The 116,591-nt window shown below is 40.6% G+C and overlaps 3 protein-coding genes across 6 annotated transcripts; 1 reads left to right on the forward strand and 2 right to left on the reverse strand.

Moving 5' to 3' along the window:
- Positions 1–1,321: 1,321 nt before the first annotated feature.
- Positions 1,322–55,502, reverse strand: tmem117 (transmembrane protein 117). 4 transcript variants are annotated; one of them, XM_028585149.1, is made up of 9 exons: positions 55,129–55,502; positions 53,930–54,017; positions 53,099–53,403; positions 25,196–25,328; positions 14,449–14,548; positions 11,282–11,379; positions 9,134–9,293; positions 6,017–6,146; positions 1,322–4,766 (listed from the first exon to the last, which is right to left on the reverse strand). In XM_028585149.1, exons 3-9 carry the CDS (start codon positions 53,376–53,378, stop codon positions 4,111–4,113), a joined length of 1,557 nt encoding a protein of 518 aa, XP_028440950.1. In that variant the 5' UTR covers positions 53,379–53,403; positions 53,930–54,017; positions 55,129–55,502; the 3' UTR covers positions 1,322–4,110. The 4 variants fall into 4 exon arrangements, with proteins under 4 accessions (XP_028440950.1, XP_028440949.1, XP_028440952.1 ...); XM_028585148.1 differs by lacking the exon at positions 53,930–54,017; XM_028585151.1 differs by lacking the exons at positions 53,099–53,403; positions 53,930–54,017; positions 55,129–55,502 and adding an exon at positions 34,694–34,766.
- A 1,614-nt stretch (positions 55,503–57,116) lies between these two features.
- Positions 57,117–66,601, forward strand: twf1a (twinfilin actin-binding protein 1a). The gene is made up of 9 exons (XM_028584759.1): positions 57,117–57,252; positions 58,626–58,706; positions 58,891–59,069; positions 60,832–60,927; positions 62,136–62,240; positions 64,384–64,509; positions 65,036–65,186; positions 65,329–65,450; positions 66,345–66,601. Exons 1-9 carry the CDS (start codon positions 57,228–57,230, stop codon positions 66,510–66,512), a joined length of 1,053 nt encoding a protein of 350 aa, XP_028440560.1. The 5' UTR covers positions 57,117–57,227; the 3' UTR covers positions 66,513–66,601.
- A 1,144-nt stretch (positions 66,602–67,745) lies between these two features.
- irak4 (interleukin-1 receptor-associated kinase 4) lies at positions 67,746–75,150 on the reverse strand. Its single transcript, XM_028584757.1, has 11 exons — positions 74,622–75,150; positions 74,324–74,469; positions 73,162–73,329; positions 72,388–72,548; positions 72,243–72,307; positions 71,631–71,745; positions 71,438–71,547; positions 70,121–70,307; positions 69,497–69,559; positions 68,984–69,148; positions 67,746–67,978 (listed from the first exon to the last, which is right to left on the reverse strand). Exons 1-11 carry the CDS (start codon positions 74,780–74,782, stop codon positions 67,922–67,924), a joined length of 1,398 nt encoding a protein of 465 aa, XP_028440558.1. The 5' UTR covers positions 74,783–75,150; the 3' UTR covers positions 67,746–67,921.
- Between the last annotated feature and the right edge of the window lie 41,441 nt (positions 75,151–116,591).

Consider the following 116,591-nt stretch of genomic DNA (forward strand, 5'->3'; position numbering starts at 1 on the left):
CTCACTCCCTCTAACCACTGGTCAACCCTTAAAAAAGAAAGTAATATCTACTCCTAGCCCATTGTCATGTACAAACATGTCTTACATACAGTAGCTACAGTATAAAGTCTGAGAATTTTTACCAAAAAGTAATTTTCTCTTCTAATGTCAGCTTGTTTTATTTGACTAATTGTTAGAGGCCTACAATGGTAAATCTGTCCATTTTTTCACAAGAAGCAAAACTCTACAGCCATGCATAGCGACACTATGAGGCTAGGCACACCTGTGCTTTGAGTTAAATGCTAACTACAGCATGTTAATGTTCTCACAATGACAGTGCTAACATGCTTAGCAAGCATAGCAGCTATAATGTTTTCCATGTATTCCATGTATACATTTAGGTTTAGAACTTTAGCAAGCTAACCCTTGCTAATTAGCACTCAATATAATGTACAACTGAGGCTCGCTAGCGTAGGGATGGGTGGGCCTGGGTCACCCAAGCATGGGAATGCACTACTGTTTTTGGTTTAGCTGTAGTAGTTTGTTTTTAGTGTAGCATAAAGGGACTACAGCTGCATTGTATGACCCTGTATTGTACAATGACAATACATCAACCTTGAAATTAGCAAGAAAAGCTAATTTATAAAAAAAAATTAAAGAGCTCAGTTTTGCCACGTAAAAGTTTGTGGACTGCTGCAACTCTTTCATTTTTTTCCTCAGACAAAAAAGTCAGGGGATCAACAACACTTTGAGTCATCCTTTAGGGAATGTGAATATCTACAAAGTTTCATGGCAATCTATTTAATAGACTTCTCTATCCCAAGAGCCACACCTTTTCCTTATTTTATATTAATCATCCCAGGACTCCTCAGATATTACAAGCACTTGAAGAGGTATGATAACTACTGCCTCCAATTCTGTTCACTTTTCCTCCCTCAGATATTTTCAACCCAATCTATAACTCATTTACACGTATACATGTGTTGTAAGTAAATCCTGCTGTGGAACAAAACACATAACAAATTCATATTGTTTCTCACTGGCATAAATCAAACCGAGGACAGGTCCAGAGCAGGGCTCGTACTAATCTGAGCCCATTGTCATGTGTACGCAGGCTACATATTCAAGTGTCCTTGTGAAGATAGTATCATTATTTCTCATATCGCCCATATTAATTGGGTCAGCAGCTGCAAGAAGCTTGAACTGTGCTGTTGCTTGGCAACAAATTCCCAAGCATATAGAAACATGTAACATTTGTAAATCTTGTTAAAAAAATAAGGTTTACAAGTGTTACGTTTCAATAATTCAATAATGAATCTCACAAATTGGTCAAGAGAAATTGGAGTAGATAACAAAGGTATTAATTTATTGGTAACACAAGGTTCAACAGACGTACAGTACACTGAGCAAACACCGAAAGGAGATTTCCTCTGCATTAAGAAAAAAAGCACAAACACACAGGAACTGAAGGAAGTGTCAGTTTTGCAACACAATACAATGAAAAAATGTAATAACAAAGAGGAAACCTTCACTTTCACTCCACATTAAACACAATACAGATTAGACCCCTTCAAGTCCAGAGAGGTTCTGCCCTTTGGTGAGACACTAACATCTACTGTCCTTATAGAGCTGTAATGTAGAAAAGGATCATTACAAAACCAAGAGCTGCAAACCAATTATGCAAAATTAATTGACCTCTTCACAGAATGGCCTTTGTCAAAAACAAGTGTAGCAAACACTTACGCACTTCACAAGCCTCCAGAGCACACAAGCACATAAACACACATTCACACACAACATGCACTATTAAGTATAAAACTGACACAATTTATTGACACAAATAGACACCTCTGACTCCACAATGTACTGTACACAAACATGCGCGCGCACGCACGCACACACACACGTGCGCACACACACACACACACACACACACACACACACACACACACACACACACACACACACACACACACACACACACAAACACGGCATTCCTTTAAGGAGCCTGGAGTGCGCCACTGGAATAATTATTAAGTTTAACAGTGTTATATATAATCAATTAATACATAAAAACCATTATGAATTGATTATTAAATCAATTAATTAGAGGTTAATTGAAATGGTGTATGAATAAACTATTTGACTAAGACATATAAGAATGAAACCCAACCCCTCAGAGCAGCAGCAGAAGCTCTGATTGGCCAATACGTACTGTAGCAGCTGGCCAATCAGATCTCTGTCTGGATTAGATTCCACTTTAAGATGCGTTTACACATCCTAAAGATATAGAGAGATGTCTTTAAATTCAAGCAATTCTGAAATGAAAACTGTAAATGTTAAAGCAGCAGACACATGAATTGTGAGATGCACAATGATAGGCAGACACACAAGTAAATGGAATACAATTTCATTTTTTGACAAATTAATAAATACATTTTGTGACTACATATTTTAATTTATCATTTAAAGACTGGAATCAATAATTGGCAAATTTTATGATATTTTAATCATTTTTGTACTTTACTATATAAATATATAAATGCTTGCAATTTATTAATTGATTATAATTTAATACTGCAAAACCCTGGGCTACATTACTTATAATAATGTTGAACAAAACTCACGATCACGATTGGGTTATTAGGGAGCAAAGGATCTGGATTTGATAGTTCCCTCTTTTTGGAAAATAATTTTTCCAGGACAGTATAGCACATTACAGTGCATTATAATGCAGAGTGATGCAAGAACACATACTATCATTCCACTCTGTCTATCATGAATAGATCTTTTGAATTAGCATATCATCTTATGCAGCACTATTTGTTCAATACTGATTATTTGGTATCTTTGGTCACATTTAGATGCAAAGTACTTACTGAAATGTGCCTTAGTAATGTTGTAATAATTGAGTTAGTATTTGTACTTTACAGAAAACAACTGAAGGGCATACTGTTTTGGACCACAAACACCAAATATATACAGTATGTATTTTAAAGAGACTTCGTAGCAAAGGAACATATTTAAAAAGGCAGTGGACACTTTCAAAGCCAGTGTAAAGATACTTACTGGAGGTTTCAATTGCAGTTAAATGTCAGGGATTCGTTTGTTTTTTACACTTGGATAATGTGTTAAATAAATAAATAAATCAATAAATACATTTCCATGTATTTACCAGGCTGCTCCTAAAACTTTGAAGGTTTATCTAGACATAAAGAAGCCCTGAGCTTTGGAGCAGAAGCCTCCCCTGCACTTCAATGACATGTTTATGCCAAGGGCAAAACCACCTTTCGGACTCTTTTGGTATTCAGTCCAGCTGCAGCAGCAACATAAGCAATCATGAGGTGGCTAGTTGGTTGGATATTTGAATTTGACTTAGCTGATTGCATTTATTATCTCTGCAACTAATATCAAGTGAAGGGTATGAATAGGTCTTCAAAGTACATTGATGTTCATAATTATGTAATTTCAACAAGAAGTGAGAGTAAGAGTGACCTCACATGAAAAAAAAAAAAAAAAAAGATAAAGTCTTAGGATCTAATGAGGTAACAAGTGTCTGTATATGAAAGCATATATAAGACATTAATAAAGCAGACCGTAACTAGGACATCTTACGTTTTGTTGCCTGTATGGACTGAATATGTTTGTTGTCTGTATCTGAAGATATGAAATATAAAGGCACTAGTGTAGCTGCAACACTGGTGTGATACAATAAAATCCACCTGACTGCAGTTTCACGACTGTAGAAATACTCCTCTGATATAGGCACCAAAATAGTTTCCCGTGACAAAATTGAATTATGAAAATGCAAAATCCGAGCGAGCACCAAGTGAATTAAAAGTTTGCATTCTGTTCTAAAAGATGGGTTTGTTATCAGAATTGGTGCCGTTTTAGAGGCTTTTAAAAAGATAGTTTTACAAAAATATATTCAAACAAATGCAACTGCAACAGCCATCAGGACTGGCTTTGGTGATTATGTAGCATAGCTTTGTCCTTCTCCTGAGTCTCATGTATGGGTCAACTTCTGTTGCAGCTTGGCGTTATCCGACGAAAAACGTTGATTGAATTTTGGAGCGCTCATTTTTAACCAGTCCGCAGTTATATAGTTCAATGTTTCATGAGTTCATACCGTTATGGAGAGAGCTTGTGGACATCAAAAGAGACTGCTGGTTCCTCAGCGCTGTCAATCACAATGCTCGGATGGGTCTCTTGGGTTTCCATAGAAATCGTCGAGTTCGTAGAGGACGTTGCTCCAAAGTGTGGCCCGTCCACCGAGAGAAGCATGGGCATTCCCGTTCGTTTCAGACCGTCACTCATGGTCATGTGCACCTCCTCTGGCGTCACTCCCATCTCCTTGCTGTACTCCGACGGCGACTTTCTCTTTATCCTCTCATACGTCTTGTCCTGGTTTTCCGTGAAGGTCTCGCTCTCCTGAAATCGCCCAAAAAACCAAATGAAGAATCCGAAGAGGACGAATGCCGCCAGGCTTGGGATGAAGGCCAGGCACTTGATGTCCAGGCTGGCTCCGGTGTAGCGGCTGTGGAGGAACATGTCCCGCTCCACGTAGGTTAAGTTGCTGTCGGGATTGATGTTGGTGGAGCGCCACTTGTAGGTGAGTGTGCTGTGGTTGAAGAAGCTGAGTGTTTCTGGCTCCTCCACTGTGAAGATCTTCTCACCAGGCCCAACATACTGACCGTACTCGTAGGGCTTGTAGAAGATCTGGTTCTTCCACATGTTCAGGTCCAATATCAGCACGAGGAAGATGATACCGTAGTTGAACCACTTACCTGTAACAAGACACGGGACTTCGGTTAGATTACAAACTATCTTTTGCCAGATAAGCAAGGAATGGTAACACTTTACTTGAAGGTAACTACATAAGAGTGACGTGACACTGTCATGACACATGAACCCTGACCCTGACCCTAACCCTAACTTGTCATGACAAAAACCGAATGACACTAAAATAAGCGTTATGTCATAAACGTTTAAGACTTGTTTATAATGTTTATTACACGTTAATGATAGTGTCATGTCACTCTTATGTAGATACCTTTAAGTAAAGTGTAACTCAAGGAATAAACATGCAAACTCTGTACAGATAATTTAACAGATTGATGTACAGTGTCCTACTCCAAACAAGATTTAAAGGGCAGAGTCAGACAGATAGATACGCTGTCACCTTCATTTATCAGGAATCCCACTCCTTTTGCATATCTCTCATGCATTGAGACAGATCCATTTGTAGGTGCTACTTCCTCAACAGTATCTTCTAACGAGATCACTACATTACCACGAGACAGCCATCTCCCCCAGGTTGACTGATAGCAGGCAGATGTCTCCCCGGGTATACGGGACACCTCTCCCTTTCTCTCCCCGTGATATGCTGTTAATAAGCTTTTAGTTAAACCAATCACGTTGAGCCGGAGCCATTTCCATAATGCTTAATGGATATGCAACGCATTAGGGTTAACAACCTTTCGCGAATCACTGAGCGTTTGAACAGCTTAACATTTAGCACAGGAACATTGGTTTTGCCTTCTCTTTATGGTTGTGAGTCAGCGTGTGCACTCAACGGAACAAAACGGAGAAACCGGGAGGACGGTTTCAAATGGGAAATACACACGCTTGCCGAGAACATTAAGACAGAGACGTGAAAGATGAGGAGAGATGCGTCTCGGCACACGGCAGGGAGGAACACGAGAAACACAGTTGCAGCGGTGGAGCCACCTGTGTGCCACATCAGCTACACATGTATTATAAATTGTTGCTGTGGTTTAGCCATCAAACTGTTTTCCTACATGCAGGAAAATGCAAAACTAGAGCAGGGAAATCATGTTTGGTATGCATAACACAATGCAGAAGTAGGCCAAACTATAAACTATAAGTATGTCTCCCTTGTGGACATTTTTGCTTTATTTTTTGCTATTTAATCAGTTAATGAATATGGGCTTTAATTTGAATCTGTAAAGAACTATTTAGTAAAGGTAGAGGTACTGTTCTTTGTATGCAGCACCGTGCATGTGTCTGCTTGTACCTGTGATATGAATGTGGTACTCCTCTTTAAAGATACTCTTGCAGACAGGAAGCTTGACCTTCACATGCGTTGTTGACATTCCTGGTAGATTCATATCCAGGTCACCCATGAATTGAGGGAACTCCCAGTCCTGAAACAAACACACACACGTACATGTATCTTGCCACTGTGATAATGTTGGCAAGATAATAATGCCTCAGCTGCCAAAACACATTTAACTAACCACATTGACATGACAAATGTCAGCCATGTATCATGCTTTATTGGGTGAGGAACACTGAACTTTCTCATATTAGCTGATATTAAGTCTCTGTGGAGTCTCTTCATGCACTAACTGGAGGTCAAACATGGTGCCAGCTGCTGTAGACTGAAGACTACACTATGTGTTTACAGGCGTGTGGAGTGTACTAATGTGCACTGGGCTTTCAACATGTCAAAACACATCAACAGGCACCCCAAACTGACATTTAGAAGCAGCCCATGCCCTGTGGTGTCACTTAGCTCTTTTTGCTAGTATGTGGTTATATTTGGTGACCAGAAGCAGTCGCTACTCTTGATGGGATGCAAAATAAATTAATCAATCCAATAAAAGAAATATATTTTTATGGGTGGCAAAAAATTTAGAGCGGATCTTTCCAAAACCATGAATCTCCAAAATGCCAACTTTAAATGGGCTAAGAAAACACAACTGTCATCACCTTTGTGACTTGTCAGTGAATCCAATAACATTTTAAATGGTTTACTTAGCTTATAAGGTAGAATCATTTTATCAACTCATAAAGGAACAGTAAACCCCTTCAGTTTATCTGAAAAATCAAAAAAATTGTACTTTACAGTATTTGGCCTGTATTTGACTTTATAACATCAGATGTCTTTTATTATTGTACATTAATACCATAATTGCTTTATTTTATAGTGAATACATTGTTACCGTTAGAAGTGCAATACAAATATATTTGTATGTAGTCAAAAAGAATCCCTACTGTAACTGTATTTTGTTACTAGCTACTTATGCGTTATGAAAGTGTGTATTTAAAATGGCAAACACAGATGAAACTAATGAAAGTCACACAGAGGCTGAACATTTAAATGTTCTTTCTAATGAGCTGACTTAATCATCTCACAAATTACCTTTTAAAGAAACAAAAACAAAGCACAAGTCATTTTTTCATTTTTATATTAGCTACATTTTCCATTTTTTCCAGTTATTTGCACAGAGCGTCTTGCTGTATTATATTACCACAAGTCTACATTTCCTGTATCCTCATGTGATCCAGAGTCTCCCATGCCAATATCTAAGAACAGCATAACAGCTTGGTGATGGCCCCCTGGATATTAATTAAGTCCTCCACTCCTCTTCCATATCTGCAGTATCTGTTGCTATAGCACTAACAGGCATGGCATTTAAGCCATGTACCTCCCCTCCCACAAAATAATGAGTCTCAAAGACATATAGAGGAAGAGTAAACTGGTAGTGTGTATCGGCATATCATCAGCATATGTAAATGTGTGTATGCATATACACAAAGGACATAGAAATCTGAAAACTATGAAAAAAACCCAGCTTGGAGGCAAATCCGGGTCATTAATTGGGGTATTAATTAGTTTGAGAACACCACCACCCATCTTTTCTCATGGAGGTGAAGGATTAACTATGGCACCTTGTGCTCCAGGATGGAGGCGAAAGAAGCTGTAGGGAGGGCTGTGGCGGATGAATTTGTATTGACTGGTGGAACGTAGCGACGACCGCCAGTGCTTTGGCCGTGTAACAGCGCAGGCTAGCTCAACTCATAAATAACTGTAATAAATGTGCTTGCTGTACACTGTGCAGAAGATGAGAAGGGCCTGTCGTAAACAAATCCATGCGAGTAGCGAGTGATATACCTCCTCCAAGTAAGGCGGAGAGGGAGTCACAGGGAGGAGAGAGTCGCAGGGACCAGACCCTCCCTGTGGGTCAAACCGAGATGTCAAAATAGGAAGTGTGCCCTTCATGTCAAATCAGAGCTGTGTTTTGTTTTTAGAAAGCTGAGAAAGCTGGCCTCAGCAAGACGCCAACATCTTTGTGAGAACATGCTTGCATACCACTGTGGGCTGAGCTGTTTCTATATATCTGCATAATCACAATAATAGGCTAAATAAATGAGAAAAACACCACAGTGTGAAGTAATTACTGGCCAGAGCAGCCAGAAGCCCTCCTTAAATGAATGAATTGTTTCAATAAATAAGTCGAGAAATCACTTTTAGTGGTGCAGTTGTTCTAATACATATTACCATGGGAATTATAGTGGTGTCCTTGCCAGGTTTCTGCAGAGTGGTGTATTTGTTACACTAGAAGATGTTCTCCCATGCAATTGCAGGCTCTTAGTAATTAGCATAATCAACAGAATGGAATCATATATTACGGACGATTCCAAATATTAGTCTTGTGTCCTCAAATACCCACCAATAAGGACTTGTGAAATATGTTCATTAAGCATTTGGAAGAGCCGTGTTGAATTAGGCCCGTAGTCAAACCCCATAGATGACTGGCCTGTGGTTCTGGCTCCTGGCTAGCGGTGTAAAGAAAAACAAAGAAAACGTCTTCTCCCACTCTCTTTCTCCTCAATACACAGTTATGCCCAGACAAACACATTTGCATATTTATGAGTCACTGACACAGGCTTTATTGATGTACACTCTCCTGTGGGAGGGAGGACATCGGGTGGGAAAAAAAGAGGGGGGAAAGAGAAAGTGAGAAATACTCCAATCTTCTGAGTCATCATTAAAGAAAATAAACTTGGCTCACGGGGGAGTAGGGGGGGAAAGGGTGAGTTCATGGCTGAGGTCTGGGAAAGAGGGATAGAGGAGATGTAAAGGAGTAAACAGTTTGTATATCTAAATATTTGTTGGTGTATATGTGTGTGTGTGTGTGTTTGTGCATGCGTTTGTGTCCATGCCAACTGAGAGTGATCAAACACCCCTGTCGCTGCTCTGTGCCACAGTGCCCCATTGATGAATAGGAGTGGAGGGAGGGAGGGAGGGAGGGAGGGGGGCGGGGGACTGGCATGATGGGTAGCGGAGTAAGCCAAGATACGTCCCAGCTCCCTTTTTTTAATTGGCCACAGGGGAGCGGCCTACCTGCATGACAATGAGAAGGTCGAAGACCAAGATGAAGGAGGCCAGGAAGGCTCTGGAGACCTCGTCGCTGGGCAGGAAGCCTCGGTTCAGGTTGTCCCAGCTGATCCAATCGGTACTGATGATCAGAACGACCACCGACGTCAGAGAGATGAGCACTGTCCTGCAGAGAGAAGAGAGGAGAGGAGATGAGAGGAGAGGAATTAGGAAGGAGGGGAGAGGGAAAAGTAAGGAGGTAATAAATGAGAGGAGAGTAGAGGAAGGAAAAGAAGGAAAAGGAAGGAGAAAAAAGGAAAAGGAAAGGAAAGAAGGAAAAGAAAGGAGAGTTGAATAAAGGAAGAATAGGAGAGGAGAAAAGAGAAGAGGGTAAGGAGAGGAGGAAAAGGAAGAAATAAGAGGAAGTAGGGAACAAAAAAGAAGGAAAGAAGGAAGAGGAAGGAGAGGCTCTGAGATGAGAGGAAAGGAGAGTGGAGGAAGGAAGGAAGAAAGGAAAGGAAAAAGAAAGAGAAGAGAGAAAGAGAAGAGAGGCAAGTGAAGGAGACAAGAGCAAGGGAGAGGAAGGGAATAAATGAATGACGCACATGAAAAAGTACAATTTTTAAATTTCAAACTAGATGAGAGTTTATAGTGTATATCTTGGAAAACAAACAGCTCCACTTCCTCACCTGCAAGAAAAGATAAATCAGATAAATTCAGTTTCTCTTTTCATGGACTAAATAATGTATTGAACAACAATTTTACCTGGATTTGAAAAATGGCAGCAGATAAAGCTTCCAGGAAGATGAATGTGCAGAGAGGAAAACTGTGTCTGTTTGTCTGTTTGTGGATGCAGAGACAATGCAATTCGAAACCCTGCTGCATACATATTTCCATGTATTTCCATATTTAACATAAGCCAAAACATTTAATTTACTTTCATACAGTGATTTCTGTGTTTTCTTCTGTGATCTTTTACACACTCTAAATGTCACATTGCTATAATTCTGCATTCGAAGTTTACTGGAAAATGTCTCAGCCATGTGAAAGAGGCAAAATGAGAAAGGCTAGTACTATTCTCCACTATGCATTGTGTCTCAACGTCACCCAGTGATTGCTGTGCTGTTGTGTGCATTCTCCCACAACACATCGGCTGGCTGCATTGCAGATAGTGAATGCCAGCTCATATCCCATTTCAACTGTTAGGGAGTTGCATTTTTAGGGGTTTTATTATTGCACAGAGGAAGTCTTTTTACTCAGCATGCCTGATTTTTGGTACTGTCCTTTACAATTTGCCACAGCCCTTCAGCGCATATTGACAATATATCTCCAGCAACGCATTTATCAATCATATTTTAAGCTATGAATTTCAAACGAAAGCTCGTCAAATCCGGCATTGATTGTAACAGTGCGAGTCGGGGCATCTGCCAATAAAATGAAGGGCCACAGAAAAAGTCAGAGAACAATTTGTCTGCTTGCATTCTAATCGCAGGTGAATCAATTCTGCAAAAGGAAATGTTAAAGCCAACCTCAGCCAAACTGTGTTTAAAGTGGGAGATGTCTATATCCTGACCTCTCTGTGTACATATCAAACAGATGTCAAACTGTTTCAACCGTATCGTCTTCTTAACGTCCTTCACTTCTCCCTCTGACCCTAAAATGAACCACTGGAGAGGCGCTCGCATGTCGTATTTGACTGACAGCACTGAGCCACTTTGGTGAATGAACACCGCTGGGACCGTGCAGTGGTGTAATACATCTAAACAGGGAACGCTTCTACTTGGCTGTCTAGTAATGGACATATCAGACATGGTTTGCACTGCAGCATTTGTTTAGCAGTTATTTAAGGGTCACAGCTTGCGGTACAAGAAGTAGAAGGCAGGGCTATGGTTTGCTGTGTCCATTGATTTTCACCCTGTTCTTCTAATTAAAGGTGCTGACACTGAGTGAGGTAAGATTAACACGGCTATTGACTGTGTGTAACCCTGCAACGTGCTATGGAGACCACAAAACACACACATATGCATCCACACACACATCTACAGAGACTTGTAGGAATATATAATGCATTTTAGTAAGCCAGTAGGTTGAGAAATTGTTATGAGCATGTGCATGCAGACCGAGATACACACAGCCTAACAGACAGTTTATCTCAAACGTAAGAAGACAATATACCAGAAGAGAACAATCCTGTTGTTGCCCTGTTTCCAGAACCTTCTGGCTGTTTTGCCCCAGTCTGGGTAGTGCTGATCCTGGAGCATCATATCAGTCACCTGCAGAAAGGATATATACAATTACTTATGAAGATTGGATGTTGAGGAGGTTAAGACAGTTTAGTTTAGTATACCATAAAGACTGAAAACAGGGAAAACAGATAACCTGGCTGGATGGCTGGGCGTTAATATACAAGACTTTCAGAGAGTGAGTTCACAAGTCTTTCACCCAGGAAATGGGTGTTCCTTAGGAGTGTTTTAATTCAAACCAAGATCTTTTTCCTAATCCTAACTGGTCGTTTTGGTGCCTTAACTTAACTTTAGTTGCGGCAAAACGGTCATACTTTGTGGACTAAATTTAACCGAAACAACGCTTTTTACCCGGCTCAAAGTCACCTATTTTCCCGCCTGCGTCACGTGACCAGCCTGAGGTCTCCTAATTTCGTAGGATATCATATGTTTTAGTGTGCATAGACTTTCGTACATATACAAAAAACAATTCTAGATGAGACATGTTATAAACAAACAAAAATGTGACAATATGGCTGTTTATAGTCAAATATTGAATAATTGATATTAATCTGTGATTAAGCGCTAATGAGTCTGTGATTACATTCAATAAATATGGACTTGTTTAATTATTAATGTTGTGGTTATGTCTGTCTTTCCACTGCCTATATCAGTTGGTGATAATGTTGTTGTCAATCTCAAAGTCTAAATAAATAGTAGATTTTCTTACAAGAATACAGAGTTGTATCAGAGAGCATTTTACACACAAGTATGAACATTGCCACTATATTCTTTGTGTGTAGCCACTGCAGGGGCAAGGTCAGTACGTCAATAAAGCCCCTCACTGCAGATACTGTAGATCTTGTTGAAAAAAAGCATTTGAATCAGGCAACGTATGAGATGTTTCAAACAGCATTGCGAACACAGACACTTCCTGTTCGCTCTTCTAGTGAAGACAAACTGTAAATATGCAAGGAGGAGGAGACACAGAGGTCATCTTGTCTTGTTGAATTAATTGAATGTAAAAAACCTTGTGAGTAATTTCTGGAATCAGCACATTGCCTTGGCACAACTTTGTCTTTATCTCTCTCACACACACACACACACAAACACACACACATGTGCACGCGCACGCACGCGCGCACACACACGCACACACACACACACACACACACACACACGCACACACACACACACACACACACACACACAAACACACACCTCCCTCTTCCTGATTCACCTTCTCACTCGCTGCTTCCCCCGTCTCCCTTCTGACCAGACTCTACATTTCCCTTTCCCCTTCACCTCTGTTTCTTAATCCTTACCTTCCTCCTCCTCCACCGACTCTCCTGTCTCTCCTTCCACCCGCTCTCTTTCTCTGCAGTATGTACTGTAGAATACTAATGTGACCGGTGAGGGAGCTTGTCAACTTGTCTCAGCTGTGTGCATGCCGGTGCCAGAGCCCCACTCCTCCCACCACAGGTAGTCAACTCCCGGTGGAGCTCTCCTCCTCTCTTTATGTTGACAAATGAACAGAGGTAGCTTTCTCCTCCAACATACTCCGTCCCTCCCTGTGGATTCATTGTTTCCTTTGACCCTTCTTAGATCACACTACGTGTGACTCTCAGGATTTGGGAGCAGATTAAACTAGATCGGCAGAGAGGGCTTTAAGTGTGTACCTTTTGAGAGGATACACCTGACCTACAAATTAGAGGATTGTGTGAAGAATGGTTACACCGTGTATCTTCTATATGATTCTAATATACTCATTATATTAATTTTGATCTGAAAACATAGCTAAACGTAGCTCCATTTGCTGCTCTGCAAGTCTGTAATGCTTAATACACACAACAATAGAAAACTTAAATAAATGCTATTCTTGTATGCCACCAATCTGTTTGACCTGAGCTGACGATGCCAAAGGACTGCCATTGTTGCAAATTAGCCAATTCAAAAGTGTGTGTCCATTATATGTTGGCCCTAATAGTGTATCTTCAATTTATCCTCTCAGACTTGGTTCGGCATCGTCAGATGTCAGCATGATGCCACAATCTTGCTTTTGAGGGTTAAATTCTGTGCGTGGACAATACAACATCATATCCATTTAATTTGGGTTTCATTACCTTAAAAAACAGGCTTTCGCTGATGTGAGGCATCCATGATGGTTTGCTTTTTCAGGCACTTCGACATTTTAATGCAGCAAATCAGATATATTGGAGCTTTTAAAACTTTTTAATTATCATGAATATGATTTAAATGTTTACTTTAACACTTTTTACAATTCAGAAACTGGTAATTATGGTAAATCCAATATTACACGTAAACGGCACAAGCAGTACTTCATCAGCCACCGCTGTGCTTTGAGCTGAATGTTAAAACCAATTGTGAACATAAAATTAGCATGCTTAAGTGCTAACATTGGCATTTTAACATGCCTACAGCTAGCTGGTAGCTACTGTGACTACAAATGTTACTGGATGTTAACACGCTGACATAACACTTACTTGCATAACACTTTTAGAATGTTAGCATGCAAGTATTTGGCAAGTTAGCATGCTAACATTTAGCTAGGGGTGAGTATCAAACCACTTTATTGTACAGAAAGAAATTTGTCAGGACAAACACTGTCAACTACTGAAAACAACATTTAACATTTAGAACTTGGCCTTTCTATTAAATAAAACACATGGTTATATTTCTCATAGTAAGGTATGGAAAGAATTGTCGTTTTCATATCAGTACCAAAAATTGTTTAGCATGTTGGTATAGCGTACTAATGTTTAGCAATTTAGCAGGAATTTGCTGGAATTTGGTTATTGACCATGGTTATTAAATTAAGAATTATCTTGTAATGAAATTAAGTGTTGAACCAGTGTAAATTCTGACCTGTTGGAACAGGATGATAATCTAGGGGATCACCAAAATAGTTTGGATTCATCATCTGGGGACCATGAACATCTACTAAGTCAACAAACCATGCTGCTAGCATGGCTAAAAAAATAATTTTATGTAAATGTGTTTTTAATAATGTAGAATTATAATCTAAAATTCTAAATTAAATCGTTCCTTTCATAAATGCAAACTTATTTAATGTTTAGGACATAAGAGTTGGAATCTCACCATCCACGCAGTGACAAAGTCTCCCATCCACGTCCCCACTGCAGCAATCTTCATAAAGCTCTCATTCCTGATGCCCATGTACTCCGTCACCATGTGAGGCCTGCGAGGAAAGAAGGCCAAGAGTGAAAAGGACATAAAAAATAGTATATGTTATGAGGGTAGTAAAAGGAGGCAAAAATGGAAGGCAGCAACAAGACTGACAAAAAGACCCAAAAGAGGGAGAGTCAGTGAAGGGGCAAAAAGAAAATGCTCACTGCCGCTAAGTATCATGATGCTAGCTGTCAGAATCAATCAATATCAATCTGATCCTGGGAAAACAATGAGCGATGGCTCTACCTTCCATAAAGCCCTGAGGATTGTAAACTATTTACACCAGCGCAATGGAATTTATGCACTATCACCGCTTACATTTGGTCCTGTAGTGTCTGGCAAATTATCCATTTGTTTGGCAAATTTGTCCCATGTCTAGTTGATTTCAAATCAACACTGTCATCCCAAAGAGACCCCCCCTATTAATGCACTAGATATGAGAGAGCTCAGTTAACATCAACTGCAGCAGCACAGATCCAAAACATAGACTAGGTTAAGACACACCATTAGAGAAACAATCTCACATGCAATAGTATCTGATCAGAAATGACATGCTTTCTTTGGAGTCCTTGTTATGCCTTCATCTCTGTACAGTAAGTGAAGATGAGAAGCTTTTGTTCAGCCCCACAAACCCACCCACCCAACACACTCACACACACCACATCACTCTATTTTCTCTAGGTAATAGCACAGGGGAGGGAGGAAAAGTGGGTCAGTCACCTCCTATATGGAACCTGTGCCGGGGAGAGAGGAGGAGAACAGAGGGGAGCAAGGAGGCCTGTTTGATCTCCTGGCAGCAAGTGTCTTAGAGGCTGAGTGGAGCAGGTGGGCACCCATCACCTCCCCCTCAAGCCCCATCTCAACCCCCTCCACAGGTCACACTCATGAATATAATAGACGGCGATGGATAGGGCTCTGGCTGTGCTTTCAAGGGGTCGTATTTGAAGACAATGGCTCCATTCGTCTTTGTTTTCCCCCGGTCATTTTCTGGACGCCTGCAAACACCAATACAAATGTTTTCTATTGGGCAGAGGGCTCTGGAAAAACCTGCCTACAAGCTTGTTGGTGTACAGTTCATTTCCTCTCTTTCCCCTTGATGGTTTATTTTCATTTACTCAATTAGCTGATAGCATTAAGAGTTCTATTTGCAGTGCTGTTCACTTTGTAAATGAGTCCTTGTCAGAGAAGTCTAACAAGCATTTGAAAAGCAATGGAGGGTTAATCCTTTTGAGCTATTAGCTAATGAGCAGCTTTAATAGGTGTTCATTTTTAATTAATGTTAACTGCTCCTGCCTTTTCATATTATGTGTTAGTCCAGATCTGAAAAGCATAACAAGTGCTCATAGGCAATACAGAAGAATTATGAATTGTGACCCAAAATGCCAACTACCTGTTTACTGCAATTGTGCGAGTAATACTCTTCCCTGGAAGAAAAGCTTTTAAAAATCGTATGTCGTCAATGCAGCATGCATTTAACAGATTTGACAGGATTTTATTGACAAAAACATGCAGTACCGCAGGTGACGCATTGCCTTGCTCAAGCCTGCAAATAAAATGGCCTTGATTGGAAATGGCGATTTATCTGCATTAAGTCAGTTAGACATTCAGTGGCTTGGCACTGCTCCAGTTACCAAAGAGATCCCATTGGGAGTCATTTACCCGCAGCGAAATTCTGATCAATACTTCTGGAAATGCTGTCTGGCACCACATGCTAGGCTGTAAATCTAAAAAAAACTAACCTGCCACCAACCCTTGCCCTTCTCACATATTTAATTGAGCAAATGTTACCCCTGTGCGAAAAGAGAGGGTTTTATTTTATTTTTTTTTGCAGAGCACCTATGATGAGTTTGGGGACTCTTCGCACTGCATGATCAGAGGCAGAACTCTCTGACTTATTCATGCTGACTGAAAATTTAATGGCCTTTAGAGCCGGATGACCTAATGAGAGAATTCGGTGTAGTGGAACATCAGTAGAGTAGCACCATGAATAATCAGCCCTAAAATGGCTCCCATGGTTTAATCACAGAGCCAGTGGCAGTGCCAGCACGGCCAGCTCAGCCAGCTTTGACCCTCTGTGGAATGTTATCAGGTTCCCCACACTTGTTCAGACAAAATATTCAAGGACATGTCAATGCCTTTCAAAGTCTTGTTCCATCACATGCAATAAATTACAATGTTGTGATACAGAGGGTACAGGGAGTTATGGAGTTATAGAGTTATGAGTTTAGATGTTACCCTTGTGTGACATTAACCAGTGAAAAGGGCCATTTTAGCTGTTGTTAATAAATAAAAAAATCTATAAGTAAAAATCTTTTTTATCCTGCTTTAATGATCTTTAGTGCTAACAAGTCATTGTGATGTTTTTGAGATTGCTTGGTTAAAAATGGTGGCTCATTGTATTTTAATTGATAAAGCTAGAGTATTATCATGATACTCCTCTTTTGTTTGTCTGATTAGCTAACACTGCACATGCTCATTATAATTCAGCCTTGGTGCAGAATTATAGCCACTAGAGCCAGTCCCACAATGAACTTTCCTTAGTATGTGCCATTTCTGTGTGTGTAGCTATTGAGGAGAGAGGGGGGGGGGCTTTTCATTTTCTCAAAGGCAGAGCAGGATACCCAGGGCTCGATTTACACCTATCGCCATTTCAAGCCACTGGGGGACCATAGGCAGGCTGGGGCATATTAATGTTCAAAAACCTCATAAAGTGAAATTTTCATGCCACGGGACCTTTAATTATGCTGTTATAGTTTTAGACTGCCGGGGGACTTCCTTTGACACACTGAGCTCCTCCTCTCTCTTTCCATCTGTGCATCCATGTCTCAGAAATACTTGTAACTAACTTAGCTCTGGGGAGCTTATTCCCCGGAGTCCTTATGTTTTTTTGCCCGGCAGTTTTCCTTGGATTAGGGTGGCACCTAAATCATGGTTGCAGCTGTCACCGTGGTCCTGCTCCGTGCCCTGCTATGCCCTGTTACACCCTGCTATGCCCTGCTACACCCTGCTATGCCCTGTTACACCCTGCTATGCCCTGCTACACCCGGCTACACCCTGTAACGCCCTGCTGTACCCTGCTACGCCATGAACTACTACAACTACTCTTTGTAAATTGTGAGTGTGGTCTAGACCTACTCTATCTGAAAAGTGTCTTGAGATAACTCTTATAATTTGATACCATAAATAAAATTGAATTGAATTGACTCATTCAGAACATTAAATTGCGACCTTGGCTGGCTCCACATCGAAATGCACTGCCTGTCCCCTCCCTGTGCACAACAGTACCTATGATCGTATTTACAGTATACAATGCTGAGATTTAGTAATTACCAGGGAGCATAAAGCTGTCAATACTCTTTTTACTATCACTATAGCATCTCTCAATGCAACTTAAAATTTCAATCTCAATTAATCTCTCAGCACAGAATCAGCCCACGTATTGTATTAAACTGGCTGGAGATTAAGTTCTTTAGTCCTTATCATACCCCTGGCTCAGGAGCGGAAGTGAATACCATCAGGCAATATCCTGGACAGTCTTGTATCAGGCCCTCCAGTCCCCTTAATCTGGATTAGGACAGTAAGGTCCAAAACATATACTGTACATTTACATGTACCTTTACATTGATTTACATGCACACTAGTATTACCAACAAGCCCTTCAAATTAAACGACAAAATATGACAATTTAGAACGATACATAATGGCGTTTTCCGATCTGACAACCCCATCAGGACAACATTATTTGTCTGTGCCTTTCAAATCAATGTCAAAATATAAATCTGTTTTATGATGTGACAATGGCAATGGTTAAGGTTTGGTTTAAAAACAAGAATGACTTGGTTGTGTTTATGGAAACATAGTTAAGGTTAGGGGACCTTCATCGTCATGGTTACAATAATAATCACTTGGTTGATGTTGATGTTAATGATGGCTGATGGTAGGTAACTGGTTAGGATTAGGGTTTGTCGACACATCCATTGACCTCGACCTCCTTCCTCTGTGGAATATGACGCTCTAAGATAACAGCACCTGACTTCCTTTTGTGTTACCAATGGACAAGAGTCATAAATTACTTTTACTTCAGGTTTAATTTAAATAGCCTGATTAGGGTTTGCACCATATTGTGGTTTGGCCTATAGTCTGCCATGTGAGCAGGTGCTCTCTTAATCTAAGGTATGTAGCAGTTAAAAAAGAAAGAATAAGATGATTACCAACGTATTGATGGTTTTAAATTGCGTTTTATATGGTATTTTTAGTTTGACAAGTAGAAAGTTTTTATTTTTTTTCCTAAAATTTATTTTATAAAAGAACACCTAAATCCAACCATAATCAACAAATTTACGCGCACACACGCACGCACGCACGCACGCACGCGCGCATTTTAGACAACAACAAAAATTATTGCTCCTACAACATTACTTATTTGTGGTTGTACTGTATGCTTAAAAATAACTTCTGCACTGTGTGGTATTTAGAAATGTCAGGACATGCTTTATGATTTGGCCTTTATTGAAAAATTGGCCCCAGAATATCAACCAGTTAGTGCAACAAGGCAACACAACATGCAAAATGGTGATCTTTAAATAAAACGGAACTGAGAAATTATTATGGTTATGGTGAAACATAAGGAAGAGATGACAAGACTGACTGTGGCTGTGTGGTATTACACACAAACATTCACACATGCATGCAACAACACCCCTCCCCACCTTCCATCTATACAAATGCCAACACATTCATCTATAATACAATACAGTACATGTATCGCATATTCCCAGTGGACGCACACCGCTGTCAAGGTTATGATGTTTATTGTTTAATATGTGGCAGTGGCTCAGTGGTAGAGCGGTCGCCTGCCAGTCGGAAGGTTGGTGGTTCGATCCCTGGCCCTGCAGTCCCATGTCGAAGTGTCCTTGCAAGACACTGAACCCCGAGTTGCTGATGATAAATGGCAGCCTCGGCCGCAGTGTGTGAACGTAAAAGCCTTTTGAGTAGTCGTCGTTAAGACTAGAAAAGCACTATATAAATACTTTACATTTCTCTTTATGTCACAGTGAGGTAAAGTATATGGAGGACCTGGGCTGCAGCCGCCACTGACACTCCTCCCCTCTGTCCCAGAAAACAGCAGGATAATATAATCAGAGAGGAAATGACCAACTTCACTGCTTCATATAGCACACAGTCTGTTTCAGAGGTATTCTGGGGAAAGAGAAAATGACTTTAAAGAGAAAGCTCTACACTAAACACTCATTAAATACATAATGAGTCATTTTGAGATACCAACGTAATGTGCATGTGTAGGAGTGTGAAAGACAGCAGCAGATATGCTTAGAAAGTAGGTGTGGGTGTGTGAAAGTATGAGAGGCAGTGTGGAGTGTGGAAGGCAAAGAAAGATCAATGAATCTTAAATGCGAGACATTTACTGTGATTTACAAACAGCAACAGATTTCTATATCATGTCTTAATAGTAAAGCTTTTTCCGTCAATGTCTAGCATGGTTTTGGTGTTGTCCCAACTATTACGACAAGCAAATCAGTTCATTTAAACAAAACAAAAAAAATCCTTTTACGGCTGCAACAAATAATTGTTTTTTATTATAGATTAATCTCGATTCAAAAGCGCTTTTGCACACCTCTTTTCTAGGGCAGGGCGTATCAGCAACACTAGTTGAAGTCCCGTACACTGTCCATTACGCATGCAAATACTTTATTTCACAACGCATGCGTAATGGACAGTGTGCGGGAATTCTTCAACAAATTATAGATTAATCTAAGTTATATTCTTGATTAATTGATTACACTTTTGGTATGTTGTAGACCGAACTAACTATTTGTTGTTTTATATGACCGTCCAAAGGTCAAAGATCTTCAATTTTCTATCACATAACAGAAAAGGGACAAATGTCACAATTAAGTAGCATGAACCAGAAAATTAGGGTCATTTTGCTTGAAAAATGATTGCAGATCTAATATGTCATTCAACAAATCTTTCAGGTCCAAACTCATCAGCCTACATGCCCCAAAATCACATAAAGAAGAAACATATGTTGAATAATCCATGTCTTTTTACTTTAATAATCAAAATAATAGTATATAAAAAAAAACAGTAATAATAAATCTGGTATTGTCTTTTCTTTTTTTTATAAACTGTTAATACAACAATAACCTATTTGTGTGGGAGAGTATTGTAAAATATATAAACCAGCAGTTGAACTGTGTTTGGAGAAGCTTTCCAAATGCTGATTTGTCTGGTCACACCTCAAACTCCTGACATCCTAACTTTGAGTAACTTTGAGCATTATTGGGATTAGTAACTGTAATGTGATTGCTGAATTTCAAATTGTAATCCCAAACACTTACACTACTAATAGTAATCACATTTCTGCCCAACACTGTCTATGACTATCTCTATGTCAATCTATATCTAAAACTAACAGAGACAGCTTATTATACATTTCAGCTTTAAGAAACAGCCAGATAATAGAATTAGAGAACCCATTGTTGGAAATACTATATGCTGCTGTACTGTAGGCAGCAGCAAGTCCCATCTGTGAGTGCATGCAACAGGAGGCATCTGCATACCACAACATGCTATTTATTCAGCCTTTTAAATCCACTTGTCCATGGTATTACCCCAGCTTAGTGCCAGACAAGCAAACAGACAGACGAGGGGGACTAGCATGCACACAGCACAAAGGATCATGGTAAACAAAAGACAAATACCCTCATACGATGGGGTGTAATCCCGCTCAGGGTATCACTGTAGTCAAATGCCACATCCATCCATCCCTGCTCCTCATCAAAGATATCCACCAGCTGCAACCCGTGCTCCACTCTTCCATTACTCAGTTCACTTCCCCCCCCTATTCTGACATCCATTCGTCTATCCTTTACTGGGTAACAAAAACAATAAGTATAATAGTCATTTTACAGCTTTACTGTCCCACTCTAGCTTCCTATTAGATCCCCACACGCTCCCTCCTTCCCTCCACCTTCACATACTTTACCACCCCCTTTCTCTAAATTAGTCGTGATTAATGTGTACGCCGCGCATTGGGCCGTCTTAATTAAATAACACCATCTCATTAGGGGCTGATTTCGGCTGGTGATGGCGCCATAAGATGGTGGAATGGGATTGTGCGGCGTGAAAAAACAAGTCCGTCAAACTCCATGGGCGGTCACGCTCCCCTGGTTTCACACAAACAGCCCCCTCCTAATCTGACAGTTACATTAAAATGCAAATAGCCCAGATGTGAGGGTTTGGTATCAAGTGTGGTTTACAGCTCCCAGGGTGCCACAATGGATGGGATTCCCCCCCCTGATATGATATAAGCCAGGTAACAGGTTGATAGCTGTTGACCTAGAAGTGGCTGTTTAAATATTGGCACTGTTGGACATGTTTAAGATTACAAAAAATATATCTCTTTGAGCTGAGGGATAATGGCTTTGATGTCATTTTACATGACTAAACATGAATAAATCCTTGTTATCCAAAAAGATATACAATCTCTTATCAGTGATTGTTTACAGTCTTGATGGCGCAGTTTATCTTCTTTCCTTGTGGATGTATCGCTAGTTTTAATTAAATCAAGCTCAAGACCGACTGAAAGGTCAAAGAAAATTAAAGCATATTAATGAGCAAAGGGCATGGGCAGCATACAGCATCAGGTCAGCGAGACAGCAGGGAGACAGACCCACCCACCCACCCCCCCTCCTACCCGCCCCTCCTACCTCGCCACACACAAACTCATACACACACTCTCTCCCACATACACATACGTGTACCAGCTAACTTGAGCAAGGTGCGAGACGTGAACAATATGTGGTTGGTGTGTGTGTGTGTGTGTGTGTGTGTGTGTGTGTGTGTGTGTGTGTGTGTGTGTGTGTGAGACGCCCTGTCTAGCCACCACAAGAGAATCCCCTGCAGTGCACCATCATGGCTAGATGTCAAGGCCAGCTAACCCATGCCAAAATACCTACCCTTTAAAAACCCTTGGCAGTTATAATACCTCACAGCGGCTTGTTCTTTTAGTACAAATGAAAAAGGAAAAACACCATTCACTCCCACAGAGGGGCAGCTGCAGTCACAAAGGGATATTGTACTTTTCCTTTGTGCTGAGGCAAAAGAGAAAACTACAACAGCCTCGCTGCGGGGTGAGGGACTGGTGGAGTAGTGAAGGGGGCGATGCAAATAGGGTTTGGACATAGATCAAAAGACTTAAGTTTCACTGCATCATCAGGGCTGGAACAGTTCTCACTCCCCCCCAGACTCCGATCCTCTCAGCCCCCTCTTTGCTCACTCTGCTGCATTCATGCTATCACAGAGAGAGCGGAGACCGTCTTCCGAGGGGCATCCTGGCAGAGTGTGAACATTGCTCTTACATGTCGGCCTTGAACAGAGATGTGAACACTAATGGTTTTTGGCAGGACCCGGGTCCTCAGTGGACACACTGCTGGAGCAGAAAGAAAACAAGCGGGAAAGAGGGACAGGATGGGAGGGGTTTGGGACAAGTACAGAAAACGACCAGGTGTCTTGGCAGCGGCGGGTTCACTTGCTTTACAACAGCACCATCTGTCTTTGTGAGGAGAGCCTTACAACACTGAATAAATGATGTCGCTGCTCAACACACATACAACGGAAATAGTAATGGATGAGTTGTGAGTGTTGTCAGCCAGTTTAATAGACTTTTATGGTTTTTATGGTTGCTACTTTTTATATCTGTATCATTAGTGATGCTGCTAATATGAGCAAGTGACATGCACATGTTAGATGTATATAAATGATATATCATATTATAAATTATATATTAGTCTCTAAGAAAAATGTCTGAGTAACTCATTATTACCTTAAAGGAAGACGCCGACTTATTGGGACTTTAGCTTATTCACCGTAACCCCCAGAGTAAGACAAGTCGATACATACCCTTCTCATCTCCGTGCGTGCTGTAACGCTGTCTGACGGCTCCAGCATTAGCTTAGCCTAGCACAGATCCTGCAGGTGAATGGTTCCAGTAATCCTACTGCTCCAAATTGTGACAAAAGTGACAAAATAACACCAACATGTTCCTATTTACATGTTGTGATTTGTATAGTCACAGCGTGTACACAAAACAACCTAACATGAGACACAGCCGTCTTCTAACCGTAAACAAGCCGGGAACTATATTCTCAGACAGGCTTGCTGCGAGCATATCACTCCGCCAAAGTACTATATTCTTCCGCCTAAGAATATAGTTCCTGGTTTGTTTAGGGATAGAAGGTGGCTGTGTCTCATGTTACATTGTTTTTTGTACACGTTATGACTCTACAAATCACAACATGTAAATAGGAACATGTTGGCGTCATTTTGTCACTTATTCAGAGCAGTAGGATTGCTGGAACCATTCACCTGCAGGTTCTGTGCTGGCCTGATGCCGCTGGAGCCGTCAGACAGCCTTACAGCACGCACGGAGATGAGAAGGGTATGTATGGACTTGTCTAACTCTGGGGGTTACGGTGAATAAGCTAAATTCCCAATAAGTCGGCGTGTTCCTTTAAATATTATCCAAATGTCATCTAGTGAAACATTCCTGACAGCAAAGAAATGCACTGACAGTGCTCTCAAACAATCCCCTTTCCTCAACATTCTCAGAGGCAGTAAAAAAAAAAAAAAAAAAAAAAAAAAGAGTCCTCTTTGTGACAGATGCACTCAGTGCGACTGCAAATGTAACTTTTTCCTGAGCAAGCAACATTCGTCGTCTCAGCGGACCTGTCCCCCTCTCTGCTCAGCCGCTCGCTTCCTTTTTCTCGGCCAACCAGAGAGAACGGACAAGATGGATGCCGGTGTCTCGGCGCTGGCCAGAGTGACAGATGGGCTGATTATACAAACTCATCCCTCTGGCCATAGAAAAACACAACACCTTGCCTGCAAGCTAATAGCTTTCATCTGCCTGCACCTTATGGATAGTTGATGCTTGTTGTTTATATGGAAAAGCAGCACTGTATGGACAGATCCCATTATAGCCCTGGCCTCCCTCTTGACAGCTTGTACCGGAATAGACACTTGCCTGCCACACAGTTTTTTATAGCCCAAACACACAACCTGGTAAATCACCCCGCCGCGACCTTGTGTCTGGCTGGCTGGCTTCAAGGGCATGTTTTCCTTCCTCTAGACGGACACATTGCAAATGCATAAACGGATTCCTGTCACTAGGCTTGATGCATGGGTGTCAAGCTCTGCAGTGCGCAGTGGTTTCTCAGCAGGTAAGCCGGGGCAACCGGAGCGAAAAACCAAGGCATTAAATGAGAGAGACATGGCAAAAACATCTTGGTATTTGGCCAGAGATGTGTCAAAAAACTAGTCAAGACCATGGGAGAATAAGTGTGAGTGCTGAAGGTGATCTTTAGGATTAACCACTGTCCCCTTGCCTGCTCCTATACATGTGATTTAAAGTCTGGGCTGATTAATTAGACTGCTATTGAGTCTCTGTTCAGGCAAAACGTTAAGATCAATCACGCCAGTCAAAGGTACAGTGGCTCTTACAAATGGGAAGCAGAGAATGGGGGAAACGGGCCATAGAAAGATAGAGAGAGAGAGAGAGAGATAGATATAGAGAGAGAGAGAGAGAGAGAGAGAGAGAGAGAGAGAGAGAGAGAGAGAGAGAGATTGAATGGCTTACTCCATGCTCCCAGCCATCAGCAGGAAAAGGTTGTAGATGTGTGAGAAGATGAAGAGGAAGAGGATGGCGCTGAAGAACATGGTCATCCAGGAGCCATGATCCTCGCGGAACATTTTCAGCCGCAGGTATCGACCTAAAGGGAGCATGACAAGGACACCGCTGTCAGTGGAGGTTCAAACAGCATGTCAACCTGCTAACATGTATGGCCACGAAAATGGATGAAAGTAAATAAATTAGTCACATAGATCAATAATGTCCTACTCTATCAGACATGTGCCCTTTAGGCATCGGAATGAAGATTAAAGACCACTTTGAGGTGTCACTTCCACTGCCTTGAAGTAATTGTCTTATCCCCCGGACCAATTTCAGCTGTCACCGTTTCATCATCAACCCAAACAGAAAATATTCCACATACACATCATTTCATCTGTTGGACACGCTGTCAGTGGATTGATGCTCGCTTTTGTTTCATGATTTGAGTTCTGCATGATTAGAGAAATTATTCAAACATTTGTGAGGTGTGGTGTTTTTTTTTTTTTTATATATATACAATCCAGGCTTGGAATCAAATTATGGAGAAATATCTCTCTGGCAGAGCATGAGATTGATTCGGATACGCAGCCCTCTGCACAGAACACATAATCACACGAGCTTGTCCTCTGGTGGTGGTGGCGCTCAGCAAATTTCATGAAGACAACAAGGTTTATTATGTGACTTTTAGCGTGTTGTTGTACCTTGAAAGTGCGTTTAGCTCCTCTGTGGCTAGCTATAAATATAATGACAGACTTATTATTTTTTTTATTTTGGCCGCTCCGAATGACAAATAAAAAAAATATTTGTACCTTTAATTCAAGGGCTCACTTTTTTTTGTGGTGAGAGTGGCATTATGAAAAAGCATTGCGTAAGTGCAGTATAAATTACTGAGAGATCAAAAAAATAACATGTGTGATGCATAATGTAATAGTCCTTGATGTACCTCCCACACTGCTCATGTAACAGAAGCAATCTACTTTGTACATTTTGGGTGTCTGTTTACCACCATTCAGACCTGGGTCAAAATTAGATTTGCAAATAAAATAGATAAAATCAAACAGATTTTTTTAATTTTTTTTTTAAAAAAGGTTAGAATTTAAGCTGCAGAGGCAGATATATGTTTAACCCTGTGTGTGGGTCAAGCTTCAAAACCACTGTATCCAAAATGTACCATAATGCAACCAATAGCATCTTTTTAACTGTCATCGACAGCAAAAACACATTAACAACAAAACACACTAAAGCTTAATTTAATCAACTTGTTACATTGCTTTATTCTTCAACTGATATTACATTTGTGTTTTGAACAATGCAGAAATGGAAAAAAACTATGTTCATGAAAGAAGAAGCATAATTAGCTAACCTTTTTCCAAAATATGACATTGTATTTATTATGTACATTATGAATTATCATGCAAACAAAACTTAATCCAATTTTTAAAACCACATTGAAGGATCCCTTCAAATTGTTTCCATGTCTTACAGAAATACCATTACAGCATTTTCCACAAATTCTTTGGTACGTCGCCCAACTAAAGACTTACTGCTCTATGGCTCTATTCAGACAGTCAGGGAAATATTAGACAATAAACAGGACACATCGTAATGCCACTGTAATTAGTAAACAAACGTCATTTTCAAAAATCAATCATGTCTACTGTACCCTTTTTTTCAAATACAAAATTATAAAACAACATTGTCAAATCAACACCACAGCCCATAGTGGTCAGCCGACAGCATACACGTTAGCAGATGAGTGTGCTAGCGGTAGCACTACCTCCGCTATCCCAGTCAGCTGCCTTGCGGGCAGTCTGTCGAGAGTCTCCTGTTTGACTCTCCCTGCCTAAATGCTCATGTCTTTCAAACTCCCTGCTCCAGTTTGTTTCGTTGGAACATTTTTCTATTCAAAGTTTTTAGTCTCCACACATTGTGACATAATCTGGGTTATTTTCTCAGACTTGACAAAGCTCCCTCCAGAGGCACAGAAGACATTATACAACACTTTTAACACACGTAGAACTCCCCATGATGAAGAAATTGATCATGATGTGTAAGTGCCCCTTTAAATTAATGCCTGTGCTAGTTTTTCCCTCGCCAAAATTCAGCCTAACTTTGGAGCATTATTTTGCCCCCTTCCCTTCTAGTTTCATGGGATACAAATATCTCCACCCTAGCTTAAAACGGAGTATCTTAAAGACAGTAATGTCGACCGAGATTGCCAGGGCTCCAGCGGGTCTCTTAGGGTTAAAAGATCGATTTTGAGATTTTATGAATCGATATCAGATCATTTAAATGAAGATTGTTTCAAATCGGAAAAATTATTTTTTAACCCAGCCCTACTGCTCTCTACAAGTCGGTGTCTGTACTCTGCCAAAGATTGTTTCTGAGGGAAAAAACAACCTTTTTGTAGTTTTAGCAACTCCACCAGAGCAAAACATCTCCTCTGTCCTCTGTCATCTGTCCTCTGACTTGAAAGGCATTCAAGTCACATTCATTTCAGGATTCAGTAGTATTTAGAAGGCTACCACTGCTAATTCAATGTGCCAGATACATATTTAATCAACGTTTAGGTAAATATAAGTATCAGCTCAGTATCGGCAGATACCCCCAATATTTAAGTCCTCTTGCAGTGAACCTCCAACCATCAACTGCTTCAAGGTTAGTCAAATGACTGTTAAAAAAGAAATCCTCTATAAGCTTAGCAATGAACCACTATTTCCACTACAACACACACACACACGTGCACGCACGCACGCACACAGAAGCGGCCATCTTCCCAGGAACAACTCCTTGTTTTTCTCTTCTCCAGCTTCCCTCTGAGTTACAGCTCCTCTGAGAACTCATCGTGTTTGTGTCCATACACACTGCCAGAAAGACAGCAAAGCAGAATGCTCCATTTATTTTCCCCATTACAGCCTGGCTGCTTCACTCTCCTATAGTTTTACATGCTGTTCAATCTCAGCTTGTTCACTTATTTTTTTACAGCAGCGCACATAAAAACAAAGATGTTGAGATTCCGATGGAGATGAGGGTCTTTGAGTTAAAGTGCAGTTATAATAAATGAACCTCCTGTTGTATGTCCAAATATATTACGAAGAAACTACTTTCTTAGTAAATAACACATTTGCAATGTTTGTTTAATCTTCAGTTGTTTATTTATGAGCTTTACAGAAGAGAATTTAAACGTTAATATACCCTTAATAACAAGAGTCAACCTTATTTCTTTTTCTTTCTTTTTTTTGTTGAAGCAAAAGCAAAGTGGCCTAGTGTGAGGCTACACCATACGTCTTGCTCTGTGGTATTTCAGGGCTCATCACAGATGCATAATTGAATTGACTTGCATGGGTGAACTTAATTGCCTCCAGTACCAATGAGCCCTGGCTTAGATGTAGAAGCGCAGTGTGTATCGGCAGATCTGACTTTTAAAGTAGCACGCCACGTCAGCGAGCACGGCCGCCTCCTATATGGGCAGGATGTAACTAGGGGAGATTCAAGACTATTCAGCCAAGTCGTTTGAGTCACTGCAGTTCCCGACAGAGGACCCCGATAAGGTGTGATTCATGAGCACTGCCTTCTGCGAGGCTCAGCCTGGACAACAACAACACCACCACACATGGACAAGGCAGCCACACCAACACAGGCACACAAAAAACTAAAACAGAGGGACACACTTTTTGATCTTTCCTACTTTCACTCACCCACACTGCAAACACACCCACTCACCAAGCTGCTGTATCAATCAAAAGAATGCAATTACAGTTTAAATGCTAATTTACAGTATTCAAAGTATTATTCCTCAAATGCTATTTATAGTGCTGTCTTAAGGATGAGATCATATCCACCTCTAAGTTGTTTCCAAATTAAAATCATGTAGCTGTGTCCCCATCTAGTGGTGATAAACGGAGACACACACCAGAGCTGACTGGTAGGTATACAGATGTGCAACATACAGATGAGTACCAGTGTCTTTACGGTCAACAAACTGTGTCCTAGTTTTGCTGGGTGGTGTCCAACACAACCCTAGTCTTTGGAAATAAAGCATTACACCATTTAAAAGGACCTCTAACTGTGTCCTCTTGTGTCATGTAAATGACACATCTGTATCTGAATTTAGTGTAGGGCTGCAAACAAAGGATTATTTTCATAGTTGATTAATCTGTTGATTATTTTCTCGATTATTTGATTAGTTGTTTGGTCTATAAAATGTCAGAAAATGCTGAAAAATGTGGATCAGTGTTTCCCAAAAGCCCAAGGTGACGTCCATGCGCGGAGTTTGCGGGGGTTTCCGTTTCAGCTACCAGGGGGTAATTGTTTCAAAAATGAGTGGAATAATTACTTCTGACATAACCAGATATTTTATAAATACTTTAAAAACACAAAACAACTAAATGGGGATAGGTAATACATCTGATTTCATATACTGCTTTAGTAAAAATAATATTTTTTCAGGGCTCTGCCTCTCACCTGAGACCATTGTCGACGCATATGCAGGACGCAAAAAACAATAATTTGTTGCAATAGTCGGGACATCTTACCGTGCCAACGTTACAATAAAGGTTGCCTAAATGCCATGTATATAAATTTGCTGTCAGCTTACTAATTGAGTGCGCGTTTTGTGTAGATTTGGACTTTGATACGTTTTATTCCACTTTGTTTAAACGGCGAAGTTCACCTCGTTCACCTGTTTGGAGCTGACTGGTGAATGTGACGCGTATAGGGCCTTGCTGGATACACCGTGACTCTGTTTGTGAATCTACTGATCGCTGTGGATGACTTGTTTTCATGTCATTGGATTACGGCAAAATACTGATCTTTTTTCTTAACATGTCTTAACGTTTTATGGTGCGATTGCGCTTGGTTTCTGCGTTTGGAGAGGCATCTCAACAGACTGGAGGTCCAACACTGATTGTTCACTGTTAACCTACGTGTTAGTTGAATTTAAGTGTCGGGGCATTCTGCCACCGTCTGTCTATTGTGCTCCAACACAGCCGTGCCCACGGGCGTCAGTTTGGTTTGAAATGTGCTGGGGACAGAGACGCATTCGGAGGTACATTTCCAGAAGTGCTGGGTACAATGACGCATACGTTTTTTTCTCTTTCGCGCAGGTCAGGTTTAACCCCTTAACGCTGACTGTCGCTAATTTGCATCAAACCCCTTCCATTCCGACAGCAGGCGAGATAGCGTGTATATTCCCCGCAATGCCGGTTTGTTTACATGCGATACATACCTCGGAACCTTTTGCGTGCACTGGTTTCTCGTAGGACCGGTCGGAGTGGGAGATACATCCGTTTCACGTAAGCAAAATTAACCCTAACCCTACGCCTAACCCTACCCCTAAACCTAATCCTACCCCTAAACCTAACCCTACCCCTAAACCTAAAGAAACTACTGTCAATGTTAGGGAGTAGGAGAGTGTTTTCTTTCTTGCCGTTGTCAAGATCCATGTATTTGTCATTTACAGTTTAGAAGTTCTAACAACTTTGTGACATGAATGAAATCTACTATGTGTTTTATTAATTTTACCATTTTGTAAAGAATTTTACCATAATGCCTGTTGTCGCTAATTTGCATCATACCTAAATTTATATCTATTCCATATGCTAGACAAATTAACAATCTCAACTTAATTTAGCATCAGCTTGGAGCCAGAAACACACATAATATTTTGTTTATATAATTGTGAATAAATTCAGGCGTCAAGGGGTTAATGTACGTAAACAATGACCAATGATTACCAAATTTCTCTCTAATATTGCTCCTCATAACCACAGAAAACTGTCAAAAAATATAACCCAAAGTCCAATTATTATGGACGTTATCTGACATTTAGCGTTTCTGCTTCACATTTTCAGCAGGGCAGCGGAGCAGCTGTTGGTTGACTCCCAACGGTTCTCATGGGCTTTGTAAGTCCTAACATGAAAAAGCTTAACGTGGTTTAATATACCTAAACAACGATCAATCATCACCACATTTCTGGTTAGATATTTTGACAGTTTTCAGTGGTTATGAGGAGCAATATGAGAGAAATTTGGTAATCATTGTTTAGGTACAAGCTTTTTCCTCGCTTTTTCTTCGCCATAGCCTGTCAAGTTCTTTTGACAGGCATAAGTGTTCATTTCAAGATATGGCCATGATAAATTTGGTGAAAGTTGTTGAGGTACATTAAACCACGTTAAGCTTTTTCACGTTAAGCAGAACAGGCAGCGTTGTGAACAGAGAAGCGTGCAGCCTGCGCAGCAGCAGAGCGGCTGTGTCTGTGCCTGCCCTGTGGGGACAGAGATTGTTGTAGATTTTTTGCATCTGTCGCTCAAGAATTATATGCGTTACGGACTTCTTTTTTTAACTAAATTGAGCTCGAGGTTTTAAATTGTTACAATGTAAATTCAAATCTGCTTAAAAAAATAAACCTATGTTTATTTAGCATGTTTGTTTGTCCATATGTGATCGTGCTGTGTTCCCCAGGTCTCAGTTGCTACAATGAGTTTGTTTGGTTTTTTTGCCCCCCCTTGCTCGAATGTCAAACTCCGCCTATGGTGACGTCTTCAAATGTCTTCTTTTGTCCACAACTATAAGATATTCCGTTTACTGTCACAGAAGAGAGAAGAAACTGGAATCAAAGAATTTTTACTTTTTTCTTTAAAAAAAATACTCAAACCGACTATCAAAATAGTTAGCCGATTAATTTAAGAGTTGATTAATCGATTAATCTTTGCAGCTCTAATTTAGTGCAAGTTGTTCCCGATTATTAGCATTTGTAGCCTACTATTTATCCTCAACAGCCCATTTCTAGTAAAACTAATGGCCGCACTGAGCGGAACAGAAACAACTAACCGTTTGGTGAGGATACATTGCAGCGGCAGCCTTGAGCATTAGGCTCAATCGTTTAGGCTAAGCAGCCTACCAAGATACCTGCTTTGTTACATATCCTGTGATACACGCTTTTCAATCGAAGAAACTGGGGCTTCAGTGCCTTTTATACGCTCAGTTCCAAGGTAGGTACACCTAAAAATAATGTAGTCTAATACAACAGTTCTGCAATAAATCCTTCATGAAGGTGATAATGTTTTAGTGTTTGTGGTAACTGTTTTAGAAAGGTGTTGATTCAACTGTATGAATATTTTGGAGAATGCCGGTTGTAGTGCTGTTGAACTGTATTGCATCATACTGACAGAACATTATAAACTTCATGAAGGGAAGATTTATTCAGACCTTTTATGTCATTTAGGTATGAGGACATGCTGGATTTATTGCAGGACTGTTGTATTAGTCTACATTAGTTTTAGCTAGGTGTACCTAATAAACTGGCAACTGAGACTGTGTTTTAATTTACAGTAATTTCTTTCCCACTCAGTCCAGATTAAATCCCTTGATTGTCTGAGACACACTGCAGACACTTTGTTTTCTGTATCTCACACACACACACACACACACACACACACACACACACACACACACACACACACACACACACACACACACACACACACACACACACACACACACACACACACACACACACACACACACACACACACACACACACACACACACACACACACAGTCTCAGGGGTAAGGAAGGCAGTGCACCAACTGCTCCTGACAGATGAGAAGCACACAGCAGGAGGAGTGAAGGCAACTGAGATGTGATCAACGTCTCCATTCATCATGATACCGCTCTTCAACAGCAACAAGTCTGACACGGCTAAAGGAGGTAAGTACCATCTGAACACTTTTAATATTCTAGATAAAATGTATTAAACTTTTAAATAATTTATGATACGATAAACTAATAAACTTGTCACAGGACTGTATATCCATACTGTCTACATTACATAGCATCCTTATACTTTCTAAAATTATCATTGCAGTGAAGCTGTATGATAAAAAATGAATACTTAAATAACACATATTAAACTAAATAATCACAAAATAGGATATAAAAACTTTGCCTTTTCTGTCTGTCAGTGGGTACTGACAGGGAGACATGATCTAGGTTGAACTGTACTAAAAGTTATTTGTTAAGATCTGCTCACCTGAACAAAATGAATGTATTATCTGTGATCAAGTACAAACATAGGCTGACATATTGAAGGCAATAGATCAACAGTCCCCAGTTTGCATTGTTCGCAGCAGACAGTCAAGCATTCGCTTCCTGGACACATGCTGGTGACGCTCAGAGACTATGGTGACAGCTACTGTAAATATAAAAAGGGCCCTGGGAGAGAGTGGGTGAACACATCTTACTTAAAGTACTCTCTAAGAACAGGGCTTACTGTCAGAGTCAATAAAACAGACTATGGCCTACATTATTCTGGAAGGGGCTTATCCTTCTAATAAATACTCCGAAGTTATTAAAATCCTGAAAAATAAAACCGGTGTTTTGTAGATTTTAAATACCAGAAAGTAGATGATAATGAGTCAGTTTAGCATAAATCTTGGACACTAATCCTCTCACAGGAAAATCAACAAACCATTTAATGACTGGTCGTGCCTCAAGACTGTTTTGTTGTATGCTTTACACTATCCCTATTGGACAGTTCAAGCCAACTAAAATAAATAATATCAACACTTTGTCAGTGTTGTTTGACTGGATTTATGATGTGTTAAATGGGCACTCCCACCTATTTTTACATGTCAAAGTCAATGTACCAGTCACAGCGCGTACTACGCAGTCTAAAAAAACAGAAAATGTCTTCTGTGGCTCTGTAGTAGCTTTGACAAAAGAATTATTTAAAGCGACATTTACCGGAAAGCTTGTGTCTGAAAGACATGGGAGTTAACTTGTCATTGAGTGTGTAACAAAAGATACAATCAAGCTGCATTATGGGAAGTGTAGGAATCAGTGTTCCTATACTACAAACTGAAAAGCAATATAACTCTTGATTTTGACTATTCTTTTTCAAAGACATCGCCAAATAAGAACTTCTGATTATGTTTAATCAATGTTGTTGTTTTTTTATTAAGTCCAATGCCAGTGTTATTGAAATCCTCACCTTCTGCAATATCTGCACATTGGAACTATGGTGGTTAAGGTTACTAAAAGATTGATATGAGAAATAAACTACAGTTAATGTATGGTTAAAGTTAGACAACTAGGAACACTTGCTTTGAGTCAGGCAATCTTGTGGTTATGGTTTAATAACAAACAAAAAACATTAATTGCAGGTCTATGACCGAATGCAAACTCCAGTCTCCTGCACAAAGGTCAAAAGTACTGCTCATCCACCACCCCAACCTTTACACTCTTACCTTCCACCTCGCTACATACAGGGCACATTGCTTTGTGTATTAGTATGGAAGATTGGCACTGGAGGTGCAGAAATAAATATGGAAGTACTTCTTACAATCAGTTTCTCGCAAACCCTCCAACTTTATGGGAGTGCAATACTAAAATGCTGGACTACTCTTTTACTAGTCAAAACATATTAAATTATTAAAAATAATGAAGTTGCAAAATGACTCTACCTCCTCTCCTTAAATCCCAGAGATGCTTTTGGAGTTCCTCAACCAATCAAGAGTATTCTGCAGCCAGTTTGAGAACGGCCAGTGGTTCTGCTACGTCCTGCTGGTTCTCTACTCTTTTGCCCTTCCTGTGGGGATCCTGGGAAACATAGCAGCTCTAATCAACTACTCCTGCTTCAGGAAAATCTCAAGCACCAGCAATCATTTCTTGTTTAACCTGGCCTTGTGTGACTCAGCCTGGATCCTCACCCTCCCCTTCTCCCTCTACTTTACCTTGCAGAGGCCGCACCTCAAAGACATACAGATCTTCTGCCAGTTCAAGAAGATCTCCTTCAACATCAACATTTATGGCAGCATCGTCTTCCTCACTCTTATCAGTTTCAATCGCTACGTTGGGACGGTGCACCCAATCAGCTCTCTCCGCTGGTGGGATATGGGTAAAGCCAAACTGTGCTCAGTCTGCACATGGGTCGTGTTGGTCCTGACTTCCATTCCTGACTTGTTTGTAACTTTTGCTATTAAGCGACCAGAAAACGTCACTGTGTGCATGGACCACATCCAGGGCCCTTTTATCTATGTCAAGACAATCACCATTATCAGAACAATAATATGCTTCATGCTACCATTCAGCGTGATGCTGGGTTTTTACATAAAGACAGTTCGTGTTTTGAGGCGTCTCCCGAGGGGTGGAAGGCACAGAGGAGCCCAGCGGGCAGGAGGGAAGCCCCTGCGGCTAATCACTGCTGCCATACTCGTTTTTGCGGTTGCCTTTGTGCCGTACCACGTCATGATCATCACCCTGGTGTTCATGAGGATCAATAACCAGGTCACACCATCTAACACCAACGTCCTCTATGCCTCCTATGAGTTATTTGAGGCCATGTGCAGTTTAAGCAGCTGCCTGGACCCAGTGCTGTATATTGTGGCTAGTGAGCAATTCCAGAGGAAGCTGCTGGCCTTGAAAAGAGACCAATACAGGAGGCTGTGCTGCAGAGCCAACAGGAGGGTTGGGGTAATTGGGTGACTGAGTGGATCCAATGCATGACTGTTTGGGCTAGTTACCTTGGCTGTATCACTGTTACACATGCACCAGTGGCTAATGTTAATGGTACACCTACCTATATGGCCTAAAGTATGCTGGTAAATTGCACTATTTTGGAAATGGAATTAAAAAAGAAACTACTGCGGCTGATACATTGCTATCAGTGTAAAGGCATCATAGCATGTTTTGCACTACAAAAACATGTTATTTATTTTTAAATTTATTGGACTTTATTGACTTTCTGTCATCATTTTTGTTGTTACCAAGCCGCAATATAAATCATCAGTGGTCTCATCCTCATTTGTGCTTTACAGCTGTACCTCGTAAAATCAGTACATATGGTAGTCTGATTGATAGAAAGACAAAATATATGTCAAAAGACATTAATACATGTAGGGTTGCAACTAACGACTATATTTATTATCAATAATTCTACTGATTATTTTCTTGATTAATGGTTTTGTCAATATAATGTAAAGAAAACTAACAAATGTCCTTCATAATTTCAAAACAAGTTGACATATTCATATTGCTTGTTTAATTCGGCTAACAGTCCAACACCAAAATAATTAAATCTACGAAGATATAAAAGAGAGGAAAGAATTAATGAATAAAATGATTAGCAGATTGTCATTTTCTGTTGATGGATTAATCCACTAATCAGTTTGATAGATAGATATACTGATTTGCTCAATCACATTACAGACAGGTAACAAATTGAAGAGAAAACCTGAATAAATGGGTGCCATAAAATAACAAGCAGATCCTTCCATACAGGGCAAAACGACCAAACACCTAATTTCTCCCTTTAAATGGTCTCACATACTGTATACAGTATGTGCAGTTTAGGTCCGACTTAACTGCACCTGTATCATAACAGGAAAGCACAGGTGAATGAATATATCACCCTATTATTTATTTGCAGTGGAGGTGGGATTAACTCCTGTTACAGTCTTATCAAAACAAATCTGCAAAAACACCCACCAACACCTCCTGTTCAAACATTTTGACTGTAGTGTATTGGAGTGGAAAACGCACATGGCAAATGTGATCAAAATTAACAACGAAAGAAGTCAACACCAGGCCTTGAAAAACCAAAACATGGCTCATGTTTGGTCAAATAGTAAGTGATATCCATATTGATTCTTGGACTATTGATAGCACAGTCTTTCCATCTCAAAGGATGCTCTTTGTATTCAAGTCAAGGGCAGCTCCACTCTTTTTTTTTTTATTTCTTTTTTTTGAGCGTGTACTTGCATCTATAGGTTAGGTTTAAGTATGCAGGTCTACTGTATCCTGTTTTGATTTGAAGCATCACAACAACACTCCTGCCCTCCTTAGGGAACCTAATGAACATCTCCCTCAAACTCAAACCCAGCACAGGCAGAGAGCATCAGCAACGCCTGGAACTTAGCATGTATACACTAGCATCCACATTCATCACACATTTGCTGGGCCGCAGCATCACAGGGTGGTGTGGGAATAGCCATGACTACAGGCCACCAGCGTCCCCAGAGCTGACCTCCTCTGTAACTAAGTGTCTGGATAATAAATCAGTGCTGGGAAGTGACAACAGAACTCCCTCCACAGGGAGACTGCAGCAAGTAGAGCCGAGACACAGAGCGCTGGCTACTGGGCCACTGTACCATTGTACCTGTTCCTGTAAGAGGCCTGTTAGATCATTTCATTGTGTTATTCATAGCTTGGCTCCGGACCAAAGGAGTCATACATTTCAGTTAAATAAGCAATTTCCTTTTGGCTGGTGTCCTTTGTTTGGTAGCTCTCGTCATTATTACTCTGTGGCTTTGTCTCCCTGTCTGCTGTGCAAACACCTTTGTGTTTTATACTGTACCTGTATCTCTTAGTAATGATTTGTGTTAAACTACACAAGATAAGAACCAAACTGCACTTCAACATTAGTTAAGATTGTGGCCCCTTGAGGGCAGCGCAACATGCCATAAACACATTGACATATTTTCATCTTTTAAAGTTGATATAGTGAACGTGTTAGCAAACATTTGCCTATATACTCATCTAGCCGACAAGGAGCAACAATAGCATTCATTTGGAGTCCTGCCTCTGGACATGTTGTGTATTTAAGTATAATATTCACTGTTACCCTAAGATCTCTTTTGGTCTCCACCAAATCCTTGGGAAAAATGTGTTTTTAGCTGCTAAATGCTCCACTATGTACACAAGCTAGTTGCTAACGTTGTTTCTGCAGTTTGGTGCTGAGCAGGTACAGTTGGTCCAACAGAGCTTTTTCACTGAAAATAGACCCATGCTGTTGTTGGATTCCCAGACACTGAAATGCATCAAAGACATCAACCAAGAGACAGCAGCTACACAAAGTAAGACAGAAGTATAAATTTAGGCTGCAGAGGGACAGCAGTGATCTGACATCAGAGCAATCATGCATTATTTACAGAGGAAGGGGACAGCCTCTGAGCCTCGAACTGAGACTGGCCTGCTACTGAAGGAGAGTGTAAAACATGCAGCTCTACAGGGCACCACAAGGTTGCTAAAGGCTGAATAGTCATGAGGCTGATAATTATGCCGATAACTGCAGATCAGCCATATACGTAGATCAGCCCAGGGTCATGTTGCTATTTTTGGATTTCTTGGCGATACACTGTACAGATGCGAGAACAGTCAAAAGTATTCAAATACTGTATGCAGAATCGAAAATATACCTCAATTTAGTACAGCAACACTTAGCCAATTGAAGGATAAGTCGATCCACAGACAAATCTGCAACTACTGTTAAACAAAAAGATAAAAGGAAAAATGCCAAAAAAATCTCTGGTTACAGCTTCTCAAATGTGAGGATTTGCTGCTTTTCTCAGTTTATATTTTCGTAAATTGAAAATCTTTTGCATTTTGGTTGGACTTAACTAGCAATTTTTTATTTATTTTTTTAAGATTATTTTTGACAGGACAGCTGAAGATATGAAAGGGGAGAGAGAGGGGGAACTACATGCAGCAAAGGGCTGCAGGTTGGAGCCGAACCCGGGCCCTCTGGGTCAAGGAGTAAACCCCTATGGGCGCCCGCTCCACAAACCGAGCTATCCGGGCAGATTTAACTAGCAATTTGAAGACATCACAAGGGGCTTCTGGCAAATTGTGATGTGCATTTTTCACGCTTTTCTGATAATTTATATACTTATAATAATTAATAATTAAAATAATTACAGTTTCAGCCCTCAGCAAACTTGTAGTAGGCCTATGTATTGGAAACATGTAAATTATGTTTGTGTGAAATTGTCTTTTAACCCTTGTTATGATGTATAGTGGAGGAATCCCGTTTGGAATGGCAAGACAGTCTGAAAACCTATAGGAAGGCCCTAAGAAAGGCCAGATCAGACTATTACTCATCATTAATAGAAGAAAACAAGAACAACCCAAGGTTTCTTTTCAGCACTGTAGCCAGGCTGACAGATAGCCACAGCTCTACTGAGCCATCTATTCCTCTAGCTCTGAGTAGTGATGACTTCATGAGCTTCTTTAATGATAAAATTATAACAATTAGAGATAAAATTCAACACCTTTTGCCCTTAACTTCTAACAGTTCATCTTTAAATGCAGGACCGCTAGAAAGAACGACGACTCCCGACATATACTTGGACTGCTTTTATCCTATAGACCTTCAACAATTAATGTTAAAGATATCCTCAGCTAAGCCGTCTACCTGTCTCTTAGACCCCATCCCAACGAGGCTACTCAAAGAAGCGTTACCCGTGGTAAACACTTCATTATTAGATATGATCAACATGTCCTTACTAACAGGTTATGTACCGCAGTCATTTAAAATTGCTGTGATAAAACCTCTTCTGAAAAAAAAAAAACCACCCCTAGATCCTGAGGTCTTAGCAAACTATAGACCTATATCTAACCTTCCCTTTCTATCCAAGATCCTTGAGAAGGTGGTTGCTAATCAGTTATGTGATTTTCTACATAGCAACAGTCTATTTGATGATTTTCAATCAGGATTTAGAAAGAATCATAGCACAGAGACGGCACTGGTGAAAATTACTAACGACCTTCTAACTGCTGCAGACAAAGGACTTGTCTCCATTCTTGTTCTACTAGATCTTAGTGCTGCATTTGACACTATTGACCATACTATCCTGTTACAGAGACTGGAACACTTAGTTGGCATTAAAGGAATCGCACTAAGCTGGTTTAAGTCCTATTTCTCTGAACGATCCCAGTTTGTTAATGTTAATGATAAACCCTCCAAGCACGCTAAAGTTAGCCATGGCGTTCCTCAAGGCTCACTGCTTGGACCAATTCTATTTTCCTTATATATGCTTCCTCTAGGTAATATTATTAGGAAACACTCGATTAACTATCACTGTTACGCAGACGATACCCAATTATATCTGTCAATTAAGCCAGATGAAAGTGGTCAGTTAGCAAGACTTCAAACGTGTATTGAGGATATAAAATCCTGGATGACCCACAATTTCCTGATGTTAAACTCAGACAAAACTGAAGTTATTGTGATAGGACCAACGCACCGCCGAACTTCGTTTTCGAAAGATATAGTTACTCTGGATGGTATTACCCTGGCCTCCAGCACTACTGTCAGAAATCTAGGAGTTATTTTTGATCAGGATATATCCTTCAACGCCCACTTAAAACAAACCTCAAGAATAGCCTTTTTCCATCTTCGTAACATTGCCAAAATTAGGAATATCCTGTCTCAAAACGATGCTGAAAAACTAGTCCATGCATTCGTTACTTCTAGACTAGATTACTGCAATTCCTTATTATCAGGTTGCCCAAATAAGTCCATTAAGACTCTCCAACTGATCCAGAATGCTGCAGCACGTGTTCTGACGAGAACTAAGAGAAGAGATCATATTTCTCCTGTATTAGCTTCTCTGCATTGGCTTCCAGTGAAATATAGGATTGAATTTAAAATCCTCCTCCTGACTTACAAAGCTCTAAATGGTCAAGCACCATCATACTTAGAAGAGCTCATAGTACCTTATTGTCCCACTAGAGCACTGCGCTCCCAGAATGCGGGGCTACTTATGGTTCCTAGAGTCTCTGGAAGTAGACTGGGGCCAGGGCCTTCAGCTATCAGGCTCCAGTATTATGGAACCAGCTCCCAGTCGGGGTTCGAGAGGCAGACACCGTTACCACATTTAGGAGTAAACTGAAAACCCTCCTCTTTGATAAAGCTTATAGTTAGGGACGAGGAGTTGAAGCGTCCACCTAACCCGGCCCACTGCTTCTCCTCGTAGTCATCAGTTTTTTTTTTTTTTTTTTTTTCTATACTGTATAATTAATAATCAAGCGAGAGTAGAGGGAGGCGGTCCAGTACAGCCCGACCCGGTTGGGGGGAGTTCTAGCCCGACCAGGCACCTCTCTTTAACCTGCCTCTCTTAAGTTATGCTATTACAACTCTAGACTGCCGGGGAGGCTGTTCCTCCCTAAGACACACTGAGCTGCTCTCTCATCTCTACTTGTTACTTTTGTATGCATCCTGTCCCAGAAATGCTTGTTACTAATCTAGCTCTGGGGAGTTTACTCCCGGAGTCCTTATAGCTCTTCTTCGCAGAGCTATGCTCTGCGATTCTCTGCATTCCCGGCTGCATCCTGCTGCGTCCTGCTGCATCCGCAGCCTCCCCCCCGCTCTGCAGCGCCACTTACCACCCGCAACGCCATGCTGTGATGTTCATACGCACAGAGTAGTCAGGATCCGGTATAGGAGACTGCACTACTCAGTATGACACGATGTGCCCTGCTATGACATGAACTTCCACGATAACCTTCAAAGTCAATGTGACTTCTAATGTGACTGTTATCACCACTGTTCATCACGCCCCCAAACCGCCCGTCAGACACCGCCTACCAAGAGTCTGGGTCTGCCGAGGTTTCTTCCTAAAAGGGAGTTTTTTCTTGCCACTGTCGCAATAGCCACTGCTAATGCTTGCTCTTGAGGGAATTACTGTAATTGTTGGGCTTTTGGAATTTATAGAGTGTGGTCTAGACCTACTCTATCTGTAAAGTGTCTCGAGATAACTTTTGTTATGATTTGATACTATAAATAAAATTGAATTGAAAAATTGAATTGAATTGTATACTCATATAGTACATATTCATATATTCATAGTACATATCAGTCAGTTTGCATTTTTTAAAGGTAGATTACAAATCTTCAACATTTATTAGTGATGTAATGACATAACGGAGAGGTGGTTTTTGCTTTTGCCCTCTTTTGAAACTTCTTAACAAAACTCCAAATTGATCAATTGGCAGTTTAGTCCATAAAATGTCAGAAAATAGCTTAAAACGTAGCTCACAGTTCCTAAAGCCTGAGGTTTTTGCCTCCTAAACCAGAACATATTCAATTTGCAATGATATAAAACAGAAACAGAGAAGCTGTAATAGCACATTTTTGTCATTTTTGCTTGATAAATGGCTTAAACGATTTAACTATTATCATAATCCTTGTTGAATAATTCCCTGATAATGAATTATGACGAATTGTTTTGTCACTAGTATAAATAGACGCAGAAACATAAATTCACTCTCATCAGCAACACACACATATACCCTGCAGTGACACACACACACACACACACACACACACACACACACACACACACACACACACACACACACACACAAATCCTGCCACCCACCAATCCACTCCTCCACACTCCACACACATAGAAATGACCCGCAGCCACACATTGCTGCACAGAGGCCATCTCAGCCTTTGCGTGGTACAGTAACAACATATGACAGAACCCAGATGGCAACCTGCAGGCTACGCTCATCAAGATCAGGGAAAGGGGACAAGAGACACTCCAACAGAGCAACCAATGACATATCACAAATTCACACACACACACACACACACACACACACACACACACACACACACACACACACACACACACACACACACACACACACACACACACACACACACACACACACACACACACACACACACACACACACACACACACACACACACACACACACACACACACACACACACACGAGCGGTCAGCGTTTGATTGAATGTAAGAGTATGTAATAAGATGCAAAGGAGGGTCTAATCCGGTTAGGACGGCGCTCCACGTGACTTAAAATTACCTTTTAATTTACCTTTTAGAAGGGGCAAGGCCTTAGAGAGAGATAGGTTTATATATTATGCTAATCTAAGGGCTGAGACAGCCTGAGAAAGAAATGAGAAGCGGTTTCACTTTTCCAATTATGGAGATGGGCAGTAAGATTGTCATTTACTGTGAGGGTAGGCCCATGGAGCCTTAGTGCTGTGGTGATATGGTGCCGTATCATGCAGAAAGACAAACAGTTATGTATGAGGCAGTTTTTATAAATAGTATGTAGTTTAACACTACAGGCCCTATTTTAACGATCTGAAACGCAAGTATGAAACACAAAATGCAAGTAGCTTTGTGGGCGGATCTCCGGCGCTGTTGCCATTATAACGGCGGGATAAATGACTCTTGCGCCCGACGCAAATCTTAAATGGGTTGGTCTGAAGTAGCTAGGTGTTGTTTGGGCGTAACGTGAAAATAACCAATCAGAGCGTCATCTCACATTCCCTTTAAGAGCAGGTGCGCTTGTTCCATGGCGGATTGCTATTATGACGGCGGATTTGCCTGGCGCACGCCAGCAGGAGCTGTCCGGGATGCTATCCCGCCGTTATAATAGCAACACAAAGCTACTTGTGTTTTGTGTTTCATACTTGCGTTTCAGATCGTTAAAATAGGGCCCTAAACCAGGTTTCTCCTGGTCAGTGGCGGAATTGTTTTCTGAAACTGCAAAATAGCACCAGGGAGCGTTTGCGCCTAAACACGCCTGCTCTTTTCGCTGAACTGCCCCCGGGAGCGCAAATTTATTCCCTAATTTACCGACGTGCTTCTGTGGAGGGAAAAGTCCGCTGTGCGTCGATACATGCGTTGGTGTACACAAGTCAGTTGCGCTGGGTGCAAGATAGGGCCCTACATCTGTTTTATTTTGACAACCTGATTGATCAATTCAAGTTTCTTTCATAACAAGATGAAAGGCAAAAAAAATTACTGGCCAAAAAAACAAACAAAGATTTCATGCTTCATAATTCCAACAATCCAGTGTTTGTTTTTAAAGGAATAGTTTGACATATTGGGGGACACACATATTCATTTTCTTGCCGAGAGTTAGATAAGCAGATCGATACCACTTTCAACATATGGTGGTATCGATCTTCTAATCTAACTCTCTGCAAGAACACGAATAAGTAGGTTAGATATAGCTTTGAATGTCTTGAATGTCAATTGATTTCATATCTTCTGTCTACACATCATTTGACCTGTTAGCGCTCTTATTTTGTTGTTCTCATGGATGTTGTCAGTCAAGTTTTAAACATCCTTTTCTGTCACTTCCCCTAGACTATGGAACAGATTGACATCTGCCAACTTAAATCAATCACTTTTTCAAAATTTGTCTCATAATCCACCTCTATTTTTTATTCTTTGAGTCTGTCTGATCTTTGTGTGTGCGTGTGTGTGAGAGCGCTTGTGTTTTAAAGTATTGAGTTGTCTTACAGCCTCACTTTTAGACTCTTAGACTGTTGATTTAAGCCTAATGGGTCTACTATTCTAGCCAAAGAACTTTTACATTCGTATGCCATCTGCGTAAAAAACAAAAAAGGGCCTTTTTAGGGGATTCCCATGTAACTGCACTTCCACTAAAAGTAACAGAGTGAATTACATTTTTAATAATCCTTTTTAAGTGAAATATTGCTTAAAATTACAGAAAAGCCCTTGAACATGTTTGGCCCAAAGGAGTATCAGTCTTAAAATTTAAAAAAGGTGACTCTATGGCTAAACGCAAACAAACAAAAAACGAAATAGACAGCTCACAAACCCTATAACCTAAGATTGAATACAAATGCGTAATGACAGCCAGTCTTCCTCTGAATTACCAGAACTCCTGGCTCCCGCTAACTCCATTAGAGAGCAAACATAGCCTTGAGTGGCTGAATGAAACAGTAAAGGTTGTTCCTTACCTCAATTGAAATCTTAAACCACATAATCTGTCACAAGCTATTCTTTGTCGAACATTAATTTGCACCTCTGCCTAAATAGCAACATGACTGAAAAACATAACTAAATAAAAGGATTGCGAAGAAACTGTTACGCGACAACTGGATTTGTGTGGGTTTCTAAGGGGGTAAATAATATATTGTGCCAAATACGGGGAAAAAAAGAAAACACTAAATCGCTAGAGGGAGGAGGTGGTGTATTCACTGCTGAATGTTTTCTAGGCCATGATAAATGATATATGATGCAGGCGATGTGTCAGCTTTCAAAAACAATGTCTGTTTCCAGGGTTGGGACAAATTGATTTGAAGGTTAGCAGAGCTGCAAACAGAATGAGCGTGAATATGACTCCAGTAATGTGAGGTATCATATTTGTAAAATGGCATCAGAAAAAAAAAAAAAAAAAAAAAAAAAACTTGACAGTAACAAACATTTTCAACAGTCACAGATTATGATTCCAAAGTGCTTTTTTCAGTACTGAAACCTTTGCATGGACCGTGTTTCTATTCAGAAGTGTTCCCACTGCATGCCTACATATCAGAAAAGCAGAAGAGATAGTGGACAGAGACCTGCAGGGCTTAAAGGAGAATTCCGGCCAATTTTTACATTAATCTTGATCACTATAAATACGAGAGTACAGTTGATAGAAAAAAAAATGAGCCGAATCGGTGCGGTCAACACAGAGTTGCTGCAGCTACATCTACGAGCTTCCACTTAGCTAAAACGGCAGTTGTCGTGACAAGTTTTAGAGTGCCTTTGTGCCTCTTAACAGACACAAAATGCAATTAAAATGTCTGTGCAACATGAACAGGGCCCTTAAGTGACAACAGGATGCGTTTTCAACTCAGACATTGTTTAAATTCACCTACCCTGTCTCTATCCTGCCGGTAGCTAGTAGGGCTGCCACCTTCGATTAGTCGACTAATCGGTCGTTTTGGTCTTAGTCGACTAAGATTTCTTTAGTCGATTAGTCATTTTTCATGCTTATTCATGCTTAATTACTCATTTCCAAGAAACTTCTGAGCACATTTATGGTAAACACAAGATTTAAAGTGGTGCTTTTGCAGGATTAATTGTGGAGAAACTCAGTTTTACAGATGGTTAATTAACTACATTTATATTGTGCTTTTCTAGTCTTAACCACCTCTCAAAGCGCACAGCTCTGTCAATTAAATCAACTAATCGATTAGTCGACAAAATTGTATAAGTGTTAGTCGACTAAGAATTTCTTTAGTCGAGGACAGCGATAGTAGCTAGCTCGCCCTGCTAGCTGCTAGCTGCCGTGTGTTCAGCCAGTTCTGTGTGTATTTGTAGCTCATCCATTTTGTGTGCGATTGATCTGGTGTTGGTGAGTAGGAGGCTTGGCAGTGGCGATCTGTGTGGTAGTTCCCTTAGCCGGGCTAGCAGGCCTGACCGGCATCCTTGCTTCTGCTTTCTCCCCGCTTTCGTCGCCCCCTGCTGCCCACAACAATCCACCCAGCGCCCGCTGTTGTGGCTATGTCCTCCTCCAGAGGACAGGTCATGCCTTCACGAGGAAAACTTGAAGTTTATTCCCCCTTAAAAATAGGTAATTGAGCACTATAGTGGTTAAGACCATATCAGTGACTATGTAACTACTATGTCACTGCCAAGCCTCCTACTCACCAACACCAGATCGATCACACACAAAATGGATGAGCTACAAATACACACAGAACTGGCTGAACACACGGCAGCTAGCAGCTGGCAGGGCGAGCTAGCTACCGGCAGGATAGAGACAGGGTAGGTGAATTTAAACAATGTCTGAGTTGAAAACGCATCTTGTTGTCATGTAAGGGCCCTGTTCATGTTGCACAGACATTTAATGCCCCGACAACTGCCGTTTTAGCTGAGTGGAAGCTCGTAGACATACTGCAGCTCAGTGTTGACCGCAAGATTTGGCTTCTTTTTTTTTATATTCACTGTACTCACATATTTATAGCGATCAAGATTAACGTAAAAATTGGCCGGAATTCTCCTTTAAGTAGAGACATCATGGTGTGCAGTAGGTGGGCCACGTGGGCCTGTGTGACAGATCTATAATAGATAATAAACTTTGCAGTGGGCCTGGTGCTATAGCACAGCTCTTACTGTATGCCTCACCTGGGTTGTGATTACATAACTGCTTTACTGAAATGTTGTGCAGGACACATCTCGCCTCTCCAACTCTCAACAATCTCTTTCCCTCTCTACCACGGATTCAATGCATCTGTCCTACAAACACACACACGCACACACACGGACCTGTTCACTCACATGTATACAATCACACAAATTCACACATGCAAACACACACAAAACATCACCACTCTCTTCACACTCCCAAACACCCACACACAGAAACACAAACCATCTGTTTGGAGGCTTGTTGAAGCACATTAGCCGTACCTGGCCGCAGGATGAGCTGCACTCTTCTGTCCTCTGTACCCTCAAGCCAATATAAGTGTATAGACCTTGATCCAGATACACTGAGCCTTAGTGTAAAACCTCACTGAGAACGATGATGTGATGAAGCACCATTACCATTATAAGTCAAGCAAATGAGAAAATGCTGGTGGAGCAATACATAAAGGTTCTCCAGCTTGCACAGTATTGACTGAAAAAAAAGTGTTCTGTTCTTGCTACATGACATTTAAATGATGCACACAAATACAGATAAAAAAGATTTAAAGGGTCAGAAACACCTAAATCACAAAAAAAAGCATTACTCACAAAGCTCTACTGGTAATGTGTCATGCAGCTAGCTGTGGTTTTATTTTTGGGGGGTTTTTGAATTATTGGTGTCAGAGTTTTCTGCACATTCATTTGTCTTACCAGAAACAGTGTCCCAGTTACTTTGGATCATCCACATAGCTCACTATGAAAACTTTTCATCTGAATTACTTTCTACTGAAGAAGTAGCCCTTATGAAAATTGTTCACAACATGCTCTGTGGATTATCTAGAGTAGCAGAGACTTTGGTTAGTCCTCCTGACGTCACTAAAGGGTTGTCAGGTAACCAGCGGTAACTCGACAAAGTCACCGCACCTAACTCCCTTAACATCAAACTTTGTCATGTTTACATTTCTGTTTAGGTACAGATAAAAAAAACAAGAAACAAGATACAATGTGTTATTAAAGCTGCAAGTAGCGATGAACAGGCCCTCGTGTGCAGATACAAACCACTTCCTGTTTCGCAGCGTTACATGAAAATTTGACGCCTTGCCATGCCCACGCCGTTTTTAGGTCTTTAGATTGTACAGACCAATTTTAAAGTCAATCGTGTTAAATCTGTAGGAGTACGTTTAAGTTTTTTTTTTCTTTATTCAAAATGGCTGACTTCCTGTTTAGGGTATGGCTCCAAGAGGCTTTTATACAAGTATGAACATGAATCATGATACATACATACATACATACATACATATACCAAATGTCATACATCTAGGTGAAACCCACTGCAAAATTTAAGAGGTGCTGGTAGGCGGAGGGCAGTAGCGAGGCTTTCTCCCCCCCCCCCCCGCTTCAAGTCTTTATGCTAAGCTAAGCTAACCATATCCTGATTCTAGCTTTATATTTAACAGAGAGAGTAGTATCAATCTTCTCATATAACTCTCACCAAGAAAGCGTATTTCCCAAAATATCAAACCAAAACTATCTGCATGGATAGATAACATTGTAGGTAAGTGAGATTTTCTTTTGTAAATTGGGTAAACCAACCCAAAGAATTTGTATTTATTGACATCATATATTAAGTGTTTCTCAGCCTTGTCTGGCTGGTGTGCCCATTTTTAGGGAACCCAAATTCTTATGACGCTAGCAATGTAGGTCGTGAGAATTTCAATGTCACATTATTTTGTATGGGAAAGCTCCAAATTGTGTATAATGAAATAATTATATATTGTATTCTTTGCCCAATTTGTATTAATAGTATACCAAATTCATTTCTCTACCTCAGTCTTAATAATCCCCAAGGACCCTTTATGTATACAACATCAAGTAACCCCATGTGGGGTCCTAACTCAAAGGAACTTAGATAATTTATAAGTAAGGAAACACTACATTCAATGAAAAGATTGCAATTTAAGAAGACAGAAAAGCTGGTATTATCAGATCCACAGTCATCAAAGCCATTTTCAATTCCCCCTCTTAGAGAGTATTCTGTATTTGCAGGAAGTATCATGTCATCATGCACTCTTGGCTTTCTATTTATACTCAGAGAAGATGATCACGAAAGTAGTCAGAGTACTACCCCCCCACCCTCTCTCACTCCCTCTGGGCCCTCCAATTATAGTCATAACGGTTCATCCCAAAAAGATAAGCCAGGGTGGCCATAATATCCGGGCCTAAGTGAGTTGTAAAGTGACTGGGAAATTAAATGTGTGAGTTGAATAGGAAGCACTGCAAAGGGCTGCACAGTTTAAACAAATGAGATGATGAGATAGGAGTCACAGCCTTATGAGAGGAGAGTGAAATAGAAAAAGTCAAGCTTTGAGATGAGAGAAAAGGTTCAGATTGTAAGAGAAGAGGTGAGAAAGTATGCATCAGGTGGGAAATGCATCAAGGTATGAGAGTTGGAGGAAGTGAGCCACATGAGGACTGACTTTAAAATAGGACTGAGCAAAAGCAATATAAAAATGTCTATCGTATATATTTTTTCTATATTGTTTCTATTGTGATAGAATAATAAAATGAAAAGAAATAGGCTTTACCATGTGGTTATTTCATATGGACTATTTCTTTATTGAATTACCAGAAAACATGTTATATATTGTGATATGTATCGTTATCGAGATATGAAACGACCAAAGTTAGGCTACATTTTGGTGAGGAAAAAACCATTGTCACCTCAACATATCTGAAAGAAATGTCACTCAATACACCTGTAGAGTCTGTAGCGCTGCACTTTATTGTGTTCATATTGAATAAAAAGTACATTATCCAAGCTAAATTGGTTTTGTAACTGAAATGTTCCTAACCTAATTGATACCAACTCTAAAATAAAATCGGGAATAAAATCAATTTGGGACCTTGTGAATCGGAATCAAATAGATTCGTAAAATCATTGACGATACCCAGCCCTATATATCGGGATAAAAGACTTTGGCCGTGTCACCCAGCCCTACTTTAAAATATGTTTGCAGAGGCTTGGTGACAGCATGAAAACACACATTTGAGTCCTGCTAGTATGCATGCTTGCTCACTGGCATAGCTTACCGGGACACTTACACTACCGGTCAAAAGTTTGGGGTCACTTAGAAATTTCCATTCCAGACAGAATACCAGCAGAGATCAGTTGCATTGTTTTTTTTAATCAGGGCAGCAGTTTTCAGATTACATTATGTGCTTACATAATTGCAAAATGGTTCTCGACTGTTGTAGACAGAAGTGGCTGAAGAAATGCTTGAAATTCCATGCTTTTTGGTCTAAACGTCATACCCAAATTAAAAGTGGTACATCTCCCATATACTTTGACACTTAGGGGTGTGCCTGATATCATTGGAAAGGAAACACTCAAGTTGTGTCAGGGTGATTCTAGGCCTTACTGACACAGAGTTACAGAGGCTAGAATGGAGATTTTTTATTTCTGTCCAAGTTTTAAATCTGTAAAATTATTAAAATACACTGCTGTAAACACATCTGACAGGTGTCAGACAACACAGCATTAGCCACGTCTCAGCTTACTACAGAAAAAAATTCAGAAGCTAAAAGACTCAAAAATGGATTTTATATGAATTCTTTTCTACAAATATGTCTGTGCGTTTTTTTATTTCTATTTGAAAAGTGCAAATAAAAAAGCCAAAAACTACAAAATACAACACTTCTCAAATACACAAACAAACCCACATCAATCACCTTTCCAATGATATCAGGCACACCCCTGAGTGTCAAAGTATATGGGAGCTGTACCACTTTTAATTTGGGTATGACGTTTAGACCAAAAAGCATGAATTTCAAGTGTTTCTTCAGCCACTTCTTTCTACAACAGTCGAGAACCCTTTTGCAATTATGTAAGCAAATAATGTAATCTGAAAACTGCTGCCCTGGTTAAAAAAAACAATACAACTGATCTCAGCAGGTATTGTGTCTGGAATGGAGTGGAATGGAAATTTCTAAGTGACCCCAAACTTTTGACCGGTAGTGTATGCTGCGTTCCAGACACAGTTTTTAGACCGTAAGTTACGACTCATGACTTGGTAGCGTTCCAGGCAACGTTATATCTATGGCTAGCGGCTACCTAACGTTGACGTTAGCTAGCGCTAGCTGATACTAGCGATTTCTAGTTGGCGACATATTTTGGGCTTCATTTAATAAACATAACCTGTAGTAGTACACAATTGTATGTGTACTGTTTTGATTACAATGTGCGGAATTACTTTACGTTGCCTATTTATGTATATTTATTTCTATTTCTCACTTTCTTAATCACCGGCGTCTGTACAGCATCAACAGGGGTCGACATTGTTGTTAATGCGTAAGTAAGTAAGTAAGTAAAATGTATTTGTACAGCGCTTTTCACAGACAAGGTCACAAAGTGCACAAATGCGTGTGTGAGATGTCAAAAACTGTAACTGGGAGTACAACGATCTGGTACGAGTTCACGAGTAGTAAGTTACGGGTTTGACTGCCGCTCCAGGGCACTTTGACGGGTAGGAGGTTGTGAAAACACAAGTTACGGGTTGCCTGGAACGCAGCATTAAATGAAACAAAGTCAGCAGTGATGTGCAGCACGCAGGTGGAACTAATATCATAAATGATGGCTTTGTTCCATTTAAGTGTCCCTGTAAGCCAGCCCAATGTGTGAGCGTGCACAATACTGGGACACTGAAACTGACCTAAACAGCATTATTAAATTGGAACTCTAGTGGTTTTACACATCAAAGTCTGTTCACAGGACAGGTATCTGCATCTTTAAAAAAAAGTGGTGTAGAGTCTTTTGTGGCTCTAGAGGGAGTTACCTCAGGTGATGTCTAGACTGATGGCTAGAGTTTACATTACCTACCTACCTGTTACTAGAATAACATATCCGAGTCTCCGACTGTTGGTGATTTACTTGCATTGTGGGTATTGTAGGTGGCAGATTTTGACAGGAAAAAAAGATGATGTCTCGGTTTCTGCTGAATTGATTTTGATCCTTTTTTTTATAAACTCTCTATCCTTAGTCTGACAATGTTACAGAAGTGCAATGCTAAATGGTGGAGTTGTCTTTTAATGTTGTTATTTACACCAATGCTTTTCCTGCTGTGACAGGTCAAAATGTCTGCCATGGAAAATATCTATTGTGTGGTTGTGATAGAGATTATATATATATATATATATTTTCACATACAAATATGTGTAATGCATTGATATATATATATATATATATATATATATATATATATATATATATATATATATATATATATATATATATATTACACTACATATTCATTAGTGCCTATCATTTCATTTATTTTATTGTTAGACACAAAATCATTTCTCATGTCTACGCCTCCTCTCTAAAATAAACAATAGATTGAAACTTGTTATGTTTGTTTTTTTGTTCACTCTGCATATACAGCCTACAACGGGAGAGTGGGTTTGAGTAGGTCATGCATCTTGATAATGGGTTACAAGCCAAAAAAGGTAAAGAACCACTGATCAGATACAAGCAGGAAGAATAGTCCATAAAACAAAGTAGGAATTATACTATACGGTAAGACGTTTCAAACGCTTTTCACATACAAATATGTGTAATGCATTGATATGTGTAATACATCTATTCAGCAGCAACAGGTCACATAAATATCTTATGTACATTATTGACTGTGTACACGTTTCCTATAATTGTTTAAACCTTGCAGTAGCCTCACTAATCTTCTTAAACCTAGAGCTGAAACGATTAGTTGATTACGTCTTTTTAGGTCATTTTTAAGCAAAAATAACAAACTGGTTCCCATTTTTTGCTTTTCTTTTTAAATTAAATATTTTAATTAATTATAGGTTTTGGAGGTTTTGAACCAGAGTGTAATAAAAGCAGAAACAATTTGCAAATACAGTTTGACCCAGATCGGATGATAGGTGAGAAGAAAGGCAGAAAAGACTTTCACGTGAAAGGATGGGTGCAGGAGCATAGATACAAAGATGAGAGCTGACTGTAAAGACATGAGAACAACTATGCAAAAAGTGGAGTATGAGTGTATGGTGCTTTTCACTGGTGAACAGCCACAACAACTAAACAACTCAAATGGAAGGTTCCCTCCCGAAGTAGAGCCATTACTCTGCACATTCCACTGCATTATTGTGCGCATGACTTACCAAAGAGCTGGCGGTGGAATATAAACTTCCCGGCTAACATGCCAGTGATAATGGCCAGTATCCAGCATATTACTTTCAGGATGTTCCACCCAAGGCCTCGGTACTTGTTGAACAGGAAGGAGAAGCAGTTGCCCACCACAATCATATGGGCCTCTGTCTGACTGTGAGAGATGGGGTCCTCTGCGAAGATGAGGAAGTTAAAGAAGGTGACGAGGTACGCCACGAGGAGACGCGACCATGGGTGCTGGAAATAGTAACGAAAACAGGCACCTATTTCCATCCTGCTGCCAGCCCCCCAGCCACTCCTGGGAGTCAGGGAGTCAGAGAGAGAGAGAGAGAGAGAGAGAGAGAGAGAGAGAGAGAGAGAGAGAGAGAGAGAGAGAGAGAGAGAATGCTTCTTTCAGTCAGATTATATTACACTCAAATCAGCAGGGCAGATTAGAGTCAAAACATCTCTCCGACTAAGATTAGTGGTAGGAATATAACTGAGGTTTGGTACAGATTGGGATTATGCTACATTCGGACAACTCCGATCAGCACCAGTGCCAATAATGCACCAGCATGGCGATTTCTTAGCCCAAAGACAGGCTTTCCCACCAACTCTAAGATTATCACACAAACACGACATAGAGGTCTTGATCCGTCTGGCTGTTGATGCCAAACACCGTAAAAGAATCAGTGAATGAATGAAAACAGGTTAAACTGTTGAAAAGTGAACGTGTTAACGGAGCTCACAATTTAACAAGAAGCTGAACAAAACAAGAGGTTTAAGCTTTAGAGACTAAATTCTGCATCAGTCACTAAAACAGGTTGAGGTGTTAAGCGTCATACCTGGATAAGGTAGAATCTTGAAGCGCTTAGCTGTAAAGTGCTGGCTTTTGAAAGGCTTATCCTCTCAGCCGGTCTGCTCTGTGCTCCCCTTAAAAAAATTGTGGCAGCATTACACTGATGCTTTGGAACACCTGCCAACCAGCGGCAGCGCTTTAGTAACTTCCCGACAGTCCACCCCTCTCTATTTTTAAAGCCATCTACATTCATTTACCCATGAACTCCACTCTGAACTCCCTCACTGTAGCCCCCTGCGACTGGTCTGACGCTGCTGGACTGAAGTTCCCAAACCAGATCCCTGCTTTGACACGATTTCCTAAAATAATCCACAGTGGGAATTTGGGATGATGTAACCGCTTCAGAAATAGAGCTGCCAAAGTGAAACAACCATGTGGCTATTCGATTTCACTTACATCACGTTTGTCTTGTATGTGCCACCTTGGGTGGTGCTAAGATAGGGATTCCACTAATAGAGGTGGAATCACTTAATCATCCTGGTAAAATGTTTATTTAGTTTTTCTTTCTGTATCCCATTCTAAACATTAAGAGGAGTGGGTGAGACAGGGGGCATGCTCCTAGTTTGAGGCCAGTCCCTTCTGGCAGGAGAGTCCCTGACATGCATGGAATAGGACACACCCAAAGGACCAACATGGAAACTCATCAACCTGGGATATACAGTATATAATGACATATGGCATGATGGAATTGCAATGTAGACTACAGTTGAATTAGCAAGATTTGTGATATCATCATCATCATCATCATCATCATCATCATGCTCATGGTAGCCTACATCCTCTAAACCCCCATGGCTGTCCTCTAGTCTAAAGCATAACAATTACACTTGGACTGACCCAATATTAAACAGTATCTATGTGCTCCAAGAAACACACACTCGTCGTGCCAGATCTGTCAATTCCTGAATGGTCTATGTGTTAAGAGCAAGTTCACACACATCCTCTCTAATGTCACAACCACGGACCGTATAAAAGGGTCACAACAGTGATGACGCCAAATGTCACATCGCCGACCCCACGTTATCTCGGAGATAACACAAGCTTGACTGGAATCATGTGATTACACAACTTTAATGTCGATGCAGCCAGCGACATCTGGCACGGCCGAAATTCGGGCAAAGCCCTAACGTTACCTGCCTGTACCTCGGTATGTGCATGTGCAGAATATCACCATCATGAACGCACCTGCTCCACGCCGTTTTCCTCTTATTAGTCCACAGGCAGGAGGAGTAGCACCGCTCCCGCACGGCTCTCCGGCCACATCAAGCCGACAGCGGCGCTCGGATCATCCCAAAACACGAGATGACACGGAAGGGTTGGGGAGGGATTATCCATGCGACCTGTTGTTGGTATACAGAGGCACCCCCCAAATCCTCTGCCATTGTGCTGGACTGTCCACGCGCCGGGCGGGCTAGCTCAGCCGGTTCCCGCCGGACGGTGCAGTTTTTTTAGGCTGTTGATGGGACGCCGCCGCTAGAGTTGATAGAGATAGCTGGGTCCACACTCAGCACGCATAGCATCCGTGCAACGCAATGTAGCCAACTCGTTCACCAGTGTCAAGTCAGAGCCAGTACAAAAGATACAACTTCCGCTCAGATCTTTCAAAATAAAACGTGAATACAAATGATTTGTCAGTAAATATTCTTACTCCACAGCACTGTGGACTGAAGATAGGTCTGACAATGCGGGACTAAATATTCAACTGAGGAATGTACTGGTTGTTTGATGCTTTTTATTGTATTCAATGTGCTGCTGTTTGGATTATTTCCTGTATATTGTTTGTAGGAGGAATGTTGTTTTAAAATGTTGAAATTCCTTTCATAAATGAATGCTCCACACACCTTCAGGGTTTGATTGTTGTTTTGGTTTGCCATTTAACTGAAATTGGCATTAGTACATTGACATATGTCTCTTTAAAAATATATTTATTTATTTATCCATTTAAATACACAATACAGTCATGTCAGCTTCTTTCTTTCTCAAATTAGATATTCTTTGACATCTAATAAGTAATATTTGTCTGACAAGACTCCATCAAAACACATATATCAGATAGCTTGGACGTATTTCAACATATAATTTATATCATTTAAACTGTGCTGTGCATGCTTAAATGCCAGTTTTAGCTGCAGTCAAGTCAAGTCAATTATGTAGCCTATATAACCCAATATCACAAATCACAAGTTTGCCTAAGGGATCCTGACTTGGACCAAATAGTCTTCGTTTGAAGTGACACAATAGCCTACACACCCTTAATTTGAAGACGGGTTCCCATTGTTTCCGGTGTGGCTCCAGTTGTGTCTGCTATGACACAGAGCTAAGATTCCCTCTGGTGACAGGATGATTTTGCTGCTGTAAAATCTATTTATTTATTTATTTATTTAACGTGAAGTAGGAGGGCCCGAGAGCAGAGACAGGAAGCCCGGGCGGTGGCTTCCAGATGTTACAGGATGTCACGCTGTGTTCTTTTAATACATCCATGATGTATTAAGGCCACGCCAAATAAGATCTGCCATCAGAGGCGGAAGTCTCCCTGTTACCACAGAATAGAGGCCTAAATCAAAACGGAAAAACAAAAGAAATAACAGCTGCTTTGCCCACAATTATTTATAATATTGTTTAATTTTTGTAACCTAATTTAAATACCCAATAGTGTCATCATTAATGTCCCATGATTAAAGTAAAACTGCCTTCACTGACTATATTACTTTGCAGATTCCGATTTTACATACAAAACAAACGATGAGTATCGAATATGATGCAATACAGATTAAACAACCCAAAGGTGTACTAAACATTTCAAATTGGCCCCTCCTTTACTAAGGGCCCCTCCTAGACCATGCATTGGCTACAACATTAAAATGCTGCTTAAGCAATTCAATGTATAATCCAATAACATATAATAAAACCACTCTTACATAGGTAATTCCGCTGCATAATATTTTACATTTAGCTGTTTTTGCTTAAGTTGAGTTTTTTTCATCGTGATATTAATAATTTTACTTATGAAAAGGAAATGAATACTTCCTCTGCACTGGCATTTTAATTATGTATCATTGCAATGCACAACATGTTTAAATATTTAAAAAATATAGTATTAAGAAATTATAAAATATGTATAAAAAAGTTAAACGTGATTGTTGGACTAGCTAGCTATGTCATTTGAGTTTGATGTTGATGACGAAAGACTTGGGGCGGGTTTTGTCGATGTAGTCCACTTCCTGCTTCTCTGCCCTGGTTTCGTCTCAACAGCTGCATCAGCCCTTTATCCGACGAAAGACACAATGTCACATCAAACGGGCATTCAAGGTAGATGCATTTCTCTGCTTTCAATGTCTCTGTCCTTGTATATTTTGCTGTGCGAGTGTGTGATTCTCGGGCGAGCTTTGAGTACCTGCAACAATTCATTGCAATGAGAAGCTAGTGTCAAGTTAGCTAGCCACTCCTAGCTAGCTTTGAGCTAACGTGGTGTGTATGTGTATATGTGTGTGAGTGATCAGCGGTGCCCTGTTTGGGCACTTTTAGGACTAGGAGACATAATCCCTGAGGGTTTTAGCCGGTTTATGAGTCACATAAATCACGGCTATTCCATGTTTTTTTCACAATAGTGCAAACGCCTTTTATGCCATTAGCTTCTCAGCATAAAGCTTAAATCCTCTGACGTTAGTTTAGCCTTCTAAATAGATGGGCGACGCCTTCATTTAAACAAACTGCTGGCCTGGTGGATCGACCGGGCGGGCCGGCCGGTTTTACCATAAACACATGAATAGCACACTGGTATTACCTGCACTGTGTTATTATAAAAAATGGCTTTCAGCAGGGCGTGACGTCCTGTTATATATGGCAGCAGCACCGCCGAAATGTTTACAGTCTGTCTTGAGGTAAAACAACGTGCAAATGATGTGAGTTAATAATTAGACAGGGAGATTAAGCCATTATAAATGCCTCTTCTAACCCAATGCCACCGTTAAACATTGGTTATTGTTTGGTTTTGTACCCTGTCAAAATCAGTCAAGTTAGTCTATAGCAGACTAAAGTTTTTATATCCTTCAAAACTCATAAGCTTATGTTTACATTTGTGCAGAGCCTACTGGGTCTTTTCCTAGTAAAACTGCTTCCATTTACACAAACATGTCTATAGCTGACTAGACTAATACATGTAGAAATGGCGAACAATCTAAGTGAATTCCTGTGCTTGAAAGGACAAACCCCTGTTTATATATAAATGGTATATTAACTATTTACCTCCCTGTCTGTGTTATAGGAAACTGTTCTTTTAGAGACCTGTTTTATTGAGCCTGGGTTTGGGGTCAAAGGTGGCCAGCATTCAGTCACATCTGTACTCCTGAAGTGTACCTGAGCGAAACCCAACAAGAACTTTTTCATGGTTTCTTGCTGCCCAGTTATAGGACCGAAGAGTTTCGAAAATGTTGTTCTTGATTCAAAGTCTATTTAAAGACACAATATAAGGGAAGCTTGAAGTATATCTTAACAAAGCCATATAAGAAGATTCTTCTCTTTTCTCTGTATAATGTCTACCATCTGATTGTTTTCACAGGTTAGTGAGATTCACAAAGCTTTTAGGGGCTCAAAATGGCCATGTTAGCAAGAATGTGTTATTGTCAAGCAAGCATCTGTTTCCAACAGTAGGAGACTGACCCCTTCTCTGTCTTTTTTTGCAGCGGGTAATGATGTGAAGGATGTCTTTGCCAGTGCCAGGAGCGGAGACCAATATCGGGTCTTAAAGGTCATCCTTGAGGGTGGTAAGCAGTGTCCCAGAGTCCTAGAGTTTGTTTACATCTCCTTCTGCCAAGAAAACGCTTAACTCATACTTCTACCCAAACTTCTACGAAGGCTGACATGAAGAATGTCAACATGATATTTCCATGCACAGCATAACAAATCCATGCACTGCTGAAATTGTTGTTGCACCCATCTGCTTTCCAGAGCAGCTGACTATGGGTCCCACCAGGAAAGCATCAAAGAAGTGGGACCAGGAGTATGATTCCTTAGTGCTGCCCCTCCTCGAGGATGACGTGCCCTGCTATATTCTGTACCGGCTGGACTCCACTAACAACCAGGGCTACGAGTGGGTCTTCCTGGCCTGGTCACCTGACCACTCTACAGTAAGAAAACCCTCTTTAATGATGAGCTTTCCATTCTGCACAGCATTTATCCTCCTCTGCTTTAAGGATCAGTTCGGTGGGGTTACCACATCTAGGCAGCAATTCTTTGTTTGCTTTTTGAAAAACTGGATGAATGTGTAAAACAGTGCATTCATTATATCCTAACAGACCTCTAAACATGGGTCGATTATGGTGCTTTCCAAATAACATCCCATCTCTGACTTAAAATTTAAGTTTAGGTGATGTAGGCTTATCTTGCAGTGTTCTTTCATTGTCATGCAAATGTGTGTTTTGCATTTGCCGTGTTCCTGACCCATACAACGTCACCTTAGTCATTGTCATTTGATTCCATTAAAACTTTTTGAACCACTTGTCGGATAGAGTCACTGCTATTCAAAATAGCCATGACAAGCAGACCTACAAATGTTGCTTCTGTAGCAGTAGAAAAAGGAATGTTGCAAGGCTAGATCAGTGCCAAAATAAAGTGCCATACAGGATATTTGTGCCAGTCTAACTGCATGGTTGAAGTGAACTCAAATTCACTTTCTGACAGCCATAACTGAGCTTAACATTCCTGCGCTTTTCCTGCTCAAAGCACTGTGCTTCAGGTTGAGGCTTGCCTGCAAGTTGCAAAATCCTTTCACAACCAGTGCATGCTGCTGTCTTGACTGAATTGGTCTAGTGCAGGGGTTTTCATTGTTTTTTAAACTAAGGACCCCTTAACTAAAAGAGAGACGGAGCAGGGACCCCCTACTACATATATTGTATAAAATTAGGTTGCATATTAAACTGGGCCTACAATAACATGTGGGGCGACCTAAAGCCTTTATACATACCTTTTTTGCATAAAATACAAAGATATTACAATAATAATTGTTTGCATGATTGTATACATCATGTTTTAATGTTAAACATACATGTGGCACAGTGAATCCTCAGGATGAAGTGTATCTGTGGATGGCTATCTTAGTGGCTACCTTACCTATAGGCCAGTAAGCCTATCATCAGTGGGGATTTGTGTTTGCTAATAATATGTTGGATTCATGTTAACACATTAAAACATTAAGACTCTGAGGACCCCCCGTTGAAGATCTCTGGTCTAGTGTGTTTTCATTTGTCATTTCATTTTTGATTAGGCATGCAGTGTTGGATGCGCGAGATAAAGCTGTTTTCACACATGCAGGCAAATTTCGGTTCCAAAAACTTCTGATTTCGTAAGCGCAAGCTTATTTGTCCTCTCTGCATATTGACAGAGAGCGGAGCTCCGACCAACACACGCACACATACACACATACGCGCAGAGGTGCAGACGGAGTAAACTACGTCGGCTCTGCAGTTTTGTTAGCCTGTACACAATGTCATTTATTTATTTCTTTATTATTTATAATATGTTTGTGTTTTGGCAAAAAGGTTTCTCTTTTTTTGTTAATTTTAAAATTAGTATCGGACTGGTGCAACCCTATCAAAAAGCACAACCAGTTTTATTAATGTTACTTTGAGTGAGAAGTGTTACCAGATTTTTTTAAATTGTGATAACTTTTGATTCACAATTAAGCTGGAAAATAAAAGTTTTGTGTTTAATGTATTTTTGTTGATGTTGAAATGGATTTTTAAACATATGGTATCGAAAAAAGTATTGTTAAGGAACTGGCATTGAAAGATTTTGCATGATGCCCAGCCCTACAACCATGTAACCTATTGACAAAACGAATGACACCTAATATAAAGAATAATAATACAAAATTGTCTTCATTCTCAACAGGTGCGACATAAAATGTTATATGCTGCTACCAGAGCCACACTGAAGAAAGAGTTTGGAGGTGGGATCATCAAGGATGAGATTTTTGGTACCACAAAGGTTGGTCAACACTTGAATTGATGTGAAAAGCTCTTTTTATGACCACAAGCTTCAGTCCCAAAGCTTCAGAAGCCTAACTAAAACAAGTTAAGCTTCAGTCTTACACGTTTATGGCAACAGACATGAGCAATGACGTTCAATTCAATTTTCAATTGACTTTCAAGAGTTATCTCAAGGCACTTTACAGATAGAGTAGGTCTAGACCACACTATAATTTACAAAGACCCAACCATTCCAATAATTCCCCCAAGAGCAAGGATTTAGTGTGACAGTGGTGAGGAAAAACTTCCTTTAGGGAGAAACCTCGGACAGACCCAGGCTCTTGGTAGGGGGTGTCTGACGGTGCCGGTTGGGGGTGTGATGAACAGTGGCAATAACAGTCACAATAAAGATAATAGAATTATGACTAGAAATATTAGTTCATGGTGTAGCAGGGCACTGCAGGGCATTACAGGGTGTAGCAGGGCACTGCAGGGCGTAACAGGGTGTAGCATCATTGTATGATGATATGAGCATTGATGTATTAGTGAGTCAGTAAATATTGCTGTATGATGTGTTAGGGCTGGGCGATATGGACCAAAAGTCATATCCCGATATATTTTGGCTGAATATCGATATACGATATATATCCCAATATTTCTTTCCGCAAAGTGAGAGCAGTTCAGTCAAAGCCAAATATGACATGTCACAAGTAGTTTCATAGAAACCGGCTATTCCAGTGAACAGTTGCAAAATCAAATGAATAAATATAAAACAGGTTTCTTCACCTTGTTCATGATTAAATGCTCAGCTGTTAAACAAATAACAATATAATGTAAACATAAATACTGTATAACAACAGGAGTACCTTTTTTTTTTTTTTTTTTTTTTTTTTTTTTTTAAATCAAAGCTCCATAAGGTGCCCATTTAAATAAATAAAAATATCTTAAATAAAAGAGGCCAATCCAAAAGGAGTCAGCAGCTTGCTTGGAGCAAGGATCAAATTTGAACTATAGAACAGTTACAACAGTCTGGTGAGTTCAGAACATGACATCACTTTACTGTAATGCAGCCTTTACAACCAGGAAAAGACACTTATGTCATATCACGATATTACGATTATTATAAGACAATATCTAGTCTCATCTCATCTCACGATATCGATATAATATCGATATATTGACCGGCCCTATGATGTGTGTGATTATGCGGTTTTTTTGCCCCGCCAGGATGAAATGACTCTCAGTGGATACAGGAAATATCTGACCTCGCAGGCTGCTCCACTGCCCCTCACTGCTGCAGAGGAGGAACTGAGACAGATTAAACTAAATGAGGTGCACGCACACACACACACACACACACACACACACACACACACACACACACACACACACACACACACACACACACACACACACACACAGAGACAGACAGACAGACAGGACATTTGGATTTTATTTCTTGGTTTCCATTTGAGACCATAATAGAGGAAACACAGCCCTTCACTATGCTTGTGTACGCAGATACCACCGCATGTTGACAAGTTGCATGGCTTGCGTCTGTTTTGAAGTGGGTGTGGATTAGGCTTGTTCTCTTTTTTAGTTCTGAAAGGGATGACGCTACATCGTCCTTTCACGTAAGGCTTTAGTGTGTGTGTGTGTGTGTGCGTGTGTGTGTGTGGGGGGGGGGTAGCTTACCTCAGCTTACAGCAGTATTCCTCTTAATCACATCTCGTGTGTGTGAGATGGAAATCCCACCAGAAACAGTGTAGAGTATCAGTGAAGGCCAGCAATGTGCCTTCCATCCTTCCAAACACCACAAGGTCAGCAGCAGTACAAGTGTGCATATGCTTGCCCGGCAGTATCGACACTGCAAAGATGCTGATGCATTAGGACAGCAGGATGTTGGCAGAGATGAATATATTAGACTTGGACAAAACACACCCATAACTCCATAGAAAAATCTTGTTTATAGGGATTCAGCCTGAGCAACAAAGTGATTAAAGAAGTGCTCTTTAAGGGTGATTAAATATCTTATTTCCATGTTGGGAGAGCTTCATGCGAATGTGAATGCGCTGTAGCTTTGATTACTTGGCAGTGATTTTGCATAAAGCACAGTTGAGCTGTATCGTTGTGCTTTGCCTTTGTTGTTTGCAGTGATAAGATGAAGAAATACTGTAATATGATATCCATTGCCCGCTGCTTATGACGCCAGCAGTGTTTACACTGCAGGGCTTTAGGGTGCCAGATGGACTCCACCAGACACAAAGTATAACCCCCCCACTACCACCATCTGAAGTTTAACTTTTCAACCTTTCTGAAACTGTAACCCAGATAAACTGTTCTTCTTCATTAAGAAACTACCTATTCTAAGTGCTGCTCTTCCAGCCTGCTGCACAAACAAGAACTGTCTTTCTTACCATAAATGGAAGTGCTTTGTGTAGTGCACTCCGTCTCCAAAGTATGGTCAGTTAAAAACAGCAGAGCAAATGGGAAGTGAGGTTTGTGCTCGTCCCACTCGACCAGCTGTTGAAGGAAGATAATATTCCATTAATCTGTACCGCCTAGATGAAAAAGAGGCTTAGAAATATTTATCGCTGCTGTGCCTTGGAGACTGCCTGACTTTTACTAAGCAGATGGATAAAAGACCCACAATCCTTTTTGGTATGCGAGGTAGCTACATCGGAGGCTCAATCATGTTTGCACGGCATTTCATTTTGTGGGAACAAGGCTCTAAAAATAGATGCAATCCATCTGTGTAATCCCCCCCCAGCATTTCCAGTTTTCTGTGTGATTCCACGGAGGTGCCTTGTCACTGCCGATACAAGCACCTCATGTAATCATTACGCTCCAGCGTTCAAGCTGCTTGTTGCACTTTCTACTTTCTGATGACTAGACTGAAGAATGTTTATTTTATTTCACCTATCCACAAGTCATTATCATGAGTGGAAACATTGATTTTGTCCCCTCATATGATTGAATTTAAAGACCAGAGTGTTTTTAAAAGTCTCTGTGTGTTCAGCTTTCAGTAGGTTTGTAACTTAATTCTAACTGAATCTCTGTGGTTAGTTTAGTTTTTATATCTGCTTTATTTCTAGTTTCATGTCCATTTATAGGAGTCGTGTTTAGTTACTGCTAATTAAGACAACGGAAAAAAAAAACACAGCAACACATCACAGTATGATAATAACATCCAAACACTCGATTCACTCTCAGTGGTTTCTGAAATACTTTGAATGAGTACTTGTCACAGAGTCACAGTTGAGTAGGCGGTCTTTAATGTGGCCCAGGACACATTCCCGTTCTCACTGCTATAAAAATGTGGACAGGTCAAAACGGGGCTATAAAGTCAAAAACATGTTAGAAGCCACATATACTGTACATGATAGTATGCCACAGGTTCCCATTATAGCTTCAGTAGCTTCTGCATAAATGCGCCTGTTAATAAAAACGTGTACGTGTGTGTGTGTGTGTTCAGGTGCAGACGGATATCAGCGTGGATACCAAGCAGCAGACTCTGCAGGGAGTGGCCTTCCCTATTCACAAAGACGCTGTTGCAGCACTTGAACGCTTTAGGGACAAAAGAATCAATTACGTACAACTGGTGAGTTCCTAAGAGCAAATCATGAGTGAGTAGGAGACTTTGCAGGATCAATAATTTGAATAAGCAAATCAATTCTTGTGTCTTTCATTATTGTTTGGAGGGATAGTAGAGTATTTTTGGTCAGAAGTTGTTTACAGACCGACACAATTAGTTACTCATTTTGCCCAAATAGCCTTTTGTTCCTCTGATTGAAATTCAAAGGGCTCATGTCACAAGACCAGATCAGTGCAAAGTACAAAGGAATAATTGTGACACTGTTGCTGCTTTGTCTCCGTTCCCCTTTTTGTCTGTTATTCTAAAAGCTTCCCAAGACAGCTGCATGTTTTGTCCTATTTATCCAGTGAAGGTTTACTCCTACAGCAGTAGGAGTAAACTCTGACACCTGAGAGAGAGGGGAGATGTGTTGTTATTCACTGTCCGTTCCGTCCATTTTCTGGAATTGGTCTGGAATTCAAAGCAGGAACTTCCTCGGCACAAACGCACGCCACCAACCTTGAGAGTCATATTTAATTTCCTTTGTCAACAGGAAGTAGACGCTTCACAGGAGCTGATACGGTTGTGCAACACTGAGCCAACAGAGGTTAAAGACCTGCCAATGAGAATCCCTAAAGAATCAGCACGCTACCACTTCTTCCTCTACAAACATTCCCATGAAGGCGACTATTTAGAGTCCACAGGTGAATGGATTCTCACAAGTTGCTATGAACAGTTGACACACACCCTATTATTTCTATACAGCTGTTTTTTTTTGTGTTGCCCTGAATGGTACTTTGTGTCCACTCACCTCATTGTCCTATTTTATTTTTTTTACCTTTGCAGTCTTCATTTACTCTATGCCCGGGTACAATTGTAGCATCCGAGAGAGGATGCTGTATTCTAGCTGCAAAAATCCCTTGGTCGACATGGTGGAAAACAATCTCCAGATTGAGATTGAGAAAAAGGTGAGAAAGTCATTCCCACTCCCTATTGCACGTTCTGTCAACCTGAACAAACTGGAACTTGCTTACACATGGTCTGGGAGTGTGAACAGGTGCATGAGTTTTGGAATAAAACAACATCAATAATATCTGATGTGATAGGATGTCGAATTCCTACTGACCCGATTGTTTTATTACTTAATGACGACTCTAAATTCCACCTGCTTGGGAGACAAAAGAAAGTTTGGTTAGCCGGCTCAACCGTGACCAAGAAAATGATAGCTCAGCGCTGGCTCCCCCCCCCCAACTCGCTTTGTATAAAACAGTGGTTGGCGTATTTCCTAGACATAGTTATGCTGGAGCTGTCTACAGCAAGGATTAACAAAACCAAGTCATCGACTATTGACCTATGGAAAAACGCAGCAGCACAAGTATCAGCCCTAATGACCTCAACACCACAACAATTAGAGGAGAGGGATTAGGCAAGGTGTGATTTCTGTTTTGGTTTATTTTTTCTTTCTTTTCCTTGAGACCACAAGGCGGGGGGGTTGTTCTTGTTCAAGCGTGTTTGTCTGTTCTGTTATTTGAAATGAAAAAATTAATAAAAAATGTATCTTTAAAAAAAAAAGAAAAAGGTGAGAAACTACCTATCATGATAAAAGACTGTGGTCAACAGCATACACATCTTGATCATTTTTTTTCACAAACTTTAAGCCCCTGAAAACTTCAATATTAGATCTTGAGAATTTCATCAAAATATGGAATAAGTAGGCACCCATTAAGGTTTAAATACAGAAGTAACATCATTCGGTATTATTTATCAAGAGTCTAACACTTTATAACTCTAGTTTGATCTAGAGCTGCAACGATAGATTATTTTGATAATTTTGTCATATTTTTTGTCTGTCTGTTTACCAGTTGGAGATTGACAATGGTGATGAATTGACTGGTGATTTCCTGTACGAGGAGGTGCATCCCAAGCAGCATGCACACAAGCAGGCCTTCGCCAAGCCCAAAGGCCCTGCTGGGAAGAGGGGTTACCGCCGCATCACCCGACCCCCCGCAGAGGGAGAGGAGGAAGATTAAACAGACCTCAGCACCCGACCACCACCTCCACCCCGAGCACGTGGTGGGGGGGGGGAAATCATATTTGACACGCTTGTTTAAAAGAATAAGACAACAGCTTCAAATTCCCACAAAGTTCCCCAGAGACCCAACTATGCACGCCATGGACAACTGAGCAATGACACACTTCAGAATTTCCATTTGTAGCTTGCCAAATGGAACCATATCTATGTATGTTAGTACAGTCAAATTTATTTCAGCATGATTCAAAGAGGCCCTATCAAAGTCAAGCTTGAGGTTTTTCCATTGTTGCCAGCTCTAAGAATTTAAAGATGTTAGTGTGACTAATGTGAACTTGCGCCAATATGATAAAATCCCCCCCCATTTTGAGTTCACATGCTCGAATTCCTAACTTGCATTCCTTAAGTCTGTGTCAATTAATTTGTTGTGTCTGTGTTGAACATTTGTCTCCTACTGTTTGCACAATGAGGTGCTCCAAAGCAGAAAAGATATCCCACTTGTGTTTATTGATTTATTTTAACAGTGCATTTTATATTGGAAAATTGACTTCTTTTTTGATATAACTGTGGTTTACATGAAAAATCATCTGCTGAGAAACTTATTTTTCTATGCAAGTGCTGTAAATGTACATAATTGTAGCTGTGTGATGCTCTATGATTAAGAAACAGTCCGGTCTGTTCTGGTGATTGTCTGTGTCGGTGAGGATCACAGTGGAAAGAACAGGGGCTTCCAGAAATATTACATCAATACATCTCAGATTTCACTAAGAGGAAGCTACTCAAACTTTGCTGGTGCCCATACAAGAGGGCACTCAAGCAACCGGTTGGGGAAAGGGAATACTAGAAGTACCTTGTTTAATATGTTGCCACATCCACTGGTCTACTGACTAATATTAGGAAAGCTACTAAGCTCACCTCATGTTTGAAAGAAAAATCCTTTCCTTTGTATTCATAGTGTCATTCTAATAGAAAAAAAAAAACATGTTTGGTCTTATTTGTTTTCTTACAAATCTTTCTTTAAGAAGAAAAAATTAAATATTTAAATCACACATTTTGTCTTTCATTAATTGTATTCCTTTACACTAAATACATGACAAACACTGGCTGGATGCTTTCAGCCTTTTCAAGATAATGAGATATCAAACCTGACAGAACAGCCTCACAAAATGCTGTGGAAAAACTAAGCTACATTATTCTGAAAAATAAAAACAAATATATAGTAAACCATTTGAAATAAGATAAAAAAAATGTCAGTTTATTATTACAGAAAAAAGGGCAATACTAAATATACATATTTGTCAGCCACAATCAACAAGTATCATTCATTTCTCTGAAAAGGAAATCCATTTGTCTGTGTGCACTGACTGGAGCAGGCTCAGAAATCTTGTATCTTTTCTGGGATGGTATGCTTCACGCCTTAAAATCCAGTGCAATGCTTTTGACAACTCCTTTAAGTTCCAACAGGACCTGTTAAGACAGATATTAATAACTAAAAATGACAGACTGCAAATAAAAATACATTAACTTTAGTTTTTTAGCCTTTTCATACAGAGTAAAATCTTACATCAGATACAGGAAACATAGTCTAAGCAAATCCCACGCTTTATTTATTCATCTCAAATTCTTCACTGTTGGATTCACATCCACGTTTTACGATTCTTTGTGTTCTGACCTCAGTGGGCCACAGCCATTAAAGCCTAGTATTTTTTTTTTTTAAGATTATTTGGTTACACTTTACTTGAAGTTTTCTACATAAGAGGGACATGACACTGTCATAAACGTGTCATAAAACATTATAAACAAGGATTTGAACCCTGGACCTCTGCATTAAGGCATGAACCTCTCTGTATATGTGCACCTGCTCTACCCACTAACTAACCATCTACTTTAAGGATAAATATAGCAATAACACAACAGATTTGAAGACAAAATGTATGTTGCCCTGTCACAACTACGAATTGATCCCCCTAACTAACCAAGTACTTTTTGTAGCCAAAGCCTGATATAGATTATTCCTCTGTCTTCTAAACCTCCATTGTTTTCCAAAAAATATTAAAACACATCAACAAGCCACACTATTGCACTGGGTGACATGTTCCTTTATTACAATGAACATGGGCACTGTAGTTGAACCTTCATACACCGTCCTGCGGTCATAAATACTCACTGGTGCACCAAATCCCCAGCTGAAAATAATCCCAGGTGTTTATTAATTACTGAACCGTTTATAAAAATTAAACTATATATTTGTGTTTCGTAAGATTTATATCCTCAGTATAAGTCTATGGGCTTGGAACTGAGAGCCACAGACAGGCTGGGGAAGTCATCAAGTATTGAGAGACAGATTCAGTGCTCCTGGAGCTGATAATAAAGATATTTTGCTCAAGGTGAAACATAGAAAGTAGTCCAGATGCCAACACAGTATCTTAAACTAAACATCTTAATATCTGCCGGTGTCTTTCCCCATTGTACCTGTTTGATGACTGGCCGTCTGTTTTTCCTATCGTGGAGGCAGTTACAGCCCAAAGAGTAGACACTCTGCACCTGGCTCAGCTCCCAGTCTCCCATCTTTTTGTCCAAGAAGTCCTCAAAAGTCAGTTCCTCGTCTTCATCATCTATATCATACCTCACCTCCATCTGGGGAAAAATCACAATACAGGTGACTGAAGGCAGTGAGGAACTATAAAAGCCATGATTTGGGGAAAATGTTGCTTACTTTTCAAGTTCATTTTTCCATGCTGGACAAACTTGATTTTTAGTGTCCACTTTCATTGGACATACTCTCTAAAATATGGATTTGTGTATAACCATTTAAACAGCAGTTGAAGTTACAGCAGCAAAGATGAAATTTGCTCAAGTCCTTTCATGACGACTAACTGATAACGTGCTCTCCCTAATTAAATGCCAAGTCTTTAATAAGCTGTAATCGTAGACTGTAGCTTGATAGATTGGAAACACAGTAAAAGCCTCTTTTGTGCTGCTCACCAAGAACTGTGGCTCACGGTTTTCATCAGCTGGCGGGAGTCCAGACAATATTTCTAACAACACCTGTAGATGGTAGAGAGATGGGGTTAATCACATGGCTCTGGACGACAGAAAACCTTTATTACTCCACCGTGTGCCAGGTAGCTTCACAGACACTGTAGTGTTTCCACAGCTGTCCTAATAACACATGTATAAGCTGTATATACTGCACTATATGGAACGTCAGACGATTTTATACACTGCTGATCCCATAAATCATTCAACTAATGTCATACAATGGATAATATGTTTAACATTTACAGCTACTAATACAGTACAGCTGTGGGCCTCAACTGATTCAGATTTTTTTTGTAGGAAATAATGACACATGATACATAACATAGAGCTCTATTTTCACAAATTGGAAGAAATGTATACGATAATGTTTATGTCCTGCAATTATGTATGTGTCAGTACTTTGGGAGAACCTTGCACTTAAGTAAACTGCTGAGTTGTGCTCTATATTTTACATTACAGTTGCAGTTTCTCCTTTCCTGACATAATATCCCCATCTGTGTGTGTGTGTGTGTGTGTGTGTGTGTGTGTGTGTGTGTGTGTGTGTGTGTGTTTCTGCAGAAAGCCTACCACTCCAAAGCTGAAGACGTCAGATCTTGGTGTGATCTCTCCTCTTAGCGCCTCAGGTGCCATGTATGCACGGGTACCCACAATCCTCTCCGTCATCATGGTTGTTGACGTCCGCTTGGCTGATGCTCTCGTCAGCCCAAAGTCTGAGATCTTTGCCACTAATTTTTCATCTAACAGGATATTTGCACTAACAAGAAAAAAAGAAAAGAAAAAAAAAACTATGAACACAGTGAGCTATGAACCTATTCCCTTAGGAATAATTTCACATTTTGGAAATTATGCCTATTTGCTTCCTTGTCGAGTGTTAGATGAGAAGATCCCGACCACTCTCGTATTCCTCGGTACATAAGCTATTATAAGCTTAACTTAGCAAAAAAACTGGAAACAGGAGAGGACAGCTAGCTTGGATCTAAGGAGAACTGGCGATACGTATCACGATACATGGGTCACGATTCAATATATTGCAATATATTTCGATACTGTGCGTAAGGCGATATATTGGGATTTTTTTTAAGTATAATTTTAGAAAAACTAATATTTAAAAAAAGACATGATATGCATAACAGTCAAAAAAGTTTACTTTAGGTAAACAATTCAGTACACAGAAAGTCAAACTGCCAGTTTGGGATTGTGGTTCCCAGGTTCTTAGTGAGCTAATGTTGATATGCTAAAGTAGGTCAAAGTTCAGTGCATTGTTAGCTTCTAGTAAAAAGTCAGGCACTGATAGGCACTGTTAGGCAAGGACACTAGTGTCTCAGCATAGCCATCTAGCGGTAGGGGGTTTAAATACAACATATCCACTGTCTTACATGAATATTTTTGAACGTTTAAAAAAAAAGAAATCAATATTGCCTTTTTGAAAATGGATACAGTATTGCAAAATAAAATATTGCGATACTCAAGTGTATCAATTTTTTCTTACACCCCTACAACTCAGTAAGGTCAAGCCAATTGATGACAAACTACCAGATACGAACCACAGAACAATCATGATCTGATTGTTTCACAACAAACACTGAGCCTGTTTTCAGTCTTTATGCTAAGCTAAGATAACTAGCTGCAGGCTGTAGCTTCATATTTAACTAACAGGTCTGAAAGGGGGTTTGAGGAATCAGATTTCAGTCCGTCTTGAATGCTTCTTGGATGCATTTACAGTTAGCCTTTTTTAGATCAGACATGATCCACCCAAGACACATGAAGTGACTAAGTGTTGATGGGGCCTAAGAGTGCTGTCAATCTCAGTATTTTCCAAAATGTTGAACTATTCCTTTAAGAAAAGATCATTTAAAGGGCATTATGAGGCCTCACTTTATGTACCTTTTAACATCTCTGTGGACATGATGGTTGCTGTGCAGATACTCCAAGCCACTCGCTGTCCCTTCAGCTATCAAGCATCTCTGTTTCCAGGACAGAGGAGGACTTCCCTCCTGAAAACAACAAAAAGTATCACATTATCTGTGTAAAAGCACACATACTAGAAAGCAGAGTCTGTATTGCTGATGGTGCTTACCAAGCAAGCCAGTCGGTCTAGCAAAGAACCATTGGCCATAAGGGCATACACCAAACATGGATGCTGTCCATCACAGGAAAATCCAACCATGTCAACCAAGTTTTCATGTTTCAACCTGTGGAACAAACAGTCTCATCAAACCAGACCTGTATTTGCAAATATATGAATCATCATATTAACCTATGTTGGGCTAAATGGAAATAGTTAGACATTTTGGGAAAAAGCCTTATTTGCTTGCTTGCTGATAGTTAAACAAGCAAAAACCCCACCGGTTGCACAAAAAGAAAAGTTACAGTGAAAAGTATTTACATGCACAGTTTGACCAATATTTGTATCAACCAATTGCATTTATTTTCCAATTAGTAATTACAATGAATTCTATTCTATTGAATCTGAAGGCATTTGTTTGTCCCCAGCTTACTACAGACTGCTTTTCCAAAAACTCTTTTAATGCTTTTGCTCTCAAGTTCCATTAGTTTGATTAATATGCCTGCTACAGTGCAGCTTGCGTGCTCTAGCTAATAAAACGTAATGGTTATGAGGTGGCTGTGATTCACTCAAAACCAACCTGATTAACAAGGATAGAGACAGAAGAGAGAAACGGGAACATACTTTTTGAGAGTTTGGATCTCTTGGTTGAACTGAACTCTCAGCTCGTCCAGAGAGATGTCATCCATCTAAATGAGAAAATATTTTGAGTTGTGATTTACAATAACTGCAAAAGTAAGCCGAATGGCATGAACGTATTTTCACTTACTGGATTGAGCTTTTTCACTGCAACAGGTTTGTCATTAAGAAGACCTTTGTACACAGTGCCAAAGCCTCCCTCTCCTAGTCTGTTGCCGCCGTCTGATATGGGACGGTCATCAAAGTTGCCTGTAATCTCCATCAGCTCATTGTACAAGAAACTGGAGAAACCTAATGAGGAACACATAGTCAAGGGTCATATTAACTGTTGTGGTTAAGGCCGCATTGCTACCACCTGCTGGTCAATTTTGTAAAATCACTCTTTTTCATAGACGCAGCATCATTAACAATTTTGCTTCTGCTGAAATCAAGATGTCAGGAACTAAGATAAAACAGCCTTGATTATACTTATATACATTTTATTATACTTTATACTTATACTTTACTACAATTCAGAAGGAAATACTGTACTTTTCTAAGATTTTTAAGATTTCTCACACAAAACATACTAGTTTATAAAATATAATGCATTGTTAAAAATTAAACTACCCAACACCAATATATAAAGAATATTTTCTGGGCCACGTTTTGCATGAGTACTTTTGATTTTGAATGCACGACCTTTACTTGTAATAGAGTAGTTTCACATTGTGTTAATGCAGCTTTTACTTGAATAGAAGCTTCTTCCACTTGTTTAGAAGTAAATGCTAAACATGCTTCACAACCTCCTCTAATGTACAGATCACCACAAAGGACTATATGCATAAAAAAGTAATATTCATACTAACGTCTCTACAGCTGACTGTTAACATGTTAACTTAAATTTGAGACAAAAAAGTGCAACCATCTGTGTGGCCTGGTTCACTGTTGGCCAGTAGAATCTGTGGCTGCAGAAGAGAGTTGGCAGGGGGTGGCTGTGTCTCCCTCTCTTCCAGTAGTCTAGTTGGTAGGGTGCTGTTTGTTCCAACTGATGGAGAGGCTGGCTGTGTCTCTGGTGGGACTGCCTCTTCCACTGCGTGTGGACAAAAGACATCAAGATAAGTTATTTTGTTGATATGGTGCACTAGTCAAAATCATGGTGTACTAGTCAAAAAAATGGTTGTGATTGCTTTTTGAGAGTTTCTGAGATGGACATTTGTGCAATAATCAGATTATCTACAGAAACACAAATAAATAATGTGTTTTAAAGGAAGCATGTATGTTGTACATTTCTGTGTACATGTATGTAGAGTTGTTTACTTTCCCCCCCCCTTTGTGTTGTACGGCATTTCTTTCTAATTGTCTTTTGATCATGAATGTCAACTGCTGCATTTCTTTATTTCTATGTGGTATCACTGTAAATAATCATGTAATCCCACATGAAACGGACCGTTGTATTGTACTGTATGAAACAAAATAATAATAATAATAATAATAATAATAATAATAATAATAATAATAATAATAAGGCTGTTTTCTATTTAGTACTTGACTATTTAGTAGTTGATAGTCAGTATCTGTATCTTTTTCATAATTCTTCCACTGTCATTTAAGAAAGCTATTAAAATGTTTCACTGTACCTTGTTACTACGTGCTCCTTGTTATTGCAGTTTTACATCTTTTACCCAGGGATCACTTTACTTTAAAGGCACTGTGTCCCATATTATGACATGGTAGTATTTATAGCAATTGTGTCTACCTGCTAGACTGCAGGTGGAAATTAAATGTTTAACTAAATGAAATTAATGTTTTTTTGTACATAGTCGTCCCTGAAAAATAGATGTAATAAAACTAAAACTAATTTACTACTGAATGTTGAGTGAGTTGCTGTGCTCACTCACTGATATTGGAAAGATGTATCTAATTTTCTGGGCAAATGAAGAAAAAATGGGACATCGGAATACTGTTTTAATTAGGATGATGTAGGTGTTAGTGTGACCATTGACTGTAGATAGGGTTATAGCTATACTATAGATAACTTATAGGCCTATTATATAGTCCGTGATTATTATATTCAAAAATCATACCAGGTAGCAGGACACTAGCAGCAGCCAATAACTTGTGACTCTTCAAAATCTCCACAAGTTCACCCACTGTACTGTTGGAGGTCCCCCAGTCAGACAGCAGCTCCACTGTGGGACTTTTACCCTGTGCAACAAGGCCTTCAAATCTCCTGAGAAATAAAATCATAGATGGATATATAGACAGATAGACAAATAGGTACCTACATATACTAGCATGCTCGACCTGAACTAAAACAATAACACAGTAAATAGCCTAGCTACATTAGCTTGTCTGCCACCAGCTATACATATAATCACCTACCTCACATGATGCTGAGAGTACCTTAACTCCCCACTCGGCTTCCGTATCGAGACAATAACATCTTTCCACCTGTCTTGAGGGTCCAGAAAGTCGGACAACTTGCGATGTAAACTATAACTGAGGTTGCGAATGTAAGTAGCGGGAGTTACAGAATTATTCATTCTTCGAAAAAAAATACGGACACAATCTGAGTTTGTGTTTTGTCTGATAGTTGTACTGAAATGGTGTAGGCCTACAACTTATAGCGCCGTTACGGGTGTTAATCGTCCTCCATTGATAAAAACAGTACATTAGCAAACTGATATTTTGCTCACAGTTTAGTAAAATGTGTATTTCCGATATTGAGCAACTTCCCCCAAACGTAACACAGCAAGCCTGTCCCACTTTAGGTCTCCACCTTCAATGCGGAAATACAAGCAGTGATAGTCCTGATAGGTTATAAAGTATAAAATGTACAGTCTGTACTGTGTGCTCTCCGGGTGTTGGTAAGAGCACAACTTCCATTATCCATTTCTCTGTACATGTGTTTTGTTTGTTTGTTACATACTTACTGCAACAGAAAGACATCCTGCTCTCCTACATGCTTATAGTATGCTGCCCTCTAGTGGACAATAACGAGATTACCAGTCTGAGTTTGAGTTCTAATGAGAATGTGGTTTTTAAAATTGTAATCATTTCTTTGCTATAACTCACATAAAATGATTTTTGATGACACCTGGAAACAGGAGTGGATATCGCTTCTGTGTTCTATCTGGATATGCTGTAGCTGTGCTGTTTCATAAATGATCTGATTTAATCTTCAGAACAATTGTGTTAGTCCTTGATGTGTTTCTCATTTTCCATTGTAACCCTTAGTGAAGTTGAGTTCGACACCCCTGACCTAAGGCATCCAGTGGTGTCATCCATGCCATGCCAGCTTGTCGAAAGGGTGGGGGTGGGGGGGGGCTAAATTAAGGTCCATACTAAATTTTAAGCATGCCCTCCGACCCCCTACAGACAGAACTTTAGGTTCCAGTCAGCTTTGATTCTGCTTTTTGTGTGAATTGTGCATTTTTTTGTTGCTCCTTCATCATTCTCTCTTTCTCTTTCAGTCAGCAGTACCTGATCTGTTTTACCCCCATGGATGGATGGATGGATGAGTGGTATGACTGGCTGAATAGAATCAGGTAAGACCTGGACAACACTGTATGTTTACTCACTGAGCAGGTCAGTTGGTTCAGCTCAAACCACTGGCCATGCTGAGCAGCAAAGTAGCCTACACCAAACACATGGCAGGAGAAAAACCTCTCAAACGTATTCTCCTCTTTCAAACCTCTGAGCTGCATGAAACAAACAACCTCATCAAACCCAACTTGTGTCAAACACCATTGGCAAATTGGCAAACAAATGAAAGCATCTGCTCAGAAGTGGTTAAGTACCTTTCTTCTATGTGTAGCAGCAATATCAATTTATAGTGTACTAGTTGTTGAATGTTTGTTGAATTGTGATCAGTTCCATGTGGACTGGATGGATGGGTGGGGGAGGAAGTGTGTGTGTGTGTGTGTGTGTGTGTGTGTGTGTGTGTGTGTGTGTGTGTAAGAATAAATACTTTTTAAAAATAAGCATGTGAAACCATTTTGTCTGAGTGAAATCACAACTGAAATCAAACACTAAAACCAAGCAGACACATGAAACAAGAATAAAAGTTAACAGTCATGCTAGCAGCTCTGTGCTTTAATCTAAGTGTTTGCATGCTAACATGCTTATGTTTAGCAGGTATGATGTTTACCATTTTTGTCATCTTAGTTTTGCTAATCAGCACTAAACACAAAGTCCAGCTGAGACGGATGGGGATGTCATTAGTTTTGCAGGTATTTTGTCATTTACTAAATTGAAATGATGTTCTGCTAAAGGGCTACAGGGACACATGACATTGTCAGAGTTATTAAAATTCATCCTGAAGGGGACTTGAATGTCCGTAGCATGTCATGACAGTCCATCCAATAATTGTTGAGATATTTCAGTCTGGACCAAAGTGGCGGATGACCATCATTACCATCTATAGAGCTACGCTAAAAACTCAGCGAAAACTACCCAAAGTCATCTGGAAACTGTAAGATACAGAATTTCAAAATGTAATTAAAAAACGATGCATGTTTTAATAAAATTGGTATGTGCGATTGTTTTTTTGGAAAGCAGTATGAAGTTAGTGGAAACACTGACTCAAAGCATATGGCCATCAAATGCAGCAGCAACACCCAGAACACACGCAATAACAATCCTTTACTGTCACATTTGATTTTTGAGAAAAATCTTGATGACGACAATATGGTTGTCATCGTTTTAACAGCTGAGCATCATTTCAGTTTATCTTTATGCAAACAATTTGATGATATAAGCCAAGAGAGTCCACTGTCATACATATTACGCAGGTCCATTTATTATGTTTTAGGCAAAGTGGATGACACCAAGCTTCATAATAAAAGCTCTCTTGTAATTATTTAGTCTTAGTCTAAAATAAACTAAGGAGACTATATTTTTGTACCTAATAGATTTCTTAAATTTTGTGACAATGCATGCACGTGTTCTGAATTAAATAAAAAGGTGACTTCACCACAAACTGCAATTAAGTCAATTATTTTGTATGGAACAACATAATGAGAGTCATTACCGCAATTGTGGTGGACAAGAGTGTGTATCCTCTTTATTCTTGATGTTTGATACAGGCTTTCACAAAGATATAATGCTGAATTTATGAGCTTAGTGGGAGCTCATCAGTGGTTGTTTGTCAAAAATGTGTGTGTGTGTGTGTGTGTGTGTGTGTGTGTGAGAGAGAGAGTGTGTGTGTGTGTTACATTGGAGTGTAAACGCACGCCAGAAGGGGTGAGCAGTTGGGTGTAATATTTGTAATGTAAAGTTATTGCCTGGAGCATGAGGGACCTTCAAAGGAGCCTCATGTTTGACGGGGACCTGCGACCACAAGCCGCTGAGACTCTCAGGTGTGTGTGTGTGTGTGTGTGTGTGTGTGTGTGTGTGTGTGTGTGTGTTTGTGTGTGTGTGTGTGTGTGTGATCTCATCTGCTGGTGTGGGATAGCCCTCACACCTGTGCACAAGAGATTCTTTGAAGTGGCTTCTTGTCTTCTGCATGCCTCCTCTAACCTTAGTGGCAGGATCCCAACACCGCACACACAGTTCACACGCAGAGACGGGGAGCGAGGCCAAACTCTGGGCTCTCTTATAGGGACCTGGGAGATGGAGTGAGCTGATGTGGAGGAGGGAGGGAGGGAAGGAGGGAGGAGAGAGCGTGTGAGTAAAGAAAAAGAGCAAGAGATCCAGAGTGTAACTATGAGCGAGGAGGAAAGAAAAAGGGCGGGAGGATCTAAAAGTGAGGAAAGAAGTGAAGGAGGGAGGAAGCTTGCGAGGGGAGAGCAGAAAGGGAGGGCCCCCGCAGTTTGGGAACAAGGGCAGAAGCGGAAGGAATGCCAGAGTGGCTTAAATCACCAGGGAGAAACTCTGCAGGTGAAGGAAGTGATCAGAGGAAGTCATATGATGTCCAGGAAACCTCCAGGGTAAACAAGGACAGATGAGATGAGTGCTGGTACTAGACACAGTAGGTGAGATAGGTAGGGTGTACCTCCCAGTTTGTGCCTCTCATCTATTATCATTACATGTCTGTTTTTCTGGCAATCTTTAAAAAATCCAGGTTTTGAAGGTATTACCTGATTTCTCAAAGACTAAAAAAAAAGAAAAATAACAAAAGAAAAATATAAATATTTAATCATGTATGGAAATGAAAAATAGCATCAATATAAATAGATATTCCTAATATTAAACCATTTAAATGTTGGCACATATTTTTGGTATTTAAGAAATACCCTAAAAGCACTGTAGAACAATTTTCTGGATTTTGAAAAATTGCCAACAGATGCATGGATGGATGGACCTTTACTTAATAAAGTCAGTTCCATTGAGATATTATTTTCAAGGGAGGCCCAAGTACATATTAAAATAATACAGAAACTGCTAGCTCTGTTTCCACTGTAATCATAACACACAAGCACAACTGTCCTTGCATAAACCAAATGTGTGTTTATTATTGTCTCTACTCTGTGCATACCGCTTCTCAGGCTGAACACTAAAGCTACTAAGTAATTAACGGTTTAAAACATAAAATAAGACGGCAAAGCAAAACTCCCTCTGATATATGTCTGCGAGCGTCGCTTTGTGTAATTACTGGCTTCAAACAGGTGCATCCAACTCATTAGATGAATACTGGCAGATTTATGTTCACAAGTCAACACCACAGAGGCAATGTGTACAGTTGCTGTGATTAATTAGCAGTCTCGTCGTGTAGTGTGACAGTTCACCCGGCTCATCAGAGGTCTCCCATGTTGGAATTCAAATGAGCCAAATGAATGGGAGGACCCGCTTGGGGAGACAGAGAGGAGCAACAGGGGGTATGGGCACAGCATCAGTGTCGAATAGAGGAGCTTCAATGTATGTCTGTATGCCCACTGCCTGTCCATACAAGGCTTTTAGCAGTGTGCTACTGATGGACATTGAAAGTCCACTGCGGGGAGTCTCCTCTCAAACTGGAACACTGTTGAGCCTTAACGTAATTTTTAAAAGAAACCCCAGAGGGAGTGTACAGCGTTTGATCAGCTTTGTTTTGGAATGGGTACATTGCTACAATGTAGCAGCATACAGTAAAAGCCCTACCACACTGTAGCATGTTTAGTGTGCTGAATTTGTTCAAATGTGGAGACTGTAGTTACCTATGTAACACATAGAGGGCAGTAGTGGCTTACAACTACTTATAATTGACCAATGTGGTCAACATTAACACATGCTTAGACATGCAGTAAACTGGATATGCATCAAATATGAAATCGCATTAAAAAAATTAAATGGCAAACAAATTTTGTGAAAAATGACTGGGGTTCAATATGTCAACCAGAAATGAAAGCCATTTTGGTTTAAAGTTATGAACAGCAAGTTGCCTCCTCATTTCTCTTCAGTGGGTTGTAGCACTTCCAGGAAAATATGTGTAGCAGCTGTTTGCTTGTCCAGCCTTTTCCCTGGGCCTATGAAACACACACTCACACACAGGCAAACCCACACACGCATATCAACAGCTCATCAGGAGTCTACTTCTAAGGAATGATTTGGCGGCATCTTGAGTGGCAGCCCGCTTTTGCGTTGCACTCGAGTGGTCACCGACACTGCCTGATTGCAGGAGGTTGCCCTCTCATATTCCCTCAAAAATCTCTGGCCACAATCCCAAAATGATCTGTCTAGCCGAGCGCACCAGCATGAGAAAAAAACCCTCCCTTGGCATCTCCACTGCTTAAAGGCTATTTGTTAGTCAGGTGCATTCTGGGACATCTGGCAAAAAGCCACGAGTCATGCTATGCAAAGCCATGCACGCAAGCACCTGAATTTAACACGGCAAGACACATGAACGCAAACCTTTAGGTATATTTATGCATTGTAATATGAGCGTGTCTTCATTCACTCATTAAATATTATAACAGAGTTGATGAAAATAGAATTGATTTCTTTGACATACAAACTTGTCTTGATAAAGACATGAAAAAGACTTGATCTGATGAAAACAGCTATTCCACAGCCAGCGATTACACTTCAATAAGCTATGTGCCGCGGACCAGAGTGTCAATCAAAATTCATAACTGAAGCCTTTTAGCTATCTGTTTCCACTTTCAATTGTGCTGACTGCAAGTTCCTTAATGCCACGCTGATACAGACCCAGACACGTTTATATTGGCATTAAAAATGCATGCAAATTTGGAAGTGTATGAAATAAGAAAATTGTGATAACTTGTAGGTCATTGTGTATGAGGACACTTTCATCTGTGGACAAGTTTCATGATTTAAAAAAAACGGTACACTGAGATGAATGGATGTGATGAAGGATGATGTGATGGGGGTGCTGATCTCCAACTTTTTTAAAGGTAAACCTGTTAAACTGGGGTTATTTCGACCTGCTTTCCAAATTGTATGGCTTAAGTTTAAGAGCTGCCTTTTGGTTAGTGTGGATTATAGTTTAGTTCGTCTGGTTTGCATATTGTTAGGCTACATTTCCATTTGTTGAATTCTCTAGTCATGTAGCTCTATCATGGCACAGTTGGCGGAGGTTTGGTCTGAAATTTTGGAAATTATCTTGTCTTCCATCAACCCATTGGTGTCCATGTTGGTCAGGATCCCACTTTCTAACATTAGCTTGTTTTGAGTCCTCATCTTCCATCCTAATATTCTTATTTATCAAAGTTTTGGTCTGGATATCAACAGAGCTTTTTTATTTATATATATATATATATATATATATATATATATATATATATATATATATATATATATATATATATATATATATATATATATATGTATGTATGTATGTATGTATGTATGTATGTATGTATGTATGTATGTATGTATGTATGTATGTATGTATGTGTGTGTGTGTGTGTATATATATATATATATATATATATATATATATATATATATATATATATATATATACACACACACACTCTAACAGGGACATTTTACTGCAGAATCAGAATCACTTTTGATACATTAAGTACATTTAGCTGATAATACTTTACATACATACTTAAGTAAGGTTTTGAATGCAGGACCTTTACTTGTAGTGGGGTATTTTTTAACAGTATTATCTGAATTCTTCTTCCAACACTGCTGAAGATCAAGATGTTTTATTTTAATCCAATGGTAGTTTTACTTTGCTACAAACCTGTATCTGTTTTATAATTAGAGCTGCCACTTTGTATTGTATGTAGACAATACCTTACTTCCCTGTGGTCAAAGCTCTAAACTGCATGGTGGTTCTTGTTCTATAGCCTCCATTGTTTGGATCCAGATTTCTATTGGGGATCCTTTTGTGTGGGCTCGCCAAGATATAACTTGGGCGTAATTCATGGGAATGAGGAGCTGCTGCAGGTCAATAGTGACCCTGAATGCGGGAAAGCCCCTCTAAATTCTTTGAAGCACATCATTGATGGTAGTAGGTAACCCCTGCCACTGATGCTCTGCTCCACTGAGGGCGGAGGTGAAAGGAGCCAGCGTGGCCCTTTGACACCCCAGCAGGGACTCTGTAATCCAACGCTCGTCAGTGCTAATCCATAGCTTCACAGCCACAAAGAGACCAGCAACACATGTGTTGCTAAAAAAAACCTTGACATAAACGACAAAAGTAGGAACCTCAATACACAGATGTTAGAGTTTAAGAAAACCAACAGGCTTGTTGGTTAATTTATCTTTTAATTCTGGGAGGAAAAATTATAGGTTTCCTCTTTCACAATGGCAGACTCCGATTGACTGCCCACAGCCAGCGAGGAGTCAAGGGTCAAATGACTGACATCTGAGTTGGTCTCTCCCCCTTTTCAATCTTACTTGTGCCATGCAAGTTTCCATGAGAAAAGCCAAAGGAATCGAGAGGAACTTTCTTTGAGATGTTTAAAAATGTGAAGAGGGTTTCAACCCCAGGTGGGCTGGGACACTAATCTGCTGGAGTCTCTGCATACAAAAGCAGATTTTTGTAATGGTTTACAAATTCCTAATTTGTTGAAGGTTTTCTGATCTCTCTTTTCTTGGTTTTTCTCTTGTATTGTCATCCTGTAATGCTCTTAAAAATACCAGTCTTTAGTTGGATAAATAACCCAAGGCGAATTGGAGTGGTTGTTCCCATCTCTCACAATGAGCTCCTCTGAGACTTCAAAGCAGGTCTAGACCTCAGCTTTGAGGCCTTGAGAATATTCTGAACTCACAAATGACAAAAGACCGCCACAGGTGGTTTATTCTTTAAACTATAAAACAATGCTCCACCTTATTTGTTCCTCACTTCTTCTTGAAAACCTGTTACGACACGTTGATGGATGGAAGGAAAGAGTAGACAAATAAGGGGGTTGACACATTGATATACTGTATACACTGTATCTTTTTTGCTAAGCTTTGCCTGTTTGCTCTTTGGTGGTTGAAATAATACCTAACACAAACAGAGGCTTAGCACAAAATCCTGGGCCCTGTAGAAAGGCATTCTCTATGGGCACCTCCCCACATCCACAGCTATTCATGCTAGCATCTTTTTGGGCCATCCTCACATTAGCGCCCTGGGTACTCCGCAGTGTTGTAATGTAACGAAGTACAAATACTTTGCTACTGTACTTAAGTAGAATTTTCACATATCTGTACTTTACTTCGTTATTCATATATCCGGAAACTTTTACTTTTACTCCACTACATTTCCTAAATAAAATGTATACTTTTACTCCAATACATTTCCCCTAAGCATCTTAGTTACTCGTTACTACAAAATAAAATCAGAGGAAATTTGTTACACTGGGAAAATGCAGGTTTGGCGAATCATTGCTCCTAAATTGCCAAGATAATGCACGCTCCATTCCAGTTGGTGATCTAATGCCTGTTTGCTGCAAAGCGGCAAAAAAAAAAAACATAGGCCAAAACTAAAGAAGAAGAGGAGGTAGCATAATGATTGATAGTGTCATGGAAGCACCTGGTGCAAACTCTGCCGCCATGGTAACAGATGATGACCACCCTGCCGACAGTGGTGGTGAAGATAATGTTACACAACTTTGGCCATAAAGTTCATAATCAAAGTTTTTTTTTACCTTTACTTTTACTTCTAATACTTAAGTACAGAGAAATGATCCAGAAATATCAGTTTAATGTGGAGTCCTGTCCACTTGGTATCAGCACAAACATATAAAATAAAAAAAATATCATTGAAATCTCAATGTTTTTAGGTTTATTCTTAATAGTTTAATCAGTTGGTGGTCATGGAAATACCCCGTATGCTCCCTTTTAATTACATTTTCTGTTAAAACTTGCTTAATCCGTTGTAATAATAACAGTTATACAAAAGACAATATTGGTATCCAAGTCACAGCTCCTCAGCAGCCCAGGATTGCATTCTCTTTGTGGTCAAATCATAAATCTCATAATCGCCCCTCAGAAGCACAAACATTGAGTTTCCATTCATTATAGCAAAAATTGTGAGTGTTCATCACGCGATTCATCCCTCCCAATCTCCGAAACTAAAGCCGTTTTGTCTTGTGCATTGATTACTTGGGGTTAACGCCCAACAAGCGCTTATTAAGCCCACTTAAAGTGCTGAATCATCCTAATCCCATGGATTTATTCTTTATCCATAGTGAAAACAGTTGGTGGCAATGTTTAATGGACTATAAATAGGAACAGCTCAGAATAATGGTGGCTGTGGATGATATGGATGATTGAGCACATCCACCAAGTCTTTGGATTAAACACAACAATTACAGTGGTTATGTATTAGAGGTATGGACATAAATGGCTCTTTTGTTGATGCTTTTTTTGGATCAAAACTGCACAAGCAGTATAACTTCAAAATATTCTAATCTTAAGGTCCTATGCTGTCTGTTTTCAGAGCTTTTGACTGTATATCATGGCCTTCTTCAGCGATTGTCATCACATTACCTAAATAAAGAACTTCAGTCACTTTAACCCTTAAGTGGCTGTATACTGGATTGGACTGGATTCTATCCTGCAGTTCCTTTTCCATTGGTCCAGATCCTGTTGTGTTTTTTTTTTACCAGTGCAGTATTTGGCATTAAGGGTGTCACAATTTCGAAATTAAGTCACAATCTCAAACTTTGAATAAAAAAATGGAATCGTCGATGTTGCCCCGCCCCCATGTCACGTCCGGTCAGCTTGTCAAGTGGAAAAAAAACACACGTGTTGAAGTGCTGCGAGTCAAACTCCTCTAACTTAGCTACAGCCAGTCAAAAGATAGCATGACAACTGCAGATGCAGGAGACCCATCGACAGAACTTGAACCCCCTCCTCTTTCACTGAAGTCACCGGTGTGGAAGTATTTTGGATTTTCAGTGAGTGACAACGTTCGATAGCAGCGACAGGACCGTTTGAGCTGCTTCACTACACTTGTTAGATAATGTTTCATTACAGAGTTCTCTGTTTATTTGTGTCGCTGTGTGCTCGTGGTGAGAAATTAATGTAAACAGAGAGCGGCGTGTCGGAAATGCAATGCGCTGTGACATAGGTTCCCTTCAAGGCCAGGCTAATGTTGGAAATCCCTCTATGGGACAGAATATGTAACAACAACCACATGCTTATAGTGGCATTGACAATCCATAAGCCTGAGTAGTGTAGTACATAATAATAACAGGTCACATGAAATTTCCAGACTCTGTGAGCTGGCAAGGATTGCCACATTTTACGGTCCATTAAAGCTACATTGTGTAAGAATTTCTCCCATCTAGCGGTGAAATTGTATATGACAACCAACTGAATATTACTGTCTAGCCCCCCCCATTCCGATCGCATTTTAACTCCTACGGTGGCCGTATTATTCCAAGAAGTACGACTTTGTCCGTGAGTGTTCCTTCCAGTGTAATAATAGTTTTACGTTTTCGTTATTTTGGTACCATTTCATTGCTAACATCACCTATCAGGTTCCCAAACGAATGCAAGCTAATGTTAGTAAAGTATCAGCGTGATCCTCCATCTTCAACAGGCTTTCAAATCTGCCTGCACATCGAGTAATCTCCCCCCTGGCATTCGTCACGGGCTCACTGAGTGTAAAAATCCTAAAGGCGGAGGTATGTCCCTCTTTGGCTAATGTATTTTAAAGATGCAGGCGCAACATGACATAGATATGAGCGACTAGCTCGTATGTATTCTGAATGATTCTACGCGTACGAGAATACTTAAGATCAGTTGGTGGAAGTGATTACACATGAATGAGCACATATTTGTGAATTTTCTTTTGTTGCTAAGAATCAACTCAAAACATTGCACAATGGAGCTTTAAATAAGTGAACAGCCCACAATGGATTATGTGATACTGAAAGATGCAAAGGACATGTTGTGTCAAAAGAAGGCCATTGTTCTCAAAGCCTTTAGAATGGGCCCTTGATAGCTAATTTTGACATATTCTGTGTTAAAATATGATCAACTGGCCGCAGAGGTATAATATTCCTAAAATCTACCATGTTTTCAGTTTCAGAAAAGTGCTTCCGATAATTTAGTTTAACTGGACTAAGCCTGTCCAGTGGGCTGACTGTTTTGAGCAATCACTGCCCCCTATCTCAGCAATTAAGCTTTACATAAACTGTTATCATGAACTAAAAATAATACTTATGTTGTAAAATATTTTTTTTGAACAGGGGAACCAATGGCAGGATCACCCATTTCATAATCCTTATACAATACCTACAAAGGTGCTAATCCTGTCATGTGTTGTATATATGTCTGAATGTTAAACTCTCTAGTGTTTCCCTCAAGAAGAGGTCTGACTTTTTCAATAGATTTCAAGTCAGTCATTCTTCACCTTTGCACCTTTTGGAAAAACCTGTCACATACAGGAAGGCTTGTGGATGTTCAGAACAGGGGCCCCATTTCCAAGCACTTAGCTGTCATGTAAATCTGAGGGTGTCATCATAAACCAAAACACACAGTGTTGTCTATAGCTCTGTGTGCTACAGTATGTAGCGCAATACAGGTAGGGCATGGAAATTAACTGGAAAAATAAATTATAGATTTAAGGGTAAAAAAATAACAAAATTATAAACTCCCTTAAAAATCAGCTTTCTGAAATGTGGCTGCCTAACATAGCTGAGTGTGTTGGTAAATTATCAGTGTGAATCCTTTTAACTTCAATCACCATCTTTTGGGATGCGAAGATGATTGCTACATGGTGTAATTGAAGAGTAGATCAAAAGCCGAGGCAGAAGTGCTTGCTGAAGACGAGTGTCAGAGTCTGCTCAGGGAGCTGCAAGTACAGACTGTGGCACTGTTGGGAATCTGAGTCCTACAGATTACAGGCCTGGGATTATCATTATGACAGTCGCTGGGTGAGAAGCAAAGCCTGCCTAGAGTAGACTGATCTGCAAATGATCTTAACACACAGGTTGACCTACATCATTTGGTTTGGTGGGGAGCATTGGTAATACTGTTGCGATTATATTTTTATGACAACTGAGATTAGAGTTAATAGATATTTTTTTTTGTTTAAGAATTATTGTCAGAAGTCTGAGATCTTATCATTTTAATTTTTCCTTTTTAATTAGTCTTTTTTTTTTTTTTTTTACAAATGTTCCCCTAATTTGATGTTCCCTATCCATCTAAAATTTAATTTGAAGCTAAATGCCCCTAATTACTATTTATTGTTCAATAAATAAAGTAAAAAAAAAAAAAAAAACTCCACATGAGATCCAATTTAACTCCATAAACCTGATTTGGAATTCTGGAGAAGCTACTATATGCACCCAATATAATGTACAATAGAATAATTACAATATGTACAATATGTTCTATTATATGTACAGTATATCACAAAAAGGCATAAACGTATATACATGTGTCCTCAAATGCTTGTAATACTCTGAAAAGCGTTTTAAGCAATGCTATTGTGTGAGGTTTTGCAGTTATTTGCAAATATTACACAGCGACACTGGTCCCATTCACAAATACTCCAAAGTATCAACAGTATAGGTGAACTAAGGTTATGGCCGGCCATTTCCATTCCATTTCTTACAGATCACCTTGAGTGTTTGTTCAGCCGGCAGGCCCCCCTTACATCCCACCACCAACTGCCCCACATCCATCACGATTTACACATACAAACTCCTAAACCCTTGAATCTGCCACACCACACCCTGTCTGTCATTGATAGAGTAGCCTACAGATGTTATCAGGGACGCATGCCGCCAGGTCTGGAGGAGTCTGGATAACACTGTTTGCTCTCTGTAGTGCACTGGTCACCTACTTTTCTCTGCGGCTATTACAGATAGAAGAGGAGCATGAAGGTCAGATTGGGCTCTAGATAACAAGAAACAGAAAACAACAATAAGCAGTGTTTGCCATACATTGATTTATTTGTGACTGCCAGCCACAATATCAGCGTTGACATCAACGTCTTTTCTTTTTTTTACTATTTAAAATGGATACAATTCTTATTTCATTGTAGAACTGCCGCCAGCGCATTGATTTGCTTAGCCCCCTTGTCCTTCACGTTCTCTCTCTCTCTCTCTCTCTCTCTCTCTCTCTCTCTCTCTCTCTCTCTCTCTCTCTCTCTCTCTCTCTGTTTACATTCAGACCTGTCTGTGAATAGCCCTGCGGCCGCCTCCTCTCTGTGCAAGACTGCCTGACCGCAGTGATCCTCTGCAATTACCATATACTGTATCTACGGCAACAGCTTTCACAAGTTCACCTGGAACTCCCAAACCGCAAGTAAGTCTGTTTCGTTCTGCCATTGTTTTTTCACATTGAGCCTAATGTTACCTACGATAGCTCACATTAGTAAACATTAGTGCTTGTTACAGCAGACCCCGACATAACATCAGTTAAGTTAACTTTAACCAGCCCGGTTCTATGTGAAAAAACAACGGCAGAGAAAAACAGACTTAACTTCCAGGTGAACTTATGGTGTGTGGTGATGCCAGGCTTCGCAGCAGCAGGCTTGGGTCCCTAATAGTGTGGGAAACACTGTAACTCTATGTTTCAAATAGACCATCAGGACAATTCACTATTTGTTAAGCCCCGCCCCCTCAATTACTGTCGCTATGCCTGTCAATCTTTTCAATTCTGTTTTAAAGAAGACCTATTATATACCGTTTTCAGTTTCATACTTGTGTTTTCTCTTTCTACTAGAACATTTTTACATTTCTAATGTTCAAAAACGCTTTATCTTTCTCATACTGCCCATGGCTGCTGCACCTGTATTCACCCTCTGTCTGAAACGCTCTGTGGAGCGCCTGTCTCTTTAAGGCCCCCTTCCAAAAAAGCCCAGTCTGCTCTGATCGGTCAGTGTTTCCAGATCTCCGGAGAGCCCGCATCTGTGCTCTGCTGTCGCTGCCTCTGTACAGTCTGTTGCATATAGAAAGAAAAAATCCCCAAAATAGGCTTCTACACCAAATATTACAGCTTTCCCTGGCCTAGATTGTTGCAGGTTTTGTAACGTAAACACTGCTGTAGTGTGCCTGCATGGAGCAAATGACAATATATAGAAAACAGGCTCGGTATGACATCATACAGAGCCAAGAGTAGAACATTTTTTGAATATAGGGGCGACCTCGACTAGCTCACCCAGTAAGAGCTTTTGCCCCATGTTGGCTGAGTCATGCAGCCGTGTGCGCCCCTTTCATGTCTATACTGTCTCCTTCAAATAAAGGGGAAAAGCCCCTTAAAAGAAATGTGCATGTAATAGCTATTGTACACATCCCAAAATAAAGGAGCAGCATGCTTGTATTGCAGTGTTAAGCTAGTTAGCCCTTGTAGGGTTAGTGTAGGGTGTGTAAAGCAGTATGATAAGAAACATGTAAGATCAGAATTTATTCTAACCCCAGTTTGGAAGCTTAACTTTCCACAACATTAGATTTATGCTTTATGCTTTGAGGACAAAGACTAACCAATATTCTGGCAAACTTCCAACTTAGCATCCAGGGCCTGCTCCTACTCAGTAAAGGGAATGCCAGACTCTGTACTAATGTGTCATGTCAGGCTACAAAGAAGAAACCACCTTCCAGACTTTTTAGATGCAGAAAGTATCTCTCTTACTACAGCCCCATCCACATCACTTCAACATGTGTTGAAATCCAAAGCATGACAGCAGTCAAATAAGACAAAACATGAAATGCTGTTGTGGAGTATATCTCATCAGAATCTTCAGCTATGTCCAGATACAGCAACAGGTTCACACCACAAAAAAAGTGATTGATGTGCATCACTTAACCCAAAAATGCTCACTGGCAGTTGTAAAGCTATATTCTCTCAATAAACACATAACCACCACACAGGTCGTCAGGGAAAAGGAAGACACATTGAGGTCTTTCAGTGAGAGATACTCACCGGGGCTTTTATGGGTCATATATTTTTAAGTGTGATGGAAGGAGGGTCTTTGCACATTTGTATATATATAATATGAAGTAGAAAAAATAAAAGAGAAGAGTCTCAAGAGGCCACATTGTAAGCACATACAAGACATAACAGAGGCAGGCAGCAGAGATGGAGCGACAGCAACAATGACTACGTCACATCAAACACACATCACATCTGACAGATTAATGTGTACAGTAATAATTATCAGACTGCCATGTTTTAAGGTATTTTGTGAAGGTGGAATATGTATGTATATCTTTGCAGTCAGTGGCGATTCTAGGGTCTGTTGTGGCCCTAGGCAAGAATTCCTAGGGGGCCCCTCAGAGTTCGTCACCATTATGTTCTAAACTCTACAAATGCTGCTTATGGACCTTGGCTACGACAAATGCTGCCACTATGTCCTCCAGATCTCAAGACCTTTGCACATTTTACTCTATTGAAATGAGACGCAGTCCTGAAAGTGTCCTGGGACAGGAGCAAGACGGACCCGCACTCCAGGCTGGAGTCTCCTGTTCTACTAGCTAGGTTAACTCACAAAAAACGTGAAAGAATAAACGCCATTAGTCTAACATTAGTACTTGCTAGCTAAAGTTATTTAGATGTCTCCCCCATTGTAATGGTTAAATAAACAGCCTTCAGAGCTACTGTTACTGTTACTGTTACACAACTTAATCTTCATTATCTGCTCTACTTGCCACTGTCTTACTTTCTTTCCTTCTCATCCTTATTTTTTTTTTTTTCATTCTTTCTTTTTTTCACTCGCAGAAGGATAACTCTTCATTTTACTTGGACTATAAATTGAAAAAAATTCTATCATGCTTCAAATGGAATGACATTGGGCCCCTTCAGATGTCATTGCAAAAATTAATTTGTTTGTTTAAAGGGGAGGGGGGTTTCCCTAACGGCCTGGGGCCCCAAGCAGTTGCCCGGCTTGCCTGTTGACAAGTTGCGGCTCTGAGAGCAATGATTTCTTGTGATGTCTGAAGAGGTATCATTACCTCTAATGTCCTTTCAGAGGGTAAGCACAAAGGTCAAAGGGCAGGGAGTGCACTTTGTCTCCCTCTGCGGCAACCCCGATTAGGGTTGCAAAATTACGTGAATATTCAAGGTGCAAACTTTCCATGGGAATTAACGGAGACCTATTGGAAATAACGGGGAAAAAAATGGAAAAATGCATAGAGGTTATCTGCTTGTGCTGTGTTGATGATGTCATATGCAGATAGAAACTAACATTTTACCACATCATAAGCAGACCTAATGCCTTCATTTGCCAAATAAATACAATAATTTGTCAAATACATACAGTGTGAAATGTGTATACGTGGTGACCTTAGCTAATTTTCAAGTAAACTAATTAGGAAAGGTACTTTGAAAATTTGAGCAAACGTCGTCAGCTGTGTGCAAACAGGGTTTAAAGTGAACAAGTAGTATGGAAATAGAATAATTAAACTTAACTCAATTAGTATGGTTAATCAAGCTACATCCCACATGGTAACAGCTAGCTAGCAAAAACTAGCAGAAGGTGTTAACACGTTATACACTGTGTACTAGGCTACTATCTGCTGGTTAACTGAAATAATGAAGGAACTCTAGTCTGAGAGGTGAGCGCTATCTGGATGCTCATTGTGAAACACACAGTAGTCCTGGCAAAATGATCGGTAAATACACAACTAGGAGAGTAATCACACAATTTAGCATGATAGCATTTTGCTTACTTATTGTGCATGCAGTCTTTGCATCTGCTTGTTGAAACACAGAGTTTACTTTAATAGAATTTGTCTCCACTTGCATCTGGAAAAAAAGACCAGTGCCTTCCAGAATGTGATTACATGTTACATTTTGTTGTAACATTTTTAATTAGAGAACACACAGATGCAGAGGATGTGGAACAAGTTGAGTCACAGTTGGTTTGGTGTCAGGAACAGAGCATTTCATGGCTACATATTTATTCACCCATAATACATAAGTTTTGTCACTTTAAAAAAAATAAACTTTTTACTTAAGACTTAAAAAGTGTAACAAACTACATACTTATTTACTTTACTTTTCTCCTGTGCAGTAAATTCCTTCTGCCCTGATGCTGACCCTACAGGGAGGCTACAAGGCCCCACAGCACTGTACCAACATGCATTTTTCCATTGTTCCATGTGTGATCCATGATGTAATGTGAGTGTGCTACTCCCGCCCCGGGGCTACAGTGGGACTTCTGCTGTTGGTGGAATAATGTGCAATCTCCTGTTTTGTTTGTTTTACCTCACATCGGATGGAATTCCCCTCTTATCTAAATCCAATAATTACTTAAACCTGGATGTCAAAACACTTTCCATTATTATCAGAGCCCCCTTTCCCCTTTTTCCTTTGATGCCAGTTGTTACCGTGCAGGAACACAGTCCCTGGATCTTTTTTAGCTCAACTGAGTTGTCAGGATCCAAAACCACAGGAGTTAAGTCCGTCCCAGGGGACAGAATGACTGTTTGTCTGATCTCAGGATGTTGTGCTGACTTGTCAGGATTAAGACCACACAATACTGTATCTAACTTGCATTTATGTTCAGTCTTAAGCTGTGGAGCCTGTTTACAGAAAGAACAAGACGCTGAGGATGTTTTTTTTCTAAAGACTAAGAGTACATAGAAAGCTGAAGAACCATACAGCATTACAAAATACACCAAAAAAAGCCACTTTATACAGACAGGTTTAAATGAAATAGATTGTTGTTATTGTGGAGTATTTATGTCACTATATAACTGTCATTGTAAATGCTGAAAAATGGGATTGGAAAATGACTCACTGACTTTGTACTTGTTGTGAATTTCATCAATGCAATCCCTGATTCACAGAGCTGAAGTAATAGCATTTACAAATGCGACACTAAAGGGAAGGTAAAGACTACAATGACTCACCGGTTAATGGATTTCTACCTAATGTGATGGCCTGTTTAGCACTCTTAGCATAATCCTTCTCTTGCAGAGTTGCTTTGTTGAAGTGTTGGGTGTCTGGTTGGTTTGAGCTGCTGTTAATTAGGTTTTAACTTCTGGCTATTCTTTCACTGAACAGATTTTGGTGCATTTGTTACCTGCACATTCTTCTGTCCCCGCAGTGACCTTGTTGATGAAGGCAGAGGGCATGAGGGTTTTGGGGTGATTTAAAAGTTGGTTTAGGCGTGGCTAAAAGCACCGATGAAAACACAAAGCAAAGGGTTAAAGGGCATCAGTGGCTCCGCTCCAAAAGGCTTTGCAGATTCTTCTGCTGACAGGAACCTTTCAGTTGTTGAAATGATAATTTGTAGGAAGGTGGGCATTTTGTAGATAATTATGAAATATTAACTGCAGCTTGGGTCTGATTTACATTGCTTGGGCTATCATTTCTGTAGGTTATGATCATGTTGCACTTCCAAAGTAACTGCTGAGATCTGGGAACAAGGCAACATTGCTGTATTGAAGTTGGGGCAAGAAACACGAGGAGTCAGATAGTCAGAAAGATTATGTAAACCCCTTTATCTGGAGGTAAAACTGAGTTAGTGCCCCCAAAATGTCGTAAAATAATCTGTTCTCGCACTGAAAAAAAAGTGTGTGCACACAACTACGTAAGGTCAAAGTTGAAGCAGGAAGTCAGAGTGTAAACTGTGTTGAAGGTTTACAACGGACAGTTTGGGTCATGATTCTTTGCCTTTCCAAATAAAGCTATTAGTTTAAACAAATTTAATAAAACATTTCATTTGACTTTTTATATGTTTTGCATTGTTGGAATGATGGCCAAACAATAAAAACTGGAGCAAAGTTTACGAAAGCAGTGTTTCCCTTTTATTCCTTCTCATTCGAAGGTCTCTAAACCAGACACTCCGCTCTAAAGATGGACTAGATAGGGATGTGGGAAGGAAGAGAAAAAGGAGGCGGGTGGAGGCAAAACAGAAAACTACATTACCTCCTCCAGGGCTTGCCCTGCATGTCTCCAGGTTTTATGCTGTAAATAGCCTCTATTAAGTCATTACTTTTTTAATTGGACCAACTCAACATGTTTTCTCAAAGTCTTAAGTAGTTTACGATTCACAGACACAAACACTAAGGACTGTCATTTCCCCCTGGCCTCTGGGCAACAGGCCTGCATGCCATGTGAGGAAGCAGGAAGACACTTCCCGTGATCTTTGTATACAGCAGACAGCAGTGTTCCTGCTCTGGTGACCGAATTGTAGTCAGCCTATTGTATCTTTGGGGTTCTATCTAAGATGAAAGTGTAATGGACAGCCATGTCCTTTCCGAACTTATCCAAAGACACCACAGTGTTTAGCAGGGAGATGGGGATGATGCAGAAGGTGCACCAGTGGAACACCTTGTTCACTGACAATCACCTAAAAGAGAGTTAATTCCTCCTCACTGATTCCTATAGCATTCATGTGATTTAACATTGCATGTGAATGAGCAAGCTAAGCATTAAACCGCTGGAGATTTCTGTGCTTCAATAGCCTCTATGCGTGATATTTTCTGTACGTTGTAATGCAACGTTTGGGACAAAACGAGTCCCAAACGGGAGGGAGTCAGAGGCGATCTGTGATTGAATAGAAACAGAGGTCCCATCTGGGGATCCAATCTTTTGAATTACTGGGACAAGAAATTCCATGTAAGTAGAATGAAAAGCTTTCACTCACATGCAATTCCATCTTCCACTTGTCTTGAATGAACATAAATGGCTATAGCAGACTTTTAATCAAAGCTTAAGAATACAGTGTATATAGCAGCGTGTGCCAGCAGACCACTTTGGAATATCAACGTGTTTGGATCATTTAACGAATGAAATTGCATGACTTGATTAATTCACCTGAAATGTTTTGCTTTACACCTACCATCAACTTGTGTCAATCACCCTGATGCAGCACATCAAGCTCTGGTTTCATTCTAGCATCACAGCAAACAAAATCATAGTCAAGTCATGAAGCAACACAGCAGTAAGCTACCCTAGTTCAAATACTCTGACACCACCTTTTGAGGAGCTAAGCTTCTGAGCTCCTTTTAATCAGAATGGGCCAAGGTCCTCTTAGCTCCGGTCCCTTGGAGGAGTCCTCCTGCACCCTGGGCTTGGTTTTGTCACCTGCACGAGGAGGAGGCAGCAGCAGAAGCATGGAAACTGCAAACTTGTGATGCGTTGGTGGCTGTGGCACGACCTTTCCGTGCCTCTCTCTTTTTCTTTGGCAGGACCAGGAGCCCCTGCGTGGGGGCCACCCCCTCTGACATCAGCGGGGGCCCGCAGCCCTGGGAAGTTGAGCATGTGAGTTTCCCCAGGTCATTAGGGAGAGGCTTGAAAAGACTGTCACCAGGAAGGAGATAAGCCGCGAGGGGCGCAGTAATAAGGCTCTGAATAATAGACCCTCTGTAGAGAGCCACTGACGACACAGACCCAGGGATTAAAGGGAGACTGAAAAGGAGAAAGTCAATGGACCTCCACAAAAATATGAACCAGAGTGTCGGTGAATGGTGTGTGTGTGTGTGTGTGTGTGTGTGTGTGTGTGTGTGGGGGTGGGGGTGGTTATCAGCATTCTGGGGGCTCCTTCCCTGGGCCCCATCAAGCTCAAGGAGATGGGAGGAGTTCTGTGTTGGAAGTCTGTTCTGGGATGATACTGGCTATTTTAAAACAAGGTATTTTCTGCTGTGCTGGCATGTAGTGTTAAAGGCGCCACACAGAACCTTATTTCACATGCACTTGCTGACCCTGCGGTTCACTGAAGAAAGCTCAAATCTCTGAGTTGCTGCGCAGCATCTTTTCTCCTACAACTTGCATGTATTGAATTGCTACCATACAAGAATCTTAACATGCCTGTATTCTGTGTGTGTGTTGTACAGACGGTGTGTAACTATTTCTGTGCACCTACTGTAGGTCTCTGACTGCGTGTGTTTAATCGCGTAGTGAATGTTAGTGCCGTCTGCAGGGGGTTTGTTCCTTCTTGTTGGCTAGTCCTGATCAAATCTCAGTCACCCTTTTTGTCCACATTCTCTCCACATCCTGTGAAGCTGATCAATATTAGCTACAATAACAGTACAGGAAACGTTAACTCTAACTGCATGTTTATAGTGCACCATATGGTGGGATAGGCAAAGCTTGGATACAATGAAGTATGTCTACCTGCAGAGTGAAATCTTTAGAAAACAATAAAAAAATGGATTTTCCATTGAATTCTCTCTCTGTCAGTAAAACCCACATTGAAGTGGTTCAAAGCTATGTGTAATGCCACCAAAACAAGTTCCTTCCTGAGGCTATTTTGCAGAGGCGCCGTAGCTCCGTACGGCGCTTAGCGCTTAGCGCTGCCCAACACGATTATGATTGGTTTAAAGAAATGCCAATAAACCAGACCACGTTTTTCTCCCATCCTGGAATGCTGTGTGAACTCGCCAGACCCTCCTTTGCAGCACTGTGGAGGTAGGTCTGGCAATGCAAGACTACATGGGTTGTAACACAAACCTACAGGGTAATTCGGCTTCATGCCAGCTATTGAAGGGAAAGGAACCTCACAAAGCTCTCCTATCTGTCAAAGGAAATTCAATTTTTGGGGACACCCAATAAAATGTACAGTCGGGGGCTCTATTTTTGAGTCGCTTTCGGGGAGGTTGCTGCAACTGATGAATTGTCAAGTAATTAGGTCATTCCCTTCAATGCACACTATCTGAATCAATTTCCGATCTCACCACAGTGCTGTGCAGCTGCCCATAATGTGAGCCACATTGTCAGATCCTGGGAACAGTAATATGAACCAGACACGTGAGGTCGAACTCAGGTGGGCTCAATCCCATCTGCTGGAGCCATGAGGGCTCTGTCAAGGCTGCCCTTCAACCCTCCAGCACTTCTATGGTAGACCATGGTAGACTAAGGCTCGGCTTGCATCAAAAAACAGCTTGTCTTTGTGATTCATGCGGTCACACACACACACACACACACACACACACACACACACACACACACACACACACACACACACACACACACACACACACACACACACACACACACACACACACACATTAAACTAAAGCCTACAAACTGAATTTAAACCCTACAATTGCCCCAGAATTGTAACGCACACTTGCTATGGTTACCCAGTTCTTAACTAAAGTAAAGGCAGGCCCACAAATGAAGCCTGCCCCCTTTCACTTCAACACCTCAGTCCAAGAAGTCTGTTAGAAGAGCCCCTTGAGACTCAACCTCTCTGCTCACCCCACTGTCACCTCCCACACAGCTGCTTGCCGCCACATTGTCCCCCCATCATTGTCAGTGTCACTGTCACCACCATGCACAACATGCACCCACCCTACTGCTAACCTTTCCTCTCACCAAGCCTGGCCCCTGGGGTTTGAGCTGTTGATTGTTCTGGAACACGACTGTGGAGATGAGTGGCGAATCAAAGCCCTGCTGTCCCGCAGCAAGAGACCCCCTCGACTCTGGCTTGGTCTAGCCCGTTCGGCAGCCCACGGCAACCGGACTTCATTCCCCAGATCTCTGCTTTTAGGAACCCTGCCACTCCCCCCACTCCCCAGCCACAATCCCTGGCCAGAAGCAAGCCCTGAGAGACAGGCAGGTCTGTGAATAGACTGAATGGGCATTTCTTCAAGCAAGGCTAATGGGTGGTCCCTTTACCTCGGGATTGGACTGCATGGAAGCAGCCCAGTCAAAAGAGCTCTCATGCAATGTCACCTCGAACAATAATTGGCAAAAAGCGCTCCAGAGTTTGGACTTCCTGGAAAGACATTTACTTTGCCCCGTTTCTTTTTGTTAAAGGGATTTTCAGAGGCAGCTCTTGCTGAGCAGGAAAGCTGTCTTGAACTCAACCCCCTCAGCTTTTCTCTCTTTCACCCTTCCTCTTTTCTTTTCTCTCCCTTTCTTTGTTTGCTCAAGAGGTGTCAAGGATAAAGGTGTCTTTAACTCACAAAGCATTTACCTGGGAATGTGTCCATCACTCACATGCCACTTGTCCAGTTAGCTGAAGCAGAATAATTTGTCCATTCACCGTACCTATTGATTTGTTTCTTTTAAGTGTCAGCATTCAGTCTGCTTTTTTACACCTATTTGAGCACATATGGTGGCCTCTGTCCATCAAAAGGAATCCATGTGAGTTGTGGGAGCTTCGGCGCAGGTGAGCGCGCTTTCCATGGCTTGTGTTGTGCAAACAGAGGCTGTCGAAATGCAACAGGGCCTCTGAAGGAACCACACCAGACAGATCTATGTCTGTCATCTCGTTGTGGGACACGCACACACAAATACACAACACTGACACCGGCTGCATGTAAAGGTGCCTTTGATCAGAGTTTCTCTCAGATCTTAAGCAGCTTCCCTGCCATTTAGTCCTGTTTACACAACTTCAAACTCTAACTAGCAGAGGGACAATACCTGGAACACCCTTTTAAGGAGCTGGGGAAGATGTATAGTGGAAGACATATTTGGATAAGTTTGACCAGAGTTTGTCCCGTTGTTCAGTTTCCAGTTCATCGTTGTCATCGCTGTCATCACGATTGTTTTCATGTTCTTCTTTCCCTTCCTTTACATCTCCTTTTCCCTTTTGTCTTATTACTCTCATAGTTCTTTTTCAACATGCTTTTTATTTTTCTACATAACATTCTTGTTCATCTCAGAACACCTGATTGCATTAACAAAAGATACAAGCGTGTCGGTTTAAACGCCAAGTAACTACTATACAGTGTATGCCACCATGTCTGCTTTGCTTTTCTACATCAATCATTCTGATCTTACGGTAATAATCTGATATCACAGCTGCAAAACAGTGGCAACATGATGAGACACGCAGTCCATCATGGACCCTAAAACACTTAATAAAGCTTCAGCAGTGCTTCACCAGCTGCAGCGTTCAGGTGGATGCCGCTGAAATGTATAAAAACAGAGCCTAGATAAATGGATGAGAGATCAGAACCGTGTGGAAGCTGTGTTGACCACGTGCTGAGCTCATACAGCAGCTCACAGCCCCCTCATGGGGGTAGGGTGCTAAATGAAGACCACCTGGACTGGGACTAATCCCCCAAACACTATCCTCCTCAAGACCGCTTCATGGACTCATGCCACAGGATTTACACAGTTTGGGATTTGAAACAGGCCTCTGAGTTTTTTTTCTTCTTTTTGGTTGGAGAGTGGATGAAGGTGGTGGGGAGGAAAGACTTAACTTTTTTTCGTGAGTCTCTGATGCCATGAACCTGCCGAAGGTCATAGCTCATGCACACTGCTGAGCAGTGTGTCCTATTGGAGGTTGTTATGAGTGATGGATTTGTCATCATAAAATGTATTCATTTTCAAACTTTCAATTCCCAGTGCCTGTTTTCGATTAAGTGTTTGTGATCTGGAAATGGACACATGGTTTTTATGACCAAACTGTGCATCTACTCTCTCTTGCACATTTGCACAAGTTTCCCGTTCATATCTGTTTGGTTTTTGGCAAATCATTGTCTTCATTGTAGTTATATTTAATCAAGATTAGATTTGTGGATACAGGATCTTTTGAAGTTGCGTAAAAGATAGTAGCCTCATTCAATAATCTGGCATCAGATTTGACTTCGTTGCAACAAACATAAGTCACATACATCTGTACTGCACAGTGACAGCACACACACCGACGCACATGCACATACACAGACAAACAAACACACATGCAGATAACATGATTAAATAAGCTATGGAGACTGGTTGTCTACATATATCTCAAGATAAGGTCAAAGTAGACAGCCGATACCCAGGTGTTGCACTTATTTCCTGTTGGCTGCAGGTAGTCTCGGTATTGTAGAGTAAACAAAGGCAGAAAAGACCTCAACAGCTTTTGTGCCGCTAATTGTTGTAGAGAAATGATTACCATTGTTGTTGTGGCAAAATAAAAGCCTTGAGGTTGTCTAATAGTGTAAGAGTATCTAGCAATGGTGCCATCTATTAAACACACTAATCCTGTGGCTCAGGAAGAGAGCAGGTCGTCCTTTACAGTTTGATCCCCAGCTCCTCCTGTCCGCATGTCGAAGTGTCCCTGAGCACAACCCACTCCTGGGTAGGGCTACCTTGAATGGCAACTCTGCCATCATTGGTGTGTGTGTGTGTGTGTGTGAATGGGTGAATGAGAGGCAAATTGTAAAGCACTTTTCCCAGTAAGGTAGAACGGCACTGTATAAATGTGGTCCATTTACCAATGTCCGATGTATTTTATATGTAAATAAATGGATGGATGGATTGATATTAGGCTTCTAAGTCTTTTAGCCTAATATTTTAGCTGTAAAACCACCCGTAAAACAGATGTGCAGTAGCATATATTTTATATTTCCATTGTTGTGAGGTTTTTAATTGTGTTAACTAGTGTCTGTACAAGGTTTCATTGGTATGTGATTGATTTGATTGTGTTTTATTCATGATTATCATGAGTGATGGTTTTGTGGTCTGTGTGTGCTATCTTGAGCATGGTTTCACTTGTGTGTGTGATTTAACGTTTGGATTATGTACTTCATGGTCTCTCACACACACACACACACACACACACACACACACACTGTGTTCAGCAGCAGTGGGACTTGAACAAAGTGACTACCAATGTGCAGTGTGAAATCTTAAACGTCCTTATCATGGAGCATTCTGACAACACTAATTTTAGATGTCCTAGTATCTCCGAGGCCAGGTTATCTGTGGCTGAAAGTTTCCCGGGCCTTCTGAGAGCTGCGATCTTTCACTCTGAAAGAACCAGGTCTTCATCAAGGGACACCTTGGCACACTGAAACCCTCAAGCAGAGATTGAACACAGTGTGGTTTTCTGGGTGTGTATCTTTGTAAGGTCCAAATATACTCACAACAAAACTCAGCGAAGGGTTAGGGTTAGTGGACCAAGTCGGGAGATGTTTGTTGCTCTATGATAAATCAATGCTGGATTATTTTAAGGCCAGAGATCGTCTTTAGGACTAGGTTTTCAACTGGGATCATGGTAATGGTCTAGAATTGGGATTAGGCAGTAATGGAATAGAGGTAACATTAGGGATATTATTAAAGAAATAGATTGCTGATGATGAATAGTTTGATGCATTTTCAGTTTTTGTACGGATTAAACAAGATATAATGTGTTAATTTTGGATCTTTACAGGTGCTGGTAGGCAGATTTTGTTATCTTTGGACAGAGCCAGGCTAGCTGTTTCCCGTTGTTTATGCTAAGCTAAGATAATCAGCTGCTGGCTGTAGCTTTATATTCATATTTATCATACAGACATGATAGTGGTATCTGTCTTGTCATCTAACACTTGGCAAGAAAGCGGAGAAGCATATTTCCCAAAAAGTCAAACTATTGCACTGTGGACTTTAAAGGCTTTAGGTTAAAACAGGATATTTATTCTACATGGCCCTAATCGTGCTGTGAGGGAATCAAATGAGTCAAACATATTTTTGTGAGAATAGCAGTGAGCTCAGTGGGTGTGTAAAAGGATAAACCCTGCTTTAGACAGACTGACACTGGTAAAGCCTAAATGATCTGCCATGCCCCATGTACTGTACAACTGGTGGCCTCAAATAATCATGATCATGATACATACAGTAGCGTTATATCTTTCCATTTCTCATGCTGGTAATCGCCACTGGAGGACATGCTTCTTCTTGTAATTCATCCATACATTATTCAGTTTTATAGAAAATAAAAGCTGCTTTAAATGGTGTTTCATTTAAAAATTAACAACAAAAACATTTGATTCAGTTGACTTCAGTTAGGGGGGATTTGAGCTTGGCTGTAGTGACTGTGCAGCTGTTTTTTTTAAGCTGAACCACTGTCCCGCAAACATTTTGTGCAGATCTATGCTGTCATTTGATCTGACAGGAGGTTATTCACTATTAAACAATGTCACACATCTAAAAACATGTTTCACACCTTACTTTCACACTTTGTCACACTTGACTGCCTAGTAGACCTATCTTGTCAATGTCAAATTAATGTACAGGCATATTCCTATGTAGTTTACAGATTTACACAAAAATGATACAGAAAACAACACATAACTCAAGGCCAAAAAAAATGTGTTAAAGCAAAAGGAGAACTTTATAATTTGTAATTTATTTGGTCTGTGGCAGTGGCGTGGCCACACTTTTCCGACTTGGGAGTGAGGCACTGAATTAAATTATTAAATTATTATGTCCTATGTTTATATATATAGATATAATAGATAATGGGGTGGCCAATCAGATCAGATATGTGAGGAGGACCAGGTAGAGACTTAAAGACACACCAACGATTATCCAGGGAAGGACTAGCCTAGAAATCTAGACGCACCCTAGCGGCAGCAAATTTATTTTGCAGCCAGGGGGGTCTAGGCATTCTCCGTTGACTTGCGAGCTGGAAAAACCTAATTCTGGTCAGGCCAATCACATCGTGTATAGAGTCGGTGGGCGGGCTTATGGCTGCTGCTGCTGAGAACAGCGGTCTTCTGGAAGACTTGGAGTTAAGCTTTTCTTTGAGAAAAGAACAAAGAACGGCACAGAAATCATTCTTAAAAAAGGAAGATGTGTTCGGAGTTTTGCCGACCGGATACCGCAAAAGTTTAATCTATCAACTAACTTCTCTTCCTTCTTCGTTGCTCTGCCTGGTTGTAGTGCTATCCTATTGTGTACAGAGAGAATTTGAAAGACAACTGTTTATCCCGCCCCTCGGATTGAGCCCTGTCAATGGTGAGTTCCCAGACCCTACATCTTGTTGTGGGTCTGGCTTGTCAGGCTAGGGAAGGACTGCATTAGACTTTAAAAAGTATAGACTTACACAATAATTAATGCTTATCATTCAAACACATCCTGCTCATTGCTACAATTGGTAATTTTAACATTTAGAAAAAGCAGAAATAACTTAAATTCACCATGGAATAAATTAAATATTCTGATATGAATCTTTTGAATGACGGACTATCTTGTTCAGCAAATTTGAAAAAAAATTGAATCGTGCATAATGACACTGCAAACAGCATTGCAAACAGAAAGACATTTGCACCATGCACTGAGCAGATATGAAGGACTACTTCCAGTTTTGGGGTGTAGTTTCGCAGTGGAATTTCAATCTCAGCCCGGCCCAGTTCATTGCTGTTGATGCATTTGACACTGGTGTGGTGGTAGTCAGCAGCATGCATGGTAATGGTGCTCTTCACTGTCTGGATGCTGCTAGAGCTGGTGACTGAGAAGTCTGTGAGAGAGGTCAAAGGTCAGGTGATTGGTGGCAGAGAATTCCCCCGACTGATGCACACACAGACCACGAGCTTTTCGTCAATCATGCACTGGGAACCATTGGGGATTTTAGGAGGAACTGAAAGAAAGATAGAAGAAAATGAATGAATGAATACTGGATCAATTGTAATTACCATAGATATGTTATAGGTTGGAACCATGTCAAATGATATTATATTTCAATGTCAAGGTGACAGTTGTCTTGACAACATTTTAACCATAATCTGCCACACATGTGATGTTGGTATTATAGTCATCTGCTGTAGGAGTGAAGTGTAACCTATTTCGCTCATAAGGGCCATAACCATGCATCTTGTAATAATAACCACGAACCACCGAAGACCTTCCTTCAGCCTTTATCCATTCCAAGTGGAGATTCGGTCTTGTAATGCATAATGTATCAGCAAGACATATCAGTGTGGTAGCTTGTCCTTCATTCATGGGAGAAGCCCAAACGTGTTTTTTTTGGTTAATGCTGAAAACAAATAAAATCAAGATTATTACCTGCTGTAAACTACTTTCCTGTTAATGAGCTTTGTTTTCAGTCTAGTGTGTTACTCAACATTTGAGAATGCAGTGGAGGTTTAAAGAAATAGTTCAAATTCACTTCAATGAGAAGATTGATACCACTCTCATGTTGTGCGTCAAGAACATGCAGAGCTGGAATCAAGCGAGGGAAACAGCTAGCGTGACTCCGCCCAAAGTTTAGAAATATGACTACAGGTGGCCGGGTTGGCTCAGTGGGTAGAGCAGGCGCACATATATTTAGAGGTCCAGGGTTCGACTCCAACCTGTGACGATTTCCTGCATGTCTTCCCACTCTTTCTCCCCTTTCTCACCTGTCCTGTCCATTAAAGGCGGAAAAGCCCAAAAAATTATCTTAAAAAAAAGACTACAGCTGACTAATTAATACACTGTAACTTATTTGTTTAATCCATACATAAACTGAAATGTAAAAAATGTGTGGTTTTAGGGGGAGTTGTAACGATGCTGTAACTGCGTATTCACTAAAGTGTTGAACTATTCCTTTAAGGCACGTGTAGTTTTCACAGTAGTGCACCAAACCTTAAATTTTTTTTTTATAATACAGTAATATATATTTTACTACATTCATTAAAATGAGTCATCATTTAATAACCAGAATATGTATTACTTACCAGAAACTGTGATCCAAACCCTCTTTGGAAAAATATACGTCTGATTACATCCCCATTGTAGTTTGAAGCCATACTCATACTCGCCACATGGTAGCTCATTTATCCTGAAAGTGTCTTTTGTCTCCGATTTTACTTTGTTGACAACTGTTTCAGTTACTGTATTTTGTGGAACTCCTTTGAACCAAATCTTTCTGTGTGGAACTTTGTTTGTTGGAAAGGTAAATTCATATGGGATCGAAATGCATTTGCCATATTCCACTTTTATGTGTGTGGTCACATTGATTGAAAAATCTGTATCTTTTGGAGTTTCTGCCGGGAGGAGCAAAATTACAACAATTAAAACAATTTCCATTCCATTCTTTTCAATGTGGGATGTATTCATATTAATTACTGTAGTTTGAAATACAGTACATCATACATTCGAAACACTGAATCTGGCAGCTCCTGGCCTTAAAAAAAGAGGCAGAGAATCACCGAGTAGATCAAAGTCATCGTTGTGTTCTGGAGTAACTGGGGAGTAAATACTTTTTTTTTAAAATTTTTTGTAAATTTCATTTGAAAATTCTATAGATAATAACTATTATAAAAATCCTTAGCAGAGTCAAAAATCCTTTATACTAAAGATGATATGAAACGGTACACACTTCATGTCTCCTAAATGGCCTCGTTTGAACATTTAGTGAACTTTGTGTGGATGGATGAAAAGTTATATTTGAATAATTTATTAATATGTTCTTTTGCTAACGTTAGATATTTACAGAGCTAAAAGAAATATTTCAATGTAATATGGGACTATGTTCCATGTGTAGGAATGGAGCATTACAAATACGTTACCCAAAAAGCAATTGCAGATTTTCTCCAGTCAAGCTTGTCTTCTGCATGGAAGTAGAGAACCCTCACACCAAACTCTCATTGAATGGTGTTATCTATTTCTACCCCATGTGACCTCACTGTAATATTTTGTTGCTGGTCACAAATAGTGACACAGTTTTCCTACCTGGCATTTGGGGATTTATTACTTTATCCTGTAATTTCTCCTCTTTTTTTCCAAACACATGGAACTCACAGGTCATTAATTTGTTTCTGAGCACTAGTGGATAAATGCAAACCTTGGTTATATGCAAAAAGTGTGTGCATAAATATATCATATGATAGTGAAGTGCTGGTGTGAAAACTGACCCTTGCCATAGTTAATGCCAAACCTCATGTGAGAACTAATGGGGCAGCGGAACAAAAACAAGTAATTAAAGGGAGACTGAAAAGGAGAAAGTCAATGGACCTCCACAAAAATATGAACCAGAGTGTTGGTGAATTGTGTGTGTGTGTGTGTTTCATGTATAGAATGGATGTCATCTCAAGGCATTGAAATGAGAGGTTGGTGGGGTAAGAGAAGTGTCATGTCTATATCTGTATGTATGTGAAAGACAAAACGAGAGAGACAAAGGGGCAAGGCAAGGGAGACCTACATTTTGGGAAACATTTTCCAATAGTTAGATGAGAAGATCAATACCACTCTCATATTGGTGTGCGCAGTGGGAAACAGCCAGCATTACTCTCTACAAAGTTAAAAAAGATCCACTTACCAGCACCCCTAAATCTCACTAATTAACATGTTTCTCATTTGTTTAATCCGTACACAAACCGTAATGTAAAAACATCAATTTGTGGTTTAAGGCAAAGTTAAGTGCTGTTAACTATTTCTTTGCAAACTACAGCTGGGCAAATTGACTGCTAGGTGGTGTAATCCATCACTGTGAATAGCAAATCTACATTCATTATTGTCAAAGTTCCATCCATCCATCCATCCATCTTCGTCCGCTTATCCGGTGTCGGGTCGCGGGGGGAGCAGCTCCAGCAGGGGACCCCAAACTTCCCTTTCCCGAGCAACATTAACCAGCTCCGACTGGGGGATCCCGAGGCGTTCCCAGGCCAGGTTGGAGATATAATCCCTCCACCTAGTCCTGGGTCTTCCCCGAGGCCTCCTCCCAGCTGGACGTGCCTGGAACACCTCCCTAGGGAGGCGCCCAGGGGGCATCCTTACCAGATGCCCGAACCACCTCAACTGGCTCCTTTCGACGCAAAGAGCAGCGGCTCTCTCCGAGCTCCTCACGGATGACTGAGCTTCTCACCCTATCTCTAAGGGAGACGCCAGCCACCCTCCTGAGGAAACCCATTTCAGCCGCTTGTACCCTGGATCTCGTTCTTTCGGTCATGACCCAGCCTTCATGACCATAGGTGAGGGTAGGAACGAAAACTGACCGGTAGATCGAGAGCTTTGCCTTCTGGCTCAGCTCTCTTTTCGTCACAACGGTGCGATAGATTGAATGCAATACCGCACCCGCTGCGCCCGATTCTCCGACCAATCTCCCGCCCATTGTCCCCTCACTCGCGAACAAAACCCCAAGGTACTTGAACTCCTTCACTTGGGGTAAGGACTCATTCCCTACCTGGAGAAGGCATTCCATCGGTTTCCTGCTGAGAACCATGGCCTCCGATTTAGAGGTGCTGATCCTCATCCCAACCGCTTCACACTCGGTTGCGAACCGATCCAGTGAGTGCTGAAGGTCGAGGCCGATGATGCCATCAGGACCACATCATCTGCAAAGAGCAGCGATGAGATCCCCAGCCCACCAAACTGCAACCCCTCCCCACCCCGACTACGCCTCGATATCCTGTCCATAAATATTACAAACAGGATTGGTGACAAAGCGCAGCCCTGGCGGAGGCCAACCCTCACCTGAAACGAGTCCGACTTACTACCGAGAACCCGGACACAGCTCTCACTTTGGTCATACAGAGATTGGATGGCCCTGAGTAGAGACCCCCTCACCCCATACTCCCGCAGCACCTCCCACAGTATCTCCCGGGGACCCGGTCATACGCCTTCTCCAAATCCACAAAACACATGTAGACCGGTTGGGCATACTCCCAGGCTCCCTCCAGGATCCTTGCGAGAGTGAAGAGCTGGTCCGTTGTTCCACGACCAGGACGGAATCCGCATTGTTCCTCCTCAACCCGAGGTTCGACTATCGGCCGAACCCTCCTTTCCAGCACCTTGGAGTAGACTTTACCAGGGAGGCTGAGAAGTGTGATACCCCTATAATTGGCACACACCCTCTGGTCCCCTTTTTAAAAGAGGAACCACCACCCCAGTCTGCCACTCCTTTGGCACCGTCCCAGACTTCCACGCAATGTTGAAGAGGCGTGTCAACCAGGACAACCCCTCCACACCCAGAGCCTTGAGCATTTCTGGACGGATCTCATCAATCCCGGGGCTTTGCCACTGTGTAGTTGTTTGACTACATCAGTGACTTCCGCCTGGGAAATCGGCGACAATCCCCGTTATCCTCCAGCTCTGCCTCTAACATAGAGGGCGTATTAGTCGGATTCAGGAGTTCCTCAAAGTGCTCCCTCCACCGCCCTATTACCTCCTCAGTGTAGGTCAACAGTGTCCCATCCTTACTGTACACAGCTTGGATGGTTCCCGCTTCCCCCTCCTGAGGTGGCGAACAGTTTTCCAGAAACACTTTGGTGCCGACCGAAAGTCCTTCTCCATGTCTTCTCCAAACTTCTCCCACACCCGCTGCTTTGCCTCTTTCACGGCAGAGGCTGCAGCCCTTCGGGCCCTTCGGTACCCTGCAACTGCCTCCGAGTCCTCCGAGATAACATATCCCGGAAGGACTCCTTCTTCAGTCGGACGGCTTCCCTGACCACTGGTGTCCACCACGGTGTTCGTGGGTTACCGCCTTGAGGCACCTAAGATCCTAAGACCACAGCTCCTCGCCGCAGCTTCAGCAATGGAAACTTTGAACATTGTCCACTCGGGTTCAATGCCCCCAGCCTCCACAGGGATGCACGAAAAGCTCCGCCGGAGGTGTGAGTTGAAAGTCTGTCGGACAGGGGCCTCCTCCAGACGTTCCCAATTTACCCGCACTACACGTTTGGGCTTACCAGGTCTGTCCAGAGTCTTCCCCACCCCTGACCCAACTCACCACCAGATGGTGATCGGTTGACAGCTCTGCCCCTCTCTTCACCCGAGTGTCCAAAACATACGGCCTCAGATCAGATGAAACGATTATAAAATCGATCATTGACCTTCGGCCTAGGGTGCTCTGGTACCAGGTACACTTATGAGCATCCCTATGTTCGAACATGGTGTTCGTTATAGACAATCCATGACTAGCACAGAAGTCCAACAACAAACAACCACTCTGGTTTAGATCAGGGAGGCCGTTCCTCCCAATCACGCCTCCAGGTGTCTCCATCATTGCCCACGTGTGCGTTGAAGTCCCCCAGCAGAACAATGGAGTCCCCCACTGGAGCCCCATGCAGGACTCCAGTCAAGGTCTCCAAGAAGGCCGAATACTCCGAACTCCTGTTTGGTGCATATGCACAAACAACAGTCAGAGTTTTCCCCCCACAACCCGCGCAGGCGTGGGAGGCGACCCTCTCGTCCACCGGGGTAAACTCCAACACAGCGGCGCCAGCCGGGGCTTGTGAGTATCCCACACCCGCCCGGCGCCTCACACCCTGGGCAACTCCGAGAAGAAAAAGAGTCCAACCCCTATCCAGGAGTATGGTTCCAGAACCGAGACTGTGCGTAGAGGTAAGCCCCACCAGATCTAACCGGTAGCGCTCCACCTCCCGCACCAGTTCCGGCTCCTTCCCCCACAGAGAGGTGACGTTCCACGTCCCCAGAGCCAGCGTCTGCCGCCCGGGTCTGGTCCGTCGAGGCCCCTGACCTTCACTGCCACCCATGTGGCATCGCACCCGACCCCAACGGTTCCTCCCACAGGTGGTGGGCCCATGGGCTATTGTCAAAGTTATGTTTTGTAACTGTCTACTAATACATTTTCATATTGTAAAGGAATGAATGGAGATCATGCTAAAAATATATACTAAATATACAGTAGTAGCATGGTTGCATAACTGCTAAAGTATGTACATTATAGCAAATGTGAATGGTAAAAAAAGCACACAACCACCGTGATTGATATATGGATGTACTCAAGCTTGCATTTTGGAGATCATGCCAGTTTTAACTCCTTAACTATTTAATATATAATTTTTATAAGTCTACGCTACAAAAGAAATGAAATGAATTAAGCTACTAATTACATATTACTAATTGAGTAATAATGTTGCTTTAGTAATTACTGAACTGCAAAATGAATTAGCTTAATTACTCATTTCATTAAGTTTAAACTCTACACAGCTCTGTCAAAGATGTCTCTAAACAACCTCAAGTCTTCAACAGCCACACGACAAGCACATCTTCTATATTCAACATGTGTTGAAATAAAGCAAACAGAAACCCTCAGCTGAGACCAGGGCCATCTTTACCTATGACCTCAGATACCAGATGACCTCCATCTCCAGGATGTTATGTGTATACTATACTATAAGTGGACATGCAGAAAGATCCAAGGAGCCCCTACTGGACTGTCATCAAATCTCATGAGTCACTGCCCGCAAATAGTTCACAGCTGTTAATATCCCAAATACTAGTCAGCTGTCTCTGGCATGGCCTGTGCCACTTATCACGACCAGATTAGTCCACTATGTGACACGAGGAAATGCAAAGCCCTGCAAAGTGAAATGGTCAGCATTTTGCTTCCTGATCATACTTTGAGTCAAACATGATGAGCGCTAGTAAGTTTTGTGTGGCGTTTAACCACGCTATGAAAACATATCAGGTGGCAAAGGAAGGAAAGGAAGTTCTGGCATTTGATATCAAAATTTAGCAAACTGAAAAGCTGATATATCTGATATACTGTATATACTGTATGTATGCATCTATCGACTGTATAAAGTGAGGAATTCCATGCTGAAAACATTTTTTAACCAATCTGTTGGACAAAACAATGGCATTTTTTAGGGGGGGAAATCTTGCTGGTGAGGAATGTGAGAAAAACATCAGAAGAAATCAGCACCTACTATTTTTATAGTGAGAATGAATGCACGATTGCCTTGAGACAACTGCAGAAAAGAAATACGTTTCCCAGTGAAATCTAATCACTCAGAGACAATCACGTGTCATGTGTAGCAGGCGTCGTGTTGCGAGTGGAGTAATGGTGGGTAGATCCTGAGCATGAAACGCCCGCATAACTTGGGTTAGATCATCGTCCACTCTGCGTAACATTTAGGAGTTTGATGTCTTATTACAGTTTATGACCTCCCTTCCTGGTGATCTTTTTACAGTCACTTTCAGCATTAAACAAGATCTCACTTCGCTTGAATGTGTTATCTGTCTCCCTATTTTAGAGTAATTGATACAATCATGTGATGCATTAAATTTGGTTGTTATGACACCAAACCTTACCCCGCCGCACCCTCCACCTAACACAAAAACACACACATGCGAACCAAGCCCCACTTTTCCCTCTCACCTCTGTATCCCTACAGTCCCTTTAGCAGTAGAAATGTTTACAGTTCCTGGTATGGAAAACAGAGCCAAGTAAGTGTTTGGCCATTGAGTGGATCAGCTGAGAAGTCACAAATACCAGATAAGGGAGTTTGAAAAGGTGCAAATTTGGAATCAGGCTGTTGCTGCTGATAGATAGAGCTCACATATGGTGCAAATCGGGCTGAAAAAAGACAAAACAAAGAGCAAAAGGGAGGCCATTTAACACCTCTGCGAGGCACTATTTTCAAATAGTAGAAAACACACAACTGATATGAGCAAAAATGACTGCGTAAGACTTAACTATATGGTACAAATTATTGAGCAGCTACCAACAGGAACAAACTGACAATCACTCGTAAGATCCTGAGTAACTGTTAATCAGGGACTTCATAGTAGATGATGATTACTTAAGAACAAACTTCTTCAAGACACCATGTTATTAAAACACTGTATGCAATTTGTGCCTAGATATCTGAATCTACATACTGAGCAATTTTTGATTAACTCTGAAACAGCTGCTGAGTGACACAAGTGTGGTAATGTCATGCATTATAGTCATATTGAGCACTGTCATTTTTGTGGCTATGTACAGATGATTGATGATGATATGATCACCTGACTCTGCAGCTTCCGTCAGCTCTTCGAAGCTTTGTAGCATCTTTCAGCTCTTTTTTTCTTAACTGTTTCCGTTTACTATCACTGCTCTAACTGTGTTGTTTTTGCCTGTAACAGGCAGCTGCTTTCAGTGCATAAACTGTGATAAATCCACTGTACACTACAGTTCATTACCAAACAGCAGAGTTAAGACAAAGTTAGCGACTAGCTGGGAAAATTCGTGGAGTATTAAGCAGCTAAAGGGACTTCCCTCAGGAGTTGGTGGAGACCAAAACAGAGCTAAAAGCAGAGTGAATATTAGAATTGCATGTGAGACTGTCCTCCCAATAAAAGTTTAGCATCAGTTGTTTCAGCAAATGTCCAAAATACCAAAGTGACCAAGCCCACTAGCAGCCATAATAATTTTGACAATTGGGGAGTGATGACAAGGTCCTGCTGACAGGGACGATTTGATGTGTCTTCCTGCAAGGCAGTAACATGCAACGTATTTTGTCATTCAGTTTAGCGCACATGTTTTTGTTCGTGGTCATTCAGCAGAGAGAAAGTTATAACTAGCTGGTGAACATAGCAAAGCATTTGGCAAGCGAAAGATCCAGATTTATTTTCCAGAAGTTTGTGTCTAAAAAGGCTAAAGGAGCATGAATACTGGACTTATGTTGGTCAAGTGGCCAGAAACAGGACCCCAAATGAATGCTAATGTTGCTACATGTCTGCTGGATGTTACTGGCACGTTAGCCATAACAACTTTAAAGGGCCTTATGTTGAACCTGTGTGTGATGTTCAGCTCATGGAGTTCTGCTCTTAAAAGACAAAAACAAAAGATTAATATGTAAGTTATTAAATGAATTAGTTTTTTACTCTCAGTGTCCGGTTTAGAATAAGCCAGGAACAACACATTAAGAAAGTGGCAAATATGTAGATTCACAGATATCTAGGCTCGAACTATAACAAACTGTTTCATTAACATAGTATTTCAAAGTCTGTCCTCATGTAACTTAATATTATCTACTATACAGTGCTCAGTTATTTAGGAACTTAGCGTTGCTTTCATTATCATTTAGTTCCCAGTTTGTTCCTCACTTATGCCTTGGTAAGTACTCAAAATTATGTGTCCTATAATGTAAAGTGTAACTGATAATTGCCTCGTAGAAGCCTTCCTACTTAGGTCAATCAGCAGGTTTTTGCTTGTGATGCAGTGAACTCAGCAGTACCATAATAAACAGTGACCCGAGACAAATACAGACTGAAGATGTGTATTTTTGACAGCAGCAGGACCTCATCATTTATTTACACAAATGTCTTTACTACAGTCATCACAATGTGAAATTAAAAGCCTCATTTTTTCTTTCTTTCGGCAAAAAGGAATCTTTTTGTTAGCTGTCAACCTGTTTGTTATTTTGGCATAATATGATGATTCATCAATGGAACAGTACTCTAAGAGAGTGGTGAGAGAGTGCTGCTTTGACATTGTTTTACAGCTGTCTGCAGGGCTAAAACAGACAATGCCTCACTCAATGGGAGCAGGAAAGAGGTTGACAGACCACTGTGTTTAAAGGGCACTAGGAATTCAGCGGCTTATGAAGCTTCATAGCGGCAATGGGGTGGGGGGGCGGAAGCCTCTTTAGGTGTGTGTGTGTGTGTGTGTGTGTGTGTGGGGGGTGTTAATCTGTAGTGCAAGCCAACACAAGTCTCAGGTGGCCGAGCTCCTTGATCACTGCACCATGAGATCCACCTGAATGGTCAGAGATGGGGGAGGGTGGGACCAGAGATAGGATAGAAAGGGGAGATGAAGCCAGCATGTTATGGTAACTCCTTTAGTGACACAGTAACTTGCTATCTACACCACACTGACTTTTTCTTTTATCCACAGATGATAAAAAGTAATTGCACCATGCAGATTAAATTACAACAGGAAGAATTCAATACACGTATTGTTGCAACACAATACCTGCTATGTAATGCTGTAGAGTATTTTCCTAAACTCTGTGGATTGTCATGATGAACTTGTCAGAAACGACTACAACAATATGCTGTGATGTATTGCAGTTTTTGGTTACAATCCTGTGAGGAATCTGTCTCTGCTCATGTTACAATGCAGATATGCGTCAAAGAAAGCCGAGGTTGCAACACAATGTAAAGGCAAGGCCCTGGTGTGTATCAGGAGGTATAGATCACTGTTATGACTGGGGAGTTCAGACCCATTGAACCGTAAGAGGGAGAGTGGCTCTGGAGCTGTTTGAGCTCACAGGCCTGCACTTTGCTTAAGTTTGGGGTAAAGCAGAAGGGGGGAGGGAGGTGGGAGTCGAACCCTGGATGATAAATCACCTGACATGCCAGTGGAAGAGCTTCCCCTGCTGCCTGTGTGTACAGTAGGAATAACTGAGCGGTGCTTTGTACAGTTATTCTTGGAGAGCTCCAAACATATCTGGCAGGAATCTCTGGTATTGATTTCCCTAATGTTGATTCAGTGTAATATGATATTAGTTAGTGTAATGACATTATGTTTTGTTTCAGCTCTATCCATATACGGTAGATCAGCCACCTTTTTATAAATGTTATCTTAATTTCAGCACTGTATTGCTATTATGGCATACATTAGTGTCAAAAGTAAATGACTGACCAAGTACAGAAGGATCAAACAAACAAATGCCAAAAGGGATATAAAGCAAAAAAAGAAACTTTATTGTACAAACTGCATACAAACAGAAAAAGCAAGAAAAGTCCAAAGACATGAGCCACATGGTGCATTAAGTATTAATGGAGGATAAGACTTGAAAATGTAATTAAATGTGTTGTGGTCAGCATCACAAACCATCAAAAGCCATGAAATTAAATGTAACATACTCTATATGATTTCTATTGATGTGTGGTGGTTTACCACAATGTATTACTCTCATAAGGAGACAAACCCTTGGCCACATCTTTCACATGCACATACAGCTGGAGTGTTCTTTAAGTACAAGTCTTTCCTTTAGTCAAACAACATGTACATGCAGGTAAAATAGACATCAAGACATATGTACTGTAGTATCCATACTGCAGCTGATAATTTAATATAGAATGATTTGCAATGAGGTGCAAAATTAACCTTCCCTACAAAACACAAAGTTAGGATGCTAAGTTAAGATGAAGCAGAATAAGAAGTGCTGGTATCAACGCCACAATGCCTCTTGAAATTGTATTGTCCTTATATGTTAATTGCTTACTGCTTAATACTGGGAAGGAGCTATGTCCTCAATAATTAGTCCTCCTTTCATCAAACTTCAACCTCCACTTTTCCCTTGACCCCATAGGGTCAACTGTGGCCAAGGGCCACTCAAGGAAAAGGGCCAGTCCAGAATAAATCATTGCAGATTTGTGGCAATATGATGGTTAACATGTAGAACTAACATGCCCCTGATCAGCACTTTGTTATTAAGACAATTGTCATTTTATCCGTGAAGCAATGGCCTCAATATGTGCACTATTATGGGCTACTGAGGGCATAATCTCCCTGATGGATTTTGTTGTAGAAGAAGTGGAAGCGTCACTGGCTTAATGCCGACTGATGAATATTAGGGATCTTTACAACCATTAATCCATATTAGGATAAACCCCTTGAGATGTATCATCTTGTTTTTGAGGGGGTCCCAACGTATAACACAATTATTAACAACAGAGGAGTGAAATAAAATAAAAATAAAAATAAAATTCAAGCAATACGACAATGTACATATACAAAGCAAAAACAAAAACAAAAAAAACACATGCAAATGTTCATCAATACATTACAGCCACTAAATGGCCAAGATGGCCAATAATAAGTAAATAAGTTAACAGTAGAGTGTGAGTGTATTACTAACTACAGTCAAATATAAACATTAGGTATAAACATTAGGCATAAGGATTGACTGCATCATTAATAACAATGGCAGTTCATCTTAAAGTGAGCAGACAGGGCATGTTTAAACAAACCAAGTAGTGAAATTGATCTTATTTCAACAGGTAAATAATTCCAATCTGCTGGAGCCTTAAACTTAAAAGCTCTTTTGCCAATTGTTTTTTTAACTCGCGGGACAGAGAAGTAGAGTTGAGTAGAGTGCCAAACTTTGTAGTTTGAGGTAAAAGGTACGAGATACTCTTTTAAATAAGGAGGATAAATGAAATAAATACATTTAAATATAAGTTGAAGTCAGTGAGTGTGTCTTCCACTACTTAAAGATGACCATTTAAGTGAATCATACATTATACAGTGATGCGTGAGAAAAGGACATCCAAGGACACATCTGTAAAGTCTATTATATACTGTGTTAAGTGGAACAAAGTCTGATTTAAATGCATTTTGATATACAACATCACAATAGTCAAGAATTTGAGAGGTAAGTTGTATATGAACACTGCGCGTAAAGCAATTCCGAGATCGATGTAAAGCGTTGATTCCAAAGTTCACTTTACATAACACTTGCTCGATGTGTAATTTGAATGAGAGTTCAGTATCAAGCCATACACCAAAATATTTAATCATATCAACTATGCAGAGAAGTGCAATCATTACAGGTTATTACACAGGAACCATGTTTGGATTTGAGTTTTTGTCTGGTACCAAAGATAATTTAATAGGACTTTGTTTTGTTAAGCAGTAATTTATCATGTAAAAGCCAATCTTGTAGGATAATGAAGTCAGACTGAAAAGAAGATTGAATTTGTGATGGATCAGGTTTGGATCTATATATGACAATGTCATCGGCATAAAGTTGAACACAACAGTTATTAAAAATTGATGGTCAATTATTTATATATATAGAAAAAAAACGTTGTGCTAATGTTGAGCCCTGGGGCACTCCTCTGTCCTCAATCAAAACATCTGATTTACTTCCCTGTAGGACTACACATTGCTTTCTATTATGCAAGTATGAATTAAACCACAAAACTGCATTTTCAGAGAGGCCGATATCATGGAGCTTATCTAAAAGGAAATAACAATCAACAAAATCAAATGCTTTAGTTAAATCAATAAAGCTGGCACCTGTGAGTTCACCATTATCTGCAGCACCTACCATTGAGCCACAGCCGCCCTAGGTCTATAATTGTTTGGATCAAGTGCATCTCCAGTTTTATGGAGTGGAATGATGCGTGCACATTTCCAGATAGCTGGTAACTCACAAAGAAAATAATAATAAGTCAGCAAGTGGATACAGAAGAATATGGGAAGCTAGTTTAATAACCCTGTTTTCTATTCCATCAATTCCAGCACCAGTGTTTACATTTAGATCATTAATGGCATTCTGAACTTCAGTTGGTAAAATTAAATAAAAGAACTGCAGCAAGGTGATATATTACCAAAGAAAATTTGACTTGTGGTCAAATGAGAGTTAAGTAATAAGGTAGAACAGACGGAGGAGAAATGCTGATTGAATGCTTGGGCAATAGATAAAGACTCATAAAGTATTTTATCGGCCACTCTTATTCGATTAATAGAGTGTTTATCTGATGTATTAATAATGGTTTTGATTCTTTTCCAGAATTGCTTAGGATTCTTAAAATCACTAGTGAGACATTCTCTATAGTAGTTTGATTTTGCATTACGAGTTTTTGTCTTGCTGAAATTTCTCAACTGCCTCTAGATTTCCCAATCAGCACCATCCCTTGTCTGATGGAATGTTGACCATGCTTTGTTCTTCTATCTAAACAGACTAATAA

This window comes from Perca flavescens, chromosome 8 (assembly GCF_004354835.1).
Source record: "Perca flavescens isolate YP-PL-M2 chromosome 8, PFLA_1.0, whole genome shotgun sequence".
Lineage (NCBI taxonomy): Eukaryota > Metazoa > Chordata > Actinopteri > Perciformes > Percidae > Perca > Perca flavescens.

What these genes read in the sequence shown, in the direction of transcription:
- tmem117 (XM_028585148.1), bottom strand. Translation starts at nt 53,378, where the DNA reads ATGGAAATAGGTGCCTGTTTTCGTTACTATTTCCAGCACCCATGGTCG. An exon ending in ACTTTGTCACTGCGTGGATG is followed by an intron (nt 11,380 to 14,448) that starts GTGAGATTCCAA and finishes TCCTTTCTGCAG; the next exon opens with GTGACTGATATGATGCTCCA. An exon ending in AACAGGATTGTTCTCTTCTG is followed by an intron (nt 9,294 to 11,281) that starts GTATATTGTCTT and finishes TTCTCTCTGCAG; the next exon opens with GACAGTGCTCATCTCTCTGA.
- twf1a (XM_028584759.1), top strand. Translation starts at nt 57,228, where the DNA reads ATGTCACATCAAACGGGCATTCAAG. An exon ending in ACATCAAACGGGCATTCAAG is followed by an intron (nt 57,253 to 58,625) that starts GTAGATGCATTT and finishes CTTTTTTTGCAG; the next exon opens with CGGGTAATGATGTGAAGGAT. An exon ending in CGACTATTTAGAGTCCACAG is followed by an intron (nt 65,187 to 65,328) that starts GTGAATGGATTC and finishes TTACCTTTGCAG; the next exon opens with TCTTCATTTACTCTATGCCC.
- irak4 (XM_028584757.1), bottom strand. Translation starts at nt 74,782, where the DNA reads ATGAATAATTCTGTAACTCCCGCTACTTACATTCGCAACCTCAGTTAT. An exon ending in TGAACCAGGCCACACAGATG is followed by an intron (nt 72,549 to 73,161) that starts GTTGCACTTTTT and finishes GTTCCTCATTAG; the next exon opens with GTTTCTCCAGTTTCTTGTAC. An exon ending in GTCCACAGAGATGTTAAAAG is followed by an intron (nt 70,308 to 71,437) that starts GTACATAAAGTG and finishes TTTTCTTGTTAG; the next exon opens with TGCAAATATCCTGTTAGATG.